General features: G+C 35.6%; 1 long non-coding RNA gene across 1 annotated transcript; it reads right to left on the minus strand.

Annotated features, from left to right (window-relative positions):
* Positions 1 to 8,640: 8,640 nt before the first annotated feature.
* Positions 8,641 to 92,225, minus strand: LOC103095186 (uncharacterized). Its single transcript, XR_008917632.1, has 3 exons — positions 92,145 to 92,225; positions 49,541 to 49,736; positions 8,641 to 9,848 (listed from the first exon to the last, which is right to left on the minus strand). It is a non-coding gene; the product is annotated as an uncharacterized LOC103095186 (long non-coding RNA).
* Positions 92,226 to 144,179: the final 51,954 nt, after the last annotated feature.

A 144,179-nucleotide genomic window follows, 5' to 3' on the forward strand; every position in this document is an offset into this window, starting at 1 on the left:
GGGTCAAATGTTCAATATAATTTGGGTATATTTTTCCTCTTTAGGGGATGATGAACAGGAAATTTATTTGAACCTCTAAGTAATTACTCAAGATCAGCAACATTTTGGGAGGTAAATATACATGATTCTAGTATGGCACTCCTTCTCTAAGAACAGTGGGCATCTAGTCTTATGGCCCTTTCTCATTCCCTCCCATAAAGAATCATTATCCCCTGAAGATAGGCAGACAGGATTCCTGAGATAGTTATCAATAGTTCCAAAAGAGTCATATTTATAGAACCCATTTGAACTAACATAATACCTACATGGGCAGCCCATAATCCTACATTTTTTGATCATTATAATTCCCTTACTTCTAAGCTGTCTACACTTTCAAGATTCTGTTTTGAATTTTAAGTTTTAAGAAAGCTAGAAGGCTTGCTATCCTATGCAAGTTGGAATGATTTAGTGTTTATTATAATTAATAATAATGATAATCCATGATAAACATTTATATAGCATTTGCCATGCTTGTGTCAAGAAGCATGCTAAATACTTTATAATTATTATTTCATTTGATCTTTATAACAACCCTGGGAGGTAATGCACTATTGTTATATATATCTAACTAATAACCTTACAGAAACAGAGGTGAAGTGAGTTGCCAGGGTCACAGAGTTAGCAAATCCCTGAGGCCAGATCTGAACACATGTCTTCTTGACTCTATCCAGTCCATCTGGCTGCCCCCAATAATGATGATGTTGCTGTTGCTATGGATGAAATGATGAAATCAAATGAGTCTTCTACCCAAAATTGAAAATTGCTGTATGTTTTCTACTCCATCTTTCTGCATGAAGAAAACTGGCCCAGACAGTAGTGAAATAGGAAAGACAGAGCATACAATCCTGTTTCCTCTAGTCTGTTAACAGGAAGCAGAATGCCAAACAGATGAGCTTTCCCAGCAGCAGAGATGAGGTCTTTCCCACTATTTAGTGAGCCACAGACAACATTGAGGCTAATGCTCCAAGCCCAATTTATGACTCATCATCATCCACCCCAGAACAATGGTGCAGCTCTACTTTGAAAATTGAAATATTGGGAAATGTCACTGGCAAAGAGCAAAGCTGGCAAACCATTGCGGAAAGGAAAGAAATTCCCAGGTTACTTGAATATTTTCCTTGGTAGATTAGTACCCAGGGTTAGGGAAAGAGAAAGTAAGTGTAGCAGCAGTATTACTCCTTTCAGTGTATGTGACCATAATTAATGAGTTATGGTCCATGCACACATCAGCAGCAGCAGGTTCCTAGCAAAAAAAAAAAAAATAGAAAGGGGTAGAGGGAGAGTTTTTATTGTTCAAGAAGAGTTGGAAAATGAATCCAGTTAAAACTATGCTAGCCCTATCCAAGAAAATGTCAGCCAGGATTATTAGAATTGCCTCTCAAGTCTTGACCCATTGCCCAAGAGTCTACTCAATGACCTTGATCTCTATGGCTTGCACTGCTAAAACAATATCTATAAATAATGCATTAAGGGTCTTCACATGCTGGTAGAATCCCATTCATCATGTTTTTCCCAAGATTTCAAGCTGCTTTTCATGGCCCTTCTTAAGTGTCATGCACACACAGTCTTCTTTAAAGATACTGAAATGTTTCCATTCATTTAAAAGAAGTTTAGCAGGGATTCATGAAGCATGACATAAATCCCAAGTTCTGAGGGTGCAACAGAAAAAAAATCAGTCTGATAAGGACAAGTAAATATTAACAATTTTAATAAATATATTTGCTTGTTAAAAAAAGAAAAAATACTTATAATATCTTTTGAATCCAGATTCATTTGTATCCAGAGTATTTTGGTATATGGTAAGTTTGGGGTGTGCTTTCTCTACCTCAGTTCTATTTCTATACTGTGTGTATACATATATGTCCATAAACATGTGTTGGGAGATTTGACTTCTGTGTTCTCAAAGGGTACTGCCATCTGAAGGCAAACTCAGGTTGATCCTACTATAGTGCTGAGTACAGGCTTGTATAGTGCTTGGGTACAGGCAGTACAGACAATAACAAACTGTGTTTCTGTCATCTGAAGAATATCCTCATTAAACATAGGGGAAACCAGTCAACAGAGGATGGATGGATGCTCATCAAATGATTGGAATAAAGAGACTGTGAACTCATTCAAATGAAAGGTGTGAACTAAATGAAGAAGTTACATATCTTTTGAAGCACACACACACACACACACACACACACACACATTCACACATACTCACACACTGAAGTATTGAAATAGGAAAATGGACCTGAACAGAGAAAGTGGACCAAAAATTTAACCATATACCAAATCACTATGGATACAAATGAATCATTCAGTCTCTTTCTTATTTGTTCCCTTCTTTCCTTCCTTTTTTTCCTTTCTTTCTCCCTGCCTCCCTCCCTTATTTCCTTCCTTCCTTCCCCCCCCCAAATATAGCAAAGTTGTCAGTGTTTTACCTGTCTTAAAGCACTTAGATGTTAGTTACAAAGGACAAAGTAGCAAAAACACCTACTGAGGCCCTCTTCAGATGTTTTTATAGGATCCAGTTTGCTTTTATATTGCTTGATTGGTGTCATTCCTCCCAAATTATTTTGTATCATTATATCTATTTTCCATATATGATAATATTTCCTCTCCCAAATAGAGTATGAAAGGTTTGAGTATCAGGGATTTTTTTTTGTTTTTGTCTTTGTATCTTAAGTATCTAACAATAGCTGACACATAGTAGTCCCTTAATAAATATTTGTATGGTTAATTGATTTACTGGGGATACCAAATCTTTTTCTTTAGGAGCTATCAACAGATCTTTTACATTCTCCCAAAGACACAGAAGAGGTACTCTCATTTCCTCAGAAGTGTTTTTTCTTCAGCCAGTCTACTTGCTGTACATGACAATAATGCAAGACTCCATGACTGCCTCCTGCATTGCAAACCTGAATTTGACCATCTCTCCTTGGAGAGGATGCTACAAACAATGAGATTAGTGTTGAGTGAAAACATGGCAGAACTGCCAGAAAGAGTACAGGTTTTTAGAAGATGGCTAGTCAGCTAAGCAGACTGCTTTTTTTTTTTTAACAGAAGTAAGTTTCATTCTCTTCCTTAAGGTAAGATCTGAGCCCTAACAAACTGCCTTTTCTAATTAAAATATACACAAAAATGTGGGTTCTCCAAATTATTTAATATCTTTGTGTGTGTGTGTGTGTGTGTGTGTGTGTGTGTGTGTGTGTGTATGAGAGAGAGAGAGAGAAAGAAAGAGGGAGAGATCCAGAGTTTACTGTACATCAGCTTTTCTGAATGAACCTTGTACAGAAGGATAGGATTTTATTTTAATTTGTTATTCCATGTTGCTTCAGTTAGGAAAAGATTGGGGGAGGGGAAAACAGATACTCTGATCTCTCTCAAACTGGCGTGTTACTGCCATCTAGTGTGGTACCAACATCTCCAAGGGGGAGCAAAACCATCACTGAGAGACAAACAGATTTGAAATTAAGGAGGTTGGGGGGAAGGGAATAGAGTACTGCTTTGGGAAATCATACCACACTAGCCAATTCAAGTGGATTCTCAAGGGCTGACTGCTATCTAGCCTTCCCAAACAAATATACCCATGTATATTTATACACATACACATACCCATACATACACACATGCTCTATATGTTTTTCTACCTACACATACACATACATACATTTATATTCAAGAACATCTGTTTTACTGAAATCTGGATAAAAACAGTATTGAATTCCTGCCTTCAGAAGAGCATTATAGGAATCTCAATCTAAAATTTAAATGTTTCTGTCAGATCTATAAGCATATGTCAATATAAGGAAGGATCTAATAGTGAGAATTTTTAAATATTGGAAAGAATTACTTAAGGGAAGGAGAGCTCTATTTTTTTTAAGGACCTGGGACAGTCATCCCTCAGATTGACTATAAGATGGCTACTCCTGTCTATCCAAAGATCAGAAAACAAAGGGGATGAGCTCTTCAGTTTGTTTCTAGTCTCCTGATGATCTGATGTAAAAACAAATAATAATAATGATTAACCATCTCTGCCCTAAAGAGGTTAAAAATTATTTGTTGTTGATAGAAACAAGGGGCTAGGGGAAAATGTCAATACTTAGATGTCAAGATAGAAAAGATTCTAGCTGATTCTGTACTTATCACAATCCAGGGGGTAATAAGGTTCATTGCACAGGGTTCACTGTGCCCTCCAGAGCCATCGGACCAAGGAGAAACAACAGAGGCAGAACAGTACAGTAGAAAGTATGCTGGCTCTGGAGCTAGAGAGCTTGGTTTTCAATTCTGCTCCTGACATTTACCAAATGTGTGACCTTGGGCACATCACTGAACCTCTGTGGTCCTTGACTTCCTACTCTTTCCATAAGAAAGTTCTATTACATGATCTCTCAGTTCTTCTCCAGCTGGATATCTATGGTTCTGCCCATGGTTTTGACATTGCAAAGAGATGAAACCCCAGAATGTCTCAAGACTCTGATTAAGTCGTACATCCCAGACTAAAGAAAAAAAAATAAAACAGCTAAGTAGATGGTATAGAGGATAGATGATGGGTCTGGAGTCAGGAAGACTCATCCCTCCTAAATTGAAATCTGGCCTCAAACACAAGCTGAATGACCCTGGGCAAGTCACTTAATCCTGTTTGCTTCAGCTTCCTCATCTGTAAAGTGAAATAGAGAAGAAGACAGTAAACCACTCTCGTATTTTTGCCAAGAAAATCCCAAACAGAGTCAAGAAGAACTGGACATGACTGAAAATGATTGAATGACAAAGGATTGTGATGGCTACTCTGTGTATTGGGATGGGATGGGGTGGAGAGAGAAACCCTGAGAAAAAGTAAAGCAAAGTTTTAAGTAACCTAAGAAAAGTTTCTATTTTCCTTTTTTTTTTAAATAATTTATAGTTCAAGGACTTCTTAAAATGCACATAACCAAAGGCTCCAGTTGGTCCTAGTCTGGTCCAAAGCATCACGAGATAACAGAGAGAAAAAATGATTAGATTGCAAACTTTAAATGCAAGGTAATTGTAAATGCACAGGACACAGGCATGCTTGGCATAAGATTGCCCTGATCATGTGTTTCACACTCTCATTAATATATTATAATTTGGGGATTCATGGTCACAGGCTGGTGGTTGTAAGCTTGGCAGGAAGGCTGTTTACTAGAAAGGTGTGCTCCTATCAGAGCCCACAGAGATAGAACACCTGCCTTCTCGGTGACACTGGGATTGAGCCCTGACATGGGGCCACCTACAGAACTGTTCTCTTGCTCCAGACAATCTGGTGACTTGCTACTGGAGGAACAGGATTTATGCAATTAATGTAAAGCACGTCTTCAGGCTGACTGAGAGGGAGAAGGGGGAGGGCTGTAACAACTTTGATAGTGTTCAGCAGAGTGTGTAGTCAGACAAGGAATATCAATAGCATGGCTAGGACTGACAGCAAGACAAACTGCTCCCCACATTTTAGTCCAGGAAGTCCATCAGCCTTATCCCCCTTTTAAGCCCTCTTGGATTGGGGGGTATTCATAAGAATCTGTGCATAGGAAGATGAGCATGCATTAATTATGGGCTATTGCTGCCCTCTTTGCCAGATGCATAAGAAGTAGTCTGGGAGGAAAGAGGTGGCATGAATCAATGGAGGTGGAGCTTGTATACATTTCATGAGCTGAATATGTTTGGGGCAGGTTTAATGGTTTCCAAAAAATTATTTGCAAAGCTACAGTAAGGCAGAAATGGGTGATGGCCCTAGCCCACCCAAAAAGGAGGTAGGAGCAGAAGCAAATGTGCACATTTTCCCCTGTCTCCCTCCCCTCAAATCTACCACTGATCATACACACTGCTCTGCATCTATGAATACAACTATACTATTGACTAATTATGAAAAAATGCAACTGAAAAATAATATATTCTCAGACTTCACATTTTCTTTCTCATTCATCCAGCCTGATAGGTTAGTGGTTTAGCCCTGACATCTGTTGCAAAAGCAATCCTAGAATAGAAAATGAGCCCCCATCCTCTGTCAAAAAATGTATGTCTCACATTCACCTCCCCTGAAGCCTATATACCCTGTCTTCTGCCTTCACTGGATCTGCTCTAGGGTACTCATCCATGTGCATCTGACATGAATAATGCTACAACCTGGAGCAAATGTAGCCCAATGATAAGAGGCTCACCCAGCTTTTCCAAGATTAATTCCAGAGTAAAACAGTAAATAAAATACTGATATATTAGCTCCATTAAAGTCTAACACAGTGGCAGTAAGTTTGGGGAGACCAAGAAAAGGCTTAGCAAGAACAGGATGAGATGGGTCCAAGATAAACAGTAAATCAAGATTGTGATAGAAAGTAAATCAGAATTAAAGACAAGAATTGAAATTAAAATAGAGGCCATGCTGGATTCCCAATCCTTACCACAAAGTCATATATTATGGTTGCTTTTATTCTAAAATTCACTCTGAAATAGAACCTCACAGTATATTGTAAGTTATTATTGAAGGACTTTTTAGTCCTACACAAGAAAAAAGAGAAATGTAAAATTAGCTAACGAACAGTTTTCTGCTATTCTCATAAATACTAACTCTTAATTTTTTATGGAAATTAGTAAAATAATGGGTTTGACCAGCCAGAAAGAAAGGAGTAAATTAAATGCTTTTGGAACATGCAAGGCTTTAGTCTTGCAGACAAATTTATAAACAAATTAAAACCACTAATTTAATGCATTGTTAGAAAAGCTAGACTGAGTCTTACTTCTGCTACCTTCTTTGAGCTTAAAGGCTCTTTTTAAGGATGAGAGTCTTAAGAAAGTAGTTTCTCTTTTTCTCTGGCTGTCTTTGCTTCTCCTTTCCTAGTCTCTTTTTCTCCAATTTTTTGTCTTATCTCTCTGTGTCTTTCTGTCTGTCTGTGTCTGTGTCTGTCTATCTTTCTTTCTCTTTATTCCCCTCTTTCTCCTCCTACTTGAATGCAAAAAAAAAAAATTACTACTCATATAAGAAATGACCAAACTGAAATCTATGTAAGGACAAGCAAGGAAGTAGCCCATAACCAACCTACGTCAAGACATCCTGTCTCTTACCATTAACCAGCAAGGGCCTGTAATTCATGATTTTGCCCACAAGAGGATGCTTTCCTTGATCTAGTCTTCTCAAGGTCCCTTAGATGCCAGCTCAGAGGATTCTGTGTGACTCCTTGGATTTCCCACCCCTCCAAGCCACAAGCCTTTCAAGAGCTGAGTGAAGAGAAACTATTGCTGACCCAGTTCTGCATGAATCTAGGGTATGGTACGACATATGTCTCAGGATAGTTAAATTATGGAAATCTCTCTGCCTTATCCCATGCTACATCTGGGAAATATACTGATTCCTTTTGACCAACTACCAGATGCACAGGGCTTAGGCTAATGTCTTTTTATGTAGTCAGATAGTATATTAGACATAGCAAAATTGCACTGAAACTGTCAGATGTTCCTCGTCTTTTGGAAGATCTCACCCATTTATCTCGCTAATTCAACCACCTCCTACTGAGTCCTCTCAAGAGCTGGGAAAAGGATTTAGAGGAAGGAGCTATATGTTTGAGACTTCAGAATTTAAATTGGGAGGAAAGGCTGGTCAAGAAAGAAAGATTCATCTCTCTCTCTCTCTCTCTCTCTCTCTCTCTCTCTCACACACACACACACACACACACACACACACACACACACACACACACACACACACACCTTCCTCTCCTCACCATTCCCTCTCTGTGTTACCATATACCTGGTCATTTGAAGTTAACAGAAGCAATGACCCTTCCCACAATCTCCCTACTTATTTAGAATCTCTGTTCTCAGTCCCAACCTCAACTTTTATGTGGGCTGCTCCCAAATCACATGAAACAATTTAGGTTTGTACTTCCTGCAACCAAAGAAATTTGTTCTCAAATTTTTCAACATGAGAAATAGTCTTTCAGAGGTTGATGTGGATGAGTAGAGAGTCTCTGCCATAGTTTTCTACCTCCTGATCCAGACATTAGGACTGAAGGGTATATAATTAGAATTTTGTACCCCAGGATTCCATTTCCCAGAATCCTACTTTTGTCCTCACCTTACTTCCTTAAATTTTGGAGATAATGATATACCTGACCCCTCTCACTCTTCTCCCACTATGTGGTTGGGAAAACTTCTCTTCACTCAGGCTTTACTTTTGTCTTTTTATTTCCTCTACTTCAAGTGATTATTGATAAATCTTATAAAATATAATACTTGGAGTTATTGGATATTAATTTTAATCTTACAAGGGCAAACTAAAAAGAGAGGGGAAAAAAAAGCAGTTTAATTGAGAAGTAGAAGAAGAAGGGGTTTCAGGGAACCAGAAACTATCAGGATCTTTGTCCACCAGAACTGGACAGATCAGTAAGACCAGAGTAAGATATAGTTAATGAATTGTAATTCAGCCTACATTCCAAGTAGAAGGTTAAATAGTTCTTTTTATTTATACCTTGTCTTATTGTCTCAACTTCCTGTTTGCAAAGGATTTTGAATTTGACATTCCTTGTTCCCTCTTAAGCTTCTCTTTACTCATTCAATGTTATTTTTAAATTAGTTGCTCTAGATAAAATATGAGATTAATCTCAATCATTCTGTGTATATGTCTTTAATTATAACCAAAGAGTGCAGCAGGATAGGTTTTGGTTGTTTAGTTTCATAGGGTATAACTAATTGGGAAGGATTTTTTCCAGCTTGGCAGAGAGATGCTGCCTGGGGGAATAAAAAACTATTATTTTTGTATTTTATTAATAATTTTATAAATTCCCCCCAAAAGCAGAAAAAATATTCCAATTGAACCTGGGGCTATTGTCTCTGTTAAGGTTTGGGTGTCTATGAACTGGGTCTTTCCCCCTCCTGACCCAGTGTGGGGAAGAGTGACCTCTGAGGAAGGGAATAGTGGCCAAAGACAGGCTCTTCCCAAGGCCACACCCAAAAGGGTGGATATGGGCAAGGTCTGCTGGGATTCCTTTTCTTTCCTTTTACTAAAGGGAGAGGGGAACCAAACTCATAGAGCAAGCACTTGGACTCACTCAGAGATATGGGCCAAGTAATTATCAGATTGGCCAAAATACTGAAGCTGTGACCTGAACACATGGGAGATTATATTTGCTATGTTCTCAATAATTCCATGTGGTTAGGGAAGATTTTCATGGAAGCAATATTAAATTAGGGGAAGCTTGACTATGAGTCTCTTCAGTTACCCATTTAAAGTATATGTTTCCTCTCAACCCCCTTTCACTATGACTTCATGCTGCTCCAACTGTTCAAGGCTCCTTTTCCCACTTGGGTCTCTTCCCCCAGATCTCTTTTTCCAGAAGGCTCCATGCTTTAGTCTCCCCTATCAAATATCTCCAGTTAGAAGAGTTTAGCTGACCTAATTGGCAAAGGATTTGCTGAGTTTGGCTGAATCGATTCTATCTTTTCAGGACCTTGTTCTTTCCTAGGGAAAACAAAATGATGAGTGAATTAGACCAATTCTTTGAATATCCCTTTAACCTAATATTTAAGGTGTTTAAACACTCTTACTGTATGCTCTCCTTCTGACCTTAAGGGAAACCTAAAGGAAATTATTTAGGGGTGAGAATTTGGAGTATTTTAAGTAATCTTCAAATCAAATCCCAAAGTATACTGATAGTATATACTGCAAGCACCATGTCAGCTTCTGTATCTTCATTCAACTTCTTTCTTCATTTTTTTTCACTCATTTCTCTGAGGAATAGGTAACACTCTGCTTCATCCATTGAGTCCATCTCTTGCCACCTCCAGGACTTTTCATCATCAGTGATTTTATCCTTTTCCTAAAAAAAAAAATATTGAATCCAATTGAATCTCCTTATTCAAAAGTGCAGGTGGTTCTAAAATTTAGAGCAGAAAGGGATCTTAGAGATCATATAGTTGAAAGTATTCATTTTATAGTCATTTAACTTCCTATTTCTTAGTAGTCTTTTACATGATAATCATTTATGAGAAACAGAATCAGGGCATGATTCCCTGCTAATAGTTTCAAAAAGAGCATGAAGCAAATGGGAGGAGGGGTGGAGGGCTGATTCTTGTCTTTCTTACTCCCCAATCTCTCCCAAAGATACTAAAATACAATATAAACTGGTGAATAGCTTGATGAAAATTTCTTCTATGAAGGTCTCCTAAATGACCTGAGAGTTTCTCTTCAAATTCAGCCAAACTCTAGAAATCCTTTGCCAAGATTTTTTCCCTCTCCCAAATCCCAGTGCTTTATCTTGGCACACTGAATAGTGTTGTCTTTCCAAGGTTTTAGCACATATCCCAAATGGAGTACAACACAATGAAGGGGGCAGTATGTCCAATCTGGTGATATAAAGAGTACATTTAGTATATAATCTCTCGGAACCTCTCTTTAAATATTTAACGTTTTCTCCTGAATTTTCAAATGCTTTAATTCTGCTTTGTTCTATGTAGGTTTGATTTTCTAAATGATCTGCTTTGTTTTATTTTATTTTATTTTGTTTTAAAATATAAACCCCTCTTCCTTGTTTGCCATGCCCTGACCTGGAGTCCCTGAAAGATCAAGGCTTCTTTGTGAGCATTGCAGTAGAGAAGTGCCTCCTTTCCAAGAAAACATCACATCAAAGGCCATTCTCATCCTCCCCCCGATAATCAAAGGGATAAAAATGGAAAGAGAAAATGAAAAGAGAAAGTAAGATGCTGCTAAATCCATTAATCACATCTGCCTGTCCAGAGCCCTTCTTTCTCTTTCTGTATGCTCTCCCAGGGAATTATTTCTGCAAGGTTGCCTCGCACTGAAAAGTGGACACTACAGAGATGTGCTAAGCTGTCCATCAAGCTTCAATTGCAGGGTAGAAAAGGGGAGCTGGATTCTTCCCCCTCCTCTCCCATCTTCTACTCAGAATACAAGATAGCCCTATTATCTTAGAGATCTTCACAGCCTCTTTCTCTGGGCTGTTTTGTCTGTTGGAATCTGATTGAAAAGTGCTTCTGTCTCCACTTCCCCCTCCCTCTGGTACCACTCCCCCCAGCTGCCTTGACACTTTCTGACATTTCTAAACAACTCACACTCTTCCTGCTACCTCCCTGTTGCTCTCTAAACCTTTTTAATCCCATAGAATGCAAACTAATCTACTGAGAGAAAGACACTGAGCCTGGCCTGGCAGCTGAAGCTGGAAATGTCAAAGTAGGAGAAATGATAAATACACCTGCCACAAAAAGAAGGAGAGACAGAGCCAAGGCTGCTGCAACAATCAGCGTGTTTAATGTACAGATACACAGGACACTCTTCAGCACCCTTTCACATAGATTGCATTGAGGTGAGATGCTTACAAAGAGAAATGACAAGTATTAATAATGTGTTGGGTCTGGAGGGGGCCCCTAAGGGCAGAGGACATGGATATGAGGAGGAGAGATTCCCTAGGCACCCTGCCTGATTCCAGGGTGATTGAATTAGCTACTTATTCATTAAATACACTTCTAACATTGACAAATAATGCCAAAGATGAGGAGGGGGTATGTGTGAGTGTTTAGAGAGGAGGGAGACTCAACTTTTGCCTTGGAAGCCCACCCTGCTCAATGTCAAAGCTGTAAAAGTAATTGAAATTTTACTTTCTTTAGAATTTTCCCACTCCCCAGATTTATCAGTTTTAACCTCCTAGGGACTTTCCACCATACTGGGTCCCACCCCACTCCTAACTCCCTTTCTACTAATCACATAATGCTTTCAGCCACCCCCTGGTGTTAAAAAAAAAAAAAAAAGCTTCCTCCACTATAGCAGACTGAGAACTACAGGCCTTATTCTTCATTCTCAATTTCCACAGGATTTCAAGATTTGAAAAAACGAATTCTGGGTAAAGTAACAATAGTTGATGACATCTTAAGGTGTTTCCGGAAAGGAGTTATTTGCATTTTAAGAGGGAACCAGGAGGGTAAGTCTTTCCTTTGAAAGAACCAGGGAAGGCATTTAGCCTGGAAGAAAAAAAAGATAACACAGGGGGAGGGAGACTTGATCCCTTTTTCAACAATTTGAAGGGCTGTCCCATGGAAGAAGGATTAGATTCATTCTCACAGATCTTGAGGAGCAAAAGCTGAAATAGGGAATGGAATCTGCAAAGAGGCATATTTAGGATTGATGTTTAAATAAAAATAATAATAAACTTCCAAATAGAGTTAACATAAATGGAATATATAAATACATAAATGAGCTACCAAGGAAAAAGATTCTTTCTCCTTATTGATCATTAAGCTAAGATTTAGATGACTATAAGACCTGTATTAGGACTCATTCTTTTCCATTTATAGGTTGGACTAGAATATCATGTTAGGTTCCTTGAAAATCTAAAATTTTGTGACTTCAGAATCCAAAATAATTATCTCATAAGCATCGAATTTCATTGACAGAAAGATGAATGGGAATGGAGTAGGTATATGAAGATAGACTTTGAAATCTCTCAAATTATGCCACCTATTCCCCTACAGACAAATGCAGCTTTGCTATGGACCCAGCTTTGTAAACAGGGTAATATAATATAATGTAATGAAAATCATACCAATTACCCATGCCACATGCTTCAATGCTCCTTCCCCTCAGCTACTTGGTCTCTAAAAAATGGAATATTCTGATGTGGGGCATGGACCACATTAAACATCTTCACCTCTAAGAGACATTTGAATGGACCAAATCAAACACCTTCACCCCTAAGAACCATTTGCTCATTTGTTCCACAATCATTTATTAAACATGGACTATAGTTACTGAGCTAGACACTCCCATTTATGAATGGCAAAGGATTTTACTTAGACAAGGACAACTCCATGAACTGAAGAAAGCATCATTAAAGGAGCTTAAGCCTTCCTTCATTTTTCAGGAACAATTTGATTTTATTATCTAATATCTTAAAGACCGTGAACAAGTCAATTCCTCATTCTAGAGTTCAGTTTCCTCATCTGTCAAATAGCTTGAGATGAATTAGATGACCTCTAAGATTCCCCTCAAGTCCTATATCTTATGCTCTTGTTTCTTTTTTATTTGAAGACTAATGTTCAGGCTCTTAAACGATTTACTAATCTTCTTGCCTTTCAGAGTGAATGTAATTTACTTTTTTTTCTTCCTTTTTTCTTTCCCTGAATATGTGTTGTTCAGCCATTTCAGGTATGTCTGACTCTTTATGACCCTATTTGGGGTTTTCCTAGAAAAGATACTGGAATGATTTACCATTCATGGTACCATACCATACATGGAATGATTCCCTTGTCCAGTTCACCTTACAGATGAGGAAACTGAGGTAAATTGGATTAACTAACTTGCCCAGGGTCACAAAGCTAATGAGTGTCAGAGGTTGGATTTGAACTCAGATCTTCCAGATTCCAGATTTGGTAGTCTATGCATTGTGCTATATAGCTTCCCTGAATATGTCTCACATTAGATAATCATTATGAAGCATTTTGAAAATCTTAAAGTGCTAACTATTACTGTTATTATGCTCTTGTCAGAGGAAGAGGGGTATGCTGATACTTCCCACTTGGACACCACAAAGTTACTATTAGGCTTCCCCTACTCTCTCCACAGAGGAAGTAGGTAATTTGTTATTTATTTGCTAAATTCTCAAGTCAGTTATTTCTTTTATCTTCACACTTAGCAAATATGATTACCCAGGTGGGTGGTGGTGATATAAACAGTTACTTCATAGAAGAGGATAATAATAAGAACTGATATATAAAGTGCTTTTTAAGGTTTGTTAAACTCTTTCACATTACTCATTTGATCCTTACAGCAACTCTGGGAGGTAGGTATTATTTCCATTATGTTTACAGATGAGGAAACTGAGGTACAGAGAGGCTAAGTGACTTATCAGGGTCACACAGCAAGTAAATTTCTGAGACAAGATTTGAACTTGGATCCTCTTGACTCCAAGTCAAGCTCTATCCACTGTGACATTTAGCTTAAAGCCAACCCTTTCTAAATCCTCAAAATATGATGCCAAGGATACAAGAAACTTTAGGGATAATCTCATTTATCCCCATCAATTTATAAAGTACAAAACTCAGAACCCATAGAAGAGATATGACTTGTCTAAGTCACAGAGGAAAAATCATTAAAATCTCCCAAAGAAAGAATCAAATAAGGACCAACTTTTACTGAATCACAGATTGTTAGGACTAGAAATTACTACCTTGTCCAATGAACTTAATTTCATGCAAGAGGAAACAAAAGGACAGAGTTCATGTCAAAACAGAGACACATCTTCCTCATCTATAATATATATTTTTTCAACCAGATTATTGAAACTTTAGAAGTATAAATTCATCAAGGAGAGCATCCTATGGCAACAAGAGTCAGTATAAGCAACACACAGCAAAGAAGAAGAGATTCATCTCTGATTTCTTTTAGGAAAAAATCAAGGAGATATTTGAGGAGGTTTTCCAATTTAAGGAGCTATGATTCATATTCTTAATAGTTTTCAATATTTCTAATCTAATATACCCTAGATCCTCATTCCCTAGTTCATGACTAAATTTCTTCCCCTTGGACAAAACTCTTACCTGTTGTAAAGCCTAGGTCTTCTAACTGAGGTTTCTTATTCTGTAAGAAATTGTTTGTCTAAACAATCAGTATAACCAATTCAATCTATCATTCATTGGCTTCCTGATGCTAACTGGCTAGCCTAATACTGATTAATTCCATACGTTGGTGGACAGTACAAATAGTCGCAAAGCCCTATTAGATCAAAATTTCTATACACAGCCCTGAATTATGCCTTTAAACAATTCTACAGTGATTCTCCTATCAAGAACATTGTGAAAATTTACTCTTTGAATTCCCTGAGAAATGCCTGAGAAAGAGAAAAAAAAACCCTATCCAAAATAAATGCAATTATGGACAAGAAATTACTAAAACTGAACCATAAAACCCACAGTATTGATAATGCAGACTACCCTGTTAAAGGCATTAAATGGAGTATTTCTTTTTTCTGTAATGTGAGAAGGATTATTGGGAGGAAAGACCTTGCAGACTGGTAAAATGTCTGAACTTATATACAAGACTGCCTTCACTGAAAATTGTTTAAGGATACAGATTTTTACTTACTCTTCAGATCCAGCATGAAGCACACCTCTCTGTATAGTTTGGCACAAGTGCTTTCTGATGACAATGATAACAAGATACTTTTAAACTGTTAAAGCAAATTTAGATTATGACACAGGCAGGTTAATCAATTTTTCATGAGCAAAATGAAATCAGTTAGTTGAGATAAATGGCTAATGACAGACTGAATACCTAGGAACTAGACTGTAAGGCACCACAGGGACTCTGTACTTGAAGGGAAAACCAGGCATTTTTCCTTCTAAAATATAGAGACAAAGCACTCCAGTTTTGATATCTGACACCTTCTCCATGTTTGCTAACAAAACTAATGCTAGACTAAATTAAAGCCGTTTCACCTGGGTTATGAATTAGGCAGATTAATGAATTGTGTATATGTGCACTCTATTTCTATTCAGATGAAACAATACATTAGCCCTGCCCTACTTGTTGCCCCAGTGCAAATTAAGAACTTTGACACAAGCAAATATAAAAAAAAAGATGAAAGAGAAATGGAAAAAGCATAATGCTTCATGTGTACATCTTCAAATAAATGAACGTTCCTTTGTGTTTTTCTCCAAGGCAGTCACTTTTATATCCACATTGTTGAAAATTTTCTTTTTCAAACTTTAAATTTTTGCATTTTAATTTTACATAAATAACTTTCCAATATAGGTGTAAGATAAGAGATGAGAGATTTTTCCATGCACTTGATCATTTCTTGGAAGGGACCTGTTGAAGGAAGAGCAGGGAAAGGGAAAGAAGAAGCTGAGAATACTAATGAGGGAACAGAGGCTGTGAGATGCAACAGATAAGTCACTTCTGACTTGGGGAAGGAGAGAAGAGAGGTAGATCCCCAAAAGCGCAGGAGAAACCTATTCCATTGGAGATCAACTATCCTTCCTGAACCCCTGAAAACCTTCAACCACAACCTTTGTGACAACAATTTAAAGTCCTCAGTGGGACTGTGGATTGGAACTTTTTGAAGAGAGACATTCACGGATCCTGTCCAAGGATTTCTCTCTCTGTCTCTTTCTCCCTCACTTGTCCCTAGACTCCTATATTCAAGTTTAGTTAGCTTCAGAGTAAGGACTAACAGGCAATTGGCAAGAAAGAGGGATCAAGGCTGAAAATCCTTGAACCCCGAGACCTTGGAGGTCCAATCTGCTAGAGGGAGTAACCATAGGGATCCCCTATTTACCTAATTTCCCACTTGATACTATCCTGTGATACCTCTTTCCTATGTGAACCCCAATAAATCACTTGTCATTCAAGATTTAGGTCTGGGCCAATCTCTAATATCATATTTAGGGGGACTGTAGATTTGGAGAGGGTCACACCTCTCCCCAAAGGGGGATTGACTTCTAGGTATCAGGGATTCAAGGTTGCCTGACCCATTTAAAGGTTGCCTTATCCCTTTAAAGACTATATTTACCTCTGACATTCATCTCAAGAGTCTTCAGTACTATGGTCACAAACACCAAAGAATACATCTGTCTTTCTGTTCCTATCTTTTCACCAATTATTAAATGCAACCAGCCAGAAGGGCATTAAGGTCAGCACTAAAATCAAATGTATTTTGCAGTATATCAACAATTATATAAAGTATTCTAGAAGTAGATATCACCCAGTCTCCATCCCTGATCAGTACCCTGACAAGAGTCAATTGGTGAAATCATCTTTGAGCTCTTTCCCAGAGGTAGAGAGGTCTTTGCTGGGAAATATAATAATGGCCTTGCTGGAAAATAGGAGGGGTAAAATGAGTGCATGGTTTTTAAAAAGTCGTGAAGATATAAACATAAAAAAGGAATCACAGTACCTGTGGAGGTAAAAAAATATTAAGACCCACACAAATCTACCCTAAGGGGCTAAACATTCTCTATAAGGAGACTGAGCTCAAGTTTGGAACAAAATGTTATAATAAGAGCAAAATGATTTCCCCTATGGTCTTTCAGAGGCTGAATCTATCACATGAAATAATGGTGTATACTTCTTCAGGAAGTGTCCAAAATCAGTTAGACAAGAATATTTGAGAAGATATTGGAAGAAAGGAGGATATATTAAGTGCTTTTAATTAGTTTCTTTTTATATACTGGGTCACAGTAAGGATGGCATCTCTATCCTTCCAGTCACTCAGGTTCACAACCTAGAAGTCAGTCTTTACTCTTCACTTACACTTTCATTCATCCCATAAATACAGCCAGTTACCAAATTCTTTCATTTCTATATCTAAGTCATCTCTCAAGCTGCTTTCCTTTCCTCCACTCACATAACCAATAGAACAGTTCAAGCCTCTAGGACCTCTAGGTTGATTTCCTTCCTTATCTTCCTATTTCAAGTCTCTCCCTATTCAACTTCATCCTTCATACTAAAATTTCCTAAAGCACACATATGACAATAATATTCCCCTACTCAATAAACTCCAGTGGTTCCCTGTTATTTTCAAGATCTAATATGAATTCTGTTTAATCTTTAAAGAATTTCAATTGATCCAACCATTTTGGATCATAATTTGGAACTATGCCCAAAGGGCACTAAAAGACTGACTGCCCTTAGATCCAGCCATACCATTGCTGGGTTTATACACCAAAGAGACCATAAAGAAAAAGACTTGTACAAGAATATTCATAGCTACACTCTTTGTGGTGGCAAAAAAAAAATTGGAAAAGGAGGGGATACCCTTCAATTGGGGAATGGCTGAACAAATTGTGGTATATGTTGGTGATGGAATACTATTGGGCTAAAAGGAATGAACTGGAGGAATTCCATGGGAACTGGAATGACCTCTAGGAATTGATGCAGAGTGAAAGGAACAGAACCAGGAAAACATTGTACACAGAGACAGATACACTGTGATATAATAAAATGTGATGGACTTCTCTACTAGCAGCAATGCAATGATCCAGGACAATTCTGAGAGACTTATGAGAAAGAATGCTATTCACATCCAGAGAAAGAATTGTGAGAGTAGAAACACAGAAGAAAAACAACTGCTTGATCACATAGGTTGATGGGGATATGGTTGGGTATGTAGACATTAAGCAATCACTCTAGTGTAAATATGAATAATATGGAAATAGGTCTTGATCACTGATAGATGTAAAACCCAGTGGAATTGCATGTCGGCTATGTAAGGTGTTGGGGGAGGGGAAGGAAAGAACATGAACCATACAATTATGGAAAAATATTCCAAATTAATTAAATATTTTTCCAAATAAATAAAAATTTATAAAAGGAAGATTACTTAGTCAGTAATGTGAAGGATGGATTAGAGAAAGCTGAAGGCAAGTCTAGGTGAGAAGTGACAATCTGAGAAGAAGCAAAAAAAAAGATGAAGTGAAAGTGGAAGGAGAAGAACAGTTACAAGACTAACTGATTATGGAAAAAACAAACAAACATTGAATCTGAAGTTTGAAGATCTGGGTTCAAAGCCAGGCTTTACTATTTATTTCCTGGGAAACATATCACTCTTCTGGGACACACTCAGGTTCCTCATCTGGCATATTGGCTTAATAAAATGTTTTATTTTTGATGGATCTATAAAAAAAATAAATCAAATAAAAAATAAAGAATTTCAAGAACTAACCCCAGTCAACCTTTCCAACTTTAGTACACATCACTTCCCTTAATGTACAATGTAATCTGACCAAATTGGCCTTCTTACTATTCTTTCAACATGATATTTGATGTCTATACTGTCTATTGCCATTCCTAGAATTCACTTCTAATATTTTCCTTTTTTTTTTAACTCTTACCCTCTGTCTTAGAATCAATAATAAGTATTAGTTCCCAGGCAGAAGAGTGGTAAGGGCTAAGCAATGGAGGTTAATTGATTTGCCCAGGGTCACACAGTCAGGAAGTGTCTGAGGCCAGATGTGAACCCAAGACCTCCTATTTCTAGGCTTGGCTCTATCCACCCAGTTGTCCCTTATCCTCTAAGGAAGAACTTGAAGTCATTCAGTGATCATTTATTATTATGCACTGACCCTTCAATAATAGGCACTGTGGCTTTGTTTATGGACATTATATTAAAAGTAAACATACTGAATACAGCATTGCATCCTGAATATGCTTCAGGAAGGAAACAGATCCATAATATAATTATGACACAACTAATACTCATTGGAGTAGGGGACAGGCATCTGATACTTGGAGAACTATAATGAAGAGGAAGTATGAGACCTATTAAAAATATGTTTACATTCCTTTTTTTTTAATTTTAAGGTCCAAATTCTCTTTCCTTCAGCTACACCCATTGAGAAGACAAGCAATATAACATTAACTAAAATTTTGAAATTACATAAAACTCATTTACATTTTGGTTTTGTTGTTATTTTAGTCAAATCCACCTCCATAACCCTATTTCAAATTTTCTTGGCAAAGATATTGGAGTGGCATTGCCATTTCCTTCTCCAAATCATTTTACAGATGAGGAAACTGAGGCAAAGAGGGTTAAGTGACTTGCCCAGGGCCACACAGCTAGTAAGTCTTGAAGGCCAGTTTTCAACTCAGAGAGATGAGTTTTCCTGACTTCAGGCCCATCACTCAAATCACTGTGCCACCTAGATGCTCCATTTCCATATTAGCCATATTCAAGAAAAAAGCAAGAATTAAAATATAGAAAAATATAATTCAATTGGCACTCAGAATTCTTTAGTTTTCTCTCTAGAGGTGGATAACATTTTTCATTGTGAGACCTTTGCAACGGACTTGAATCATTATATTGATCAATGCAGCTAAATCTTTCACAATTGTTCATCTTTACATTATTATTTTTATCATGTAAAATAATCTTCATATCTTTGAAACTTTTTCTTGGTGACTAAATTGCTAAGTCATTCATAGCAAATAGAAGATAAAGAAAGTCAGACTGAAGCTTGATATAAGAAAACAAATTGCTCACATTGGTAAATATAAAAAAAAAGGAAATGGACTGTTTTGGGAGGAGGTTTCTTCTCACTAAAATGTAAGTAAAGCCTAATGACAACTTATTGGGAATGTCAGTGGAGATTCTTCACAAGATAAGAAATATAATGTATATTTCAACTTTGGGATTCTTTAATTCTGCAAAATGATTTCTTTCCTCAATGATTTCTGGATTTTTCTCAACCATTCCAAGCTCATCTCTCAATTTTTCCAGTGATTCAACTATCACCTCTTTTCTTTGGATTCTTAGATCAAGGTATCCAGCCCCAACCTCTCTCCTGACTTTGAATCTAGCATTTCCAATTTCTCATTTGGCATCTTGAAATGAATGGCCTATGGTCATCTTAAACTCAATATACCTCAAAATAAACTAATTTTCTTCCCTCTATGCCCCACCTTTTTCATATTCCCCCCCCCCATCATTGTCAAGGGCATCACCATCCTTCCAATCAACCAGACTTGCAATCTAGGAATCATCCTGGACTCCTCACTCTCTCTTATTCCTCCATATCCAATCTGTTGCCAAGGCTGATTAGTTTTACCATTGTAATCTCTCTCACATATGGATCCTTTCTCTTTTATGACATTGCTTCCAATCGGGCAGACACAACATTGGAGTATATGGGTGTTCTAGGAGGACTAGAACTTCTGGTGTGAGAACTTGCTGAGCCTTTTTTAGGGTTGCTCATTCACCTTTGGTGTTCACCTGGCACACAAATTTCACCTGTGGCTTAAAAAAAATGGTAGCATGCACAATGGCCATACTCTGGTAAACCAGATGGGCTAGACAAAATTGTGAAAAATTGATGGGTTACAAACCTGTGGTAAGTTTTGGGGATGTCTGCCCCAAGCATATAAAGGCTTCCACCTCCAGAATGGGCAAATATGAACAATTTGTTCCAGTAGCTATGAAAGTAGCTGGAGCAGTCTCAAATGCTCAAAGCTTGGTGAGACATTGAAGATGTCAATGGCATCCACTGCATCCTTAGTCATGTACACCTCAAAATTTCTTAGACTTATAAATGTTGGAAATTTCACCATTGGGAAATTTCATACTTGAAAAATTTCCTATTGATAGTGGGTCTTGACTATTGGAATGTGAATCCCATTGGCATGGGAGGTTCCTTCTCCTTCCCTTCTTAAGATTACTTTAGGACAGAAACCCTTTGCTGAACAATGGAAAGGACTTTGACATATGCTTAAGCATAGAACAGGAATTTCTTTGAGTCATGATTGATTTTAGAATTGATACAATGGAGATACTTGGAATCAATCTCCACCCTATTCAGTCCTAACAGGATTGAGTAAGGGCTGCAGCCTAGATCAAAATTTAATTATTTCAATCTCTACCCTACTCAGGTTAACAGGATTTAGAAAGGGCTGTAGCAAAGGATCAAAGATTTAATTATTTGAAAATATGACCTTCAACAGACATGTGCAAAGCCAGAAGACCTCTGGGCGGTCCTGGGTTAAGCTAGAGCCTCCATTGGCACAGGGAAATTGATGGACAGGGATTGGTAGATGTGAGAACTGAGGGGAGGCAACTTGGATGGTTTCCTTAAAGAGAGAGGGGTCTGAAGACTCAGGGAGGTGGTTGAGGAGTTGGCCGGAGTAGTTGCGGTGTGCTCTGAGAAGCTTTCTCTGAAGGAAGCTGAAGGTGGGGGCCTCTGAGACTGTTTCTCCATTTTGGTCACGTGAGTAATAGGGACTGATCTCTTTTCTTTGCCCCAGCTATCTAAGGGCTTGGGCCTTTTGGCCCAGCCTAAACAGAAGGGGTATTTAAGCCCTATTCCCTTCTCTCCCTTTTTCTCTCTCTCTATCTCTAATTCCTTTCTTACTCCTATTGTAATTAAACTCCATAAAAGATTTACTGCTGACTTGAGTTTTCATTTAGGAATTACTGAATTCCTTGGCGACCTTAAATTAATATATATATCAGTATTTTAAAGTGATTCCCTTGTCACAGTCATCATCAGTCATCTTGACTTTTGGCTTGCTACTGAAGTTAAATGACTGGAAAAGAAAGTGAAAAATTGAAGACTGCATGTAACCCTGACTCGCTTGAATCCAATTCACTGGCAAGTCAAGATATCACCAGTGATGTCTTTGGTACTCTTCTAAAATGAAAGATTAATAATAATACCTGCAACAGACTGTTTTTAGTCTTCTTTCCTCAAGTCTTTCTCCACTCTGTCATCAAATGGATCTTCCTAAAGCATGGGTCTGACCATTTTAACATGACTTCTCAATAAACTCAAGTGATTACTGATCACTTCCAGGATCAAATCCTCTTTGGTATGCCAAGCCCTTCACAACCTATCCCTCCTACCTTTCCCATCTTCTTATCCTTCATTCTATCTCTCTGATCTCTTCATTTTCTCTTTGATCTAGTGACACTGAATGTCTTGTTATTTGTAACTCAACATTCTGATTCTAAGCATTTTTATTGGTTATCCCCCAAGCTTGGAATTCTCTCCTTCCTCATTTCTACCTTCTGTCCTCTTTGATTTCTTTCAATTCCCACTTGAAATGTCAGATCTATAAGAAGGCTTTCTTGATCTCCCTTAATGCTAGTGTATTCCTACAATTTATTTTTTTTCCGGTTTACACATATGAACATACATGACTAATACATATTTTTGCATATTGTCTCCTCCATTATAATGACTGTGAGTTCCTTGAGAGCAGAGATTATTTTTGTTTTGTTGGCCTTTTTTTTTTACATCTGCGTTACTTAGCAAAATTTCTAGATTTAATAAATCATTGTTGATTTACTGATTCCCCAAAATAGTTCCCAATGTTTGCTTGATACTCATGAATATATCTTACCCAGAGCCATTCTATCCTCCAGACCTTTGTTCTTATTATTCACCCAACAGCAATATTTAATTTTCCCTCAATACCAAAAGCAAGTCAAGCCAATCCTTTTATTTTCTGAAATGTTATAGAATTACCATTTAAGTATTCAGTGTGCACAAGATAACTTTACACTTATTGATATTCTTGTTTTACATTTATTGATATCCTTGTTTATCTAATTCTACTCATATTATTTTACTTGTGTAATTTTTTTCCCTAAGTAAAAGATAACCCTCTCCAGGGGAGAATTCATTTGTTGAACAAATTAAATTCAAAAAAACATTTGTTAAGCATGTCTTCTGGGTGAGCAAAGTACCTTGGGAATACAAAATGAATGTTACTTACCTGATGTTAAAGTTTTTAGTATTTAGTCTGAACTCCCATCATTGTTCTCATCATCTTCACCTCTGTCCCATAAAGACTGTCCCTGAAATCAACCTGGACTGTGATAGCTGAGCTTTTACCTTAATTTAATTGAAACAACTAATTCCACATTACCTCCCTTCCATTTACAATCTTTACCATTTACCACTATCACTTCTCTTTAATATTAGACTTCCTTTATTAGAATATAAGTTCTTTGAGAGAAAGGATTTTCTTGTTTTCTAGTATTTGAATCCCTAACACTTATTATAGTATTTCACACAGAAGTACTTAATAATGATTTTATCATTTGTTCATATTCAAAAGAAACAATAATATAGGGGTTAATCAAGTGCCTACTATGTGGCAAGTGGCAGCTATGGGATAATAATGGAACCAACATTCTAGGGTTAGTGTTATTATTGGGCCAGTTAGGTGGCACAATAATAAATAGAGTGCCAGGGCTTGAGTCAGGAAAACTAATACTCACCAGTTTAACTCTAATCTTAGACACTTATTAGCTGTGTGATATTGGACAAATCATTCAACCCTAATTTCCTCTTTTCATCTTTAAAATGAGATGGAGAAGGAAATGCCAAAATACTCCAGTATGTTTACTTAGAAAACTCCAAACGGAATCATTAAAAGTCAAGAGTTGGACATGGATGAAAACAATCCAACAATAATAACATGTCAGGCACTGTGCTCAGCACATTACAAATACTAAGTTATATGAACTTTATAACCCTATTAGGTAGGAACTATTATTATCCCATTTTACAATTGAAGGAACTAAGGCTGAGACAAGGAAAGAGACTTGCCCAGTATCACAGAGCTACTAAGGGTTTGGGGTTAGATTTTAACTCAAATATTGCTGACTCCAAATCCACCTAACTTTACTATGCTCAGATCTGCTGTGATGGGGAATTCTGGACAATCCTCTCCACTTCTTTTTTTTTTTTTCAGGATGCCATAACGTTGTTGACATGGAAGCCCTAATGTGATCTACCTTGACATGCATGAACTGATGCAAAGTGAGGTGAGCAGAACCAGAAGAACACTGTACATAGTAATAGCAATATTGTACAATGATCAACTAAGAATGGCTTAGCTATTCTCAACATTGCAATGATTTAAGTCCAAATGACTCATGAGAATTTTGCCTCATGAGTTATCAGTCTCAAGAGAAAGGGCTGATAAAATCTAAATGCAGTTCAAAGTATATTATTTTTCCTTTTGGGTGTGTGTGGATTTGGTTTTGTTGTTGTTTCATAAGTCTTCTTCAACAGCATGACCAGTGTAGAGATATAGTTTGCATAATCACACATATGTAGCCTAGATCAAGTAAGTTGCTGTCTCAAGGATGTGGGATGACAAGGAGGTAGGGAGAAAATTTGGAATTCAAAATTTTAGAAAAGAAATGTTAAAAATTGTTATTACATCCTTGATCAACAACACACGTAAAACCTACTAAAAATGAGCATTGGCTATGGGAGGGGGTGAGGGGAAGGGGAGGGAAAGAATATGAATCTTATAACCATAGAAAAATATTCTGAATTAATTAATTAAGTAAAGTTTTCCAAATTTGAAAAAAAAATTATTACATATAATTGGGAAAAAATAAATTATTTTAAAAAAATAATCCATCTTGAGACTGGCCATTTTGTCATAGAAAAAATCAAAAGGGGGGGGAGGGGGAAAGCCACCACAGCACCATTAGCAAAAGTCTGTGTTACACATATTAAAAGCTTTGACTTGATAATGCTAACTCAAGATAAAATCACCCTAATTAGACATTTCTGTAAAGTGACTTGTTAGCACTATTTATCTCAACAAGGACCATTTCTAAAATTTAATAAAAACACAAATTCATTATGGCAATAAGGTTAATGTGAAAAAAGCCATTAAGAGGGAAAGGGGGCTGAGTGAGGGTAGGAGGGGGGAAACTGTTTTGTAATGTGCTCATGAGACCTACTAAAAAGGTTATCCCTTTCACTTTTGACTAAGCCAGAATGACTATGGGAAAGGATATATATATATATATATATATATATATATATATATATATATATATATATGGAGTGAGAGAGTAGTTTATTCTTATTATTACTATCAAAATGAATGTTACTTTATGAACTCATTTGATTTCATAAACCTTCCTGTGGCAATAAATTTACATGTGTTACTTTCCTGAAAAGTTATATAGTTTTTTTGTATGTGTGTTTTTGAGGAGTGATGGCGAACTGAAGTAGTAAAAAAAAAAAACTTTTTATAAATATCCCTCATGACTTGCCCACTGATTTCCTCTCTTCTTAGCCTGCCACATTGTTAGTGATTGATCAATTAATCCATCAACAAGTATCTATTAAATGATTTTTACATATTCTTTGAAGGATTCTGATGTGGAAGAGAGTTTATACTTAATTTGATTGGCCCCAGAGAGTTCCAGATTTAGGGAAAAAGTTGAACTTTTTTCCCCTTTACATTTAATTTCTCTGTACCATTATGACCTTTTCAACTCTCCTTCTATTGAGCATCCCTTTCTGATGTTGTTACTCACTTGTTTCAGTTGTGTCAGATTCTTTGTGACCCCATTTGGTGTTTTCTTGAAAAGATACTGGAGAGTTTTGTCATTTCCTTTTCCAGCTACTTTTACAGATGAGGAAAATGAGACAAACAGTGACTTGTTCAAAGACATATATCTAGTCAATGACTGAGGCTAGATTTGAACTTAGGAAGAGGGATGTAGCTGACTTCAGGCCCGGCATTCTATCCCCTATACCACCTATCTGCTTCTATACATTCTGAAACTCTACTGTAAAATAAATTTCTCTTATATATCCAACTAAAACCAACCTTTTTAATGATAATTCAATGTCATTAAAAATAGCAAAAGTGAGAATGGAAGTAGAAACCCAAGAGATATAAGGATAAAAAATTGATTAGAACTGATAACCTATCAGGTTACAGGTTCTTAACTTGAGATGAATGGGTAGCTTGAAGAGGTCCACAAACTTAAATGGAAAAAACATATATGTATATGTATTTCAGTATGTTTTCCTTTGCCATTATGAATTTAATTATATAGATTTTAAAATATTATTCTGAGAAAGTGTCCATGGTTTTATCATGTTGACAAAGTGGGCCAGGACATAAAAAAGATTAAGAACTCCTGGCTTAAAGAAATTAGTCAAAGAAGAAGGAAGTAGACTTTAGAGGGCAGAGTCAAGAAGGCAACTTAGAAGCAGAAAAAGTTCATACCTCTGAAAACCTTTCCTTACGGATCACACACTGAATTCTCCTAGGGTACTGAAATTCAAACGTAACAACAGGACAGAGGCAAGGAACCCTCCTTCTGGACTCAAATCAAAAGATACGCCCCTCAAAAGCTGGAATCCGAGAACCCTTGGGTCTAAGGGGAAGTCAGAAGGAAGGTCCCAGGACCCCTCCCCCCAACCCAGAGCACTGAGCCCCCAGTGGCAGCGAGAACATCTGGGCTGGCAAAGGTGCTGTTCTGGAGGGTGTACCTTGAGAGAAATCTGGGCCAGGCTCAGAGTGTCCAACATAGGAGGCAGGGAAGCAGCCAGAGAGAGACTGAAGAGCCTGAAGCCCTGTGGCTGGGTCCTTCCATCTGGCTTCAGTCTCCCTGGAGTAACCTAATCCCATCAGGAGTCCTCAGAGCTCAGGGAAGTCAGGACCCCTCCCCCACCCAGAGGGCAGGGCCACCCACAAGGACAGAAACATCTGGGCTGGCAAAGACACTGGTGTACCTAGCAGAAAGTGCTGTGCCAGGCTCAGAGCATGGAACACAGGCAGTGGAGAAGCAGCTGGAGAGAACCTGAAAGAGCCTGGGTGGCTCCAGCCTTCCAGGAGTCTTCAGCCTCAAAGCACATACAGCCCAACCCAGTTGAACTTAATCCTATCAAAAGCCTCCAGAGGACAGGGAAGCCAACATTCCTCCCCCAGAGACTGTACCAAGAGATCTGACAAAGCTCCAAGAGGGGAGACTGACAGCCCCAAAACCAAAAAAATGAGAGGAGAAAGAGCACAGACAAATACGGGGAGCAAAGAAGGGGTAAACACAAGCAAACAACAGAAAAAGAAAAAAGAAATTACAATATACAGCTTCTGTACAGGTAATGAGCAAAGAGCAAACGAAACATAGGGGAAGAGGTCAGCAAAGGAAAAATCAGAAATCCCAGCGAATTGGATGCAGGCTTTGGAATAACTCAAAATGCAATTGAGATTGAGAAGAGACTCTAAATGAACACTCTAATGCAAATACCAACAACATGGAAATGGGTTTGAATCAAGGACACATGTGATACCCAGTGGAATCACTCATCGGCTATGGGACAGGGGTGGGGGTATAGGAAAAGAAAATGATCTTTGTTTCCAATGAATAATGTTTGAAAATTATCAAATAAAGTAAAAAAAGAAGGAAATAGTCAAGAAATTCTCAAAACTAGACACTTGGGGAAGTGATTTAAAGGTAAAAAGAAAAAAATTGAAATTCAATAAAGAATTGATGATCTAAAAGGGGGTGGAGGTAGGAAAGAGAAAGTAATGAGCTTTGAATAAAAGGTTTTTTAATGTGGCATTTTATCATGGAGAAAATGGAAATGTCTTGCAAATGGAAACATAGGCCAGAGGTCCATTATCAGAGTTGAAGGTATAGGTTTAATAATTTCAGTCATGAAGACTTTAAAGTTGAAAAATCTTAGATTTGGAAAAGACATCATAGATACTCTAGAATTCAACCTTTTCCTAGAAATGAATCTCTTTTGCCTGCAAATGAGTATCCAATTTACTCTGGAAAAGTTAAAGAAATGAAGAACTCAGTAAAATGCCAGGAAACTCATACCACCTTTGGACCATTCCAATTATTCAGAAGATTTTTCTTAAATTTAGCCAAAATCTGACTCTCAACAACTTTCAATTATTATTCTTAGTTTTAGCCCTTGATTGCCAGACCCCCCAAAAAAGTGTCACTAGATAGTCCTTTATATGTTGTAAGACAGCAATAATTGTCCCATGTTTTCTTCTCTTCTCCAGGTTAAATGTTGACTGTTCTTTCATCTAATACTTTTATATCATGGTTTAAATTCCTCACCATCTTTGTTGCCTTTTTCTAATGTTCTCCAGCTTGTCAGTATCTATCCTAAAATATGAAAAGCTGAACTGAAGATAGTATTCAAGATGTTGTCTAATTAGACCAGCATACAGTAGAACTACCACTTCCTTTGACTTAGTATGACTCTACTAAAGTAACATAAAATAGAATTAGCTTTTGTGGTTCTCTGGCATAACAGGAACATGTATTAAACTTTCAGATCACCAAAATACTCAATTCTTTTTATTTAAAACCCTTACCTTCCATCTTAGAATCAATACTGTATATTGGTTCTAAGTCAGAAAAGTGGTAAGGGTTAGGCAGTGGGGTCACACAGCTAGGACGTGTCCAAGTCCAAATTTGAACCCAGGATCTCATGTCTCTGAGTCTGGCTCTCAATCCACTGGTCCAGCCAGCTGCCCTCCTTCTCAGTTCTTTTTAGCATAACTTTTATAGTTGATTTAAAAACAATGTAATTGTAAGAATTTGTAATACATTTTTAAACTTTAAGATTATTTATTTAGTCCAATTTTCAGGTCTTTTCAGATGTTTTTGGATACCATTCTTATCATTAAATGTCTTAGATATCCCTCCTAAGTTTATGTCATTTACAGGTTGAAAAGCGTGGAACAAGTCTTCATCCAAGACACAGAGTCCAGAATATAAGTAAAAAGAATTATTTTCAAGAAAAAAAATTTATTTTGTTAAGTTTAATCACTCAATAAGCATTTATTAAGCACTCCTACTAACTTCTGTGCTAAACTCTGGGACTACAGAGACAGAAGCAAAACAGTCACTACTCAATAGAATACATTTTAATAAAATAACATACATAGATATAAATATAACACATACGTCAGATACAAGGTAACTGTGGGAAAGGAATTAGTCTTTAATAGCTGATGATTCCAAGAAGGGAACTTCAACTGAGGATTTTAAAATTTCAAGAGGAGGAAATTTATTGCAGACATTGGGGATGACCAATGAAAAAACACAGACATAAGAGATGGGATGTTCTATGTAAGGAACAGCAAGAAGTTCAATTGGCTGAAACAGATTTTGTAGGTCAAGTGTAATAAGGGAGGGATAGTGGTATTGGAGGAAGTTATAAATATCTTTAAATGTCATACAGGAATTTATATTTGATCCTAGTGGTAATAGGAAGCCCCTGGAGTAGATTGAGCAGAGCAGTGACCTGATCAGATCCATACAACTGCTATGTGAAGGATGGATTCCTGTGAGAGACTTGAAGCAGAGAGAATGACAGAGACAGGCAGAGAGAAAGTAATCAACAAGGTGAAAGATGATGTGTTCCTGAACTGGGGTAGGAACTATATTAATGAGAAGAATGCAGGTATTTGAGAGACGTTGCAGAATTAAAAACAACAAAACCTGGCAAATTATTGGAGATGTGGCATGAATGAGAATAAGAATTTAAGGATAACACTGAATTTGGGTGACTGAAAAAAGTAATGGCATTCTCAATAAATGTTAGGAAGCTTAAAAGAAGGGAAGGAGATAAATAATATTTTAGATACTTGATACTGAAATTTGAAATAGCTAAATCCAATTTGAATTGCCAGATAATGATATACAAGTGATGTTTAGGAAAGCAATTATGACTGGTTATTTAAACATACATAAGTACATATGTATGTGTATATAAATATGCATTATCATTCATCTTCATAGAGATTAGGGGTTAAGCATACTGATTTTATGAGATCATTAAGTGGGAGAATACAGAGAGACAAGAGAAGAGGGTCCCTGACAAGTATCTTACAGTTAATGGACATGTTATGCCTAAATGATCCAGCAAGGGAGGTTGAGAAGGAAAAAAGGAAACCTAAAAAGAGGGAGGATCCAGGAGAACAGTGCCCAACAGGATCAAATACTGAAGAAAGGACTACAATCTAGAAAAGTAATGTAAAGACTGAGAAAAAAAAGATCAGGTTGCATCAGACAATTAAGAGAGCAGGGCAGCTTTCATGAAGTGAAGGAATCGAGCTACTTTGCATAATACTTAAAAGAAAGTGAGAGAAGTGGAGAAAAGAAGTGTATGCATCCATTTCAAGGAGTTTGACTAAGAAAAATTCAAGAGAGGAAATGATAACTTTTTGTGTAATAGAGTCCTAGATTTTCCAACAATTGTGACAGTATTGGCAAAAAGAAAGGTTAATTGTCTTTACAATAGCTGCCAATCCAATTTAGAGCTTGCTAGTATGGTGGGCTTTGAAGAAGCATGACAGCATGAAGGCACAAAGAACTGAGGAAAGGTCACTTATCCTATGCCCTATCATTTACTCAAACCAGTTACTATGTCACCTGTCAGGTACCTCAAGTCAAAACTTCATAGGATCAAATAATAAAATTTCTTTTTAAAAGAGAGAACATGGATTCATCAGTTTATTCACTGATCTGGGCTTCCTATGGTATAGATTACATGTACCTGTAAACTGCCTATAGTGCCAAGATAATCAGTTCTAAGTTGATTTTTCCCTGCTTATATTGCAAATGATAGGGGTGGTGGTGGAATGGTTCCCTTAAGGGATTTGCTTATTTCTTTTATTCAAACCAACTTGTGATTGATGAAATCAGTGTTTGCCTAGATTGTGGTGGGAACAAGCAAAGAATTCAAGTTGACAATTAAAGTATGATGACTGGGGAGTACTTTTGGTCTCTGTTCAGAATTCAAATTCCGTAAAAATGGATCTCCATCCAATTTGAGAAGGGATAGAAAGTAGAAAATGAGTTTTGCTATACTTAACAATCATCACTTTACAAAAGTTGAGATAAATCTTTAAAGTTCTGCTAGGTCTACCAGAATGGGTGATATGAGATGTTCTAGAGATAAGATTTTATGTTTGTTTTTCTTTACATTTTAATCATTATTCATTTAATTTCTTCATATGGAAACCACCTATTCAAATTCTTAGACCACTTATCAATTGGGAAATGACTTAGATTCTTATAAAATTGACTTATTTCTTTATGTATTTAAGACCTTTATCAGAGAGATTTGTTATAATTTTTTCTGGTTTATTTCCCTTCTAATATTAGTTGCATTGGTTTTGTTTATACAAAATCTTTTTTAAATTTAATTTAATATAATCTACATATAATATAATATAATCAAATTTGTTTTTTTCACATCTCGTAATGTTCTCTACCTCATGTTTGGTCATAAATTCTTCTATTCTCCATAAATCAAATAGGCAAACTCTTCTCTGTTCCCCTAATTTACTTCTATCACTTTATGTCTAAAACATATCTCTATTTTGTCCTTATCTTGGTATAGGGTATGAGATATTGATCTAAGCCTAATTTTTGCCATACTGTTTTCCAATTTTCCAAGAAGTTTTTGGCAAAAACTAGTGAGTTACTATTCCCAAAACTGGGATCTTTGGGTTTATCAAACACTAGATTGCTGATGTCATTTACCCCCAGGTTATTTTATTCAGCCACCCTTCTATTTTCTCGCCAGTACCAGATTGCTTTGATGATTACTGATTTATAGTACAGTTTAAGATCTGATACTGCTAGGCCACTATCCTTCACATTATTTTCTTCATTTAGTTTCCCTGACATTTTTTACCTTTTGTTCTTCGAAAATGAATTTTATTATTTTTTCTAGTTCTATAAAATGGCTTTTTGATAGTTTGATAGGTATGGCACTGAATAAGTAAATTAATTTAGGTAGGATTGTCATTTTTATCATATTAGCTCAACCTACCAATGAGCAATTATTGTTTTTTCCAAATGTTTAGATCTAATTTTATTTGTGTGAAAAATGTTTTATAATCGTGTTGCTATAACTCCTGTGTTTGTCTTGGCAAATCAATGCCCTAGTATTTTATATTGTCTACAGTAATTTTAAAGAGTTTCTCTTTCTATCTCTTGCAGCTGAGTTTTGTTGGAAATATATAGAAATGCTGATGATTTATGTGGGCTTATTTTGTATCCCCAAACTTTGCTAACGTTATTAAATATTTTATCTAATTTTTATTTAATTTTCTATGACTCTTTAAGTATACAATCATATCAGTCACAAAGAGTTATAGTCCAGTTTCTTTATTGTCTACTTTAATTTCTTCAATTCATTTTTCTTCTCTAATTGCTAGAGTTAGTATTGCTAGTAAAGTGTTAAATAATAGTGTAAATAATGGGCATCCTTGTTTCACTCCTGATCTTATTGGAAAGACTTCTGACTTATCTCCATTGCAGATGATATTTACTGATGGTCTTAAATGAAAGCTACTTATTATTTTAAGAAAAAGGCCTTTTTATTCCTATGCTTTCAATAAATATGGGTATTATATTTTGTCAAAGGCTTTTTCTGCATTTATTGAGATAATCATGTGATTTCTGTTAGTTTGATTATTGATATTGTTAATTATGCTGATAGTTTTCCTAATACTAAATCAGCCCTGCATTCCTAATATAAATCCCACCTGGTCATAGTGAATAATCCTTCTTATATGTTGGTGTAGTCTCTTTGAAAATATTTTATTTAAGATTTTTATGTCAATGTTCATTAAAAAAATTGGTCTATTGGCTTCTTTCTCTGTTTTTGGTCTTCCTGGTTTAGATATCAGCACCATATTTTTGTCATAAAAAGAATTCTTTGCTTTTTTGCCAAATAGTTTATATAGTATTGGGATTAATTGTTCCTTAAATATTTGATAGCAATTTACTTGTAAATCCATCTGGCCCTTAGGATTTTTTTCTTAGGGAGTTCATGGATGGATGGCTTGCTAGATTTATTTTTCTGAGATAAGATTATTTAAGTATTCTATTTCCGATTTATATTTTTATAAATATTCATCAATTTCACCTAGATTATTAGATTTATTGTCATATAATTGTAGAAAATAGCTCCTAGTGCTTTAATTTCCTCTTCATTAAGGGTGAAATCACCTTTTTTTATTTTTGATACTTGTAATTTGATTCTCTCCTTTCCTTTTAAATTCAAATTAACCAATAATCTATCTATTTTGTTGTTGTTAGTTGTTTGTTTGTTTTTTATAGAATCAGCTTTCTTATTTATTTCTTCAATAGTTCTTTTACTTTCAATTTTATTCATTTCTCCTTTGATTTTTAGGATTTCCAATATAGTCTTTAATTGGAAATCTTTAATTTGTTCTTTATCTAGTTTTTTTAATTGTATGCCCAATTTATTAATCTGCTTTCTCTCTGTTTTATTGTTTAGAACTTGAAGTCACCTTAGAGAACTTGGCACTGTGTTGCTGGATTCAGTTCTGTGTTCTTCACACAAGTATCTCCGTGAAATTCAGTCCATATTATCTCTTTTCAGACAGTAAACAATAATTTCTTTGAAATCTTATATAGAGCATTATTTTTAGAGAATTGTAATAATGACCAACAAATTATGACTTTAATTAAAATACACTTTTTCATTTTTTGTTTATTTTGGGGGATTTGTCACTATGAATATTTGCCTCATAACAAAGGAACAAAGCTATTTTCCTTTAATGGTCAAAATTTTGGAGGGTTACGTTACTATTTCCCACTCTCACAGAACTTATCTTTGTATGACAAAGAAGAAACTTTGATCTGAATCTATTTAGTATTATCTAGTTCTTAATTCTCTAACTTTCCTTTATTCCAAGTTCTATTTGGGTACACTACACATGTGCATACACACACACACACACACACACACACACACACACTAAATCTGACACAGAGGAGACTGCCATAGCATTAATCTAATGATCAAAAAACTTCATTCCTTGGGATCAGACAGAGAAAACTTTCTCCTATGATATAAATCCTAGATAAAAAGTTATTTCAACTAAGAATATTTGAAGGGAATGAGGGGAGTATGCAGCTGTAGATTTCTGCCTTTTAAATTCCCAATTCACACAATGTTTTAAAGATGAGTTTCAGGACTTAGAGAAGGAAGTCAGGAAACTTAGCACTCAGAAAGACATATAGCAGAATTCATCCTATGGTTTCAAAAAGTGACCTAAATATTGATATTCTCATTGTTTTGTAATTGAGAGGAATTTCCAGGTTGCCAGTAGACTGCCATATATTCCAAATACTTAAAATGTGATTTGAAAAGGTGCAGTGGTCCCCCATTGTATCACGAGGATAATCATAGAAGAAACTGACTATACCCACATACTTTACTTTCAACTCTAGTTGGGAGCCACTTTCATTACTTCTGCCTCCTTCCCTTAAGCCCTACTTCCTATTATTACCATTTTCTGTAGCATTATACACTGGAAGGAAATCATAAATGGCAGTTTTTAGGAGTGATCAGAAAATTCACAGTTCATGTGCTCCATTTATCTTAATTTACCAGTTATCTGTTTAAGGTGCTTACATTTAAACAATCCATAGCTTCCTCCTTTTAAAAACACTTTCTAACAGTGTTTAAGTACCTTGAAGCCAAGATCTTACATTAAAGTAGGAATCTAATTAGACCTTCAACTTCAGAACGACTGCTCCATTATAGAAATCTACAGTAAAGCCTTTGTCCTCTTTGGTGAAAATAGCAGTTATCTTCAGGAAGGAAAGAAAAGAACATGCATTATCCTGTATCAATTTAAGCTCCAGGAATAAGCAGGTGGTCCTAGCCTTTTACCCTACAATATAACCAGGAAGATCCATGGAATTCTGAATGATTTTTAAGAAACTCTGGGAATGGGTGTAGAAAGGAGAAGGCAGAATTGTAACTAGATTTAAACCTTTTAATTCAATATAAAATAAAATGACTTCACATTAGAAATATGGTGATCTGGGGGACTTCTGCAGGAAGCAAGTAGTTTAAATAGGATTTCTGGCTCCATTATTGCATTCATCGGAAAATGAGTGAAGAAATGTGTGAAGAAAAGCAGAGCTCAAAGCTTTTCCAGCTCCCCATAGGAGAGAGTGTAAAATACCCCAAATCTTTGCCAGAATGTAAACATAAAACTAACACCATTTTCCAAAGAATTCACTGTTAATTAGGATTCATATTGTAAAATTCAGACTCTAATTGGGAACAAAGAGGAACTGGGAAGGAGAAGCAGCAAAAAAAACCCCAAAAAACAAAAGTTAAAAATTGCAATCTCACATCAGTGTCAAATGACTCACACTAACATAATTGGGAAATAGAAAGAGTTGGGGCAGAAAAGAATAACAACTTAAAAAAATCTTCAATAGGGTTAAATCTGGAATGGCTTACATCATTCCCAAATGAAATAAACTCAAAGATGAAGCCCATAAAACTGCCATGTAGGATAATGAAGAGTGGAAACTTTGGCCTCAAACCACCTCAGAGCAGCAGCTCTACCATAAAGATTCACATCATCCTACACCTTACCCTGTAATCCAAGCCATTATTTGGAAACAGATACAAAAGGCCAGATGCTGTCCTTACACAGGGTGACTAATGCAGGACGCTAATAGACCAGAGGTCTAATAGAACAACTGTCCAGTGATTAACTCCATTAGTAGGTTTGGCAGTGATGTCATTGGAGATCATCGGTAAATTGTGTTTCTTTTCATCACTTGCACTAAATATACAAAACAACATTAAATACTACTTTAAAGGGTTGCAAGGGCTAAGCAAATTTGAAAGGCTAGGTCCACAAAAGCAATTACCTAACTTGGTTATTTGTGAAGTCCTTGGGGTCAAATTGTTGTCAGGGATTTTGTGACCATTCTGTAACCTGGTGCATATGCCTTCAGGGTAACAATCCCTACTTCCTTTCAGTTTTCCTCCCTAAATTCCACCAGAATTTATACTAGGCTATGCTGGAGAAAGGACCTGGGGAACAAATATGGGCCTAGTAGAAGTGACAAAGAGAGAAGGCAGAGGCATAACTGGGCTTTGTTCCAGGCTGTTGAAATTTGGAAGGTGTTTATAGCATGATTATTCTTTTAAAAGGTTAAAAACAATTTAACAAGAATATTTATTCCTGGCCTCTTCCTCTTTACCAGCACCCCTGGCTTCTCTGGCTTCCTTCAAATTTTTGTGAAAATCCCACCTTGTGAAAAAGCCTTAACCAGACTCTCTTAATGCTAATACCTTCCCTTTTAGATTATTTCCAATTTCTTTGATATGTTTCTTGCTTAAATACAATTGTTTGTATGATATTTGCCTTATTAGATTGTGAACTCTTTTGAGGTCAGAGATTAGTTTTGCCTTTCTTTTGTATCTCTAGCACTTAGAAGAGTAGGTACTTACTAAATTATTGTTAAAGTGACTTGAAGAGGAGTAACTATCCAGTTGAGCTCTTTCCTATCCCCACCCAGCCCTGCCCTGTTCTCCCACTAGTGGTGGCCTCCTCAATCTGTCTCACTTTATATTGTATTCCTGTCTCTCATGAGATATTATATTCAGTCTTTCCCACCCTGAGAATTTATAGATTTGTGACTTAAGGGGCAGCCTTTCTCCCTGAATATTCCCTTATCCCAGTCAACTAAATTTACATTTACTCTGGCCATGTTTTATAATGTTTAACCAATAGAGTATTCACTAATTATAGCTCTGAGTCCTGGTGTACCATGAATCCCCTTGCCTGAGCTGACCAGGAACCCAATCCAACAACCACATCTCCACTTGGCACTTTTTTTGGCTGTCAATAATACTTGAAGTTATCCAGAAATTGCTCATGTCTCTGGCTAGATTCCAGATGGTTCTATCTATAGTGCAGCTAATAGAACAAACTACAAGGGCAGAGAGTCACCAAATACGTTTATTAGAATCCCATTCAGATATTAATTGGTGCTGATGACCTAGAACAAGAAGTTTTTCCAGATGACAACACAAGCAATTGGGTGCTCATATTTCTGTGTGTGTGTGTGTGTGTGTGTGTGTGTGTGTGTGTGTGTGTTTATAGCCAATTTGCAGAGTAAAGTCCTGGAAACTGAAATTAAGCAAGTGTAATTAGTATATATTTCAACCCAGTTGTGCACAATTGGAGGTTATTTCTTTTGAGGTCAGGTTAAAACAGAACTGGAAAAAAGTATGAAATCGCATCACAGCTGTATGAACCAAGTGGAAATTGTTAGCATAGTAACATCATAATTGGAGCCCAATATATATATATATATATATATATATATATATATATATATATATATATATATATATATATATATATATATATATATATATATATATATATATATATATATATATATATATATATATATATATATATATATATATATATATATATATATATATATATAAAGCTACTGTAATTCTGAAGGAAAGGCAAAGTGCTTTATTCTCTATCCCTTGGAATGTCAGCTCCATAAAAAACCCAGGGTGGAACACTTGAATGAAGAAGATCCTTACTCTTCCTATCCTATTCCTAATCCTCCCAACACGGATTGATGAGGTTGGATGTCATCCAAAAAACACATAGTCACATCTTATTAGAACCTCAGCCTCTTTTCCCAGCTCTGCCATAATAACCTATGGTTTTAAATTAATCATTTTACTTCTCTGTCCTCAGTTTCCTCATTGTAAAGTGTAGGATATAAAATTATTATCTAAATCTAACATTTTAAGATGTTTCTTTCACTCATTCTCTGTACTATTCCTCTGCTCTTCAGCAGATGATAAGAGAGGAAGAACAAATGCAACAGAATACCACTAGTAAAGGTTCTTGAGAATCATGAGTTTAAATGATTTCTACCTAAACCAGGCTAGTTCTATTCTCCCCTATTTATTTGAAATCACAAGTAGTAAAGTTAGCAATCCTGCCCCCAATCCCAGCAACCACTGAACATAAATGAAAAATAGACCATTTAATTATTAGCATGTGATGGCCTCAGAACACTTTCTGGCATTGTGTTCTAGATTCATAGTAGTAGAACTATCCAATATCTAGCCAGGTTCCAAAATCAGTTAGAGAACAAATCATAGAAACAATAATTTCATTGAAGAAAATGGCAATGATGAGGCATCCTTCCAAAATCTATGGCATGTAGCCAAAGCAGTACTCAGAGGGAAATTTATATCCTTGAATTCATATATTAACAAATTATGGAGGGCAGAGGTAAATGAATTGAACATGCAAACCAAAAAACTTGAAAGCAAACAAATTAAAAATTCCCAGAAGAAAACTAAATTGGAAATCCTAAAAATCAAAGGAGAAATTAATAAAATCGAAAGTGAAAGAACTATTGAACTAATAAATAAGACTAGAAGTTGGTATTTTGAAAAAAAAATAAAATATACAAAGTTGGTCAATCTAATAAAGAAAAGGAAAGAAGAAAACCAAATTAAGAGTATCATAGATGAAAAGTGTTATGATTAAAAATTAGTTTCTCTACTAAAAGTATTATATTTTATGAGGTTTATTAAAGATTAAGAAATAAAGAAAATAAAGAAAATACAAAATAAGAAAGCATGTGCAACCTACATCTTGCCATGTAGGTAGAGAGCTGTGTGTCCTTAGAAGAGGAAGCAGGAAGAGAGCTTGAGTAGGCAGAGAGCCCCTTTAAATAATAATTTGTGATCTCACACTCAGGTGAGGTTCAGGGAGATTATAGGGCCATCTGGGAACTAGCAAGGACTTCTGGGGATTGAAGTCTGGGGTTAAAATCTCCACTTTTACATTTCCTCATTTGATCCTTCTTGGGAAAGATTTTGCCCAAAAGGATCATGAAAACATAATCAACTTAAAGATTACAATAATTTGAGGATAAGAGAATATGAATCAATTGGTAAGAGAAATTAAAAAGACATCAGAAAAATCCAAATAAAAAAGAAAGTTTTTGAATGAAAATATGGACTATCAAAGTCTTATGTGTAAAAATTCTAAGTAAAGGAAAAATAAATCTATAACAGGTCCTTGAATCAGGGCCCAATTAAAATGATCTAAGCAATGATACATTTACCCAGTCAGTAGACAGGACTACAGAAAATTTACCACACTATGAAAGACAGAAAAGGGACTAGATTATAGAAGCCAAGTAGGAGCCAAGTTTGGGATGCTTGTCTATAAGTATTTTCAGAGTGAGTGTGGATACAAGGAAGGCCTACATCTTAACATAGGTTAAACAGTGCAACCTTGAGTCTTCACACTAATATATCCTGTGTGCTGTTTTGTGGCACTAATCAGGTTTAGCTTTGTGCTTTGTGTAACTTATCCTGGAATCAGACAGAATCATTAAGCAAAGTCCCATAATTTTTTTTTAAAAAACAATTAGTGGCATCATTTTTATGATCTCAAGCTTTTGGATCATTCATGTATTTTAAACTTATATTACTGTAAAATCAAAAAGTTAAAGAAAATCTTAATACTGGTGAAGTGCTTCAAATATAAAAAGGAGAGAGAAAAAACTGAAATACTATATTGCACATGCAAGAAAACTATAATAGTAGAGTTTTAAAAATTCAAAAGTATAGCTTATAATCATTGACATACTGTGTCAGCTAAGAAAACATCAGAATACAAAGCTTTCTCACCAAAAATGAGATCCATTTCCTCTTCATATTTGGCCATGATCCACTGTGAGTGCAAAGCAAATGAATTTCACAAGGTAAAAATTTTTTTAAAGAACAGTAGTACAAATATGTAGTAATCTGCATCCGCAAAATTTTCAATAGCCCAATTAATTACAATAACAAACAAACACACTATCATATTTCACATAAGTTGCTGTATGACATTTTAAAAAGTCTATGAACTGATGGATATTTGTCACAATTTTTACAAATGTAGCAAATCTTTCAATGTTGGTAAACATATTTAAACAAAGTAAAACTTATTTCAAGTTTTGAACATCATCAAGAATTCTAGATATCATTCTGGTGGAAGTAGTGGGCTGAAGAGCATAAATAAGAGATGCTCCCCTTTTTTGGGGGGGATGCTTCTAGGGGTACTATTTACCCTGGGATTAACTTCCCAACTTCCATTCACATTCTTATAAATTCGGGAGGTGGGGTTTATAATTGTATTTCACTTCAGTTACTAAAATGGGCCTTACCTCATATTAGGGGCAAGCTAAATGAACAGAGATTGTTAAGAAAAATTCTAAAAATCATTTTTAAAGAACCCTTAAAATCAATTTGAGATATTTAGCTCATTAAATTTTCCAAAGGTTGTTATAGCAATTTTCTGATTGGGTCCATCTATCCTCTATGTGACAATTTACAAAGTCAAAATTAGAAAAGCTCTTTTTATATGGGCCTACTCCATAATGTTTGTTCAGTATGGTTATAGGGGAAAAAGCAACAGAATTTAACAGTAGGTAAAACCCAGTACTTTAAAATGATCCACTGTAAAAGAATAGTATTAAATGCAGTAATATATGAACTTAAAATCACAAAGTTAAACCTTAAACAAAACAATCAGTAAAATGCAATAGAATACAGAGATTATTATAAAACATGGGAGTCCGAAAAGCATTAAAGATATAACATCCAGTCTTTTTAAAGTTCCTTGGTTTTTTATCCATTTAGATGCCTATTGCTAGAAGGCAGAAGATTGGTAATGGTTAGGCAATGGGGGTTAAATGACCTGCACAGGGCCAAACCACCAGGGATTGTCTAAGGCCAGAATTCAAATAAGGACCTCCCATCCCTAGGGCTGGCTCTCAAGCCACTGAGCCACCGAGTTGCCTCCCCATAGTGAGGAAACTCAAATTTTTCTAGAGTTGCATGGAGCTGAATTTTTCCCCTGGCACTCTGGTGAGATAAATAAAAGTATCAGTGCAGTCAAAAGATATCCTTTTAAAGTAGCCATGCTTTAAGTTCCTGTTTGGAAAAGTCTCTTCCTTCTTTCCTTATCCCCCCCCCCCCATGATGCTCTGCCCCCAGTCCACGTGAAGGCTAATCGTAGCCTAAGGAAAACATCATCCCTGTTTTTTACCAGCTGGTGTTTGATTCTGAAGAAATTGGGTCTGCTACCAGCAGCCTGGGTGATCAGGTGGGCCAGGTGGGCAAGAGAGAGAGACCGCAGGGTAGGCAGGGCCAGGACCAGGTCCAAAGCAGATGGATGCAGGCAGGAACGCAGGCAAGCAGGGCTGGGAGCCAGAGCAGGAGCAATTTTAATCAAATAGGTCTGGATCAAGAGGCTTTTCTGAAAATTCTTGGAGGAACGTGACTTAAAAAAATCAATTTATAGGCACTAGCTATTAAAAGCTGAACTTAGTAAAGATTTAGGAAAGTTAAAAAGATTGAGGGTATTTTGTCACAACCCATGTGTTTTGCCATACTTTAACAGTTAAAATGAGTTTCTTCAGTGGAATCATGCATCAGCTATGGGAGAGGTAGTGGGAGGGGAGAGGGGGAAGAAAAATGATCTTTGTTTCCAATGAATAATGTTTGGAAATGACCAAATAAAATAATGTTAAAAAAATAAAATAAAATTAGTTTCTTTACTAAAAGTATTATATTTTATGAGGTTTATTAAAGATTAAGAAATAAAGAAAATAAAGAAAACACAAAATAAGAAAGCACGTGCAACCTACATCTTGCCGGGGAAGTAGAGAGCCACGTGTCCTTAGAAGCAGAAGCAAGGAGAGAGTGCAAGTAGGCAGAGAGCTCCTTTAAATAATAATTTGTGATCTCACACTCAGGTGAGATTCAGGGAGATTATAGGGCAATCTGGGAACTAGCAAGGACTTCTGGGGATTGAAGTCTGGGGTTCAAATCTCCATTTTTACAAAAGGGAGACCTCACCTCCAATGGAGAGTTAATTAAGGCAATAATTAAAAACTATTTTGCCCAATGATATGGCAATAAATATGCTAATCTAGGGGATATGGATGAATATTTACAAAAATATAAATTGCCTAAATTAACAGAAGAAGAAAGAGAATTCTTAAATAATCCCTTAAATATCAGAAAAAGAAATTGAACAAGCCATCACAGAACACCCTAAGAAAAAATCCCCAGGTCCAGATGGATTCACAAGTTAATTCTATCAAACATTCAAAGAACAGCTAATCCCAATACTATGCAAACTATTTGACATAATAAGGAAAAGAGGGAGTTCTACCAAATTCCTTTAATGACACAAATATGGTACTGATTCAAAAGCCAGACAGGTCAAAAATGGAGAAAGAAAACTATAGACCAATCTCCTTAATGAACATAGTTGCGAAAATCTTAAATAGGATAAAAAAGACTCTAGCAAGTCATCATGAGGATTATTCACTATGATCAGTTGGAATTTATTCCAAGAATTCAAAGATGGTTCAATAATAGGAAAACAATGCACATAATTGACCATATCAACAAGCAAACAAAGAAAAATCAAATGATTATCTTACTAGACACAGAAAAAGCCTTTGACAAAATACAACACACATTCCTATTGAAAGCACTAGTGTAAACCTTAAAATTTCTTAGACTTATCAATGTTGGAAATTTCACCATTGGGAAATTTCATACTTGGAAAAAATTTCCTACTGATAGTATGAACTCTATTGGAATGTGAAACCCCTTGGCATGGGAGGATCCTTCTCCTCCCTACATAAGACTACTTTAGGACAGAAACCTTTTGCTAAACAATAGAAAGGGCTTTGACCTATGCTTAAGCATAGAACAGGAAGTTCTTTGAGTCATGATTGATTTTAGAATTGATACAATAGAGATACTTGGAATGACAGAACCAGGTCTTAGAAAATACAATTTCCACCCTACTTAGAGTAACAGGATTTAGGAAGGGCTGCAGCAAAGGATCAAGATTTAATTATTTGAGAATATGACCTTCAACAGACATGTGCAAAGCAACAGACCTCTGGGCGGTCCTGGGTTAAACTAGAACCACCATTGGCACAGGGGAGACATCAGCAGTGATTGGTAGATGTGAGAACTGAGGGGAGGGAACTTAGATGGTTTCCTTAAAGATAGTGGGGTCTGAGGAGAGAGGAGGAGGAGGTTTTGCTCTGAGCAAGGCGGCTCTGAAGGAGGACTGAGGAGGTTGCTCTGTGGGAGGACAAGGAGAGAAGCCTGGCTCTGAAGGAGGAGAATTCTCTGGAAACATTTCTTGAAAGGAGGCTCTCTTGAAGGTGGAGCCTGAGGTTGGCATGAGAAGCCTTACCTAGAGAGATCTTGGGTGAGTGATAAAACCAACTGACTGATTTATTCATTCTAATTCCTTTCTTACTTTCTCTCTTTTTCTATTGATTAATCAGTGTATTATAAATTAAATTTCTCTATAACACCCAGTTGGCTTGGGCATATTCATAAATTGTGAATATATTCCCTGGCGACCATCTTATATTTATATAAACCCAAGACACAGTAGAAAAAATATTTCAGCGGTCATAATTGTTATATATTTCCCTTGCTCCCAAAACATTTTAATTATCACACTAGAAAGCATAGGAATAGAAGGGTCTTTCCTAAAAATAACAAATAGTATTTACCTAAAACCATCAGCCAACATCATCTGCAATGGGGATAATTTAGAAGCATTCCCAATAAGATCAGGAGTGAAACAAGGATGCCCATTATCATCTCTATTTTTTAACATTTTACTAGAAACATTATCAATGGCAATTAGAGAAGAAAAAAATTGAAGGTATTAAAATAGGTAATGAGGATATCAAGCTATCACTCTTTGCAGATGATAGGATAGTCTACTTAAAGAATCCTAGAGAATCAACAAAAAAGCTTGTGGAAGTAATCAACAACTTTAGCAAAGTTGCATGTTACAAAATAAATCCACATAAATCATCAGCATTTCTGTATATTTCCAATACGTCTCAGCAGCAAGAGTTAGAAAGAGAAATTCCATTTAAAATCACTCTAGACAACATAAAATACTTAGGAATCTATCTGCCAAGACAAACACAGGAACTATTTGAACTCAACTACAAAACATTATTCACACAATTAAAACTAGATCCAAATAATTGGAAAAATATTAATTGCTCATGGGTAGGAAGAACTAACATAATAAAAATGACAATCCTATCCAAACTAATTTACTTATTTAGAGCCATAGCTATCAAACTACCAAAAACTTTTTTTTAATGAAATAGAAAATAACTATAAAAAAGTTTATTTGGAAGAACAAAAAATCAAGTATATCAAGGGAAATATTGAAAAAAATGTGAATGAAGGTTCCCTAGCAGTACCAGACTTCAAATTATAGTAGAAAGCAGTGGTCATCAAAACAATATGATCTGGCTAAGAGACAAAAGATAGGATCAATGGAATAGACTTGGGGTAAGTGACCTCAGTAAGACAGTCTATGATAAACCCAAAGATCTCACCTTTTGTGACAAAAATACACTATTTGACAAAAACTGCTAGAAAAATTGGAAAACAGTATGGGAGAGATTAGGTTTAGAACAACATCTAACACCTATACCAAGATAAACTCAGTATGAGTGAATGACTTGAATATAAAAAAGGAAACTATAAGTAAATTAGGTGAGTACAGAATAGTATTCTTGTCAGATCTTTGGGAAAGGAAGGATTTTAAGACCAAGCAAGAGTTAGAAAATATTACAAAATGTACAATAAATAATTTTGATTACATTAAATTAAAAAGTTTTTGTACAAACAAAATTAATATTACCAAAATTAGAAGGGAAGCAACAAATTGGGGGGAAAATCTTCATAACAAAAAACTCTGATAAAGGTCTAATTACTCAAATTTCTAAAGAGCTAAATCATTTTACAAAAAAATCAAGCCATTCCCCAATTGATAAATGGGCAAGTGAGATGAATAGGCAATTTTCAGATGAAGAAATCAAAACTATCAATAAATACATGAAAAAAATTTCTAAATCTCTTATAATCAGAGAAATGCAAATCAAAACAATTCTTGGTACCACCTCACACATAACAGATTGACCAACATGGTAGCAAAGGAAAGTAATGAATGCTGGAGGGAATGCAGCAAAATTGGGACATTAATATATTGCTGGTGGAGTTGTGAATTGATCCAACCATTATGGTGGGCAATTTGGGCTATGCCCAAAGGGCAATAAAAGAGCACCTACCTTATGACCCAGCCATAGCATTGCTGCATTTGTATCCCAGAAAGTTAGTAAGGAAAAAGATGTGTACAAGAATATTCATAGCCATGCTCTTTGTCATGGCAAAGAATTGGAAAATGAGTGGATGCCCTTCGATTGGGGAATGGCTAAAAAAATTGTGGAATATGTTGGTGATAGAATATTATTGTGCTCAAAGGAATAATAATGTGGAGGAATTCCATGGGAACTGGAATGACCTCTAGGAATTGATATAGAGTGAGAGGAGCAGAACCAGGAGAACATTGTACATAAAGACTGATATATTGTGGTACAATCAAACGTAATGGACTTCTCTACAAGTAGAAATGCAATGATTCAGGACAATTCTGAAGGACTAATGAGAAAAAACATTATCCACATTCAGAGGAACATCTGTGGGAGTAAAAACACAAAAGAAAAACAACTGCTTGATCACATAGGTCAATGGGGATATACTTGGGGTTATAATCCCTAAATGATCACCCTAGTGCAAATATCAATATTATGGAAATAGGTCTTGACCAATGACACATGTAAAACCCAGTGGGATTGTGTGTTAGCTATGGGTGGGGGTTGGAGAGAGAGGAGGAAAATAACATGATTTTTGTAATCCTGGAAAAATACTCTAAATTAATCAATAAAATTAAATTTAAAAAAAGAATTGTTATGTAAAACACTTTAAACTGTAATTTTATGGCTGTCTATATAGCTCTATTTTGTTTGTTTTATGAGAATAGATTAATTCTAACTGGTGGAATTATGTTTTTATAATCATAGCAGATTTCACCTCTATGGAGTGAAAAATTTCAACTGTATTTCTGTCTTTAAATTTGCCAAATTCCCTACATTTGCAATATGAAAAAGAAGTTAAGACTTAAAAGAATAAAAAATAAAAATGAGTAGATAATAGTGATTTTTTCAAAGTTCTTAACATAAATTAAGTGTAAAGAAAGTATAAAATATACTCATTGATAAAATTATCATTAGTTAAGGCCTTTGTAATTTATGAAAATAAAAAAAACAATTTACCAGTTCTGGGTCATACTCTAGGGAGAAAAAGTTTGACCTATAACAACAGAGTAGAGAGCTATCTATGGAGGAAGCACCTAGCTCTTGAGGAGTTCTTTATGATAAGGACAGAAAGCAGTAGGTAGGAGATTTTTTTATCCAATTTCTCCTCCTATTTGGCTTCAGGATTATGTGGTAGAGATTCTCACCTGATAGGAGACACTGTACCCATCAGAGAGCAAAAACGGAGAGATATTCATTAGAGAAAGCTCTAATAAGTGTGACCTCCATTCACCAAAAAAAGATACAATAATGAATTCAAGAAAGGAGAATAATTGTGTCCATCCAAAGAGCTACACAAAGAAGCAGACCTGAGGAGCACAACAGATTCATATGCCAAGGGGAGACAAGAAGCCATAAGGTAGCAGCAGAGTTGAAGAGAATAGAAAAGATATCTAAACCTTGTTGTGCCCAAGGTATGTGTTGACATGACCATCTGAGTTCTATATAATTTGTACCTCACCACCAGTATATGCACTCTCTTCTCACCGATATTCTATGTATTCATGGAAGAGTTCTTTAGGTTTACCAAGGGTGAGAGGATGTTTTGTAGATCCTGTTCTTATTATGCTAGTTTATTAAATCCCTTTATATTAAGCTAATTATATATACTGGCTGATTACTAAAAATAAACACATTAGTGAAGGCTAATGAAACACATTAGTGAAGGGCAGTTGTTGGATGAATGCTTATTCAAAGCACCTTGAACCCGGGACCATAGTCAGGCAATCTGAAACTTGTAAGTACTTAGTAGAGGAGGTAATTCAACAGGATTTCTACATATGATTTTGCCATATGCATTGGAGATGACTTGCTTGGAATACCTGTATGGCACAATTTTCCTCTACTAAAATTAAATGATCTTATGTAGTCAACAAATGATGAAGTAAGCTATTATAATTTCTATAATCTTCAGAAGATTCTGTGACTCTAGTTGTATCCTTCTGTTTAATTTGATTTGTGTTTGTAAAAGACTGTTTACTTGTAATGTTTTCATCAAGGATTCTGTCAAAACATGTTTAGATTAAATGTATAAATACTTTACAGAATTTAGACCTCTACCCAAAAAGTCATTGTAACATATGAATGTCATCAAATATGATCAATAAAATAAGAAATTCCAAATATTAAGAATTTAGAGACACTTAAAAAGATTTATATAAATTGATACAGAATGAAATTAGCAAAAATAGGGGAACAATTTTCACAGGGACCATAATTATGTAATGTAAAACAACTTTAAAACACTTTAGTACTCTAATTCAGTGATCTGTCATGACTTATGAATAATTATTCCGGAGCAGTGATGGTGAACCTATGGCACAGGTGCCAAAGATGGCACACAGAGTATGCTCTGTGGATACACAAGCCACCCCCCAAAGCTACCAACCCCCAGAGTTTGTTACTAGAAAGGCAGAGGGACTCAGGCAGGGCTACTCCTCTCCCCCTCTCCACCACACCTGATGATATTTGTCTGTGTTAAGGGTAGGATGGGGTGCAGCACTCAGTCTCTGGAGGATGTGGCATGGCACTCAGACTTTGGTGGAGGGCTGGCAATGCACTCAGTCTAAGGGATAGGATGGGGATGGGTCCTGGCACTCTGTCTCTAAAAGATTTGCCATCACTGTGGTAGAAACTTCCTATCTGCTGGTGTAAAGAAAATGTACTAAAGACATAAAATGAGATATTTATTTTCCAAATTAATTGATACATTTATTTGTCTTGTATAATTGAATTTATTACATAGGAGGGCTTTTATTTAGGGAAAGGATAGCAGAAGAGGTTAATTAGTATATAGTAATAAGGATATCAAAAGAAAATAATAAAAATACTAACAAATTATTAAAAATACACATAAAAAAATAAAAGGAAGTTCCAAAAGAGGAATAAAAGGGCAATTTTGCTACTAACTTGTGAAATATAAGCTTATTTGAATGAGTACACAATAATAATTGTATAATAGTTGAACAACTACTCAAAAGTAGTTTACTGTAAAATAAATTTAATACGTTGTTTTATTTTTTTGCATATTGAAATATTTCTTCATGTTTTATGATTAAGATTAAAATAAAAAAATTTAGACATTTTGTGGAGGTACAAAAATAGGAATATGGGCTAGTGGTTATTTGTGTTTTATTGGTAGGGTGTATGGAATGTTCAGGAATGACTGGCATGTCTAATTTAAGGGCTTTTTTTAGCTCTTTACAAGTCTGCTTATCCATCTTTTATTTTCTAACTTATGTTATTATTATTCCATGTAAATATAATTTTAAATAATCATTTTCTTGCATATTGCGATCTATAGTCTCTTCCTCCCAATTCTCCTTCTTCCCTGAGATGGCAGGTAATATGATATAGGTTATACATATGCTATCATGCAAAACATTTCTATGTTCATTATGTTGTGAAAGAAGACATGTATACAAGAAATAAACTCATGGAGGAAATAAAATTAAAATGTTGTTTCAATCTACATTCACTCCATCAGTTCCTTCTATGGCAGCCTTTTTCAAGCTGTGAACTGATACAGTTTCTGAACAACAATTTTCAATGATCGTCAAAGGGCCATAAAATTGTGTCTACAACTTGACCCAGCAATATCGCTAGTAGGACTCTAACTCAAAGAGATCAAAGATAGAGAAGTATGTATACAAAAATATTTTAGCAATTCTTTTTGCAGTGGCAAAGAATTGGAACATGCAACGATGTTCATCAATTGGGGAATGATTGGACAAGTTGTAGTCTATGATTATCATGGAATACTATTGTGCCATAAGAAATGATGAACAGGAGAACCACAAAGAAAAATCTGGAAAGATTTATATGATGTGATGCAAAGTATAGTGAGGACAACCAGGTTAACATTTTACACAATAACAGCAATAATGTATGATAATAAAGATAATCAATTGTGAATGATTTAACTATTATCAGCACTGCAAAGATACCACCAAGAACTCAAAACAAAAAAAGACTCATTTACCTTTGGTATAACCTTTTACTCACCTCTCGCCTCTGGCTCCAAGAAGCTATAGCATACACAGGGATCATACCCCAGTAAAACAACCTCAGTAGTTGGGCTAATTCCGTTTGAGGGTAGCTAACAAATTTCAAACCCATTGATTAATTAGGAGGATGCCTACCTCAAGCATGTGAAGGCTTCTTCCAGGACAAAGGAAAGATGAAAACAATCTGCTCCAATAGCCTTGAAGGTGACTGAACGGGGTACTTTAGAGTGATTACAGCTTGATCAGACACCAGAGAAACCAAGTTCATCCACTTTATCAGAGTCCATCTCCAATTATCTTGATTTTTGCCTTGCCCCTGGATTCTGTGATTCTGAAAGAAAGAGTATACAGAGATGACTTTGAACAACTCTGCTTCATTTAAATACAACTTTTACATGAATCAAGACATCACCCCATGGGGGTAGCTGGGTAGCTCAGTGGATTGAGAGTCAAGCCTAGAGAAAGGAGGTCCTAGGTTCAAATCTGGCCTCAGACACTTCCTAGCTGTGTGACCCTGGGCAAGTCACTTGACCCCCATTGCCTAGCCCTTACCACTCTTCTGCCTTGGAGCCAATACACAGTATTGACTCCAAGACAGAAGGTAAGGGTTTAAAAAACTGACATCACCCCATGTCATGATTCCTCTTCAAAATGAAGGACATACAACATTTTATTGACACCATTGAAAAACTTTAATAGATTCATGATTATTTCTATGCTTTTCATGTTGTCTCTTCTCAGATCTTGAGAGCAACTTCCTTGAAATCTTTACAATTTTATAGTTATTACTATGTATGCTATTTGAATGAAATGTTTCCTCAATTTTCTTTTCTATAACTGTTTTTGTTTTATGACATTTCTGGTTCCTAATGCAACAACATGGTGACCATGATATCAAGTCTATGTTTCACAATTCTCAGTCACCAAAACTCACCAAAGTTTATTGTAAAAATTCTAACTAACCTTTTTCATTTCCATCTCTTTCTTATCCTTCCAATTTCATTCTTTAAAGACTTCAAGATTATGTGATTTAATTAGGTCTCTTCCCAAACATTCTCAATCTTCTGCCCATTACTTCTCATGATTTTATGAGTGTACAAAACACTATAATATTCTCTACAAATTAATTTTAATACTAACAGAGGTTGCCCTCATTTGTCATAACTTTCTCCCAGAGAAAAAGATAAAGTGCTTTCTGGTTAAGGCATTTGTTACGTCTTTTCTCCTTGTTTTAGTGATTGATTTATATTCTTTCAGAACTTATTATAGTTTGTGATGATGACTGTTGTTTCATCAATTCCTCATTCTCTGGCATGGGCAGTTTGTATGACTAGGTCAAGTTTGAGTTGCCTCTAATTTAAGCTACCTATGTCTTCTCTGTTCATCAAAAATGTTGTTGAAACTGATCTTTTCTTCTGATTATACATAGATAGCTAATTAAGAAATTAATCCTATACCAGTAACTAGAGGTTTCAATTCAGGATATAATAGACTTTATTGCCTACAATGTTATTTGATATTATACAAAACCTTCCAAATCTTATCTTGAAGAAAGTATTTGTTATAAAATCTTAATGCTTCCATATCAACCCTTTTTTCTCCTTTCTTTTATACTCAGACCATATCTTTAACTGTCCTACCCTATGCCCATCTTTGAATATTTAAGTTATAAAATATTAAAATGTGTGTTCATTTAACTGACAACTTTATTGAGTTCTTTGTATACTTTTTTGGCAACAGATGTTGGCGCATATATTGTAACTATTTTCACTTTTCATTTTTTTCTAATTTCTTATCATGAAAACTGCCTTAAACACTCCAGTATTAAAGGAAAGTTTTGTTTTAAGTGCATGATAAAACTCACCCTGCCAATTCCTTTATTTTGCTTTCCCAATCAGAGTCTGAGCTATTTTTCCATATGACTGCAACTTTCTGTTCCACTATCAATATATCCATTTATTGGTCAATATTCAAGAATCTCACATGTAAATTATCAGTAGACAAGGTAATATAAATAGCCTAAAATCATGATTTTGTTCATTTTCTGTCCCACTTTCCATCAATCTTACTATATTTACTCATTTTAATCCACAAGTAGAAAAGATCTCCCCTCAAGACTAAAGACCATTTTATTAATATTTTGTTTGTTTGTTTCATCTTTGTTTCATTCATTACCATGGCCTCTGGGAAGCTTGCTAGGGATGAACCATTTTGTACTGAACTATGCTGACATAGCCTTTCACTAGAATTATACACAACACTTTTCCAGGAGGTTAGAACCTACCAGAGCTTGTCCTCTGTTGATAAAGGGATTATGTAATATATTTGAGTGATGATCCAACTTTAAATACTCATCCTTCCTTCCTTCCAGCCTCTCTAAGTAGTAATTAGATGGACCATTTCCCAGAATTACAAAAGCCTGGAGAACCTATAAAATGTAACTAAATGAAATAGATGCATTTCCTATAGAAGCTCAACATAGCTTTCTGTGTCTAGACTAAGCCTGAAAATGTCATTAGGGGGAAAAAAAAGAAAAAGGAATAGATTCCAAGCATTTTTCATGTTATTGATAGGAATTCAGTTCACTAATCACCACTGAGACAGTTCATAGATACTTCAAACTCAATGTGTTTAATGAACTAATCTCCTTTCTCCAAACCAGTCCCCTTTTCATCTTACCCTTCTCTGTCATTAAACCACTCTTTGTCCAATCTTCCAGACTCAAAATTGTGGTACTGCTAGATTTGGAGTGTAAGTAACTAGTAAACAGGAATTTATACAAGTAATAGATCTAAAGAAGAGTACCTAGATATGTGAGTAGACTGTGATATTGGGCAGTGTGAACCTTGTTAGGTTGAAAATCTGGAAATTAGGGGCTTGCTTCTAGATTTCTTAGATCAGTAAGAATAGATACTAGAGTTGCTGGAGGTTATTGGTGCTTTGAACCCTAAGTCTATGTGGGGCTGTGATTTCTGGAAACTTTCCTTGGAGCCTCTATCAGAATGTTTAGTACTGTGAGGACTGACAACACCATATCTCAGTATTTGATTGGCAGGGTACTGAACATCTAGTAGATGCCATATGGCAAAAGCATCCTGCGGGTGGGATTGGCAACAACCAGGAAAATTCAGAGATGGAGGAATTATTTTGTTTGAGGAGGTATATGAATTTTTATCACAAAGTAATACAGATACCCCTCATTCAGTGAAATTGTTCTTGGGGGAAAATGTCATTTTGTATTGATATTTGTTGTCATCAAAAATGCAATATTTGTCAAGCTTTACTATTTGGAAGTCTTTATGAGAGAATCACACAGCCCTAGCAACTAGGGGACTTAGTGAATGGAGTATTGGGCCTGGAATCAGGAAGATTCATCTTCCTGAATTCAAATCTGGCCTCAGATTCTTACTAGCTTTCTTACCATGGGCAAGTTATTTGACTGTTTGCCTCAATTTCCTCATCTATATCATGAACTGGGGAAGGAAATAGAAAACCACTCCCATGTTTTTGCTAAGAAACCCCCAAATGAGGCTATACAAAGTTAAAAAACAACAAAAGTATATAAAAATGTGACTTTGTGACATATTTCTCTTATGGCACTTTATTTTATTTTATTTTATTTTTTTATATATTTTATTTTAATTATTTTAATAGTGTAGGTTGTACTTCTACTAATGCAACACCTCCATGATTTCTCAGTCTGTATGATTCTTGACCATATCTTCCCATATACATCTTTCATAGAATATCTATTCAGTGCACTAGATACTTGCTTTCTCCCTTTTTTACCTCCACAAAAATAACAAGGTACTTGTAAAAAAAAAGAAGCTAGCTTGCACATAAGACAGAAGGATGGACATGGAGCCAAGAATACCTGAGATCAAATCTTGCCTCTCTTACTAGCTTGAAACACTGAGCAAGTAATCTCTTAGCCCTAATTTCTTCATTTAAAAAAAATAGGATAATAATATCATCGACCTTAAAAGTTTATTGTAAGGGTCAAATAAAATTTAATGGTTGCAAATAGCTTCATAAAATTTATACAATAGAAAAATGATAAGTATTATTTTATATGTACAAAATATATGTATATCAATTCTTCTGAGATCATGATGCTTTATGACTTATAAAACTATGGGGTCATCAAGAGAATAATCATGTTTCTGATTATCACAATCTGTGGCTAGAGCAATATGGGACCATGAAAGCACCTCAAAGTTTCCACAATGTAATATGTAATCTAGTCTAATATTCTCTTCTTACTTATTTTACATCCAGATGACTGTTTATCTATAGCACATGTTCTCTATGCTCTCTCTATATATACATATATATATAGAGAGAGAGAGAGGGAGATAATAAAGTTTTCAAAAATTTACAAATATTATCTCATTTTATCCTAGCAGCACTAGGAATAAGTGCTACTGGAATCATTTTCATTGCATAAATTTATATATATATATATATATATATATATATATATATAAATTGCTGATCTAGCTGTGCCATTGGGTCAACAACAGGAATCTTTCATTCCTTTGGGTTTTGAACTTTGAATCATTAAACCAAATCATTTGCATTGGCATGAATTCCATTAAAAAGAATTATATTGATTTAGGGCTTGGCATTCAATGGCACTTGCAAATAGGAATATCTGAAGATGCTCACCCTCAATAGGGCATCCTCCTTCTATTTGAACTGTACTGTCCATGATACTAGTTAAAAGAAAAGGTGACCCTATATAACATTGCTCATACAATGTTGCATGTTGATATCCAACAAATCATTGAGCATCCATCCATGTAAGCATAGTTGCATTCTTCAGTGTGAAATAATTTTAAATTATGCATTTAGAGATACCTTGGCTAATGAGTACCTTCAAGGTTCTATCACAATAGACACAAAAAAAGATTAGTGATGATGCCTTCTGTTTCTTTGATTTAGTTCAAGTGTTATATAAGAATAAATTCTATGAGACATCCTTGTATAAAACTTTCAATACTTTGAATTGTGTTATAATACAGTTTGTTGTAGAAAATCTCCTGAAAACATTTACCTATTTCTTCTCTCATTTATTTCACTGAACATTCAATTCTCATAATAATTTTATAAAGATGAGAAAATAGGTACTTGGATTAGAAGTCTTCTGTTTATTATAGTGTAAAACTACCATTTATGGTATTTTCTATTGTTTTAGAATGTCCTTCCCTTTGAGTTATTTTGAAATTTCATCCCTTGTATGCCTTTAAAATAGTGTCATTTCAAGTACATATTTCTTTTGCTTGTATTTTTACCAGTCTAGCCCTATTCTTGATGTAAGTGCCTTTTTCCTATCTTAGTACATGAGGTAACCAATAAGTAGAGTCAAAACATGCTAAATCCCTTATAAAGCCTAGGTGATACAATGGATTTGATCCTGGACTTGTAGTAAAGAAGATCTAGTGTTCAAATCTAGCCTCAAAAACCTACTGGATGTGTAACTCTAGGGAAGTCAGTAGCCTTATATGAAAAATGTTTCCAGTAGCATTCATTCTCAAGGCTGTTGCGAGGATAAAATCAGATAATATTTGTAAATTTTTTGGAAACTTTAAATCATTATGTAAAAAATAGTTATTCTCTTATGGTGCACCAATTGTAGAGCATTAAAAGTGTTCAGGTAGATAGGTTCTATTTTACACCTATTTGTTATTTTTCTTCTGGTTTCACTTAAAATAACTTGAGAATGATTCATTTTAGTTGGGTCTCATACCAACCAGTTCTACCAAGTTTATTTGCCTCTATAAGAAGAATTTCCTAGGAATCTTTCCAAGTCTTTCCATTGAGCTACAACTTTCACATGTTTTCTGGTTAGGTTTATAAGAAGAATGTTAATGTGAATGTGTTGTGTCAGTTCCTCCAGGCATGTTTTAGCTTACTGATTATTGAATAAAGATCTCAAGTTAGAGGTGAAACTTGTAAATTAATATTTGTATATTATAAAATGTTTTTTTTTCTTTGACCCATCTGCTCCCTTTTTTGCTATTCAGTCACTATTATTTATTTTTAAAAAGGATGAAAAAAGGGAATGAGGGTCATTTTGTATTTTTTCTTTCTCTGGGGAATAGTTGCCCCCCAAAACTTCTTCTATGGTGACCAATTTTGTGGTGATGAATCTTTCACCTTACTTATACTAGTCTTCAGAGAGTCAGCATATCATTTGCCATTCAGCCAGCACTCCAAGCTTTCTTCACTTGTTAAAGACTCTTAGAACTTGCTTTCAGCAGGCATCTATCCTTTGTAAACCCCAAATCACCTTTATGGTATGATGAGACAGTAGATATCTATGGAAAAGGACTACTAAATAATTTCTGTTTGATGAGGAATGGGTTGTATCCAGGGCCAACAAAAACTTCTATTTATCTCATACCTTCAGAGCTTGACTTGTCTGAACTAAATCTATGAAGGAGAAATGGGGGCAATTCACTTGCACCATAAATGTAGCCCCACTCAAGATGAAATTGACCGGAAAAAAGGTAACACTACTGCCTGACCAGGTTGTCAAAAACAAAACAAAACTCAAAATGCTAAACAACTTTGGGTAAAATTAGTGTATAAATAATGCCCTTAGCTCCCCCCTCCTTATTAATAAAAGCTAGTTTCCTGATAGCAATCTCCCACCCTTCACTTCCTATGCCCGTTAGCCTATTGTAACCATTTTATAGCATCTTCTCCCCATCTATAGACTTTGATAAGGGGAAAAGAAAGGGAATCAGTATTCATATACCATCTGCAATGTGCCCAGACACTATGCTAAGAAGTTTATAAATATTATCTTCTTTAATCTTCACAACAATTCTATGAAGTAAGTGCTGTTAGTATCCCCATTTTAAAGTTGAGGAAGGTGAGGAAAAAGAGGTTGAGGGACTTGTTCAGGGTCATACAGTTAGAAAACATCTGGGCTAAATGTGAATTCAATCCTTCCCTGACTCTGGGACCAGAGCTCTGTCTACTATGTACTTACTATGTAAGACCTAGCTGCCAAAAGAATGCATTCTATGCACATTAACTGGTTTTCATCTGTGGCAATAAAAGTGATCCACATAATTTGATTGTGACCTACCACTATCATCCTCTTTGGTAACATAAGCAGTCACCTCAACATTGAGAATTCTCTGTCTTCCTGTACTCTATCATGATGCTATTTGGATGAGTTCTTCACTATGCCATTTCTTATGTCCTTCATTACAGTTCTGATAGGAAAAGTAGGTAGTACTTAAAGAACCAGTATAGCCAGATGACTGGCATCTTTCCCAGCCCTAAAGCCCTTTATCTGTAGGGGTTTGAATCTCCAGGACAGCATATGGAGTGAGTACACCCTGTGGAGACTGATGAAAATAGGAAGGACTTTGGATCTGTGTAACATAAAGATGAAAAACATAGAACCAGTCAATATTGTCAGGAGAAGAAACAGGACCCTGGATAGCTTATCTATGCTAAATTAAAAAGTATATAGAAATACTTGAAACCTAGTAAAAGAACCAGGCAAGTATCAGTTAACCCTTCCCTTTACTTTGAAAGATTTCTGATGTTTTTCCGTTTTGTTCTTGTTTAGAAGTTTTAAAATTATACTATACTCTAAAAGATATGTGCTCTTTCATTCTTTGATTTTTGTTTATTTTTTTCCTGTTTTTTGGTTGGTTGGGCTTTTTTGTCCTTAGATATATGATCAACAAGGCTTTATTTTATTTATTTAATTGCAGTGCTAAGTAGAGGGTACTGATATGCCATAGACATAGCTAATGAGGAATTCTCTTCAGATTCCTCACTTTGGTCATCTACTATAATATCAGACCACCAGAATGAGTCTCTTTCATTGGTACATTCTCTTCCTATAACAAAGCATTATGTAAGTTTGGACACTAAGCTCAGAGTCTGAAATGTACACAGTATTCACACTTTTGCTTCCTAACATGATCAAAATAAAAGAATCACACAGGCAAATCCAATTACAAATAAGCATTGTCAAGAGGAAAATCCCAAATGTTAGGAAATAATGCATATTAAGTGAGGTACTGCTAGACCACCTTCCTTCACATTTTTTTAATATTTCCCTGGATATTCTTGATTTTTTTGTTCTTCCAAATGAATTTTGTTATAGTTTTTTCCTAATTCAGTAAAAATTTTTCTTGGTAGTTTATTGGGTATGGCACTAAATAAATAAATTAGTTTGGGTAGGATTGTCATTTTTATTATGTTAGTTCATTCTACCCATGAGCAATTAATGTTTTTTCCAATTATTTAGATCTACTTTTAATTGTGTGGATAGTGTTTTGTGATTGTGTTCAAATAGTTCTTGTGTTTGTCTCAGTAGATAGATTCCTAAGTATTTTATATTGCCTAGAGTGATTTTAAATGAAATTTCTCTTTCTAAATCTTGCTGCTGAATGTGTTGGAAATATACAGAAATGCTGATGGTTTCTGTGGGCTTATTTTGTAATCTGAAACTTTGCTAAAGCTGTTGATTTTTTCAACTAGCTTTTTGGTTGATTCTCTAGGATTCTTTAAGTAGACCATCATATCATCTGCAAAGAGTGATAGCTTGGTCTCCTCATTACCTATTTTAATGCCTTCTTTTTTTTTTTCTTCTCTAATTGCTACTGCTAGTGTTTCTAGTACAATGTTAAATAATAGAGGTGATAATGGGCATCCTTGTTTCACTCCTGATCTCATTGGGAATGCATCTAGTTTATCTCCATTGCAGATGTTACTTACTGATGGTTTTAGATTTATACTGTTTATTATTCTTAAGAAAGGCCATTCTATTCCCATACTATCTAGTGCTTTCAATAAGAATGAGTGTTGTATTTTATCAAAGGTTTTTCTGCATCTATTGAGATAATAATGGAGTTTTTGTTGGTTTGCTTGTTGATATGATCAATTATGTGGATGGATTTCCTAATATAAAAATCATCCTTGTATTCCTGGTATAAATCCCACCTGATCAAAATGAATGACACTCATGATCACTTGCTGGAGTCTTTTTCTGATACAGGATTATTTAAGCATTCTATTTCTTTTTCTGTTAATCTAGGCAATTTATATTTTTGTAAATATTCATCCATATCACCTAGATTGCTATATGTATTGCCATATAATTGGGCAAAATAGTTTTTAACGATTGCCTTAATGTCCTCTTCATCAGAGGTGAGGTCTCCCTTTTCATCTTGGATACTGTTAATTTGGTTTCTTTCCCTTTTATATTAAATTGACTAGTATTTGTCTATTTAATTTGTTTTTTTTCAAAATACCAGCTTTTAGTCTTATTTAATAATTTAATAGTTCTTTCAGTTTTGATTTTATTAATTTCTTCTTTAATTTTTAGTATCTCTAATTTAATTTTCAAATGGGGATTTTTAATTTGTTCCCTTACCATTTTTTTTTGCTTTGGTTGACTAATTTTTTTACCTCTGCCCTCCCTAATTTGTTAATTTATGAACTTAAGGATATAAATTTTCCTCTGAGTACTGCTTTGGCAGCATCCTATAGACTTTGAAAGGATGTCTCATCATTATTATTTTCTTCATTGAAATTATTGTTTCTATGATTTTTTCATTTAAATTATTGTTTCTATGATTTTTTTTCTTTAACTAACTGGTTTTGGAGGATCATATTATTTAATTTTCAATTAATTTTTGCTTTGGCTCTCCATGTACCCTTACTAATTATAATTTTTATTGCATTACGATTTAAAATAGCTGCATTTACCGTTTCTGCTTTTTTGCACTTGTTTGCAGGTTTTTATGCCCCAGTATATGTTCAATATTTGTGAATGTACCATGTGCTAATGAAAAGAAGGTGAATTCTTTTCTGTCCCTATTTATTTTTCTCCATATATCTATTAACTCTAGTTTTTTTTTAAGATTTCATTCACATCTCTTACCTCTTTCTTAGTTTAGTTTTGTTTTTTTTGTTTGATTTATCTAGATTTAGTAGAGGAAAGTTCAGGTCTCCCACTAGTATATTTTTACTATCTATTTCTTCCTTTAACTCTACTAGTTTCTCCTTTAGAAATTTGGATGCCATACCATTTGGTGCATACATGTTGATTACTAATATTTCATCATTGTCTATACCACCTTTTATCTGGATGTAATTATCTTCCCTATCTTCTTTAATCACATCTATTTTTACTTTGGCTTTGTCAGATATCATGATTGCAACTCCTGCCTTCTTTTTCTCAGTTGAAGCCCAATAGATTTTATTCCAGTCTTTGATTCTTATTCTGTGAGTGTCTACCTGACTCATGTATGTTTCTTATAGACAACATATGGTAGGGTTTTTATTTCTAATTTGCTTTTGTTTTATGAATGAGTTCATTCCATTCACATTTGGAGTTATAATAACCACCTCTTTATTCCCCAACATTTGGATATCCTTTCCTAGTTCTGCCCTTTCTTCTTTCACTATCTATTTTTTAAATCAGTGGTTTGCTTTTAGTCAGTCCCCCTAATCCCCACCCTTATTATACTTCCCTTTCCACCCCCTCCCTTTTTGTCCCCTTCTTCTCATTTTTTAGTTTCTATTGAGTTCCATCCCCCCTTTTCTTCCTTTTTTGTACTCCCTACCGCACTCCCCCACCTCTTAGTTTTTCCCTTCTCACTTTCCCTGTATGGTAAGATAGAATTCTATATCCCAAAGGATCTAGATCCTCTTCCCTCTCAGAATTGATTTCACTGAGAGTAAGGTTTAAGTATTTCCTATTAGCATTCTCTTCCTCCCCTTCTCATAATGATATTCTTCCATTCCCTTTCCCTTGTACCTTTTTTGTGTGATAACAATTATCCTATTTATGTTATTCCTTCAAGTTTCTCTTGGTGTCATGGTCTATTCCTCCCTCTCTTTTTCTTATTTTGCATATCAACTTAGACCACTTATTAGCCCAATCTTTACCTATGAATGATTCTTCTAATTAATATAATTGGGAACATAATTTTTGAGAGTTATAAATATCATTTCCCCATATATTAATATAAACAACTTGAAGTCCTTAAAGAAGAAAATTTAAATAAAAAACATTTTTACCCTTTCCTTTCTCTTTCTTATTTACCTTTTTATGTTTCTCTTGATCTTTGTGTTTGGATATCAAACTTTCTGCTCAGTTCTGGTCTTTTCTTTACAAATACTTGGAAATCTTCTATTTTGTTGAATGTCCATGTTTTCCCCTGGAAGTATATAGTCTGTTTTGATGGGTAGGTAATCCTTGGTTGAAGACCCAGTTCTTTTGCCTTTCTGAATATCATGTGCCAAGCCTTGCATTCCTTTAGTGAGGAAGCTGCCAGGTCTTGTGTGATCCTGACTGGTGCTCCTTGATATCTGAATTGTCTTTTTTTGGCTTCTTGTAAAATTTTTTTCCTTAGCTTACAAGCTCTTAAATTTGTCAATTACATTCTTGGGGGTTGTCTTTTGAGGATTTAGTGTAGAGGGTATTCTATGAGTTCTTTCAATGCCTATTTTGCCTTCTTGTCAAGAATATCAGGACAGTTTTCATGGATAATTTCATTGGTCCCAGCAGATTGATTTTCATTCATGGATAATTTCATTGGTCCCAATGGAGCCAGCCACCTGGGGAGTGTGGCCGAGCTGTCCTCTAGTTTCCTGCTCCTGGAGCAGTTCTCATTGGATGGCTTCCATTCAGATGTCAAGGTTTCTGTTTATTTCTGGGTTTTCAGGTAGACCAATGATTCTCTTCAAGACCTGTTTTCTTCGTCAGTCATCTTCTCAGTGAGATATTTTATGTTTCCTTCTCTTTTGTCAATCTTTTGATTTTGCTTTATTAATTCTTTCTATTTTGTGAGATCATTGGCTTCTAATTGCCCAATTCTGGTCTTGAAAGACTGGTTTTTTTTTATAAATTTTTGATTTTCTGCTGTAAACTTTTAATTTTCCTTTTTGGTTTGGTCTATCCTGCTTTTCATGACTTCCAGCAGTTTAATTTTGGTTTCCAATTTATTTATCATTTAATTTCACTTCTGAACTTCTTTCTCCAATTGGGAGTTACTGTCTTTTAAAATGGTATTTTCTTTTTGAACTATTTCCTACTTTTCTAGCCAATATTCTCCCATCTTTTTGATAAGCTCCAATTTAAATTCTTCAAGAATTTGTGGTGAATTTCCATTTTTTGGAAGGTTTGGATGCATTTATTTGTTTGTCCTCTTCTGATGTAGTCTGGATTTTTCCACCATAAAAATTACCCAGGGTCATAGCCTTCCTCTTGTTCTTCTTGGTTTGGGAATTTTTTTCCCCTTGGTGTTTTTTTTTTTGCCATCACTATGCTGGTTTTTCCTTCCCTTTCCAGTCAAAAGTCTGAGGTGAGGAGATCAGGATTTCTGTGTATGGAGCTAAGAGGTGAAGTTTTTGCTTCAGGCCATCTCTTGAGTCTCTGGAGCTTCTACTCTTTTCAGCCCTTCTCTGTGCTGTCTCCCTGCCCAAGGTCTGGGCTCTTCCACCTATTGGGGTCTCAAATCTAGCTTCTCTCAGGGATAGGCCTTTGGTGGTCTTAGACACCTGCCAAGGGCCTAGGGGTGCCCCTTGCTTGCTCACTGATTCTAGTGAGTTGGCTCTGAGTTTAGTGCACTAGCTCTGTAGGTGGGGTCGGGGAGGGTAGATCAGCTTGTGTTTTGGTGGTAGCTTTTTCACCCCCTTATAGTGTAGAAATGCCTAAATCTCACATACCTTCAATGCTGCACCCTACTGTGGAGTCCCTTTGTTCATATGAATTTTGTTTTTTTGACCTTTTGAGGTAGTCTATATCAGTAGGCAATGAGGAGAGGTAGATCCCTGGGTCTAAGCTGCAGTCATGTTTACCTGGAAGTTCCACCAGGCTTGGAAATTAAATTAAATGAAGCCAGACTCTAGGGATAGTTAGACAGGTTTATTTAGGCTAGGAAAACAAAGGTTTGGGAAAGCTAGAGAAAATTAGATCTCCAGTGGCAATGTAGGGGCAAACAGCAAAAGGAAAAAGGAAAAGGCAAAAGGTGCTTCTGGGGAAAAGAGTTTTCTGGAGAAAAAGGGAATTCTCCAGAAAAGGCGTGAAAACCTGTACTTCTCTTTTCTTTTATACTTTCTCACCTTCTACAAGGGAAGTAGGAGCTGTCTGAGGAAGTTGGGGTAGAGAGTCCTGGGAGATGAAGTCTCCCAGGGTTCAGAGCCATTTAAAAAAGCATATGGTGAAGTAATACTCCATCACAATCATATACTACAATTTGTTTAGTCATTTCAAACTGAAGAACATCACCTCAATTTCCTGGTTTTTGCTACCACAAAGAGAGCTACTATATATGTTTTGGAATGTATTAATTCTTTCCTTTTACCCTGATCTCCTTGGGAAACAGATGCAGCAGTAGTGTTGCTATGTTTAAAGTCATTTCAATGTATGTTTAAAATACAAAATTTTAAAACTTTCTGAGTGTAACTCCAAATTGCTCTCCAAAATGGTTGAATCAGTTCACAGCCCCAGCAACAGTATATTTGTGTCTCTATTTTTCCAAATCTTCTCCAACACTTGTCATTTTACCCTTTTGTAATTTTGGCCAATCTGATGAATATGTTGATATCTCCAAATTGTTTTGATTTGTATTTCTCTAATTCATAGTAGTATAGAGCATTTTCCCAAATACCTACATATGGCTTTCTTTTCTTTGATAATTATCTGCTTATATCTTTTGTCTACCTATGTATTGTGGGATAGCTTTTATTCTTATAAATTTGATCAAGTTCTTTATATATTTTAAATATGAGGTCACTATCTGAGAGGCTGTTTATAATGCTCCCCCCCAATTTTCTTTCCTTCTAATATTGGTGAGATTTGTTTTATTTGTACAAAATCTTTTCAGTTTAATGAACGAAAATTATCCATTTTATATACTTCAAATGTTTCCCATCTCTTGTTAACCCAAATTCCTCTCCTCTCCATAAAATATGATGGGTAATATGTTCTCTGTTCTTCTAATTTGATAATATCTCCTTTTCTGTCTAGATCATGTATCCATTTTGGTCTTATCTTAGTGAATTGTGTATGATATTGGTACATAGGTAGTTTCTGCCAAACTACTTTCTAGTTGTCCCAATAATTTTTATCAAATACTGATTTCTTATCCCCAAAACCTTGACCTATGCTTTTGTCAAATACAAGGTTTCAATAATCGTTTACTATTGCTTGTTGTATAGCTGTCCTGTTCTGTTGATCTATCTTCCTGTTTCTTAGCCAGATTCTTTTGATAAACTATTTCTTTATGAAAAAATTCAAAAGCTGCTACTGCTAGACTGTCTTCTTTTACATTTTTCATGAATTTTTATATTCTTGATCCTTTGTTCTTCTAAATAAATTGTGTTAGTTTTTATAGCTCAATGAAATATTTTTAGTAATAAGAGATGGTATTGAATAAGTAGACTATTCTATTTAAAACTGCCATTTTAATTATATTGACTCTGCTTGGTATTGTTATGAAAATAGTTTTAATCTCTTTGAATCCCTGAAAAAGTCTCAGGGATCCCCAAGATTCCCTAGGCCACACTTTTAGAATTGATGACCTAGAGCATTAAGAGTTTAAAAACCTTTACTAGGATCACAGGGGAAATAGGAAACAGAAGTAAGAGTTGAACCCAAGTGTTCCTGGCCCAAAGGTAGGCTCTTGATCTGTTATATCTCACTAGCTCAAATCTCCTGGGGAAATATTAAAGAAGGCTATCTGGATCAATGTCAGACAATACAGCCTGAAGTTCTAGAAGGGTCCAGGGCATCTGAGAGGCAAATCCCTGTGGAAAGGAAATCACCGAAGAGGCAAATACATGTTACAATATAAAATAAATGGCATGTAACCAAGACCAAGATCAGCAACTCAGGTGGTTTCCCCATTGTACACTCCTTTGTGTGAGAAATAGAGAGCATCAACCCAGAATCACATTCTGTGATCTACATAGCGTGATGGAGTAACTTTTCATTGGCCACCATCTGCATCAAGAGCTGTCAACACAAAGACTATGTACAAGAGAAGGAGAATAATTGTTGACCTTCTCTTCAGAGAATGAAATGTTTCTGGTGTGGCAAAGGGCGCTTATTCTTAGAGAAGCCCTGTCAGTTAGATTCTGTTTCTGACAGTACTCAGAATATGTGAAATTCAACAACTTCCCAAAGACTTTTTATTTTCTCTGTAAATATGCCCATATGGTGAGTTCACACCAGTTACAGAGATAGGGGACAAGGACTTCTTATTTCCATATGTTCATTCTGGAGAATAGATAAAGTTGAACAACAATCATCAGAAAGACTTTGTGTGTCATTCATTTGAAACAGATTCATTAAGGAAGACAAGTTATGACAGAAATTAACACATATATTCTTCTACAAATATATCTATATTGATGAGTGGGTGATTCTATAGGGAAAAGCCCTTCATAGGATACAATATATTGTTCTAATAAAAAAGAGCTACTGTTCCATTAGATTTATTACAGTGCACAGAGTCCTGTCACTTTGAACTATGGAAAGAAAAAATGATTAGAGATTATGGAATAAATAATACTCACAGAATAAAAGTTCAAGAGTATAGTTGACAGAATACTGGGTTCAATTAAGTCATGTATAAGTTATTGGCAAAATCATTTAATGTTTTTGTAACTCAGTTTCCTAATTCATAAAAGTGCTAATATATGGGTTACTTACCACAAAGTTTATTTTTTCCTTTATTCCCTTTTTACTTTTTAAAAAATAAAATAACAATAGATATTTATATAATGTTTATGATATGAGGAAATGTGCTATGTAATTTACAATTATTATACCATTTAATCCAGGGAATCAGAGCTATTATTATTCCCAGTATACAGATATAGAAACTGAGGTAGAGAGAAGTTAAATTAAGTTGCCCAGGGTTATAATAATGTATGTCAAATAAATGTCTGAGGTAAGATTTAAATATAGGTCTTCCTGATTTCAGACCTAGTGTTCTACTTATTTCACCATCTAAATGCAGTTTTCCTTTTAAAACAGAGAAAGCAGAGGACAGCAATATACATTTTGGAGAGGCTACGTGGCTTATTGTGATGATCAGCTAGGATAATGAATGTGAAAGAAAGGATATAAAGGTACTAAATAAATGTAAGTTGAACCAAATGAAATAATATAGGTAAAGGATTTTGCAAATCCCAAACTCTATATAAATGAGACAGTGCCTGCACAAAGTAAGTGTTTTATAAATACTCATTTAGTTGATTTGAATTTCCATATGAGAAGTTCTCAGTATTGTTGAAATCGTGGATCCAACATGCATGCTCAATTTTAATCTCTTAATTTCCTGTCCTTGAGCATAAGAATTCATGCTCAATTTGACATTAGTGTATTTCCTTAGGATATCCCATCTACCCAATGTTCTTTTTTTCCTCACTCTCTCCTGCCTCTCTGAAGCCTACTTATAATCCAAGGTCCAGTTTAAATCCTAGAATCAGAGTAGGGATGAATTTTGAAGACTAATGGCCCCAATTTTCTCATTTTAGAGATGAAGTAACAATTCTGTAGAAGTCTACTGCTTATGGATAACTAAATGAGACAGAACTAGAAAGAGCTCTCACCTTTTCCTATTAGCATGTAGTAATGTTTCCTTTCCTCCAATTACTTCCTTGACTATTTAAGTCCTCAGTGAACTTTCCCTTTAGTTATCTCCTAGTATCAGAATGTATCAGTACCAAAGTTTAGTATGTAATTCTTCTTTAATTATTTATAAAATTTGCCATTTCTTTAAGGATGCTATTTGTGTCTGAGACTTTGATATCCTTCTTAACACTCAAAAAAGTATTGAGTGCATATAGGTACTTGGTAAATGTAATAACCATCAATTAATTGTAGCAAGGTATTATTGAAAGAACATTGAAACCCAAATCAGAATGCAAAAATTCTAGACATAAATCATTTACTGGACTTTGGTGGGGGGTGCATATTTCTCTCAGATATAAAATGAGATTATTTATTAGCAAAATAAAGCCCCAGTAATTTATTGAGTACTCACCATGTGCCAAGTGCTCTGCTAGATACTAGGGATACAAATGCCAAAAAAAATACAATCCCTACTCTTAAGAAATTCACATTCAATCAGGAGAGACAATATGTACATACAGTTGAGACAATATATAGAGAAAGAAATGGAGTTATATTCTTAATAAATAAAATGTACTAAAACCTAAATTAGTTGGGGAGGGAACTGGTAGTTGGCATCAGGAAAGGTTTTATATGGAAGACAGTGCTTAAAATGTGGCTTGAAAGGAGAGATTCTGTGAGCTGAAGGTGAGGAGGGACTTCAATTCTGGCACTTGAAATGATCAGTGAAAAGGTGTAGAGATGGGAGAGAAAACTCAATGTAAGAGGAACAAAGAGAAAATCAGTATGACTATACCACAGAGTATCATAAAGTAAACATAATGTTTTTGGAAAGACAGTTTAAGATCATACTGGCAAGATGTTTCAAAACAATCAAGTAGTTTACTTTTTTATCCTTGAGGAAAAAAAGGAACCATTGGAGCTTATTGAGTAGAGAAGTGACATAGTCAGATCTTTGTCTGAAGATAATAATTTTGGTAGTTGTGTGAAGAATGTGGATACCTCCAAGGTTCCTCACAGTCCTACCATTCTATGATCTTATTCTTATCAATATCAATGAGCCAGAGCCCAATTTTACTGCTTAATTTGTGATTCAAAAAAGAGCACTTGAACTTTCCTTTGATTTTTGCCTTTTCTCTAGATTATAGTCATACTCCAACCATGAAAAAGTGATAGACATCCTTTGACTACTTAGAAACAAAGAAAAAAAATACCCCCAAAAGTCATCTCTTGCTCATCAAGGATAGTCGAGTGTTAATCATTTTACATATGTCAAAACACATCTTGGAAGCTGTCCAGAGCAGTCTATAAAATTCTGTAAGCTTTCAGACTCATGGCAGCAGCATCTCACAGAGTGAGCCTGAGCAATGTGCATCTCATGCATTTTTTAAGACCCTGCTTTAAATGCAGGTTTATCAATAAAAATGCCACCAGAAAACAGCTTTGAAATTTTAATCTCTCCCTGAAATAAAAGGTCTCCTCTAGGCAGGTCTGGTATTGGTTGTGTCTGAACGCCCTCTGCTTTCATTATACAATGATTTTTTTTCTTACAGCTGCTAAATCCTAATTTTGCAAGGGAGGAAAAAAGGCAATTCTGCACCTCTAATCATCAAAAGCAGCATAATTTAGGCCTTTATTGTGTCAGTCACGAATTGTCTCTCTCCTAAGCTCACAATGTCATAATATTCTTTTAAATTAATGAGGATCCCTACAATTACAGAGTAGAAACCGTCATGGTGTACTGCAGAGCTTGTCTAAAAGCAAAAATTACTGTTAATGCTAATGCATTAGCCAGGAGTTATGAGGGGAATTATTGCTGTCATCAAATCAAAAGAGTCTGCAACCAGAAGATGGACAGCTCTGTAATCTCTCACCGTAATTCTAGACAAGACATAAACTTTGTATGGGATCTTTTTTCTTTGTTTTTTATTTTCCTACAGGTTACATGGTAGGCACTGCTGCAGCCTGCATAGGAAATTAAAATAGACTAAACCTTTGAACCCAATGGAAACTGGAATCCAGTAATGACTAACTTGTACACATGGAATTAGATTACCTCCAACCACCTCTGTTCCCCAGTTTCTGTCAGTGCAAAGTGCCATTGCATGTTGGAAGGAAGCTGTGTTCTTTGCTAATTATACATTCAGTAATGGATGGGTCAGTATAAATAAATTTATGGTATCTCTTTCCTGCAAGTATATTTTAACAGGGATAAGAGGGAACATGAGGTTCCTGAGCAGGGAAAGGACAGGGACTCTTCCAGAGACAGGGCAAAAGGACTGTGGGAAACAAAAAATGTAGACACTAACACATGGTTTGCCTCTTTTGCAGTTGGATCTTGATTTAGCTCTGGAGGTGCATACATTTGACAACGTGAAGGTGCACACAATTCCTTGTGCAAATCAGACCATTAACAATATCTATTGAATGAGTATCCCTGTAGGCACAGAGAAAATAAGTTACTTTTGCTACATGGCTTTCCCGATAAAACTCGTGTTTTGCTTTTGTGGAATGTGCTTTCTTATTTATAAAACTGCTTCTAAAATGGACTGATGCATCAGCCCTTTCAAATATCTTCAGGCCAAATTGGCATGAAGAAAGAGATGAGCAATGGTGGAATGCTCACTGTCAAGCAAATAAATAAAATTTTCTCACTTCCTTATTTGGAGAAGGTTGCAAATAGTCTCAAGAAGCAATTTGAAAAAGATTTAATCAATTTTGAGAATAACATATTTCCGAGATGGTTTATCTCTTATTAAAGTGTATATAAAAAGTAATGTATATGAAGATGTGGAAAAAAGGAGTACAGAGAATTGAGGGCTTAAATTCGAGTAGATTCCACATAAGATTATCACTTTTTTAGTGAAGAATGAAGGAATGTCATGGTTCTCTATTGAATTAGGAACTAGCAGCATTCTTGGATAAAACAAAGTCCACAACTAATACATGTGCTGTTGAAATGAGAGGCCAGAGGCCAGTAGTAGTGCCTGGACTGAGATTTAAGACCAAGATGAAAAAAAGTCTGAGAAAGTGAATATGATCCAACTTCAAACCAATGGGAAATTCAACATGTGAAAAAGATTCCCCATTCTTTTGTACTCAGCTATCTTTAAAAGTTTTCTTTTAAATAATCACTGAGGCAAAATATGCCTGCTTTTCCAGTTTCTTGGGTAGAAATTTAAAAAGGCAAAAGGAGTACAAAAGTCAGGAAGAGGAAACTTTGGATTGAGACTTCTCCTGTGTACCTGAAGAGTCACAGCTCATTATACTAGCTAACACAGTTTGGGGAAGGGGATTCTTCTTCTTATTATTATTAACCAAATGAAATTGTATGCAAAGTTGAAAAGTGTTAGTGATCCATGAAACATAGTCAGTCTTATCCTTTAAATGTTGTCTTTGCACGTTGTTCAAAATGGTCTGCCTATGCATGTGTGTTCATCAATGGATATGATGTGTTTGAACTTACTTCCAGCAGTGAGAGTCTATGATGCTTTGAAAGGTCATGTTTACTTAATAAGATACAACATGAAGGCCTTACAATATGGCGTTGTGATACTGCAGCTGGCATGAGAGCTGTCTTGCTTCATATCCCCCTTTCAACACCTGCCAGCTATGTAGCCTTTTAACCTTTCTGAGCCTTTGTTTCCTTATCTGTAAAATGGACATTATAGCTGTAGCAACTGCCTCAGAAATCATGATGTGGTTCAAAAGAGATAATTTATATGAAGTATTTTGCACATCTCAAGGTGCTCCATCAGTGTCAGTGCTATGAAAATTTCAACTGTTGAGTTAGACTGATTATTGCCAGCCATTAGTTTAGGAGATCCACAACTGAAGATTCATGTGCTATGGATTATCCTACCTCCTAACCTATCATCCAGTTGCTAAATAAGACTTCTTGGCATTGAGTCCTATTTTTTAAGGTCAGTAGCTAAGAGTATTTATCATTTTGTAATCCAGAAAGGAATCATATCATCTGAAATACTTTAAATTTTAAAATGTTTCAAATAATTGTTCTAAGCAATTTTCTTTTTAAAATTTCTGAAAGATATAATGAGGGAACAAAGTGCATCATTCATCTCCTTTGAATTTCTTTTCCTGGAGGATCTTGAATTGGCAGTGGATCTCTTCTATTTAGCAATGAGTATGCATTAGGCATGATTCCTCCATCTATTCTTTCCTCTAAGTGTATGAATTTGTTAGATTTTGTTACCACTCTGTATCATTAAATGTGATTTTCTTTGAATCAGGTACAGGCTTGAGGGACTAACTAACAAAATATTAACACTTTGAATGGCAAAATTGAGCTATAGCTTAGAGAAAATTCTGAACCACAAAGCAACTAGAACCTGAGGGAGGATTTTGGAGGTTAATAGGAGAGAGAGAATCTGGTTATTACTCTGTTACCAGTCAGTATTAAATTGGTTAATACAAACACATGGCATGTTTCAAACTATAATATTATTTGTTTTTCTGTTTAATTTAAATTATTTGGGTAGAGGATGATTTTTAAGCAAATGTCATGATATAACAAAGAAAAAGATTCCAAAGGCATAATTGGAGGAATTTTTTTTAATTCTACTGCTTTTTCATATTAACCATACTAAATACAAACACAATTGAAAGATATTCAAAATCTGTGAGGCATTCCCATTTTTAATCTATTAATAACTTGTTTCAGGGGCATTAGCTACTCTCACAGAATTGCCAAGTCGGAAAGTTGCTCAAATGCCAATCATTTCTGAACAATAATTCCCTCTCCACAAGCAATTTGACAATTTTAGTTGAGGGGGAGCCAAGGCAGATAGAATCTCAAGAAAGTTAGAAATATTCTGGCATAAGGAATAGGGTTAGCCTCTACTCCTCAAGGGGTCACTAGAAATAGCACATAGATAAAAAAAAAGTTCATAGTTGATGAGTAATAGGGAATAGAGACAAGAATGATTATTTGGCTGCAGAGGCAAATGAATATTGTCAGAATAGGGACAACCTGAAGATCCCACTATCTATCTGAGACCCCTTGAGAGAAAACAAAATGTGTGCTGAGATACCCACATACCTGTCTAAATATCTATTTCTACATTCACATCCTAGAAAATTATAAAACATGTGAAATTTGGGGATCCCTGTTTCTCCATTCCACAAATTCTTTCAGGCTTAGGAGAAAGCCTTGATATGTTAGTTCTCAGGGAGAAATTTTTGTCATCCTTTGCAAAAGTTAGCTAAAGCAAGTTTGAACTCTATACAATATAGCATAAACATAGATATCAATAATTAAAAAACACACAAGTGAGATTTTCCTGGTGTCACAAGTAGTAACTAACATGATATTATTGAAAACCAAAGAAAATTAATGTTTTCTACTCCAAAAACCTTCATACTATACCCCTATCCTTTTAAACAAAGTTCTTCTTCAAGCCTTCAGTTACACAAAGGCATGTGAAACTGATAACAGTGGCTGAACTTTTTTGGAGAGAAAGAGGTCTCCATTTTAGAATGAATCAGAATAATAATCAAAATTGGTGAGGCTATAATGGTTGAATTTTGGGAAAAAATATTTCCTTTTGTCTCTAAAATACTTCTTAGAATTAAGTCTGGATGAGCATTGAAAGATTAAAATTTAATCTTGCTGCCCTAAACCAAGGATGTGCTTGTAAAAATATTCATCAAAACTCTTGTTAGTCTCAAGTCCTATAAAATTCTACACAGGTGGAAAACATCATTTATGGAGAAACTTCTTTTTTATACATCATCATCATAATCATAGCTAACATTTATATAGTGTTTATTTTGTGTCAGATACTGTGCTATATGCTTTATAAATTTTATCTCATTTGATCCTCACAATAGCCCTAGGAAGTCAATACTATTATTAACTCCACTTTCCAGATGAGGCAACTGAGACAAACAGAAGTGATGTGACTTTCTCAGAGTCAAACAGCTAGTAAGTACCTGAGTCTGGATTTGAACTCGGATCTTCCTAACTCCAGGCAGGGCACTCTACCCACTGAGCCATCTAGCTGCTACAGTTATTTCCCAATAAGTATATTTCAGTTCAGTTTGTTTCCTTTCTGATTGTATATATTTTGTTTTATACATTTATTAATATCATGCTGAGAGGGATTCAAAAGTTTCAGATAACTGCCTAAGAAGTTGATGATACAGGAAAAAAAAAAAAAACATTAAGAAGTCCCATTATGAAGGCTGGAAATTATGCCATTGAATATTCATTTGGAGTTGATAAGGATAGTACACTCCTTTGGAGCTCCCTAAGGATGAGACAGCTAAGGAAATAAATGAGTATTATTAAAGCATGTCCAACTCTTCTTGCGCCCATTGACCATACTGTCAAATGGAGTTTTCTTGGCAAAGATACTGGAGTGGTTGCCATTTCCTTCTCCAATGGATCAATGTAAACAGAAGTTAAGCATTTTGCCCAGAGTCAAACATCTAGGAAGTCTCTGAGTATGGATTTTAACCCATGTCTTCCTGACTCTACACCCAGTACTCTATTCACTGAAGCATATAGCTGTATCCTTAACAAATATGTGATAGCTCTCTTCAAAAGTATTTAAAGTGCTATAACTATAGAAGAGAGAACAACCTTTCCTGTGGTTAGATCCAAGTAGGGAAGAACTAGAATTTAATTATGGAAGATTCTAGACTTCAGATTGTTTTTAAAAATTCCTTAACAAATAGAGCTTACCAACAAAAAAAGTAGTTTATGCTAACTTAGGAGGTTACAAATTCCAAGTGAATGTTGGATGGTACTCTATTGAGGATATTATAGAAAAGGTTTTTGGTCAAGTATAGGTTGTACTAGTTTCCCTGTGGTGCTTTCCATTGCCAGATTCTGTGAACCCAGATTAATAGACAGTCTAGATGGTTAAAATTCCCAATAGTTTCTTGCTTTACATTCCTCATTAGTTGTATTTTTAGAATCTAATAGGATAGTGGAGTATATGACTCTTAGAAATGTAAACTCCATGTCAATTAATGCACTAATTATCAGTGACTACCTTAAATAATTAATATCTAATTATCCTTATGTGGGTTAATTTGTTTCATATGATGATGTGCTTTATAAACTTAATCTCCATTAATAAGACTGTAATTAAACATTTATTGATTATGCAGTTCTGACCTCATTTCCAGGGAACTTTATTGCATATACTTATTAAGTAGTACCAATTTCTCACTGGCTTACAATGACATTAAATCAGATGTTTATCTAGGCAGTAAGCAACTTATTTAAAGATGTTTCCAGGGAGTAAGAGTCAATAGATTATAATGGTAAATGGTTTGAAACTGTGAACAGTTTGTATAGTTACACTAAGAAAAAGGAGGGGTATAGTTGTATTAAACTCTAGATCCCTAAGACAATATTTCACAGTGTTTTCCAACCTCACACTTACTTTGTTGTTAATATAAGGGAAAGAAATCAACATCATCTTCAGTAGAAATTCCTCATTTGGACCCTCTAATATGTAGGGTCTGCCTAGGCAATAGTTACTATGCCTAGGATGGCATTGTAAGAAAGGGTAATTCCATTGAGAACAACCGAGGATTTCATTGGGCTTATGTGTGACCAATTCTGAATGTCTAAATTAAAACATTCTAAATCACTCACATGTGCCATTTTACAAAACATTATTCTGACAGTAATATGTATATGAATGATTGACTGGGTTTTTTCAGTTTTCATTTCTATGTTTGGTATTCTAGAGGCATCATCTTAGTTATGTTTGTGTATCGGTAAATGAAAGCAGTTGAAATGGAGTGAGTTGGACTCAATTTAATAGTGTTGTATTTTGTATTATGTAAAGAAAGCTGACTTCAAATCTAAATTAGAATACCCAGAGGAAATGAGTTTGAAAATCTCAGTCCAGACTTAACTGGATTTGTTTGCATCACCAAACCATGCATCATGTCCTCTGGACAAACTCAAGATGGAAGTAATTACATTGCTGAAACTCACAGAACACTTTCAGAGATGGATGGAAAAGCCTACACAGCAACTTACAACTCGGTAGAGACCCATTAAGGGTCAGAATTTTGCTTTCCTATGCAAATTTGGGTTCCTCTAAAATAAGAAGCAAAAAGAGGATTCAATTAAGATTTCTTTTAGATAATATCAAAGCTGTTCATTAAAATTACATGTATATATAATATATACATTTCTATTTACTGCTCAGCTATATATCTACATACATATATATGAGAAAGTGTTAACTCTTTCTATCAATGTAGTTCAGCAACTTCTCTATAATTCATCTTTCATAGTCTTAACTACTGAGAGGTACGAGCTATGTGACTGAGAGGTCACACCCAAGTTTTACTGTTTCTAAGGTCAGTTTTTCATTGTAACAATTTTCTTTTCTGGGAGAACATGAATGTATATCAGAAAACCAGGTAGAACAATGTTTATATTCAATAATAGAGGGAGAATTTTTAATGGTTAATCTGTTGATGTAACTCGTGTTTCTGTCACAGTTTTAAACTTATTTTAATTAAATAATTTGATTCTGTTAATTATTAATTAATTTATGAATTTGTTTATTTTAAAATGCTTTCTTATCATTTTAGGTGGGGGCCACATAGTTATTCAAACCTTTTCTAACATGAGCTTCGGCAGAGGGACATTTTCCAAAGGAGCACTATAAGCCAAGCAAATTTCATTTGGACAAATCCCATGATTAAAAATAAGTTTTGCAAAGTATTACTGTTAACAACAGGTGTTGAAATTTAAGTTGTGTAATCACAGAACTGGAGCTGGGAAGTACCTTAGAATCCATCTCTTAGGGGTACAACCCTCTCATTTTGCAGATGATAAAACTCACCCAAGGTCAAATGGTAGTAAGTTTTAAAAGTGATATTTGATCCCAGGTCCTCAAACTTTAGAGGAGTGGATCTGAGGCACTAGCACATAATGTATTTCTCAGGATCAGGTATCACCACACCAGTGAAATTCAGTATTTGAATGGCTACTTGAGACAAAAATGGAAGAAAGAAGGTTGGTTTGTACTTTCTCTCCAGGGTTCATTTCAATCTATTATTTGTAAATAAAATGGGTGGGGACTGAGACCAGTGCCATCTTGGAATGTTGAAGTATCCAAGTGAATGAAATCAAGAAAGAGGGAAGAACTTGTTGGTGTAACTTTATTTTCTTATTTTTTTTCTTCCTCTTCAATAATTTCTCCTTTTTCTTTAAAAAAAATACTGAAAGCCTCTGAAATTGCATAGCACAATGTGAAAAGAACAATGTGGGACTTAGAATTCTAATTTTCACCTTTGTATTATCAGCATGACCTTGGTTAAATCTCTGGAACCTCAACAGCTCCATTTGTAAATTGATGGATTGGACTACATGAATGTCTAAGATTCCTTTCAACTTGAACAATATGAACTTAATTATATTTAAAATGATTTAGTTAGGAATCCTAAGCCTCTTTGAAGCAGATAAGGTATAACAAATGGTCTTCCTCCTCCTCTTCTTCCTCTTTCTCTTCTCCTTCTCCTTCTCCTTTGTCACCCTCCTCTTCCTCCTTCTCCTTTAAAAATACACATTGTCAGGACAACTAGGTGGTCCTATGGTTTGAGAGATAGGCCTAGAGACAGGAAATCCTGGATTTAAAACTTGATTCAGACATTTTCTGGTTGTGTGAACCTGAGCAAATCACTTAACTCCAATGGCTAAATCCTTCTTGTTCTTCTGCTATGAAATGAAACCCTATTGACACTAATATAGAAGTTAAAGTTTTTAAAATACTTATCATGACCAGCATTTACTTTCATTTATTCCAACTTTTCTTATCATCCATTGCTGTTTGTGCAGTAACCTCAGCTTTAGTATAGTATATACTACATGTTATATATATGTACATATATATATATATATAACTTCAATTTTAGTATCCTACACAAAGGAGTAATATGTCCCTACTTTTCCATGAATCATCTAGAGAGAAACTACTGACTAAATGTTATACTTTCTCTTGTTATTTTAATATTTTGTGAGGAATGGGAGGTTCACTCTGGGAAGTATTTGAGAAAGCTTCATGAAGTAGGTGGCATTAAGTTTGAGGTTTAAAGGACCCTAGCTCTGTCTTTTACTATCAGCACCAACATGAACAAATCATTTCTCTTTTCCTATTAGTTACCTCACTTTATGTAAAAAGTAGGGCTTCTATTGGCCTAAAGGTCTAAAGTCCCTTTCAATTTTAACTCTTTGAATCTATCATTTTATGGGTAGTCATTAGAGATAAAAAGATGAAAGTAGGAATGATACTGGGATAGGGTGAAATATTTGCAAAGGTGAGGAGGCTGGATATATGAGGCATGTTGGGGTGGTAAAGAGTACAGATGCCTATTCCCCATGGATGGAGCATAGAGAGTATGGAGGGAAATGATGACAGAAGACTAAATGAGCTTCTATTGCCAATCTGGGTTGATCTTAGCTTTTGCCTTGTCTTTTTGATTGGCAAGAATATTTAAAGTTTTTTGGCTGAGGCATTTGGACTCATGCTCTCTTCCTCGTGAAAACTCTTTTGCATCAAATTAAGTTCTCTCATTTAATGGTGTAGAATGAATATCTTAACATTTGGTCACTTCTTATTTCATTTTCTATATAATCCATTTGAACTTTTTATTTTCATATTTATAATTTTACATTTAAGTATTTATTATTAACACTTAAAATTTTCTTTTTCCTGCAGGTGCATTTTAATATCAAAAATAATATATCTGTATTCCTGTAAAACATCTATTGTAGTTGAGTTTCTATTTTTTCCTTTGAATAGAGATGAGCAAAATCACAGGGGAAAAAAAAAACTTGATACGACATCATGTAATGGGAAAATTGGAAACATTTTGGTTTGAATGTTGTTTTTGTTTTAAAATCTAGTGCTTTAAGCTGAAATGATGGGTTTAGTTATTAACTTATATTTAATTGTAATATTTCCTTATTAAAATATATAATTAATATTTTCAAATCATTTTCAGATTAAGTATTTTTTTCCACAATCATTATGTGAAACAAATAGAAGGGTTACTAGAACCATTATGCAGATGAAAATAGGAGAGAGGAACAGAGGATGAGAAAGATAGAAGAGGAAGAAGAAGGGTGGAGAGAAGAAAGAGAAAATGAATGAAGACTAAGGGGAAAAAAGAGTTTCATTCTCCCAGTTTTACAAATGAAGAAACTCATAGTCAGAGAAAGGAATTGACCTTCCAAAGACTGTACAATTGGTAATATGAGGACACAAAGCTAGCTCTAATCGAAACATTAACACTTTTTTTTCTCTACACAAGACACTCTCAATCAATAGTGTGATGGGGTAGTTTTTCATAGAGGTTTGGAAAATCATGTATTATTGATTTTAATTAAGGATGATTTAGTAACAATGAAATTTTTTTATTTGATCTTAGAGGAAATGTTCCTGGGATTAACTTATCTTTTACCAATAAATGCCATTTTTATCTCACCCTTTGTCATATACATTTTATTCCAGATTAGGTGCTTCTTTCTGCAAAGGATTTTGGCTTACTCTGGGTGCTTGCTTGACACTGTATCTGAAAAGTCAATCCTTTTAATGTTCTAGACACAGAGGACGAATAAATAAGAAAAATTCAGAGTTTAAAATGCTAAAATTTCAAGTCAAATTCAATCCCATTTTTCATTTTGGTGAGTATCAACACTTACTATCTCACCATTCAGAGAATGAAAAATCTCAGAATTGGAAAGAGTTTAACTTCCTGTGATAAATTTAATTATCAGTAAATAAATAGAAGAAAGAATCAAAATTCAAAAATTATAATGGGAAAAAGAGTAATTACCCCATTCATGAATGGTAGGTATTCAGAATATATATCTAAGGAATACATTCAATGGTGTTCATCATTCATAGGGCATATTAAATGCTCATTGTATATATAGTCATGCAAAAAAAAGACATAGCATTTGGTTACATCTATTTTGAAGTTAGAAATTTCTAAAGTTGAATCCTTTATAATATCAATCAAAACTAGATCACATGGGAAATGGAAGTGGAAAAATAGCCAGATTCATAGATAAAAAGTCAGAGTAAGATAGAGATGTCAGAAATAATCAGAAAGATTATATAAAATTATCAGAAAGATAGAAATAACTGCAAAAGATCTTTGGACATCAAAAAAAGTTCCTCAACAAAATCACAGTGATTAATGAAGTGTTAAGTAAATTAGATGAAAGCTGATTTATTTCCTTTGAAACCTAAATTTAAAAATTAAGGCAAAATGAACTTGGCCAACTAGTTTGAAGTTTTGTCAAACTTCAAATTTTGGCCAAGAAGTCTTGGGAGTAGAGGAAAGACTCAGATTTGGTATCAGAAGGCCGGGGTTCATATTTGTCTATGGAAACCACTACTTCTGTAAATATAAGTAATTTATTTTATATTTTAGTATTAATTTACTTATATTTAATATGGAGAGAATAATAATAGGATTGTAGACATAGAGAAAGAAGAAACTTTAAGTACTATCAATTCCAGGACCCTTATTTTAAAGATGGAAAAACTAAGGTTTAGAGGAATTTGATCATATGTAGTACAAGGTAGCAACTGGCAGAACTAGGATTTAAACACAAATCTACTGTTTATACTATCTACTTCACATTATTATTATTATTTTTTTAAAATATATTTTATTTGATCATTTCCAAGCATTATTCGTTAAAGACATAGATCATTTTCTTTTCCTCCCCCCCATCCCCCATAGCCGACGCGTAAGTCCACTGGGCATTAGATGTTTTCTTGATTTGAACCCATTGCTTTGTTGATAGTATTTGCATTAGAGTGTTCATTTAAAGTCTATCCTCTGTCATGTCCCCTCAACCTCTGTATTCAGGCAGTTGCTTTTTCTCGGTGTTTCCACTCCCATAGTTTATCCTTTGCTTATGAATGGTGTTTTTTTTCTCCTGGATCCCTGAAAGTTGTTCAGGGACATTACACCGCCCCTAATGGAGAAGTCCATTACGTTCGATTATACCACAGTGTATTAGTCTCTGTGTACAATGTTCTCCTGGTTCTGCTCCTCTCGCTCTGCATCACTTCCTGGAGGTTGTTCCAGTCTCCATGGAACTTCTCCACTTTATTATTCCTTTGAGCACAATAGTATTCCATCACCAACATATACCACAGTTTGTTCAGCCATTCCCCAATTGATGGGCATCCCCTCGTTTTCCAGTTTTGGGCCACCACAAAGAGCGCAGCTATGAATATTTTTGTACAAGTCTTTGTGTCCATTATCTCTTTGGGGTACAGACCCAGCAGTGCTATGGCTGGGTCAAAGGGTAGATATTCTTTTGTCGCCCTTTGGGCATAGTTCCAAATTGCCCTCCAGAATGGTTGGATCAGTTCACAACTCCACCAGCAATGAATTAATGTCCCTACTTTGCCACATCCCCTCCAGCATTCATTACTTTCCTTTGCTGTTATGTTAGCCAATCTGCTAGGTGTGAGGTGATACCTCAGAGTTGTTTTGATTTGCATCTCTCTGATTATAAGAGATGTAGAACACTTCTTCATGTGCTTGTTAATAGTTTTGATTTCTTTATCTGAGAACTGCCTATCCATTTCCCTTGCCCATTTATCAATTGGAGAATGGCTTGATTTTTTGTACAATTGATTTAGCTCATTATAAATTTGAGTAATTAAACCTTTGTCAGAGGTTTCTATGAAGATTTTTTCCCAATTTGTTGTTTCCCTTCTGATTTTAGTTATATTGGTTTTGTTTGTACAAAAGCTTTTTAGTTTGATGTAGTCAAAATTATTTATTTTACATTTTGTGATTCTTTCTATATCTTGCTTGGTTTTAAAGCCTTTCCCCTCCCAAAGGTCTGACATGTATACTATTCTGTGTTTACCCAATTTACTTATGGTTTCCTTCTTTATGTTTAAGTCAATCACCCATTTTGAATTTATCTTGGTGTAGGGTGTGAGGTGTTGATCTATTCCTAGTCTCTCCCACACTGTCTTCCAATTTTCCCAGCAGTTTTTATCGAATAGTGGATTTTTGTCCCAAAAGCTGGGATCTTTGGGTTTATCGTATACTGTCTTGCTGAGGTCGTTTTCCCCCAGTCTATTCCACTGATCTTCCTTTCTGTTTCTTAGCCAGTACCAAATTGTTTTGATGACTGCTGCTTTGTAATATAGTTTGAGGTCTGGGACTGCAAGGCCCCCATCATATGTGTTTTTTTTCATTATTTCCCTGGATATCCTTGATCTTTTGTTCTTCCAAATGAACTTTGTTATGGTTTTTTTCTAAATCAGTGAAGAAGTATTTTGGTAGTTCAATGGGTATGGCACTAAATAGATAAATAAGTTTGGGTAGGATGGTCATTTTTATTATATTGGCTCGTCCTATCCATGAGCAGTTAATGTTTTTCCAATTGTTCAAGTCTAGTTTTAGTTGTGTGGCGAGTGTTTTGTAGTTGTGTTCATATAGTTCCTGTGTTTGTCTTGGGAGATAGATTCCTAGGTATTTTATTTTGTCTAAGGTGATTTTGAATGGGATTTCTCTTTCTAGTTCTTGCTGCTGAGCTGTGTTGGAGATATATAGAAAAGCTGATGATTTATGTGGGTTTATTTTGTATCCTGCAACTTTGCTAAAGTTGTTGATTATTTCAATTAGCTTTTTGGTTGAATCTCTAGGATTCTTTAAGTAGACCATCATGTCATCCGCAAAGAGTGATAACTTGGTCTCCTCCTTGCCTATTCTGATGCCTTCAATTTCTTTATCTTCTCTAATTGCTACTGCTAGTGTTTCTAGTACAATGTCAAATAGTAGAGGTGATAATGGGCATCCTTGTTTCACTCCTGATCTTATTGGGAATGCATCTAGTTTATCCCCATTGCAGATGATATTAGCTGTTGGTTTTAGATATATACTGTTTATTATTTTTAGGAATGACCCTTCTATTCCTATGCTTTCTAGTGTTTTTAATAGGAATGGGTGTTGTATTTTATCAAAGGCTTTTTCTGCATCTATTGAGATAATCATGTGGTTCTTGCTAGTTTGCTTGTTGATGTGGTCAATTATGTGGATGGTTTTCCTAATGTTGAACCAGCCCTGCATCCCTGGTATGAATCCTACTTGATCATGGTGAATGATCCTTCTGATCACTTGCTGGAGTCTTTTTGCTAGTATCCTATTTAAAATTTTTGCATCTATATTCATTAGGGAGATTGGTCTATAGTTTTCTTTCTCTGTTTTTGACCTGCCTGGTTTTGGAATCAGTACCATGTTTGTGTCGTAAAAGGAGTTTGGTAGAACTCCCTCTTTGCTTATTATGTCAAATACTTTGTATAGTATTGGGGTTAACTGTTCTCTGAATGTTTGATAGAATTCACAGGTGAATCCATCAGGCCCTGGGGATTTTTTCTTAGGAAGTTCTTTGATGGCTTGATGGATTTCAATTTCTGATATGGGATTATTTAAGAATTCTATTTCCTCTTCTGTTAGTCTAGGCAGTTTGTATTTTTGTATATATTCATCCATTTCTCCTAAATTGGTGTATTTATTGCCATATAATTGGGCAAAGTAATTTCTAATGATTGCCTTAATTTCCTCCTCATTGGAGGTGCTGTCCCCCTTTTCATCTTTAATGCTGTGAATTTGCTTTTCTTCCTTCCTTTTTTTAATTAGATTGACCAGTACTTTGTCTATTTTGTTTGTTTTTTCAAAGTACCAGCTTCTTGTCTTATTTATTAAATCAATAGTTCTATCACTTTCGATTTTATTAATTTCTCCCTTAATTTTTAGGATTTCTAATTTGGTTTTCTGCTGGGGGTTTTTAATTTGATCGCTTTCGAGTTTTTTCAATTGCATTTCCAATTGATTGATCTCTGCTCTCCCTTGTTTGTTAATATGAGCTTTCAGGGATATGAATTTGCCTCTGATTACCGCTTTGGCTGCATCCCAAAAGGTTTGAAAGGATGTTTCACCATTGTCATTTTCCTTGATGAAATTATTAATTGTTTCTATGATTTCTTCTTTAGCTAAACGGTTTTGGAGTATCATATTGTTTAATTTCCAATTGGTTTTAGATTTGGTTTTCCATGTACCATTACTAATCATTATTTTTATTGCCTTGTGATCTGAGAAGGCTGCATTCATTCTTTCTGCTTTTTTGCATTTGTGTGCTCTGTTTCTGTGACCTAATGTATGGTCAATTTTTGTGAATGTGCCATGTGGTGCTTAGAAGAAGGTGTATTCCTTTTTATCCCTATTTATTTTTCTCCATATGTCTATTAATTCTAATTTTTCTAAGATTTCATTCACTTCTTTTACCTCTTTCTTATTTATTTTTTGATTTGATTTATCTAAATTTGATAATGGTTGGTTTAAGTCTCCCACTAGTATGGTTTTATTGTCTATTTCTTCCTTCAATTCTCCTAGTTTCTCCATTAGAAATTTGGGTGCTATATTATTTGGTGCATACATGTTGATTAATGATATTTCCTCATTGTCTAGAGTCCCTTTTAACAAAATATAATTACCTTCCCTATCCCTTTTGATCAGGTCTATTTTTGCATTGGCTTTATCAGATATCATGATTACCACTCCTGCCTTCTTTCTATCAGTTGAGGCCCAGAAGGTCTTACTCCATCCTTTAATTCTGACCTTGTGGGTGTCAACCCGCCTCATGTGTGTTTCTTGAAGACAACATATGGTAGGGTTTTGGATTCTAATCCATTCAGCTATTCGTCTACGTTTTATGGGTGAGTTCATCCCATTCACGTTCAAAGTTATGATTGTCATTTGTGGACTCCCTGGCATTTTGATTGCCTTCCCTAATTCTAACCTTTTCTTCTTCGGCTCTACCTTTTAGTCCAGTGATTTACTTTGAATCAGTCCCCCTTGTCCCCTCCCTTGATGTTTCCCTTTTTAGTCCCTCCCTTTTTGTTCCCTCCCCCTCCCCCCTCTCTTTCCCTCCCTTTTTGTTCTCCCTCTCCCCCTCCCCCCCTTGGTTTTCCCTTCTCCTTACCCTTGTTGGGTAAGATAGAATTCAAGATCCCAATGGATCTGGATGTTTTTCCCCTCTCAGAGTTGATTTCCCTGAGATTGAGGTTTAAGTAAACCCCCCCCCTCTTCCTCTCCTTCTTATAGGAGTTTTCTTCCCCTCCCCTTCCCCTGTGAATCTTTGTGTGAGAACCATTATTCTATTTGGTCTTTCTTTACCCCCTATTTATACATTACATTTTCCCCACATATTAGTATACATAGGTTGATATAAATGTAGTCCTTATAGAAGAGAGTTTGAGTAAAAGAAGATAACATTTTTCCCCTTTCCTTAATATTTACCTTTTCAGGTATTCCTTGCTCTTTGATTTTCGGTATCAAACTTTCCACAGAGCTCTGGTCTTTTCTTTGCAAAAAGTTGGAAGTCTTCTATTTTGTTGAATGCCCATACTTTCCCTTGGAAGTATATAGTCAGTTTTGCTGGGTAGCTGATTCTTGGTTGGAGACCCAGCTCTCTGGCCTTTCTGAAGATCATGTTCCATGCCTTACGATCATTCAGCGTAGAACTTGCAAGGTCTTGTGTGACCCTGATTGGCATTCCTTTATATCTAAATTGTCTTTTTCTGGCTTCCTGTAGGATTTTTTCTTTTGTTTGATAGCTTTGGAATTTGGCAATTACATTCCTGGGAGTTGTCTTTTGGGGGTTTAGTGTAGAAGGTGTTCTGTGAGCTCTGTCAGTGGCTGTATTGCCCCCTTGTTCTAGAATCTCTGGGCAATTTTCTTTGATTATATCTTGTATCACCATGTCCAGTTTGGTGTTTATTTCTGGCTTTTCTGGGAGTCCAATTATTCTTAAATTTTCTCTTCTCCCCCTGTTTTCCAGATCTATCACCTTGTCGGTGAGATATTTTATGTTCTCTTCTAATTTCTTGGTGTTTTGGCTTTGCTTTATTAGTTCTTGCTTTAAAGCCTGGTTTTCTTTTACAGTTTGGTCAAACTGGTTTTGTAGATGCGTGAATTTCTTTTGCATCATTTCCCACTTTTCCTCCCAGAGGGCTTCCATCTTTTTGGTCCTTTCTGATTCAAATTCTTCATGTGTTTGTGGAGAGTTTCTATTTCCTTTGGAAGATTTTGGAGAATTTTCTTGTATATCTTCTTCTATCTGCTCTGTATTTTGTATTTTGGCTCCATAGAATGTGTCCAGAGTCGCCCCTTTCTTCTTATTTTTCTTGGTATTTTGGGGCTTCTGTGCTTCTGTGGAGTTTGTCATCTCTGAACGTGGAGGATTGGCTTTTCTTGTCTTTGTCTGGTGATCAGAGGCTTTAGTCCTGGGCAGATGTTGGTTCTATGAGCGTTCCCTGGGTTAAACTGAATATGCCTCACTGGAACTGGAATGGAAGGGTCGGACCACGAGGCCACACTCTCCCCCTGGCTTGATTTCCGGAAGTTGCCTTCAGAATCCCTGGCCGTGAGGCTGTTTCGTCGGCCTGCGGGGGGATGGGCTGCCGCTTCCCCAAGCTCCGAGAGCACAGACTTTCACTGAGACTTGGATAGCAGGATCCAGCCCGTGAGGCTGTCTTGCCCGCCCTGAGGGTTGCAGTTGTTTTGACCAGCTCTCTGCAGCGGAGGCCCCAGGCAGTAACTTTCACCCGGACCGACCAGCTCTTTGCAGCGGAAGCCCCAGGCAGTAACTTTCACCTGGACCGACCAGCTCTTTGCAGCGGAAGCCCCAGGCAGTAACTTTCACCTGGACCGAACAGCTCTCTGCAGCGGAAGCCCCAGGCAGTAACTTTCACCCGGACTGGGACTCGGGTAGAAGACCCTGAGGGTTGTTGTTCCTCAGACCCTGCTCTCTGAGCCCGGCACGGCTACTTCACATTATTATTATAAAGAAAGTGAAACCTCAAATAAATAACATATGTAATATACATTTACATTTATATTTAATTATACTTACATATAATTAAAAAACTTAAATAAATAAAAGAAAGCATAAAACCTAGTAGCCTTAAAATGCAAAGTAAACATAAGGTCGCAATGCTTCAATATTTTACCAACTGTAGTGAATAGAATTGGGAGAAGACAAGGTGGCTCATAGATAGACCATTGGACCTAGTCAGGAAGATTCCTCTTCCTGAGTTCAAAACTGGCCTCAGACACTTACTAGCTGTTTGATCCTGAGCAAATCACTTAAGTCTTCTTTGCCTCAGTTTCCTCATCTATAAAATGAATTGGAGAAGGAAATGGAAAAGCATTCCAATATCTTTGCTAAGAAAACCCCAGTTGAGGTCATGAAACATTGGGCAAGACTGAACAATGACTGAACAACAATGAATGAACAGAAATTATACTCAGTAGCATAGGATTAAAAATCCTGATCTAAAAGGGATCTCACAAACCATCTAGTCCAATTGTTTAAGGGAGTTTTGATTTCCTCAGAGTCAGAGAGGTCAGCCATGCTAAAGGTATAGCATCCTGCTGATAAGCAAAGTGGACACAATGGAGGATGCCAGCCTAGAGTCAGGAAGAACTGAGTTTCAAAGCTTTACATATGTATTAGCTGTGTGACCTTGGGCAAGTTACCTCATCTCTGTCTGCTTCACTGTCCTCATCTGTAAAATGGGAATAAGACCACCTAACCCTCAGGATTACTTTGAAAATCAAATTATATGATATTTGCAGTAGGTACTGTGAAAATATAATTATTGTTATTATTATTTAAGAGATGAAGGTATATTTATGAAAGGGTTTCACATAAGTAAGACACATCACAATCTTTACACCCTGCTTTAAGATAAAGGAGCTATCAGAGTATCAAGGTAGGAGTCGCCCTTAGCCAGCTTTCAAGGAGAAAAGTGTTCTGGCAGTCTACTAACAGCCCTTTTTTGATTGGAGTATTTCATGCAATTCCCAAGAAACACAATGCCTTTCAATTTCTTTCTTCCTTCCTTCCTTCTTTTCTTTTCTTTTTTCCCCAGGCCAGCTCTGGTTACAGTCTATTATTAGCCTCCACTTGCTAGGTTAATTTGGCTGTCCTAAGTGATTAATTGCTGTGCTGGGGAGTAAATATCCTGTCCAACATCAAATCTCTGCCTGCGCACAGTGCCTTCAGCCCCAATTCATCTGCAGATATGTATATGTGGCAATTGAGCCAAAGCATCCTCTTCCTCACCTCCTCCTCCCTCTCAGCAAACAAAACCATTCAGCTCTGGGCTGTGTCTTTGGAGGGAGGCAGGGCTCACTGTGAAGCTCAGTGTTACAATTAATGACATTTCATGCTTTGAAAAAAGTGTCTTTCCCCCTGAAGACTTGCCTTTTCCAGTTAACAAAATACCCTAATTAGAAGTGGGATAGCACGGAACAACCCACCTGGCAGACTCTTCTCTCCCTTTATACTTTTAATTTCAGTCAGCAAGCCTACTCAACCCTTAATAAATGCCAGCAGAGGACTCTACACAAATGGGAAACATTAGGCGACTAAAAAATGCCACCCTCAAATATGGTTATTTGCATTAATAGTTGTCTGGCAGAAGAAATCCAGTTTCATCACAGAAGAAGCCTGGAGTGGAACTGAAGAGTTTAAATCAATTCAAGGATGTGGGATGAATCAATAAAAAAGAACACTGGGACTGGCCATATTGACCATAACCTATTGCTCACTGCATGGCACACAATGCAATTAAAAAGGCCAAGGGGAAGCTCACAAATATGATTTCCAAAGTAAACCACTTGAAGAGAATCATTTTAGGCTAAGGAAAGCTTAACTGTATCTGAGAAAAGTCTTCTCACTGCACAGTGCAGTCAACATGAGGGTCCTGAGAAGTCAAAAGGCGGGTGTAAATGACTGTCATTTTTGTTAATTGCACCATGTCACTCAGGTTCCATGAGAAATCTTATTACTGAAAGAGCAATTGCCACAGAAAGATAGAGTCCTTATTTGGCAATAAGACTAATAACTATGACCCAAAATGTCAAAAATTGTATTTACTGGCAAAGTAGCCAGGGGAAGGGGAATGGGGTGAGAAATGAAGAAAAATGTTCAAAAGAGGTAATTTTGATGAGTTAAAAGACCATTTTAACCTCTGAATTTGATCAAGTACAAGGGTATTGGCTGAACTCTGATTGTAGCCATATAAATTTCAGACAGTTTCCCTCCACTTTTAACATATTGGCTCTCTATGGTCTCACCCAACATGCCCTTTGGTACATACATCTTCAATTTCCTTTTATTGGGTCTTTTTCATAAGCTTACAAATGTTCTCAGATCTCACTCATCCTAAGGAAATTTTCCTTTGACCTGTCAGTTTCTCTGAAGTACCCTCTTCACTCCCTCCACTACCAACAATCATATCTGTCTTTCACTGCCAAATTCCTAGAAAAACATAATTTATACTATATGTAATATTTAACACAATATATAGCATGATATTACATGTATAATATTTGATATATGTAATATTAACATAAAATATTGCTAGCAGCTCTTTTCATAATATCCCAAATCAGAAACTAAGTGGGGGATCACCTATTATGGGATAGCAAAACAAATTACTGTAAGAGAATGTAATGGACTTTTAATGTACCATAAGACATGAAAATATAGATAGTTTAAGAAGACTATGAGAAGACATTTATGAATTGATGCAGTGAAGTGAGAGAACTATAACAATGTATACAGTAACTATATTATAGAAAGCAACAATCGGGAAGGATTTTAGAAATAATCTATGCAAGAATCAATCATGATGCCAGAGGAATGAAGATGAAGCAAACTACCACCTCCTACAGGTGGGGCATAGATGGGGAGGGGGTGAAGAACTTAAAATGCAGAATGAGAAATGTATGTTTGGACATGATCAGTGGAAATCTTTTTCTGAACTATACATATGTTTATGAGTGTTTTTCCTTTTTTATTGTTCAATTACAGAATTACAGAAGGGGTGGGAAACATGCTTGAAGGAAAAAGATAATAAAGAGTTATAAAAATAAATTTAAAAAAGAAAATATATGTTACACTTGCAACCTGACTTCATCATCTGCATGATCTTTTTATTCCTTGCAATCTACCACTTCTAGAACCAGTTCTCTTCAAGGTATCTAATTGTTCCCTGATAGTCAGATCTAGTTTTTTTTGTGTTGTCTTTTTTTTTTCTCCTTGACTTTTCAAAAGCATTTGACACCTCTAAACTCTTCCTACATTCTTTTCTGGTACATTTCAGAGACATGGATGAGTAATAGAAAATAGGGTTCTGTCCAATAGTACTGAAATTTAGGAGGGGAGAGAATGAGATTATTTGTTTCAGTAGCAAAAACAACTTAAGTACCAACTTTAATTAACAAGAATAATAAAAATAGGAAGCTTCCAAATGGTATGCATCCTATCTCTGTAATAAGGCAGGACTCTGAGGGAGTTCCTCCTCAGCCTAGCTCAGTAACTGGCCTTGCTCCCTGTTCAGGGAAGACTTTCTAGCAGTGGCCTCTCAGTGACTTAGGTTAGCACCCAGGAAAATCAATCTCATTCCTCATTTTTAAACTTATGAGGATATGTTCTGTGCCATTTCCCAAAAATAAAATTACTATGGCTCTGAACACTTGTTTTCTGTGACACTGTAAAAATCCAACTCTCATTTCTCTGATAACTTTTTCTCTCTTCTTTTCTGGCTCAACCCTTTAAAATCCTTAAATTTTAGAGACACTCAATGTCCTTCCTTAGACACACTATACTATGCCTTCTTTACTCTTTCTCTATTGGTGATTTCATGTAATCTTCTCTATGTCTCTAATTCCCCTAACTATTTATCCAACCTGATAACCTATGGAGAACTCCAGTCCCAAACTTTCAACTGTCTCTGAATGGACTATTGGCACCTGAATAGCAATAAATCCCAAATTTAGCTCATCATTTTTCATGATTTGTGCAACCTCTGGTCACACACAAGTCAGTTAACTTCCCTACTGACAAACTAGAGGGGTTGAACTAGATGGCTTTTCTACTGTCCTTTCCAATTCTAGAAGTATAATCCTATATGGCTTTACCCACAGTTCCTTATTTTTTGTTAATATCTTAACCATTATTTAAGTTCCCCAGAATTAGAATCTTGGAGATATCTTTGGCTCTTCCTTTCCTCTTACTCAACATCTCAAATCAATTTCTTACTCCTATAACTTGCACTGATGCAATATTTCTAGTATTCCACCTTCCCCTGTATTCCTCACTAAAGCTACCATGGCTGCGGCTTCCATCACATTTGACAAAATTACTGTACCATCCTCATAAATAGCCTCCTTGCTTCCTGCTGTCTGATCTCCAGTACTTTCTCCACTTTGCTTCCCAAGTCATTTTTATAAACTCTCTCCCATAGATTATATTACTGTTCTTTTAAAAAAAACTTACAATTGTTCCCCATTGTCTAATGAATAAAGTGAAAACTCCTGAGCCTAATATTCAAAGCTTTTCTTAATTTGGTCCAACTTCCTTTCCATCCTTATCACATATTGATTCTCACCAAACAATATCCTTCAGCTGTGTATATGTTATAGCCAAAGCAAATAGCTTTATCCCACTCTTATGTCTCCCATATCAGTGCCTTTGTTTGAGTCATCCTCTCATTCCTAAAATATCCTTTATTTACTCCTTCATCTCACATTCAATCCTTCCCTTTCCTCAAGATCTTTAAGATTTATCTCCTTTATATCCTTTCTGGATGAAAGTGGTTGCTCCATCCTCAAATCTCTCAGATTCTCAGCATGTTTTCAGGACCAGGGTAATAATGTAGTTGAGTGTTTTGGCCAACAATTCACTTTGTAAATGGAAATTGTAGTAAAATAACATAGTTTCAAATCCAAGGTCTATCTGCCACTTAGCTATGCAGTCTAAATGTCCTCATCTGTAAAATAGTGAGCACAGATATTGTTTTCAGTTGCCTAGTGTTTCTTATCTTTATAAAACTTACTGGTAGAGTTTACTTCCCATAAAACTTTGCCTTGCTCTCTTCTTTGCCTTCATGTAACTTCCTTTCTATCATATTGATTCATGTGCTTTCCTTTTCCTATTTTAGATTGCATACACCTTGAGAACTTTTTATGCCTTAGATTTCTTAACATTTGATCATTTTGAGTCCAATACATTCTTCTACCTTGGTAAGGAGATAGTTTACATGCATTTGGTAGCTTCCTATTCAAATTATTCTTTCTAACTACTCTTTGTACTTATCAAAACTGTTGTTTTTTTAATGTTCCTGAAGCAATAATATTATTCCTTCCTCTCCTAAATTTGGGACAAAGCCCCATTTTTCTCTACCTGACTGACATCTATGAAATAGATTATCCAATAATGCAGGATTAGAGGTGTCAAAAGTTTCTGAAACATCCAAGAGAAAAACAGAGGATATATTGCATATGATAGGAGCTTCATAACTTCATTGAATGAATGTCTATCCATCATGTCTACACATATACATACACTGAGCTTCTACCTTCTGTCTGATTCATTTTTTTAATGTAAACATTTAGAAATGGTTGAACTATCACTAAATTCAATGCAAGTGATCATTTCTGAGCTATAATTGGAATAGCCAAAGTTCTGCTGTGGAAACAAAAGATATAGGATCATAGACCTTGGAAAAAAGAGAAAATGGCAGCACAGAAGGAGGAAGAAAATAAACTGGTGAAAATATACTCTTAAATCATAGTTTCTAATGCATGATGTGAGAAAGTACAAAAAGCACACAAACACAAAATAATCAAAAACAAAAAAAGGGAAGATTGAGTAGACTAAGTAAGGACACATCATTATACAATTCCAGATATGTTCACTGACTATCTTTCATACCTGGAATTCTCTCCCTCTTCATCTCCATTTTCTGGCTTCTATGGTTTCCATCTAGTCCCAGCAAAAATCCCACCCTCTATAGGAAGCCTTACTTGATCCACATTAATACTGGTGACTTTCCTTCAATTTATCATGTCAAGAAAGTCTCCAATTTATCATGCCAAATATTTTTTTTGCATATGATCATTTTCATGTTGCTTCTGCCATTGGATTGTGAACAGGGACTACTTATTTTGGCTTTGTTTTTTTAATCCCTAGCACTTAGTACAATGTCTGGTATATAGTATATGTTTAATAAGTTCTTTTTTTTTCTTGTTCTTATTGTTTCTTGTGGGCTGACATGATAGGCCTGGATTTTGTTGTAGTTGAGTCATTTTCAATTATGTCTGACTTTTTGTGACCTCATTTGGAGTTTTCTTCTCAAATATACTGAAAAGGTTTGTAATTTTCTTTTTCAGCTCATTTTACAGTTAAGGAAAGTGAGGCAAAACAGGGTTTAGTGAGTTGCCCAGGATCACACAGTCAGTGTCTAAGTCTAAGATTTGAACTCAGGAAAATGATTCTTCCTGACTCTAGGTCCAGCACTCCACTGAGCTACCTAGCTGCCCCTTAGTAGGTAAGAAGCTATATAGTATAAGAAAAAGAATATTGGCTCTAGATTCAGAACACTTGGGTTGACAACTGAGAAAGAGGGAAATGCTAAAAATGAATGAAAAAGACTGGATTTTGAAAAGCTATCTCAGAAAAAGATGAGATGGAACTCTGCTGCCATCAGAGGATGGGAATGGAATGTTCCAGTCAAGTTAAAAAGGTGGAGCAGTTGAAGAACTGTTGAGTTCTTCTCTCCTTGGCTTGAAGAGAGAAGGAAGAAAATCCTTACTGAAAAGATAAACTATATCCACTAAATCCTTTGCTGAGAAATAGAAGATCCAGACCATTCATCCAGACTTTTCCCTTGGGGGAAAGCAATAGCCTATCCTGCAGAAGTTTCACAGAACCATATCTCTGAGACAAGACGTACCAATATCTTGAGCTCATAAAGACTTTAAAATAGTCTGGGACTTAGTCCCAGACTTGTGCTTCAAACCTCCTCAAACCACCTGTAAAAGGGAAGTAGTCAGGGACTTCCTGTTTGCTCTATCCTCGGTTATACCTTAACCCATTTCCCAATAAATAGTTATTTTTGTTTTACTGAAGACTCAACCATCTTCAGTGTACTAGAAAGGGAAATTAAAAAATACATTAACTAAAGAAGAAAGAGACTGAACGGGATTCTCTGTTACCTTTCAGTTCTAGTCAGATACGACTCCATTATCAAACAGCTCTACCTGGGGGAAGGGAGAAGTGGTGCTACCTTTTATCTGTTCCCTCTCTCTCAAGTATCTTACAACAGTTTGGTTCCCTCTTGATTTCCCCACTAGTACACAACCCACCTCTGCCAATTCTTACATATGTAACTTTGGGCAAGTCACTGAGGCTCTCTAGGCTTCAATATCATCTGTAAAACAAGAAGATTAAACTAAATAAATTCCAGATCCCTTCCTGTTTTGAAATCCATGATCCCATATGTAAGTTTCAGAAATTTATTTACCAGTTTCTTTGTCTGTATAATAGATATAAGGTAGTGGTTTATAAATTAAATGAGAAATTAATTAAATATATTGATATAATAAATTTTACATTTTAAAGCCTTTATAAAAATATCAATGCTATATTGATTGCTATATTCTTTGGTTTTATAAAATTTGCCACTGAGTTCCCAAGATTTTGTCATATACCTTTTCATAATCGTAAACCATACATTTTTATATTGGATATTAAGAATGTCTTTGATAAGTAGTTCATTTTTTCTAATTCTAATTTTAAATACATATCATTTGTTTTCAATTAGGTTTATATTAATCTCTTGAATTAATTTCTTAAGATTTTAGCAAGTGTGTAAGATCTGGAGTGAAACAAGGATGCCCATTATCACCTCTACTATTTGACATTGTACTAGAAACACTAGCAATAGCAATTAGAGAAGATAAAGAAATTGAAGGCATCAGAATAGGCAAGGAGGAGACCAAGTTATCACTCTTTGCGGATGACATGATGGTCTACTTAAAGAATCCTAGAGATTCAACCAAAAAGCTAATTGAAATAATCAACAACTTTAGCAAAGTTGCAGGATACAAAATAAACCCACATAAATCATCAGCTTTTCTATATATCTCCAACACAGCTCAGCAGCAAGAACTAGAAAGAGAAATCCCATTCAAAATCACCTTAGACAAAATAAAATACCTAGGAATCTATCTCCCAAGACAAACACAGGAACTATATGAACACAACTACAAAACACTCGCCACACAACTAAAACTAGACTTGAACAATTGGAAAAACATTAACTGCTCATGGATAGGACGAGCCAATATAATAAAAATGACCATCCTACCCAAACTTATTTATCTATTTAGTGCCATACCCATTGAACTACCAAAATACTTCTTCACTGATTTAGAAAAAACCATAACAAAGTTCATTTGGAAGAACAAAAGATCAAGGATATCCAGGGAAATAATGAAAAAAAACACATATGATGGGGGCCTTGCAGTCCCAGACCTCAAACTATATTACAAAGCAGCAGTCATCAAAACAATTTGGTACTGGCTAAGAAACAGAAAGGAAGATCAGTGGAATAGACTGGGGGAAAACGACCTCAGCAAGACAGTATACGATAAACCCAAAGATCCCAGCTTTTGGGACAAAAATCCACTATTCGATAAAAACTGCTGGGAAAATTGGAAGACAGTGTGGGAGAGACTAGGAATAGATCAACACCTCACACCCTACACCAAGATAAATTCAAAATGGGTGAGTGACTTAAACATAAAGAAGGAAACCATAAGTAAATTGGGTAAACACAGAATAGTATACATGTCAGACCTTTGGGAGGGGAAAGGCTTTAAAACCAAGCAAGATATAGAAAGAATCACAAAATGTAAAATAAATAATTTTGACTACATCAAACTAAAAAGCTTTTGTACAAACAAAACCAATATAACTAAAATCAGAAGGGAAACAACAAATTGGGAAAAAATCTTCATAGAAACCTCTGACAAAGGTTTAATTACTCAAATTTATAATGAGCTAAATCAATTGTACAAAAAATCAAGCCATTCTCCAATTGATAAATGGGCAAGGGACATGGATAGGCAGTTCTCAGATAAAGAAATCAAAACTATTAACAAGCACATGAAGAAGTGTTCTACATCTCTTATAATCAGAGAGATGCAAATCAAAACAACTCTGAGGTATCACCTCACACCTAGCAGATTGGCTAACATAACAGCAAAGGAAAGTAATGAATGCTGGAGGGGATGTGGCAAAGTAGGGACATTAATTCATTGCTGGTGGAGTTGTGAACTGATCCAACCATTCTGGAGGGCAATTTGGAACTATGCCCAAAGGGCGACAAAGGAATATCTACCCTTTGACCCAGCCATAGCACTGCTGGGTCTGTACCCCAAAGAGATAATGGACACAAAGACTTGTACAAAAATATTCATAGCTGCGCTCTTTGTGGTGGCCCAAAACTGGAAAACGAGGGGATGCCCATCAATTGGGGAATGGCTGAACAAACTGTGGTATATGTTGGTGATGGAATACTATTGTGCTCAAAGGAATAATAAAGTGGAGGAGTTCCATGGAGACTGGAACAACCTCCAGGAAGTGATGCAGAGCGAGAGGAGCAGAACCAGGAGAACATTGTACACAGAGACTAATACACTGTGGTATAATCGAACGTAATGGACTTCTCCATTAGGGGCGGTGTAATGTCCCTGAACAACTTTCAGGGATCCAGGAGAAAAAAAACACCATTCATAAGCAAAGGATAAACTATGGGAGTGGAAACACCGAGAAAAAGCAACTGCCTGAATACAGAGGTTGAGGGGACATGACAGAGGATAGACTTTAAATGAACACTCTAATGCAAATACTATCAACAAAGCAATGGGTTCAAATCAAGAAAACATCTAATGCCCAGTGGACTTACGCGTCGGCTATGGGGGATGGGGGGGAGGAAAAGAAAATGATCTATGTCTTTAACGAATAATGCTTGGAAATGATCAAATAAAATATATTAAAAAAAAAAAAGATTTTAGCAAGTGTGGTATATTTTAGTGACATTTTATAGTATTCCATGAAAATTGGGGGGGATTTCTAAAATTTAGGAAAAAATTCTACTTCTTAGAATATCAATATGTTTATCAAAAGTTATTTTTTCCTCATTGAGAACAATGATACTGGAGTACAACTTCCAGATATAATGGAAATTTAAAATAATTCCTCCAAACTTCTTTTGAGGAATGTATGTATTAGAGTTTAATAGTGATACCCAGAATATACAGATTCCATTAGACTTCTTGGGACAACAATATTGATGCAACCTTTAAAAAAAGAGTAAATTTCATCATTCAAAAAAATTTAAAAATATATTTTCCCAGGCTTTACTGTTTGAATCTGATGAACATTTATTTGTTTTTAAAGTACTGTCCTGTAGAAGAAATCAAAATCAGTCTCCCTTGCAGCCAAATCCCTCTGATTGTAGTTATTTGCCTTTTTTACTAATGATTAAACTATTTTGAAGCAATAGTTTTGTTCAATTTTTTTTTCTTATATTTGTCATTTTTGGATATTTTTGATCTACCTTTCCTTTTCAGTTAAAGAGATACTATTTCATCACAATACTCAATGATCCTTGAAATACTTGGCTTCTTTACAACAATATATGGGGGGAATTATTTCTAATAGTCATTGAAGTGTGTTCCTTAAAGAAGCTTTTACACATTTCCATAAAGTAATATCCATTCTTAAAAACCATGGAATTAAAAATACAACAGAAGGCACACAGACTTTGCCTCTCAATGATGTTGGCTTTGCATTTAGCTGGGTGGGGCACCACTCTGCCATATTGCCCCTCCAGGTCTCCCTCCTGTGTGTATGTGGCTGTCTGTATGTGTGTGTGCACATGTGGTCATGTGTGCTTGTGTGTGTGTGTGTTTTGTTTGTTTGTTTTTTTGATCACTTGATAAACTGCATTTTTCTCAAATGCTTCTGGAGTGTGCTGACCATTTTATTCTGTCATGCTGAATCCAGGTGTTCTAAGTTCCCAACAAAGATAAAAAATCTACTGCAGCACCCCCTCTTTTTTCTAAAGAAGTATAGTTGTGCCAATGCCCCCTCATAGCAGTGCACAAGATTCTTTAAAAGTGCCAATGTGGTGGAAATTATTTGGTAATACTTGTATATTCTACAATCCTGATTTAAGACAATTTAAACATTAACCTATTTAAAAATATACTATATAAGATGCTATTTTTTTAAACCTTGTCATTTGAAATGCATGTATTGTTGTGAGTGTTGGGGTGGGGGGAGGGTAGAGGGGTGGGGCAGAGGAGATGGCCCCAGGGCCTGTCAGCTAGCCACATGGGTGCCTGTGGCTTCCAGCTAGGTGAGATAGGAGTTTGCTCTGATGTCAGGCCCTGACTCCTTATTCCAGAAATACCTGATGGAAATTGATTTTCATATCTTTCTCCTGAAATAAATTTTCTGTTTCAAATTGGAATAAATTTTGTTCCTAAAAAAATAAAAAAAATAAAAAAACAGAAACCACACAGACAGCTTCAAATTCTTATTTTTAGTTTTGCCAATTAGTGTAACTGGTAAATTCTATGAAATATTTCTGTGACTCCCTTTTCCTGTTATGATCAAACACTAACTTCTAAGGTTTAGAATTTAAAACTTCTGAATCTCATTCCAGTTTACCATTCCAGAGTGGCATAGTCTCATAATCCTGCAATATAGCCAAATTGGTCTCCTTGAACAGCATTCTCTTCCTGTCTCTGGGCTTCTGTATAGGCTGTACGTCTTGCCTGGCATGTTTTCCAATCCTTAAAATGGCAGCTGACAAATATTAGTACCTTAATAAATGCTTAATGACTGACTTATTGGCTTTTTTACTTCTGTCCCTTGGAAACTCTAACTTTCCTAGGGATTCAGCTCAAGAGACACTTTCAAAAAGAGACCTCTCCGGATTTTCCTGGTTGTTAAGACCACTAAATGACTTTCTACTTATTTTGTATAGAGTTTATAGTCAATTATTGGTATGTACATAGTTTTATTTCTTTAGAATGTAAGTTCTTTGATCCATAAATACCACCACTATTTCTATGCCCCAAAGAGATATTTTTAAAGTGGAAAAGATAAACATGTTTGTAAAAGAATGTTTATAGCAACCTCTCTTTCTCTTTCTCTTTCTGTGTGTGTGTGTGTGTGTGTGTGTGTGTGTGTGTGTGTGTGTGTGTTAGCAAAAAAAGTGAAATTTGAGAGAATGTCCATCAATTGGAATATGGCTGAACAAGTTGTGTTATATGATGGTGACAGAATACTACTGTGCTATAAAAAATGATGAGAAGAATAATTTCAGAAAAAGCATGGAAAAACTTACATGAACTGATGCAAAGTGAAGTGGGTAGGACTGAATAGAACATTGTACACAGTAATAGAAATATTATATTGTGAAGGATAATTTTAGCATTGTGACCTAAACTATATTAATTATTGGTCGCCATGGATATCCCAAATTTTAAAAAATACCCAAGTTAGCTGGAAATTTATTGTGATTTAATTAATATAGTGGAAAGAAATTAAGAAGAAGGAAGAAGGAAAGGGTATAGAATTTCTCCTGCCTGGCTTGTGCCCGGAGGAAGACCAGAGGCTCTAGGAAGGTAAGGTTTTGGAGAGTAAAGGAGGAAGGAATCAGCCTTCCAAGAGGGCTCAGCCAAGATGCCTGAACCTGAATCAGCTCAAGGGAAAACTCACCGCCATAACCCAGACAAATAGCTGCCACCACGCCAAGATGTTGGAACGCTTAGCAAGCTGCCAGACAGAGCTACCTCTCCGGGGAAAGAGAGCAAAAAGAGGAAGTCACATGCCTTATATAGACAGTTTTACATCACGTTCCTGCGTCTCATCTTTACCAATGTTAGCTTAGTTTGACTTAGGACAGCCCAGGGGTCTGTCAGCTGTTTCCACACATATCTGCTGAAGGCCATCTTTTTAGATATTTTATCCTTGAGTATGGGTGCAGACATTCCTGACCTTGTTAAACTAAGTAGAGTGGAGCAATGTAGAGTTCCCAAGACCTAATTCTGTTAGACCTAGTATCTCCATTGTTACAAATCAGGAAATAGCTAAATCAAATCTTCTAAAGTATGGTCTAAGTAGGGTGGAGTAGTTTTAAAACTCACAATATGCTACACATTTATAAATGACAGCTATTTTTAGCAAAAGAGTGATAAAAAGACAATCCTCAAGGACCCATAATGAAAAATAGCATACACCTCCAAAGAAAGAGATAATGGAGTCCAAATGTAGACCAAGGCATACTATATTTCACTTTTTTTTTCATTTTTTTGTTGTTGTTTGTTCAAGATCTCTTTTGCAAAATGACTAAATGGGAAAATGTTTTACACTGTTAAATCTGTAACAGAGTGCTTGTTTTCTCATGAAGGAGTACATAAAAAGAGAAAGGATAGGGATTTGGCTCAAACTTTTTTAAAAAAAGGTCAAAAGTTGTTTTTCATGTAACTGAGGAAAAAATAAAATATTTTTAAATGAAAGTTCCTTGAGGGAACCCCAGTGTCTTATTTATATCTTTGTGTCCCTAGCACCTACACAGTGTGTGATACTGCTCTCAGGAGTTAATAAATGCTTATTAAATTAAATTGAATATCAAGGGAAACATCACCTGACCATAACTTCATTGCATACCATTTTCTTTTAAATATGATTAGATGCCAATGATTTCCAATCACGCTGACCTTTGTCTAATTTTATAGAGCAGCCTGTAGGTGAAATGATTAACCAACAATACCCAATCTTGAATTGTGACTATTTTTAAGTCAAAAATTGTCAAACTTATTTTTTAAAAATTCAGTTCTCATTCAGGCTCATTCTACAGGATTCTAAGCCTCAACCCCACCAGTCATAATGGGAATGAATCATTCTAAATGATATTTAGGTTAGTAATGTCATTATAATAAAGTATCCAATTTAGGTTAGTCTCCATTATGTCAGGAGAATTGCCACACACTCACCTCCTTTCACAGCTGCTAAGCTTTGCCCCTGTGGCTTACTCAGGGCACAGTTAATTGGCACAATTAAGAGTAAGGGCTGATTTAGAGGGCCCTGAGGAGCTACTGGGTGAGTGGGGTTTATGTACTCAGGAGAAGGTTTTATGTACTTTAAAATGCCTTCTCTCCCTAACCTGAGTGATACTTTTGATCTAAGAAATAACTAGAAATGTTATACTTGATGGTGACAGTACTGTTACGCCAGTTCTGTTTTCTCTTCTACTTCTATTTCATTCAACTTATGTTCTGTTTTAGGGCCTAATGTCCTTTTGGTTATAGGTTTATAATATCATAATTGAAAGCTGGAAGAGACTTCAGAGACGAACTCTAAGCACCTCATTTTACAAACGAGCAATCTAAAACTGAGGCATAGCACCTCTGGGCCAAAGTCACAAAGACATTGTTCCATGTAGCATTTTGAACCCAGGCCCTCTGATTTCTTATCCAGTGCTTCTACATATAAAAAAGTGATTTTGCATTCATTCACTCTCTGTCTCTCTCCCTCTTTCCTCCTCTTACCTCTCTCTCTGTCTTTGTCTCAGTCTCTGTCTCTGACTGTCTGTCTGTCTTTCTCCCCCTCCCCACCTCTGTAATGCCACATCATTTCCTTTCCTCCCCAAACTTGTTAGTCCCTTGTTATTCTCATCATCCAACATATTACAATGAAATACCAACAAATTTACAACTGTTTAAACAAACGCTTTTCCTCCTACTTAGAAGGAAAAGAAGCCCTCTTGGTGGGAAAAGGAATAGTTTTTCTTTCTTTTTTTTAATTTTGAAAATCAAAGTCCATTGCCTCTAAGTGGATTTAGCTCTTGAGACTCATAGTATTTAGCTTTTAGGCTCACTGCTGACATTGTTACTCACTAAATAACCACTTGATCCATCTTGCCTAACATCTTAACTAAAGAAATGAAAAAAGCCTGGAATTAAGTGGTTGTTTTTTGCTTGCTGAGTCAGAGAACAAAAACAGGGTCCCACATCTGTACTTATTTTAGGCCTGTTAGACTCGCATCTCTCCTTAGGAGATCAGCGCTACCAAACTGCTGCTAACCAGGATAATTATACAGTACATTATGCAGTGAGCATAATAACACTGTAAGTGTCCAAGGGCTTGAACAATTTGGACTGATTTTGTATAGTGTATAATTTACAGTAAAGATTCTGAATGTCTTTTTTTCTTTTGAGAACAGCTTTCATCCTTTTGCTCTGGATCATTATGTATGGAGACAAGCATTCACAGTCAAATTCAATCCAGATGAAGCCAAACATCTGCAAAAATAGAATAATTTTATTGGCATTTGCATAACTCTGTCTTGAGCCATTTCTTTTGGCGATGGTAATGGTACTAGAATATAGCTGAAACACACCCACTGTTGATATCCTGAATATAGGGACATAAAGTAGACAAATTGTCTTCAAGACCTTAAATATAGCTATGTAATAGATGAGCAAAGGGAAAGAACACAAAAAACTAGAGAAAAAGTATTAGTGGTGATGTAGGGCAGTGGGGTGCAGAAGACAATGTAAAGGCGTATTTTTGTCAAACCAGAAGATCTGCCCCAAAGTAGAAGCAGCAATGGTAGCATATTAAACCACATCTAAGTAATATGTGACCAGTTACAGTATAGGATATTGTGTTACTGAAATCTACAAAGGAAATTCATTTTTAAAAAGCAGAGTTCAATAGATGCAGAAAGCTGTATGAGAAAGCTCCATACAACTCTTGGATAAGTAACAAATAAAACATTATACAAGTTGGATACTCAATGAAGAAAATGTATAATCAGTCAATAAAAGCCTGAATATGAAAAAATGTTAAAGATAGGAAGCAATATAGATAATGCCTAGACAAAAAGCTGACATATAAATGGGAATATAATTGAAACTGGAAGTTAAGGAAGATTACTATTCAGATTATGGGTATGGAATGGAGAAAATATCAGAAGAAAGGTTTCAATGTTCAATTCAATTTAATTCAGTTCCATAATTCTCTACAAGATAACTATTCTGTGAAAGGGACTATGCTATACACTAAATAACAAAAGTGAAAAAAAAGTGATGTCATTCCTCAAGGAGCTTACATTCTAATGAAAGACATAAGTAAACAGAGAAGTAAATGTAAGACAATTTGTCAGAGGAGTATACAAACAGGGGAGGTCCATCAAACAACTATTTATTAAAAATCTACTTTGTATCAGGCACTGTGCACAAGGACTAAGTATACAGATGTAAAAATGCAGCAATTCTCACAATCAAGGAGTATACATTCTAATAGGGAAGATATATGTATATAGGGAAAAAAAGATAGATATATACATGATTATATACATAGACCTAAATTCATGTATATACAGACAGACAGACAGAGAAAGAGAGAGAGAGAAGAGAGAGAGAGAGAGAGAGAGAGAGAGAGATAGAGAGAGAGAGAGAGAGAGAGAGAGAGAATTAAAAAACAATCATACTAAGAAATCATATTAGGAAAACCTAACACAAGATCCAGGAATAGTTTATAACTAAGTTATGCTCTTCCCCAACAAGCTGATCTGTAAGTCTAACCAGCATGTAAAAGGAGTTTGTGAGACTGCTACATGAATATTTTACATTTCAACTTGCCTCTGCACTATGACGAGAGAGAGAGAGAGAGAGAGAGAGAGAGAGAGAGAGAGAGAGAGAGAGAGAGAGAGAGAGAGAGAGAGAGAGAGAGAGAGAGAGAGAGAGAGAGAGAGAGAGAGAGAGAGAGAGAGAGAGAGAGAGAGAGAGAGAGAGAGAGAGAGAGAGAGAGAGAGAGAGAGAGAGAGAGAGAGAGCTCTTTTGGCAAGCTGGAATGACCAGGACTTGGGGTTTATCATCTTGTTGGTGATTATCTTCTCCAAGGATATTAGAGTGATTGCCAGATATTTCTCTCCTTGTGGTCAGTCAGTTTTTCCAAAGGACAGACACTACTCTTAAGCTTCTCAAATTCACAAGGTGTTCTACAAACCTAGACATATCCATTTTGGAATCAATTTGCATTTCCCTAAGATCAGGAAAGTAAAAACACAAAAAAAAGCAGCCTCACAGCCAGGATTAGGCTCACCTAGGAGTTCACATTCTCTTGAGGCAAATAACAATATGATATAGACATATATATATATATATATATATAGTGTATTAATATATGAAACATGTAAAATAAATTCATTAATAAAAATAATATATCATGGAAAGGTACTAACAGGGAGAAGAGTGGTGGGGGAAGGGTAGTGAAGTTAGGCTAGACCACATCAGGGAAAGTAGTATTCAGATGATTATGCTTTAAGCTGGACTTTGAAGGAAAGTGTGAATTCTAAGAGATAGAAATAAAGAAGGGGGAGCACACATGGCATCAGAAAGAATATGTGAAAAGATGTGGAGGTAAAAGATGGAATGCTGTATGTGAGAAGCAAGAAATACAGAGTATGTTGGAAGAAGTAATCTAATGAAACTGGAAAAGTAACTTTCATTCAAGTGTAAAGCAATTAAAATGCCAAGAAATAATTTGTATTTGGTCCTAGAAATAATCAATCATGGCCCATATTGAGTACTAGAATGATATAGTCATGGAGGTGCTTCTAAAATGATATCATAATTAAATATGAGATAGCTAATGATGTTACTTACAGAGGAGAGTGGTATAGAACTAAAGTATACATAAATTTTCACCAAGTTCATTTGAAAAAAGGCTGTATGAGTTTATAGATCTTAGTCCCATGTTTTGATTTGTCTTTTATAGTTTTCAATAGTACTATATATTTTGTTGCTGTTTTCTAGTCATTCCATTAGTGTCCAATTCTTTGTCACTTCATTTGGGGTATTCTTAGCAAAGATACTAGAGCGGTTTGCCATTTCCTTCTCCAGCTCATTTTACAGATGAGAAATTGAGGCAAACAGGAGTAAGGAACTTGCCCGGTGACACACAGCTAGTAAGTGTCTGAGGCTCTATTTGAACCCATGAAGATGAGTCTTTCTGGCCGCAGGCACAGCACTGTATCCACTGTGCCACTCTATGTCCCACTATATATAATACAACTGAATAATGACATTCTGTGTGATTATTTGATTTCAATCATTTGCACTTCAAATTTGGTAATATGCAGGACAGGTGATAGTGTATGATGATGATGATTCAACAAAGGAGATAATTGACAAGGAGGTATGGTATGGCATACTGTGTAGAGGTGAACTTAAGAGTATAGAAAACATTCAAATCCTATCTCTGAAAGTAGCTGTGTGACCTTGGGAAAGTTGCTTAGCCACTCTATGCCTCAGTTTCTTCATTTGTTAAATGGAGAAAATAATTACCTCACTAGCTACCTTGTGGGATTATTCTGAGCATCAACTGATATTGTGTGTAACAAACCTTAAAATACAATATAAATATCAACTGTCATTATTTGCTTTAGTCTACAGCGAGTCAAGAATTTCCTATTGAGTCTGCTGTCTTCATGACATCATAGTTATAAGTAGTATCTCAAATTGTATAAAATTTAATTAGCACATCATCTTGTCAAAATGTCAGAGGAGATATTGGTTTTTTTTTTCATTTTAATAGTCTTTAAAAGACAAACCTAAAGGCATGAAAAAAAAAAGACAAGAGCATTCACTAAAACACATGTAAATGAGGGAGGACTTTGCCATTTATTAACTATATTGGCTTGCATATGAGACTCAGTTTCCCCAATAACACAACAGAGATAATGGTACATTCATTTCCTACAGTATATTTGCAAATATAAATGCCATCTAAATTTGAGTTGCTATTGTTTATATGAAGGGCTGTTAGTCTTAAAAGTCCATGAAATCCAGGGTGGGGAGTTGTACTCTAAGGATCTCTTAGTATTTGTCACTATGAGTTGGGGTGGGAATATAGACTTTGGGATGAGAATTTTGCTTCCTGCTCCAGTTCTTTATGAGACCAGTCTAGAGATAAATCCTTCATCTGTATTGAGACAGAGCAAGATAAAAAGTGCTAATGAGCATGTTAAGGTGTCTGAGTAAAGGCAAGTAGCTAGGTGGCCATTCAAGGAATATCGAGAGACTATAAGTAGGAAAAAGAAGATGAGAAAAGAATTAATTGAGGGAGGAAAAGATGGAGGTTTGATTGCTTCTTCTGTACCCTGGATTCCATTCCTGACTGCTATTTTATCTATTGGTGATTATATACAATAGTCCCTTTTATAGCAGTTCTTTTCCTCCAATTTGTCAAGATCATTTTGAATATGTACTCCAAATATGAAATATACAAAAGCAAGGAATGTAAATGTGATTTTCTGTGTGCATAAAGCAAATAAAGGTTATTTGTCTGAGGGAAGCTCTAGAAAAGTTCTAGAAAAACAAGTACCAATGTGAAACTGAACTGATATGGACTTAATAAAGGGATTAGGGAGAAAAAAAAAACATCCACAAAAGAGAAGCAGGCAGTGTTGAGTGGAGAAGAAAATAGCAAGTTAAACATATGAGTCTTTCAGGCAACAAGTTTTTTTTTTTTTTTTAATGTGTCCAATGATAGGATGGAAAACTAATAATAATTGATTTTATTATAGACCTTTAGAACTAGGAAGCATTTGACATATATGAACTCATTTGGAGCTCATAACTAGCCAGTGAGGTAGATAGTACAGACATTGTACCTGTTTTACAGAAGAAGAAACTAAGCCTCATCAACTTGTCTGTGGTCACAAAACTATTAATATCAGAAGCTGGATTCGAATTCTACCCTCTTTGCCTAAATAACTAGCACCATATCCACCATGTCATGATTCATTTTGTACAAATGAAACTAAAATGTAAATAAAATAAAATAGGTCTTTCCCCTAATTCTAGCTGTGCATAGGCAATAGGCCATATATATTTATTTTATATACTATAATCAGTATCTAGTCCTAAAATCTACAGATGACAAGAAAAAAAAAAGAAAAAGATTGAGGATGTGTGAAATAGCATGTGACAAATAGATTGTAACAACATAACTTTAAAAGTTAACATACTTCTAGGGAGATGACAAATTCTATTTTTCAAGGAAATTGGAATAGAATTCTACATAAGATTCCTTTTGATTCCTTTTTTGGAGGTCAGAGGAAGGGAGCTATCTTTAGTGAGTGTGGATGGAGCATCAAAAGCTTAAAAATCAAGAGACTTCCTGATTCACTGATAGTGAGCCTGGGATTATAAAATGGATCAATGAGCTTAATCTAGTGACCAAAATGACTCCACCACTTCTGCTAAAAAATGAAAAAGTTAAGTTGTTTTTGTTTTTGTTTTTTAACCTCTCAGAAACTCCATTTTGAGAAAGGGTTCAGACCAGCCATCAGGCTTCGTTCTCTTGATGAAACTGTTATGTTCCCAAGTAATTACCTTCTCTCACCATTTTCTTTTCTTTTTTAAGTTATTTTTTTCATAAGAATGAAAGTTTTTTAATCCAGAGAATATAATTTTGTTTCATATTTATCTCTTTAGTATTTAGCATAGTGTTTGGCATATAGTGAGTTCTTAATAAATGCTTGTTGATTTGATTTGACTTTACTATATCTATTGTATTAGAGGGTTGGTTTGGGTATAATGGAGGAAAAGTAGATGATAAATGTCCAGGAGGTAGAAGAAGGGAGAGATGAATTCCTTCTATCAGTCTTCCTCAAAATATGTCACCCCACTAACCCTGCCTTTACTTCCCTCTAATAACTGATTTTAATGGGTGAACCATTTCCCTTGGGGAAAGAGAGAGAAATCAGCTCTCTTCCCCTTCAATATGACAAGGAAATAAAATTAAGATAACTGACAACTTCATTCTAACAAATGGGGGTTAGGGGTAAGATAAGCAAGATGTCTGCAGGTTGGATTTTATAGGAAAGACCGTAAGGAAAGTGTCTGTCTGTCTAGTAATATCTTTCTCCCTCCCCCCAAAGTTGAGAGACCCAGGCTTGTCAGCCTAGTCTCTAAGAGGCTCAGGGTTAGGTGACCCCTGGTCTTATCACAGCAGAGCCACTGTCCAGACTCAGAGTGTCACAGGAGCTGTGTGAGATATTATGCTGTTCTTATTCTTCTCAGGTTCTACCACAATTCTCGGTATTTTTGTGGGGAAATGGTGGTTAGGTTCAATGAGGAATTTTGTATGGCTCAGTAAAGAAATCTCTGAATCAGACTGTCACCCTTGCTGTCTCAAAATAGAGAGAGAGATCAACTGTCTCCCACCTGGAATCTCTCTTCCCTCAAGATTCCAAGCCTCCTCCACCATCCCCTACTGTGGATGCAAACCTCTGAAAGTCTTCCAGGCTCTGCCCTTCAAAGTCTCTGGATCATTCCTCTATCACACTATACACTACAGCACCTTAGTGATGAGACAAGAAATTCTGTAAAGCCAGAGGAAGAATACTTAGATCAAATGCATATTTTTCAGATTTTTAAGAGAAGGACTTCACTGACCATGGCTCTAAATATCCAGGGAAATAGAGAATTTCATTGTGGGACTAGAAAGGAAACCTGCTATTGCCTGGGTGAATATAATTCTTTTCTTTCAAGGACATTGGAATTGGATATGTGCATTCATTAATACATGGAACTTCCAATGAAGAAACTCCCCCTTTCAATGAAGAAAGTCTGCTTTGCAACTTATCCATCAATCAACATTTGTTATGTGCCCATTGCATGCTAGGCACTGTGCTAAGACTGGAGGATACAAAAAGAAGCAAAAGACAATCCCTGCCCTCAAAAAGTTTACAATCTACCAAGGTTATAATTTAAAGGGTTCCTAAGTCACTGAGAGGTTAAATGATTTTTTTCAAGCATATACAGCCAATATCTGACAGAAGAAGGACTTGAATCCAGATCTTCCTGATACTAATGTCAGCTTACTACTCCAAAATGGAGTTATTCTCTTCCTCAAAATGGAGTTCCTCGGGGAAAATATTTACCAGTTGTTTTTGTTTTCCTTGGGGGAAAGGGGCACTAGGGGAAGAAAAAGGGGCAATTAAATGATAGTATTTCAATTCCATTATGAGAATGAAAGATAATCATTCTATACCTTTCCTCAACATGGAGATCCTAGTAAGAGTTCACCAATGAGAGAGAGGAGAAGAAGACAACTGAAACATCATAGTCAATTACTACCATGGTACCCACACATCTCCAGTGTACCCTTTCAGAGAAAGCCTGGAAGAAAATGGTGTTTTCCTGAAACAATGAGTGCAACAGGATGATACATCAACTGGCCATATTGGGGGACAGAGTTCCTCCAAACAGCCAAAAAGGATGCAGATGTGGTTTTAGTGTTTTTAGAACATGAAGCTTTAGGAAAAGGACTAGCTAGAGAGATAAAAGACAGTGTCAGATAAGCAAAGCCAGTCAGATAAATAAAGCAATCACATCAATGAGTCACAGAGATGAGGGAGTAATAGAGAGGAGTGTGAGTAAAGCATAGAAAAAAAATTCATTCTGAAAGAAGACCAAAATTAAATCACTGGGGTAGCTAAGTGGCTCAGTTATTAGATAGAGTACCAGACTTGAAGATGGAAAATTCTGGGTACAGATCTGGCCTCAGATACTTTTCTAAATAGGTGAACCTGGGCAAGTCACTTAGCCTCAATTGACTACCCTTTTAACACATCTGCTTTTGAACTGATACTGAGTTTTGATTTTAAAACAGAAGGTAAAGATTTAAAAGAAAAAATATAGATGAGCTTACCTACCACACAGTCAATCTTAAGGAATTGGCTAAGGAACTAAGAATTATTATCACATGAAAGAAACCCATGTAAAGGTCATTGAGTACATTATGCTATATAAGTGTTAGATATCATTATTGCTTTATAATAATCCAAACTAACATTTATATAGCATTTATTTACATGCCAGTTCCTGGGCTAAGTGCTTTCCAATTATGTCAGAGGTTATTATTATCCCCATTATTGTTGGTTGTCTCTCGAACCAAGGATGACGATTGTCTTTGTACATTTTTGTGCACAAAGACACCTGTGCATGAAGATTTAAGTGGAAAAGTCGATGCACAGAGACAGTCCCACTCTCTCGGCGTTGGAAGCCTGGGTCCATTGGCACGAAAAGTCAGTACACCTGGAGACTTCCTCAGCTGCATTGGATGGCCGTGTTGTCTTTTGTGCTCCAACACGCCCTAAGCACTCCACAGTGCTTTGCTGCATCGCCATCTCAGCCGTTGAACCTTCTTGTTGGTTTCTTCCACCTGTTCCGCTGAAGCAGATGAGGAAATTGAGGCAAATATGGGTAAGGGATTTGCCAAGATTCATACCCTGACTGGATTTGAACTCAGATCTTTTCTGACACTCTACTGAACTACCCTTCAAAAGAAATAGTATGACTGTGGATAGAGAATCAGACTGCCTCAGGCTGGGTCAGAACACCCTGGGATCAAGTATCACTTCTCACCTATCCACCTTGTGAACCTGGACTAGATGCTTAATCTCTCAATGCCCCAGGCAATCTCTAAGACTATGAATTATAGAGCAGATGGTGAGCTGCATTTGTAGGTGGAATTTCCTCACTAGAACTTCCCTATTCCAATGAAATCACAGATCTGTTCCAAAAAGGAAAAAGAAAGAAAAGAAAAATATTTAGCCTAGTGATGCAAATGTCTGGCTACATCTGGAGTATTCTGTTAAGTTCCGAGTACCACATTTTAAGAGAAACATTAACATGTTGGAACACATCCAGGGGAAGGCAATCAGGATAGCAGACTCAACACTATATCATATGAAGATCTCTTGAAGGGACTGCTGAAGCAACTGGGAATGTTTAGCCTAGAGGAGAGAAGACTTAAGGGGGGCATGATAGCTGTTTTCAAATATTTGAAGTGCTGTCATAAGAAAGACAAATTAGACTCATTCTGTCTGGCTCCACAGAGGAGAAGTAAAACCAATGGATGAAGTAATTATAGAGAGGCAGACATTAACTCTAGGATGACACAGCTCAGTCCACAATGGACCTCACTATCCCATCACTGACTACACTTTTTTCCCAATAGAAAGCCTTGTTACTTGACTAGCAGTAGTCATTTATTTATTTTTTATTTTGAGAGGGGGAGGGTTAGAAAAAAATCAATTTATTGATTGGGTTAGTATATAACCAACAAATTGGTAGGTCATTAGCTCTCTTGATAAACAAAGACACCAAAAGTCCTTTAGCCAGATCTATAAATCCAGTTTGGGAGCTAATTATTCAGCCCCCCTCCCCAGGGCATCCCAAATCATCTCTGATAGGTGAATAGTTAAAAAAAGAGGCTATTCATCAAGACTCTCAACTCTTTCCCTTCCCTATAGGTAATTGGATCAGGTAGGCAATAAAGGTCTTTACCAATTAACCATGTTAATTGATAAACTAATTTATAATAAATAAATGAGGCTGGAGAGGAGTTAAACATTCCTAGGAGTTCCCCCAGAACAAAGAAAATGCAAACTTCAGTAGACTAGTTGGAGTCCCTCTAATTTAAGACTCTGAAACAGAAATTGATTGTAGTCTCTCTAATCCCAGGCCCTGACATAAATTAATGCAATATATAAAAAAAAATAAATTCTCACAATGTAAGTAACGGGACCTGGGAGCTTGACCAGATTACTTAATATGGAGGCATCTTGCATCCTGTGTTCTCCTACCATGTGGATTGGAGTAACCTCTTTCAGTTGGGTAGCTAGAACAAGCTGTGTCTTTAAAGATGGCAGACTGTACAGTTTCAACTTTCTCCCATGCTACACATCCTTTTTCCTGTTGGATTCAACAGATGAAGGTCCCACACAGTTTATACAAAGTTTACCCACTTTGGTCACTTACCAAGAGTGTCCCATGGGCTTACTGCCCTAATTGTATGGGACTTACATTTGCAAATGCATATACTTGCTTGGGTTTCCCCCATCTTCTGTATTATTGCCACCTTGAATGTTCACTGTGCTTCTTCCTGACAACACATTTAGCTCTTTTGTGTACACCCTTCACCCAACTCTCACCTTAGGAGACAGGCTAAACCAGACTGAGTGTAACAGACATGCCTCAAACCTGTCAGATAGTCAGGGGGTCATCTACTCCAAGCCTGTGAAGATTTCCCCTGGTGGTGTGGGTAGATGAGAGTAGTTTGTTCCAATGGCCACAAAGGTGGCTGAAGCAGGTGCTAGGGAGTCCTTAGATTTTGGTCAGACATCAGAGACACCAAGGTCAATCACTCCATCCAGGGCCATTGCTAGTCATTCTGACCTTTGTCTTACCACTTGACATTGATGACATTGGAAGAGAGAGGGAGGCTGATGATTTTGGGCAACTCTATCTCATTTAAATCTAATTCATGAACCAGTCAAACAGCACCTATGATGTCACTGATCTTCTTTGAAAACAAAGGATGGATAACAACAATAAGAAAACAATCCTAGCTATTTAAAGAAAAAAAAAAAAACCTTTAACTTCTGTCTTAGAATCACTACTGTGTATTGGTTCCAAGGCAGAAGAGCAATAAGGGCTAGGCTTTGGGTTAAGTGACTTGCCCAGGGACACACAGCTAGGAAGTATTTGAGGTCAGATTTAAACCCAAGATCTCTCATACATAGGCTGGGCTCCCAACCCACTGAGACACCTATCTTGGCTCTCTTAACTATTTGTTTTATTATTTTTTAAACCTTACCTTCCATCTTAAAATCAATACTATATATTGATTTAAGGGAGAAGAGTAGTATGGAGTAGGCTATTAGGGTTAAATGACTTGCCCAGCTAGGAAGTATCTGAGGGAATATTTGAACCCAGGATGTCCCAGAGCCTGGCTCTGAATCCACTGAGCCACCTAGCTGCCTCATTTTTTTTTTGTTGTTGTTGTTTTAAACCTTAACTTCTCTTACCTAACCTTAACCTGATCATCAACTTTGATTCTTATCAATCTATTTACTCTCATGGGTATGATGCTCTGGGGTGGGAATATTGAGAGCTTTTGCAATATCACCACTGATAAGAGAATGCTGGCCAATTCTTTTGAACCCTGTGTTCTCCCTTTGCCCATGGACTAATAGACTTTTGACTAATTGTCAAATAGGAATTGTTCCCATCTAAGATAAATATACACACATATAAAAAGGAAAATTTTCTCTAGTGTGTAGACCACTAAAAACACATCCCAAACTCACATAAAAAGGTTGATAAGAAAGAAAACTCACCAGAATGGTTAATGGGTCTTCTATAAAAATGAAGGGGAGTTCTATGATAACTACCAAAGGACCCCAAGTCCTAGGTCAGTTAATGGGAGAATTTTCTGACACAATAATCACCAAAATAGTATGTCCTTCCCAACTTCTGTCTCTGGACCTATTAAAAGTGCCCAAGAAAGGAATGGATATTGAGAATAATTGTATTTGTGTTATTATAAAGAACAACAACTTAATTCCCTTCTTGAAACTTTTGGATGTCTAATTATTTCAAGAGAAGTACTATCTATTGCTCTGTTGGTGCTACTTCCTATTTTACAAATACTTGTTTTACCAGCTTTTTGAACTTGTTTCCTCAACTTAATTTGTGAACTGAGTTAAAAATGATACTTATATTATCTATTCAAATGGATGAATTTATTGATAAATGTTAGTTGATTAATAAATTGGAAAGTAATAGATAAATGTGAGTTGTTATTACAGTGAACTTCTAGCTTTCTCTTTTCCTTTTCCTGATCTTTAGTGTATATGTAATATGACTGCCTCAGAATTAGTCATCCTATTGCCTGGGCTAAATACAATCCCATTTCTTGAGTTTGTGCCAAAAGATTAGGTTTCACAAACTTTGAGCTTTCTGCATTCCACTTTTCCAACCTGCTGGTTAAGGTCTTGGAAGGCTCTTAAACTTAAATGAGGCTCTTCTCTACTCACTGGCTCTTGTTTGGGAAGGAATCATCTTTTATTAACTTATGATTAGAAAATTACTTTCAATTTATCAACAAATTAAAATCTACCAATGAAATGGAATTTGACTAGGTTTTTGAAAATTAATATGATTGGAAGAAATCTGTTGAGACTTCTATGAACTAACATAGTAAAATCAGGAAAGAATAATTTGCATGCTGACCACAAAAAATGCCAAAATAATTTAGAAATAATTTTAACGAAAGACTGAAGAACGCAGTGAATTCAAAAGACTGAAAATGGAGCATTCCTCCTACCTTTGGGACTATGGATATAGTATGAGATATTTAATTTTTTCATACATGGCAAAAATATTGGTTTATTTTGCTTCTTTCCATTTTTTTCCCAAAGGAAGAAATCTATTAAGGGGTAGAAATTATATGGGTAGTGATAGCAATGCAAAAAGGAAAAATGGTAGCTTTTTCAGTGTAAATTAAATTTAGAATGTTAGTAATTAAATTATCCATTTCATTTGGGTTCCTCATGAATTTCTTTGTGCTATTTTCTATGTATGCTTTTTATTTTTTTAACTTTTAAACATTATTTTATTTGTTCATTTTCAAACATTATTCCTTGGAAACAAAGATCATTTTCTTTTCCTACCCCCTCCTATGCCCCCTCCCATAACTGACATGCAATTCCACTGGGTATCACATGTGTCCTTGATTCGAACCCATTTCCATGTTGCTGGTATTTGCATTAGGGTGTTCATTTAGAGTCTCTCCTCAGTCATGTGCCCTCAACCCCTATAGTCCAGCAATTGATTTTCCTTGGTGTTTTTACTCCCACAATTTGTCCTCTGCTTGTGGAGAGTGTTTTTTCTCCTAGATCCCTGCAGAATGTTCAGGGACATTGTATTGACACTAATGGAGAAGTCCATTACATTCAATTGTACCAGAATGTTTCAGTCTCTGTGTACAATGTTTTCCTGGTTCTGCTCCTTTTTCTCTGCATCACTTCCTGGAGGTTGTTCCAGTCTCCATGGAATTCCTCCAGTTTATTATTCCTCTTAGCACAATAGTATTCAATCACCAACATATACCACAATTTGTTCAGCCATTCCCCAATTAAAGGGCATCCCCTCATTTTCCATTTATTGGCTACCACAAAGAGCACATCTGTGAATATTCTTGTACAAGTCTTTTTCCTTATTACCTCTTTGGGGTACAAACCCAGCAATGCTATGGCTGGATCAAAGGGCAGGCAGTCTTTTATCGCCCTGTGGGCATTGTTCCAGATTGCCCTCCCAAATGGCTGGATTAATTCACAACTCTACCAGCAATGAATTAATGTCCCAACCTTGTCACATCCCCTCCAGCATTCATTGCTTTCATTTGTTGTCATATTGGCCAATCTGCTAGGTGTGAGGTGATACCTCAGAGTTGTTTTGATTTGCATCTCTCTGATTATAAGAGATTTAGAGCACTTTTTCATGTGCTTATAAATAGCTTTGATTTATTTGGCTGAAAACTGCCTATTCATGTCCCTGGCCCATTTATCAATTGGAGAATGGCTTGATTTTTTGTATAATTGATTTAGCTCTTTATAAATTTGAGTAATTAGATATTTGTCAGAGGTTTTTGTTATGAAAATTTTTCCCAATTTCTGGCTTCCATTCTCATTTTGGGTACATTGTTTTTGTTTGTACAAAAACTTTAATTTGATGTAATCAAATTGTTTATTTTACATTTTGTGACTCTTTCTATGTCTTGGTTGGTTTTAAAGTCTTTCCTTTCCCACAGGTCTGACATGTATACCATTCTGTGTTCACCTAATTTACTTATAGTTTCCTTCTTTATGTTCAGGTAATTCACTCATTTTGAGTTTATCTTGGTGTAGGGTGTGAGGTGTTGATCCAAAACTAATCTCTCCCATACTGTCTTCCAGTTTTCCCAGCAGTTTTTGTCTAATAGTGGGTTTTTCTCCCAGACGTTGGGGTCTTTGGGTTTGTTATATATTGTCTTGCTGAGGTCACTTACCCCGAGTCTATTCCACTGATACTCCTTTCTGTCTCTTAGCCAGTACCAAATTGTTTTGATGACCACTGCTTTATTATATAGTCTGAGATCTGGGACTGCAAGGCCACATTCCTTTGTATCTTTTTTTTCATTATTTCCCTGGATATTCTTGATCCTTTGTTCTTCCAAATGAATTTTGTTATGGTTTTTTCTAAATCAGTAAAAAAAAATTTTGGAAGTTCAATGGGTATAGCACTAAATAGATAAATAAGTTTGGGTAATATGGTCATTTTTATTATGTTGGTTCATCCTACCCATGAGCAGTTAATGTTTTTCCAATTGCTCAAGTCTAGTTTTAGTTGTGTGGAAAGTGTTTTGTAGTTGTGTTCATATAGGTCCTGTGTTTGTCTCAGGATATAGATTCCTAGGTATTTTATTTTGTCTAAGGTGATTTTGAATGGGATTTCTCTTTCTAATTCTTGCTGCTGAGCTGCATTGGAAATATATAGAAATGCTAATGACTTATGCGTGTTTATTTTGTATCCTACAACTTTGCTAAAGTTGTTGATTATTTTGACTAGCTTTTTGGTTGATTCTCTAGAATTATTTAAGTAGACCATCATATCATCCGCAAAGAGCAATAACTTGGTCTCCTCCTTGCCTATTTTAATGCCTTTGATTTCTTTTTCTTCTCTAATTGCTACTGTGAGTGTTTCTAGTACAATGTTAAATAATAGAGGTGATAATGGGCATCCTTGTTTCACTCCTGATCTTCATATGAATGGATCTAGTTTATCCCCATTGCAGATGATATTAGCTGATGGTTTTAGATATATTCTGTTTGTTATTTTTAGGAAAGATCCTCCTATTCCTATGTTTTCTATTGTTTTTAATAGGAATCAGTGTTGTATTTTATCAAAGGCATTTTCTGCATCTATTCAGATAATCATGTGATTTTTGTTGGTTTGTTTGTTGATATGGTCAATTATATGGATGGTTTTCCTAATATTGAAACAGCCATGCATTTCTGGTATAAATCCTACTTCATCATAGTGAATGACCCACCTGATCACTTGCTGGAGTCTTTTTGCTAGTATACTATTTAAGATTTTTGCATCTGTATTCATTAGGGAGATTGGTCTATAATTTTCTTTCTCTGTTTTTGGCCTGCCTGGCTTTGGAATTAGTACATGTTTGTGTCATAAAAGGAGTTTGGTAGAACTCCCTCTTTACTTATTATGTCAAATAGTTTGTATAGTATTTGAGTTAGCTGTTCTTTGAATGTTTGATAGAATTCACTGGTGAATCCGTCAGGCCCTGGGGGTTTTTTCTCAGGGAGTTCTTTGATGGCCTGTTGGATTTCTTTTTCTGATATGGGATTATTTAAGAAATCTATTTCTTCTTCTGTTAGTCTAGGTAATTTATGTTTTTGTAAATATTCATCCATATCACCTAGATTGGTATATTTATTGCCATATAATGGGGCAAAGTTTTTAATGGTTGCCTTAATTTCCTCTTCTTTGGAGGTAAAGTCCCCCTTTTCATCTTTGATGCTGTTAATTTGCTCTTCTTCTTTCCTTTTTTTAATTAGATTGACCAGTACTTTGTCTATTTTGTTTGTTTATTCAATATACCAGCTTATAGTCTTATTTACTAGTTCAATAGTTCTATCACTTTCAATTTTATTAATTTATCCCTTAGTTCTTAGTATCTCTAGTTTGGTTTTCTTCTGGAGTTTTTTGATTTGTTTGCTTTCAAGTTTTTTTATTTACATTTCGAATTCATTGATCTCTGCCCTCCCTAATTTGTTAATATATGCACTCAGGGATATGAATTTTCCTCTGAGTACTTCTTTGGCTGCATCCCATAAGATTTGAAAGAATGTCTCACCTTTGTCATTTTCCTCAATTATATTAGTAATTATTTCTTTGATTTGTTCTCTAACTAACTGATTTTGGAGTATCATATTATTTAATTTCCAATTAATTTTTGATTTGGCTCTCCATGTACCCTTACTGATCATTATTTTCATTGCCTTATGATCTGAAAAGGTTGCATTTATTATTTCTGCTTTTCTGCATTTGTATGCCATGTTTCTGTGACCTAGTGTATGGTCAATCTCTGTGAATGTGCCATGTGGTGCTGAGAAGAAGGTGTATTCCTTTTTGTCCCTATTTATTTTTCTCCATATGTCTATTAACTCTAATTCTTCTAAGATTTCATTCACCTCTTTTACCTCTTTATTGTTTATTTTTTGGTTTGATTTATCTAAATTTTATAGTGGTTGGTTAAGGTCTCCCACTAATATGGTTTTACTGTTTATTTCCTCCTTCAATTCTCCTAGTTTCTCCATTAGAAATTTGGGTGCTTGTGGCAAAGTCGGGACATTAATTCATTGCTGGTGGAATTGTGAATTAATCCAGATATTCTGGAGGGCAGTTTGGAACTATGCCCAAAGGGCGATAAAAGACTGTCTGCCCTATGATCCAGCCATAGCACTGCTGGGTTTGTACCCCAAAGAGATAATAAGGAAAAAGACATGTACAAGAATATTCATAGCTGCACTCTTTGTGGTGGCAAAAAAATTGAAAAACGAGGGGCTGCCCTTCAATGGGGGAATGGCTGAACAAATTGTGGTATATGTTGGTGATGGAATACTATTGTGCTAAAATGAATAATAAAGTGGAGGAATTCCATGGAGACTGGAACAACCTCCAGGAAGTGATGCAGAGCGAAAGGAGCAGAACCAGAAGAACATTGTACACAGAGACTGATACACTGTGGTACAATCGAAGGTAATGGACTTCTCCATTAGGGTCAATGCAATGTCCCTGAACAATCTGCAGGGATCTAAAAAATACTACCCACAAGCAGGGGATAAACTGTGGGAGTAAAAACACCGATGAAAAGCAACTGCTTGACTACAGGGATTGAAGGGACATGAATGAGGAGGGACTCTAAATGAACACTCTAATACAAATACCAACAACACGGAAATGGGTTCGATTCAAGGACACATGTGATACCCAGTAGAATCATGTGTTGGCTTTGGGGGGTGGGGGGAGGAAAAGAAAATGATCTTTGTTTCCAAGGAATATTGTTTGAAAATGACCAAATAAAATAATGTTTAAATTGGGGGGGAAAAAAAGAAAACAGAGGATGAGAATTCCATTGTAGACTTGCTTATTGAGAACACATCTGAATTCTATTTAGTTTTTCAGTTCCAGGTACTTCATATAGTATATAAATTTCATGTATGTATGCATACTATATATATATATATATATATATATATATATATATAAATATATATATATATATATATATATATATATATATATATATATATATATATATATATATATATATTCTCAGTCACTGAGAGACTACCACTACCACTACTACTATATACTTGCAACACAAAAAAAAAAAGAAATTTGGGTGCTATACCATTTGGTGCATACATGTTGATTAGTGATATTTTCTCATTGTCTATACTCCCTTTTAACAGAATATGTTTAACTTCCCTATCCCTTTTAACCAGGTCTATTTTTGCTTTGGCTTTGTCAGATATCATGATTGCAACTCCTGCCTTCTTTCTATCAGTTGAGGCCCAAAAGGTCTTACTCCATCCTTTAATTCTGAACTTGTGAGTATATATCCACTTCATATGTGTTTCTTGAAGACAACATATGGTAGGGTTTTGGATTCTAATCCAATCTGCTATTCGTCTACATTTCACGGGTGAGTTCATCCCATTCACGTTCAAAGTTATGATTGTCACTTGTTGATTCCCTGGCATTTTGACATCCTCTCCAATTCTGACCTTTCTTCTTTAGCTATAACCTTTTAAACCAGTGATTTACCTTAGATAAGTTCCCCTAGTCTCCTCCCTTGATATGCTTCCCTTTCAAGCCCCTCCCTTTGTGTTCCCTTCTCCTCCCACCTCTTCTTCCCTCCCTTTTAATATTCCCTCCCCACCTCCTTAATTTCCCCTTCTCTCTTACCCTGTTGGATAAGACAGAATTCAAAATCCCAATGGATCTAGATGTTCTTCCCTCTCAGAGTTGATTTCACTGAGAGTAAGGTTTAAGTAATACCTATTCACACTCTCTTCCTCTCCTTCTAATAGGAGAGGTCATCCCCTCCCCTTCCCATGTGTATCTTTGTGTGACAAAGATTATTCTATCTAGTTTTTTTTCTATTTCTTGAAGTATATCTTAGTACCATCAACGATAATCCCCCTCTCTTTTTCTTTCTTTCTCCCCCTTTCTCCATATTGTCTTGATGCCCCAATCTTTCCCTATGTGTGATTCTTCTAACTACTCTAAATATGCATACAATTTTGAGAGTTACACACTGCATTTTCCCACACATTAATATATATAATTTGATATAAATGTAGTCCTTATAGAAGGGAGTTTAGATAAAAGAAAAAGATAACATTTTTCTCCTTTTCCCTTTTCCTTCATATTTACCTTTTCATGTTTCTCTTGCTCTTTTTGTTTGGATTTCAAACTTTCCACAGAGCTCTGGTCTTTCTTTATAAATACTTGGTAATCTTCTATTTTGTTGAATGCCCATATATTTCCCTGGAAGTATATAGTCAGTTTTGATGGATAGCTGATTCTTGGTTGAAGACCTAGCTCTCTTGCCTTTCTGAAAAGCATGTTCCATGCCTTACGCTCATTCAGAGTGGAAATTGTAAGGTCTTGTGTGACCCTGATTGGCATTCCTTTATATCTAAATTTTCTTTTTCTGGCTTCTTGTAAGATTTTTTCTTTTGCTTGAAAGCTTTGGAATTTGGCAATTACATTTCTGGGAGTTGTCTTTTGGAGATTTAGTGTAGAGGGTGTTCTATGAACTCTTTCAATGCCTATATTGCCCCCTTGTTCTAGAATCTCCGGACAGTTTTCTTGGATGATACCTTATATTATGATATCAAGATTACTGTTTATTTCTGGCTTTTCTGGTAGATAAATGGTTCTCAGATTGTCTCTCCTTCCTCTGTTTTCCAGGTCTATCACCTTGTCAGTGAGATATTTTATGTTAAGGTCTTTTGACTTTGATTTATTCTTGCTCTTTTGCAAGATCATTGTCTTCCAGTTGCCTGATTCTGACCTTTAAAGACTGATTTTCCTTTTCACTTTGGTCTGTTTTGATTTTTGAGGCTTCAAGCCATTTCTGCAGTTGCTTGTTTTTGTCCTTCAGATTGCTGAGTTCCTTTTGCATTATTTCCCATTTTTCCTGCCAGAAGGCTTCCATCATTTTGATAACTTCAAATTTAAATTCTTCAAGAGCTTGTGGAAAATTTCCATTCCTTTTGGAAGGTTTTGGAGCATTTGTTTGTGTTTCCTCTTCTATTTCCTCTGTAATCTTTTTTTTTTTGTCCATAAAATTTATCCAAAGTCATCCCCTTCTTCTTGCCTTTCTTGGTGTTGGGAGGATGTTGCTCCTGTGCACTGTTTGCCATCTGTATGTTTTTTTCCTCCCCTTTCCAGTCAGAAATCTGAGTGAGGAGGACTTGCTCTCAGTGTAAGGGTCAAATGATCAAGGCTTTAGCCTCAGGCTAATTCTCGGTTCTCCGCAGCTATGCTGTCTTCCTGGAGGAGCCCAGGGTCTGCCCTCCCCTGCCTGCCAGTGTTCAGGTGTTATTGCTCTCAGGTGTAGGTCTTTGGTGGTCTTAGTTAACTCCCAAGACCTGTGGGTGCCCCTTGCTCACTTCAGGGGATCCCTTCACGCACTTGTTGATTATAGTGCACTAGTTCTGGGCTCCCGAGATCTGAGTTCCCCTTGCCCGCCTGCCGGGGTTTCAGGTGTTACTACTCTCTGGAGTAGGTGCTTGGTGATCTTATTCAGGTCCCCAGACCTGGGGCTGCCCGTTGTTCAGTCCTGGGGTTCCCCTCCCTCACTTGTTGATTCTGGTCAGTGTCGACTTAAACTCTGGCTTCCATGGGTGTGATGGGTGGGGGAGGGTGGGTCAGCTTTTCATTTCCTTATATTGTGGAAATGCCAGAATCCCACCTACCTTCAGTCCTGCACTTTAGTTTGGGGTCTCTCCTTTCTCATGAGGATCATTGGTTTTTTTGTTTTTTTGGGGGGGGTCTTTTGAGGTCATCTGTGCTGTTGGGTCTGAGGAGAGGAAGAGCCATATCTACTCTGTAGCCATGCTTACCGGGAAATCTATGTATGTTTTTTAATGTTGAATTTACACCCATTTAATATACACTGAAGGAAAACAACTGGATGTAACAGTTTAGTTTCATATACATTGCAGAATGGACATACATGATAGAAAGAATGAATTCATCAGTCAAGGTGTTATCTAAGATCCCTTCCAACTCTAATTGTTTTTTATTCTAATTCTGAGGCACAGTTATGTTTGTCAGGTATGTAAAAAACTTCTTGAAAGAGAAAATAAGCAAAAAGTATAGCAAGAAATATTTAGTTTAAATATAAGAAATAGTTCCTGACTTTTGCATTAGGAAAGAATGAAATATATAGAATTACAGAATCTCAAAATTTGAAAGGTACTCAGACAGCGGCCATATAATTCAAATCATATTTGATGAAGAATACCCTCTTCAATATAACCAACAAGAGATCATTCATTTTTTGCTTAGATTTCCAATAAAGGGGAACAAACTACTCAGAATTCTCTTATTTGGGGAGATTCTGATTTGGGGTCTAAATTTATCTTTTTATAGCTTCTACAGTGTCTCTAGTTCTGTCTCTGACAGCCAAATAGAACAAACCTAGTCTCTCCTCTATGCCACAATTCTTTGAATATATGAGATTAGCTATTGTGCCTCTTTGAATTATTTTCTTCTTTAGTCTAAATATCCCTAGCCCTTTCAATCAGTTCCTTAGTATTAACTTGAAGCCCTTCTTAAACCTAGTGTTCCTCCTCTTCTATAAGATATCCTACACTGAAAATCTTTTAAAATAATAAAATGATCATAAGACCATAGACTTAATATTATGAGGAACCTTACAATCATTTAATCTGCCTCCTTCATTTTACAGGTGAGGAAAATTACATTCAAAGTCTTTCATAATGTGACAACTTCCGACCATTCCATGATGTTTACACCCTAGTTTTCCCCCATATACATTATGGGTTTCTTACTATTTCTCAAACTAGTCATTCTACCTCCTTAAACCAGACATTTGCAATGACTGTCCCCCGTGCCTAAAATACTCTCCTTACTCATGCAACTCCACCTTCCGTCTTCTTTGGCTTCTTTCTAAGTCAATATCTTACCTTCTACAAGAAGTCTTTCCTCCTTGAATTCTGGTACTTTCCATGAATTATTTCCAATTTATTCTATATTGAGCTTACCTGAACATAAATGTTTGCATGCCATCTCCTGCATTAGACTGGGAGCTTCTAGAGAGTAGGGACTGTCTTGTATATTTTTTTTTTGTATCCCATTGCTTTCTATTACATAGTTTATGCTTAATACTTCTTGACTAAATGAAAATGAGACTGAGGAGAGTTGAGTGTCTCACCCAGTCTCAAGTTGATGAATTATTCATCAGTTTGTGACAATTCAAGTTTGGTCCTTCCCATAGGAAGACAATTCAACAAGATTATTTCTGAAGACCCATTTTTCATACTTATCATTTTGATCAAAAATAACTTCAGCCTTTCCCCTGTTTTCCTGATGAAACCAAGAAGACTTCCATGATCTGATGTTCTATTATTCCCTAGACATATACCCAAACAGAATCAGCTCAATGATTCCACAGCTCATCTGTGGAAATAATGTAGAATACTAGGAAGAACATTACTTGTAAAGACAGGGGATCTAGAAAATATCATTCACATTTCCCAGCTATGCAGCCTTGCAGAAGTCTTCTGAGGTTGTTTCCTTATCTGTAAAGAAAGGACAAAACCATTTATGGAATAGTTAGAAGGATAAAATGAGATAATATAAATATTGGTAAACTTTAATGTACTATATAAAAGGGAATTTGGATGCTATATTAAGAAGAAACTAAAGGGAAGACTGTATTCTCAACCTGCCAAATTATTCCCTGGAGCTAAGTTAGGTGCCTGAGAGAATGCAATATCTAATTCAGGCCACTGAGAAGAGACTTGGCTCTTCTTCCCCGGGAGCCCATTTTCTCCATTATACTTTATTCATTCACTGCTTCAACTTAATATCTTTTTTTCTAAGAAGTGGTAAATCCCTGGGCATACTAGCATCCAAAGATTTAACCTGTAGGTCCCAGAGGTTAATCAGTTTTTAACGTAAACACTGCTTTACTTTAATTGACATCAGAAAAGCATCTCATTACATTGCTTTGAAAGAACTTATCAACCCTGAAGATTCAAAAGCAGAAGAGGTTTAGCATGCTACAATATATGCTGACAGTCCATGACAGCTAAATCTCTCCCCTCCTAACATTCTACCTCTTTCCTCCCTGACCTTACAGTGCTATTGTTTTATAGATGATGAGTTTTATTTATCAGGGACTATGACCAATCAAGTTTCCAAATCTTAAATATATTTCAAGAGTTGGAGAAAGAAAATGTCAAGTCAGAGTCTCATTGGATTGGATATTTTATGGCCCTCTTAATTTTAAGAACTTTTTTTTCAAGGATGTGATGCCCCAGGCAACAAGTAAATTATTCTTAATTTTGATATGGTAGGCCTTGGTTGAATTTCAAATGATCAAAAACTATGAAAAAAGAAAATAGCCTCGTGGCTGTGATCTTGACAGGTTATTTATATATATATATATATGTATATATATATATATATACATATATATATATACTCTTGAAGAAATAATTTCCTATCAGAAGGTAAGACAAATACCCAACAACCACAACTGTTTTGCAGAAACACTTTACAAGAGTTTGTTCAAGAGTTAGGTCACCTACATTAAGCTCTTGTGATTCTAGGGATACTTCTAAGGGATAAGAATGATTCTCTGTCATCAGTTAAAAACCATATTCTAATATGCTTTCTCCATTGTTAACCTATCAATAGCCATTTCCTGCCTCAGCATCTTTTAATCAGTAATATCAATTAGCTTTTACAAAGGGATATATATAATGTCAAGAAAAGAAATAATGAAGCATTATTCCCCTGCTCTTCTCTCCAAGGGAAGTGTATCACACCCTTTCAAATGTCAGTTCAATTCTGCCAAGAATGAGCTTACACATTAAAATATTGCTACAAATTATTCATTTTACCCATTTTCAAAATGCAGCATAGTCAATAGACTAGTCTAAATCTGCTACTGCTGGACTGGGCCAAAAAAGTGATCCTTTCTTAGATAACCTAAATATGACTGATATCTGGAGATCCTCCATACACCTGCATGAGTTTAGTGATAGATCTAAGCCTGAGCATACACATAATCCAAACACAATTTTTGATGGGAAAACAATGGTGTAGAGAGCATAAATATTCTATAAAAGTTTTACTTTAACATTTGTTATATTATGGAGGTGATTCTGCATTCCTGAGAGGTTGTGTTATTGGAATAAAAGTTCTACTGGGTATGAACAAAAAAGCATGGTCCTGGCAATACACTGTGTCTGCTATCTAAGGACAATCAGCTAAATATTGTCCTGGTAATATATAATAATGAGAACCATATGGGCTAAGATGATCAGATTAAATGCTGAGAGGAACAGAGAAACAGATCTGATATTACATTGATACAGAAGCTCTGAATTATCTTTTTAGGAAACAAAATTCAAATATATATTTTACGAATTGTCAAGTTGTTCATTCTTATTGACCTAGGTATCCCATTACTAGGATTAGGCCCTAAGGGCATTTTAAGGGTTAAAAAGCTGTGTATGCATGAAAATATTCATGGAAGCTTTGTTTTTAATGACAAAAAACTAAAAATAGCTCAAATGCAATGATTGGGAGAAATGAGAGAATATATTATGATATTTGAATATTATGAATTGTACTATATAAATAGAAATGGCAAATATTGGAATTTTAAAGAAAAAGGGAAATATATGAAAATAGAATAAGAATAATACATACTCCTATATTACAAAAATAACAGCTACAAAATAAGGAGAAAAAAGAAAATCAAATGCAAAAGGTGCTCAAAATCAGAGGATGTTTATATCAGCACACATATAATTTACATATTTTAAACAATTATAAACAATGTAGAATTTTAGTTTACATATAATTTTATTCACTTTTTTAATTTTTTTGTTAGTGGCAGTTGTCATTAAGTAAATAATATAATAAATAAATGAATGACTCTTTAAGGCATCAACTGATATCTCATGCATGGTTGCATATCCATACATCCCAAAACTGATTCTATCTCCTAGATGTTCTCATGTTTTGGAATCATAATTTTTGAAGTTCACAGGGTTATAACTAGTTCCCCTTTCCCTTCACCTAGATACCACAGAGACAGAAACAATAGTAGTGTCGGGTTCTTATGAACTATATGATAGAAGTAATGGGGAGATTTTCAGTAACCCAGGTATGCTTGTTTGAACAGAGCCAAGAATGAAAAAGAAAGAGAATAGCTTTAGCCAGTTAGTGGCAAATGAATATATCCCATTTCCATTTCAGAACCTAATCATGACTCAATCCCTTTACCACTGAATTTGTAGATGAGAAGTAGGTACACTATTTCTGTACATGCTCCAAAATCCATATGGGGAATGCATCAGATATACATGCTGCACATGTTCATAAAGATTGGATTGATCACAGAATAGGAGAGACACAAATAGTCATAAAAGTTTATAACTAATAGTGTTTGAGAAAAGTAAAGATCTGAGTTTCGGGGATAAGAATTCACAATCTGTTAAATACTTTTGAGAAAACCAGAAGGCAGTCTGGCCGAAACTAGATATAGAACAATATATCATACCATTTACCAAGATAAAATCAAAATAGACATGTGACCTAAACATAAAGGGAGTTATTATAAGCAAGTTAGAAGAGGGAACATATTACCCATGAGATTTTGGGACAGGAGAAGAATTTATGAATAATCAAGTGATAGAGAGTACTGTGAGAATTTTTATTACATTTTTAAAGTTTTGTACAAATAGAAATTATGTAGCTAAGATTAGAGATAAACTGAAAGTAAGGGTGAGGGGGTTTATAGATAGTTTTTGAGACAGATCTCATATCTAAAATATATAGAGAACTTTGTTAAATATGTAAGAATATGAATCATTCCCAATTAATAAATGGTCAAAGGATATGAACAGAGAATTTTGGGGAAAAGAAATCAAAGCTATATATTACCATATGAAAAAAGTGCCCAAGATCTCCATTGATTACAGAAATGCAAATCCAAACAGCTCTGAGATATCATCTCACACTTATCAGATTGACTAAAATGGTGAAAGAGCCAAATGACAAATGTACAAGGGGATGAAAAAAACTGAGACAAAAATACACTCATGGTGGAACTGTGAACTGATCAAACCATTTTTTAGAGTAATCTGGAAATATGATCATAGATGTATAAAACTGTGTATTCCTTTTGACCAAGTTATACCACAAATAAGTTAATTTCCTAAGGTTATCATGGGAAGAAAAGAGAAGCTATACATTCTAAAATATTTATGGTAGTTCTCTTTGTGGTGGCAAAGAACTAGAAATTGAGAGGTTGCTCATGAATTGAGAAATGGTTAAACAAGTTGTGGCCTATGATTATGATCAAATCCTACTGTCATAAGAAATAATGAGCAGATTCCTTTTTTAAAAACATGGAAAGGCCTACATGAAATTATTAAGAGTATAACAAGCAGAACCAAGAGAATATTATGTACAGCAAGGGAAATATTATTTGAAGAATAACTTGGGTATGTGCACCTCCAGAGACAGAACTGATAAATAGAAATAAATAAGGCATAGTTTTATATATGTATGTATATATATATGTATGTATAAATATACATATACACACATATCTTTTTGTCATATAAGGGAGATACTTGGGAATTTGGATGTATTAAACAAATCAATAACTGTTGGGTTGTTGTTTTTTTTATTTACCTTCCATCTTGGAGTCAATACTGTGTATTGGTTCCAAGGCAGAAGAGTGGTAAGGGCTAGGCAATGGGGGTCAAGTGACTTGCCCAGGGTCACACAGCTGGGAAGTGTCTGAGGCCAGATTTGAATCTAGGACCTCCCATCTCTAGGCCTGAGTCTCAATCCTCTGAGCTACCCAGCTGCCCCCTCAATAACTGTTTTAATTTAAAAGCTAGAGCTGTTAGACAATAAAGATTCATTAATTGTCGACTATGTCCAGGCATTTTGCAAGAAATACAGATATTAACAAGAAAGATAGCCCTTGCCCTCAATCTAACAGAAGAACATACATAGCTGGTGAATGAAAAGAGTGTGCTGAGAGGTTAGGAGAAGAGCGCAACTGGGTGGGAAATTAAGAGATAACGGAGTTGAGCTCTTTCCTTACACACTTAACTTATAGTAGGACAATGTGATATATTGATCATGAATGAAGAGAGAATGGCTGCCTCTGAATGAGATATGCATTTCTCACTTATTCCACAAAGAAGTCTTTTCAGTAGTCTTAATTTTGTTAAAAAGTGATTAAAATTAAGAAAGAACTTTTAAAGGAAACATATTTAAATAAAACATTTTCTCTTTTTAAATTAGTTATAGGAGCAACAAAATAATCTTTAAGGTTTGTGTTGTCTTCTTAAAGAATTTAGGTAACTTGCATTACAATCTAGTTGCCAAAGCCTTATATTTAAGGTCATGTCACCTTCCACATACCCAATATGTATCTAGTTATTTATATGGTTTCTCTCAATTAATATGTGATATTCTTGAGGGCAAAATTATATTTACTTTTCTGTATTATCATTGTAGAGTAAACAGGACTGCTGGCTTCTTTCCTAGGGAGAGGTAAGGGAGTGAAGGAAGGAAAGTGGCCATGCATTCTTTATTATTCAACATTGACATATTTCTTCTCTTATAATGAAACCAGAGGTTTCTGGTCCTTTCTCCATTACTGTTTCTTATTAACTACTGGCTCTTGTTTCCCAAATGGTGGCAAATCCCAAAAGAAAAATTACAAGCTCAGATTCTCAGAAGACTCCATTTAATGTAATATGATCTTTTAAATCTTTATTCAAATTTTTATTTTAACAACAAAATTTCCACATAAATTATCCAAAGTCATATGATTGATATTGTCTCCCTTCCTCCTTGCCTCCCCCCTCCCAAAAATGACAAGCAATTCAGGTTGGGTAGTACATATATTATCATGCAAAACATTATCAGATTTGTTGTCATATAATTTGCCAAAATAGATCCTAATAATTGCTTTAATTTCTTCTTCATTTGAGGTAAAATCACCCTTTTCATTTTGATACTTGTAATTTGATTCTTTCCTTTCTTTTTTTAAACTAAATTAATCAATACTATATATCTATTTTTGTTTATTTTTCATCAAACCATCTCATAGTCTTATTTATTAGTTTGATAGTTCTTTTACGTGCAATTTAATTAATTTCTCCTTTGATTTTTAAGATTTCCAAATTAGTCTTTAATTGGGAATTTTTAAATTGTTCCTTTCTAGATTTTTAGTTGCATGTCCAATTAATAAATTGATGTCCTTTTTCTTTATTTTATTGATATACATTCAGGTATATAAATTTTCCCCCCAGGTACTGCATTGGCTTTTTACCATAAATTTTGATATGTTGTCTCCTCTGTGGAAAGGAAACTAGACTGACAGTTGGTAGGGGGAAGGGGAAACTAGTGGTGGCAATTGGGTCTTGTGACTAGCACTTCCTTGCTGCTGGGTTTTACTTCCTTCCTGGTATGGGAGGAGGGAGGAGCTTGTTCAGACCAGTATGGTGTGGTGTGCCTCTTCTTGGTTCAGCCCAAAGACTCAGGCCCAATCACTTCTGAAGGTCAGAACTGTTCTTGTTTTCTTTCTGTCTACTGCTAAGATTCTGAATTAGACTAAGCGAGGACAGATATAGAGTAGACGGGAGTGGAAGAAACCCGCCATCAGCCGGTGGGGCCTGGCCTCAACTCCAAAAGCTGAGTAAAAACCTCCAATCCCAACTTGTTATTAAACTTTTTATTATTTGAATTCGCAGTCAGATAAATGGACTATCTTTTCTGTGCATAGAGGGAGCTGAACATCAGTTCAGTCATTCAATGACGAAAAGTCCTTATCAGACCCCTGCTGCTTCTCCTCGGCAGGGGGCATCTCTCTCTTTTGCCTCACAGAGCAATATTCCCTCTCTCCCCTCAACTCCTCCATACCCTGCTACAAACCTCACATTATCTCCCATTTTTTCACTCCTCCCATCTCTACCAAAAATATTACACCTCATTGTTATGCTTTTCAATGAAATCAGTGATTATTTCTGTGACTTATTCTTTGACCCATCTATTTTGAAGAATTAGATTACTTAGTTTCCAATTAATTTTAATTTGCCTAACCTTGAACTTTTATTGATTATTATTTTTATTGAATTCTGTTCTGAAGAGTTTCATTTGTTATTTTTGCATTTGTTTGTGACATTTTTATGCTCTAGAATATGGTTAATTTTTGTATATGTACCATGTGCTACTGAAAAAGGCATATTCCTTTTTATCCCTAATCAGTTTTCTCTAGATGGCTATTAAATCTAACATTTCTAAAATTTCATTTACTTTCTTTGATACTTTCTTATTTATTTCTTGTGTAGATTTATCAAGTCCTGATAGGGGAAGGTTGAGGTTCCCCAGTAGTATTGTTTTACTGGCTATTTGCTTCTTATGTTCCTTTAGTTTCTACTTTAAAAATCTGGATACTATACAATTTGGTGCATATATGTTAAGTACTGATATTTCTTTATTCTCTATACTACCTTTTATGCAGATGTAATTACATTCTTTATCTCTTTTAATCAGATCTATTTTACTTTAGATTTGTCTCCCTCAAGAAAAGGACAAAGGAGGAGGAGATGATGTTATGGTTAAGTGAAGAGATAGAAGGAGAATGAATCTGTTTTTCCTCCTTCAACCCTCTCTGGTTATGGCCCCTCACTGTGTCTGCCTTTTCTCTCTCTATTCCCAGGATCTTCCTAAATGATAATCTCTTTTCTTCTAGGGAGAGAAAGGTCACTTCTCTCCCTCCTCAGCTGTGACTTCCTTTCACTGATGCTTGAGTCAATTAAAGGTTTTGATAATATGTTTATTCTATGAAAACATAGATGAAGGACAAGGTTGAAATTGATGGTGGATTGGGATTAAAAGGAGAAGAGGGAGGAAGGGATTCCTATCTAGATTAAAAACTCCCCCAAAAGTTAGGTTACTAAGGTTTGGTGACCTGAACCTTTAAGGGGTTCAGAGCAGTGAACCTTGGCTTTTGGGCACTGCACAGTAGGTGTCAAGTTCAGTGAAAAGAGAGATTGTGACAGGTCTTCTTCTGAACTACTTCCTTCTTCAGATGTTTGCCCACTTATTGATCTGGGAGGATTGGAATCAGGTTTCAGGGAGAGAAAGGTTTCTGGGATCAGGATACAGTCAAAGAATGGACCTTCTCCTTATCAGGTCTCAGTCAAAAGAGCAGAGCCAACTGATTCTCTCAGGGTTTTTTCCTTATAGAGTTCCAAACCTTTTCTCTATGCCCAACTCCTGATGCTGATGGAATTCTTGCAACTCTACCAGGCTTTCCTTTAAAAAATTTCTGGGGGGCAGCTGGGTAGCTCAGTGGATTGAGAACCAGGCCTAGAGACAGGAGGTCCTAGGTTCAAATCCAGCCTCAGACACTTCCTAGCTGTGTGACCCTGGGCAAGTCACTTGACCCCCATTGCCTAGCCCTTACCACTCTTCTGCCTTGGAGCCAATACACAGTATTGACTCCAAGACAGAAGGTAAGGGTTTAAAAAAAAATCTCTGGATTTTCTCTCTCTCACAAAGGGCCCAGCACTATGGACTTCCAGGGCTCATTGAGGGCTGGTACTAGGGCCTGGGACTTTAAGGGATAGGTCTGAGGTGCTCTTCTGTTGGTGTAGTTCAGGTACCCATATCCCAAAGTTGGCCTATACTCAGATCCAGAATCTGGCAAAATAGTTGTGGGGGGATGTTCTTCTAGCACTCCTCTTTGTTCAGTTTTGCTTCTCTTTTCCCCATATCCTATGAAAATTAACCTTCTCTGCCTACCTTTCAAGTTATTCAGTGGGAGAGCTCCCTAACTCTATCTTGCTATTGGTTTTTTATTTCTATTGTTTTGAGGTGCTTTTTGAAAATTGGGTTGGAAGGATTGTCAGAGCAGTTTCAGTTTTTGCTGCTACTAAGCTGCCATCTTGGCTTCACCCACCCCCTTCCCCAGCTAATATAATCTTTACAGAAACACCCTCAGCTAATGTGCTATATAATACCCATATTACCTTTCTGAGACCCAGAGCAGCTATGTGGCATAGTGGATAGAATGCTGGGTCTGGAAACAGGAATACTCATCTTCCTGAGTTCAAATATGGCCTCAGATTCTTGCTAGTCATGAGACCCTGGTCATATCACTTAATCGTGTTTGCCTAAGTTTCCTAATCTATAAAACGAACTGGAGAAGAAATGACAAACTACTTCATTATCTTTGCTAAGAAAACTCTAAATGGGGTCATATGGAGACCAATACCACCAAAACGGCTTGACAACAAAAGACACAGATAAAATATAATTTCTCCATGAAACCTATTCTGACCTACCCTAATAAGGAATAATTTTATCATAAAATTATTTAATAAAAAATTTGGAATGTAAATCAGAGGTCACTTTTTAAGTCTTTTTTTTTTTTCAGTCCACAGAAATCTACTTTATCTCCCTTTTATTTCTATCGCTTTTATGGAACAAAAAAAAAAAAGAACAAAATCCTCATTACAAAGATATATAGTCAAGTAAAACAAGTTTCCAGATTTACTATGTTCCAAAAAATATTGGATGGGAAAAGATATATGTCTTTCAGGATTTTGAGTTCCCTTTTCTCCTACATAAAGGTTTAAGCTTTTCTTTGCAGGAAATGTTACATACCCCAGTGCCATTTTCTTTGAAACATCACTCATATGAGGCTACTGACCAGTTTGAACCACAATAGGAGAGTAGCTAGATTTATAGTAGAAGGCAGTGATAGGTGTTCATTCAAGATAGACCAAAAGGTATTGATTTTGAAATTAAAATTTTCTCTCCATAGGATTATATTAATTTTTCTGGGTAAAGTATTCTTGTTTCTAAATATATACCTTTGCCTTTTGGATATCTATATTGCAAAGTTTCTACTCCTTTATAGTGGTGACTATGAAATCATGTATAATATTTGAATTCTTTCTTTCCAGCTGCTTGCAATATTTATGCTTTGACCAGGAAACTGGATTTTTGCTATATACTAGTTTCCATTTAGGGATTTCAGTATGTAACAATTGGATTCTTTCTGTTTTCACCTTGTCCTAAACCTGGATGGTTTATTTCATTTTTACAATAATTATTTCTTGAAATATATCTAGGCTCATTTTTATTATAGTTTTTGGGTAGCCTAATGATTCTTAATTTATTTCTACTAGATTTGTTTTTTTCAGGTTATTTTTTTTGTTTTTATTAATCTACATTAACTTTTCTTCTATTTTTTAAAGGCTTTGGATTTTTAAATATTTCTTTTCTCATGGAATGATCTTGTATTTTAGCCATTGTAATTTTCAAAGAATTTGCAACTTTTTAAAGAACCTTTGCCTTTTTTTCTAAGTCAAAATTAATGCCTCTTCTCCAATTTTATGGTAATTATCACATTTCTCATGATTTTTTCAATCATGACTCAAATATTCATATGTGCCAGTTTTTTTTTTCTTTCAGGATCCCCATGAGAGAAAAGTCCATGTCCTTTCACCCTTGTATGATAATATTTTTATTTCATTTCTAATATAGTCATATATTATATATTTTGTATAATAATTATTTGGTAATTTTGTTCCCCTATATTCCAGTTGATAATTTTACTGCTGGTCATTGTCTTCTCTAGTGATTTCCACAAAGCAGACATATAATAAATACCTTTTAATTGAGCTTTAAAATACGTATTGCCCATATCTCTGTCCCACACATACTTGTTATTCTTTGCACATAGTGAATCTTTCATAAGTGATTACTGAATAAATAAATAGAGGAATAAGGACAGACAAAATAATACACAAGGAGCAAATGCTGAACTCATTGCCACACATACCAACTACTGAACTCTATTGTTTTTTTATTCAGTAGAGATAATCTCAAAGCATTCCTAGATAGTGACATGCCTGTGGCATTTTCCCATCAGGCTATTAACCTTTTTTCTTCCAGGGAGAGATATTTCAAATCACATTAATTTAAGCTTACCTTGAAGTTGTCTAAGTTTCTCCTTTAAAATTGAGTCTGGGTCCATTCCAATCAATGTAAAAGATACATGTTTGAGTATGTGTCCATGGCCCCATTTACTTGAGTTCACAGTTCTAGGATCATATTCCTGCTGATGTTTATACAGGAAAAAATAATAAAGGTTTTCCTTTTTCCTGTTGCCTACAGTACCCTTATCTCACTTGGAAGCATGATTAGTACTTTTGTTCATTCCTCCAAACAGAAGGGGAATTTTTAAATTCAGCAGATTTGTGGTAGTACTGTCAAAGAATAGCGTTACCTTATATGTGGAAAGTCTATACAATGCCAGACATTAATGGGGAAAGTGCTTTGGGGACCTGGGGATAATGGGGGGGGGGGAAATGACTTTAATTGTGAGCTAACTTAAAGCAAGAAACAGAATAAGTGAAGTAAAGTAATTTTTCCCCAGCTACCCCAGATTTTCAAACCACATTCTTCATCTAAGGAAAAAGAAGTAAATCCTTTCTAACTCAGTAAAGAGTGGGGGAGGTAATTATCCCATCCATTTAGTGCTCTACTCTTTTCCCAAATGACCCTTATGGAAAATTATATTCTATAAAGTCTATATAGTCACCAAAAATTGGGGCAAAATTATATAACTAATTAGAAATACCATTCTATTTTTTTTGCTATTATTAAGAACATACTAGAATAGACATTAGACCAAAAAAAGTTTTCAATCTGATTAAACCTATTATGTACCATGCAAAATTATTTTTAAAATGTGTGATCACTGATACTGGGACAAATAGTTCCACCTTACTTTTTATCTCTTTCCCCAAAATTCCTTTTGACTCCACTCTACCTTGGGAATCAGGCATAAGTAAATTAGAAATGGGGACCAGGGTTATGTAGATTTTAAAACTCTCAAAATATTCACTCCTTACTAAAGTGGTTCAGGAGAGAATCCTAGTGGTTTTTTTCACCTGTCCTTGTTCACAATATCATTGTCCCATCTAAACTGGACATGTTAAAACAGAAACTGAAGATAGATACCCTTCAAGTTAGCACATGAACAATCAGGGACATCAGTTGAGACCTTTCTTTTTTTGTAATTCAACTATGGTACTATGATTTGTGCTATCTGTAAAAATGTACTTTAAATGCATAATAACAAATGCATATTATAGATTTCCTCAAAAATAAAATTTTCATTCTTTGATCTTTATTTTCTTTTGTCAGAATTGATTTTTGAAAATGCACTGCATGAATTAACATAGCTTGGTTCTTCAAAATATTCTTAAGTATTGGTAAACTTAATAAACCTCTTTTAACTATATATGGAAGCTTTAGTTTCCATGGTCTATTTTATTCCCTTTTAGGAAAAAAAAGGAAACACCATTTTTCCAGTTTTCTAACTCCTCTCCCACTCTACATGTGGAAAACACCCTGGTTTTGAAGTCAGAGGACTTCAGTGTATACTTTAAAATACACTGTTATAGACACCAAGGGAAGCTATGAAAATTAATTAATTCACAACTTCTAAACCTTAGTTGTACCAAGATTCTTGAAGAAAATTAACTTGTTGATACAATATCTGCCTTCCGGTAGTTTCACCAAGTCACAGTGCTATCCTTTTTTTTTTTTAAACCCTTACCTTCCATCTTGGAGTCAATATTGTGTATTGGCTCCAAGGCAGAAGAGTGGTAATAGAATAATATTTCCCATTTTCTTAGCAATCTTTCCCCTTCCCATGGGAAGGGGAGGGGAAGAACTCTCATATGAGAAGGAGAGGAAGAGAGTGTGAACTGGAATTACTTAAACCTTACTCTCAGTGAAATCAAATCTGAGAGGGAAGAACATCTAGATCCAGTGGGATCCTGAATTCTATCTCATCCAACATGGCAAGAAAGAAAGGAAAATTAAGGGGGGTGGGAAGTGTATAAAAAGGGAGGGAAGGAGAGGGGGGAGGGGAAGGGAGCATAAAAAGGGAGGGGCTAGAAAGGGAAGCATATCAAGGGAGGGGTCTAGGGGGACTGACCTAAAGTAAATCACTGGTTCAAAAGAAGATAGCTAAAGAAGAAAGGTCAGAACTAGGGGAAGATATCAAAATTCCAGCAAATCCACAAATGACAATCATAACATTGAACGTGAATGGGATGAATTCACCCATAAAAAGTAGACGAATAGCAGATTGGATTAGAACCCAAAACCCTACCATTTGTTGTCTTCAAGAAATACATATGAGGCAGGTTGACACTCACAAGGTTAGAATTAAAGGTTGGAGTAACACCTTTTGGGCCTCAACTGATAGAAAGAAGGCAGGAGTTGCAATCATGATATCTGACAAAGCCAAAGCAAAAATAGACCTGATCAAAAGGGATAGGGAAGGTAAATATATTCTGTTAAAAGGGAGTATAGACAATGAGGAAATATCACTAATCAACATGTATGCACCAAAAGGTATAGCATCCAAATTTTTAATAGAGAAATTAGGAGAATTGAAGGAGGAAATAGACAATAAAACCATATTAGTTGGAGACTTGAACCAACCACTATCAAATTTAGATAAATCAAACCAAAAAATAAACAAGAAAGAGGTAAAAGAGGTGAATGAAATCTTAGAAAAATTAGAGTTAATAGACATATGGAGACAAATAAATAGGGACAAAAAGGAATACACCTTCTTCTCAGCACCACATGGCACATTCATAAAAATAGATCATACACTAGTTCACAGAAACATGGCACTCAAATGCAGAAAAGCAGAAATAATAAATGCAGCCTTTTCAGATCACAAGGCAATAAAAATATTGATCGGTAAGGGTACATGGAGAGCCAAATCAAAAATTAATTGGAAATTAAATAATATGATACTGCAAAATCAGTTAGTTAGAGAAGAAATCATAGAAACAATTAATAATTTCGTTGAAGATAATGACCATGGCGAAACATCCTTTCAAACCTTATGGGATGCAGCCAAGGCAGTACTTAGAGGAAAATTCATATCCCTGAGTGCATATATTAACAAATTAGGGAGGACAGAGATCAAGGAATTGGAAATGCAAATCAAAAAACTTGAGAACAAACAAATTAAAAACCCCCAGAAGAAAACCAAACTAGAGATCCTAAAAATTAAGGGAGAAATTAATAAAATCGAAAGTGACAGAACTATTGAGCTAATAAACAAGACTAGAAGCTGGTACTTTGAAAAAACAGACAAAATAGACAAAGTACTGGTCAAAGTAATTAAAAACGGAAAGAAGAAAGACAAATTAACAGCATCAAGGATGAAAAGGGAGATCTCACCTCCAATGAAGAGGAAATTAAGGCAATCATTAAAAACTACTTTGCCCAACTATAGGGCAATAAATATACCAACCTTGGTGATATGGATGAATATTTACAAAAATATAAATTGCCTAGACTAATAGAAGAAGAAATAGATTTCTTAAATAATCCCATATCAGAAAAAGAAATCCAACAGGTCATCAAAGAACTTCCTAAGAAAAAATCCCCAGGGCCTGATGGATTCACCAGTGAATTCTATCAAACATTCAAAGAACAGCTAACTCCAATACTATCCAAACTATTTGACATAATAAGCAAAGAGGGAGTTCTACCAAACTCCTTTTATGACACAAACATGGTACTAATTCCAAAGCCAGGTAGGACAAAAACAGAGAAAGAAAAGTATAGACCAATCTCCCTAATGAATATAGATGCAAAAATCTTAAATAGGATACTAGCAAAAAGACTCCAGAAAGTGATCAGAAGAATCATTCACCATGGTCAAGTAGGATTCATACCAGGGATGCAAGGCTGGTTCAATATTAGCAAAACCATCCATATAATTGACCACATCAACATGCAAACCAACAAAAATCACATGATTATTTCAATAGATGCAGAAAAAGCCTTTGATAAAATACAACACTGATTCCTATTAAAACACTGGAAAGCATAGGAATAGAAGGGTCGTTCCTAAAAATAATAAACAGTATATATCTAAAACCATCAACTAATATCATCTGCAATAGGGATAAACTAAATCCATTCATATTAAGATCAGGAGTGAAACAAGGATGCCCATTATCACCTCTATTATTTGACATTGTATTAGAAACACTAGCAGTAGCAATTAGAGAAGAAAAAGAAATCAAAGGCATTAAAATAGGCAAGGAGGAGACCAAATTATCACTCTTTGCAGATGACATGATAGTCTACTTAAAGAATCCTAGAGATTCAACCAAAAAGCTAATTGAACTACTCAACAACTTTAGCAAAGTTGCAGGATACAAAATAAACCCACATAAGTCATCAGCATTTCTATAATTCCAACACAGCTCAGCAGCAAGAACTAAAAAGAGAAATCCCATTCAAAATTACCTTAGACAAAATAAAATACTTAGGAATCTATCTCCTGAGACAAACACAGGAACTATATGAACACAACTACGAAACACTCTCCACGCAACTAAAACTAGACTTGAACAATTGGAAAAACATTAACTGCTCATGGGTAGGACGAGCCAATATAATAAAAATGACCATCCCAACCAAACTCATCTATCTATTTAGTGCCATACCCATGGAACTTCCAAATTTTTTTTTACTGATTTAGAAAAAAACATAACAAAGTTCAGTTGGAAGAACAAAAGATCAAGGCTATCCAGGGAAATAATGAAAAAAAAATACAAAGGAAGGGGGCCTTGCAGTCCCAGATCTCAGACTATATTATAAAGCAGTGGTCACCAAAACAATCTGGTACTGGCTTAGAAACAGAAAGGAGGATCAGTGGAATAGACTCGGGATAAGTGACCTCAGCAAGACAGTATATGACAAACCCAAAGATCCCAGCTTTTGGGACAAAAATCCACTATTTCATAAAAACTGCTGGGAAAATTGGAGGACAGTGTGGGAAAGATTAGGTCTAGATTAACACCTCACACCCTTCACCAAGATAAATTCAAAATGGGTGAATGACTTGAACATAAAGAAGGAAACTATAAGAAAATTAGGCGAACAAAGAATAGCATACACGTCAGACCTTTGGGAAGGTAAAGATTTTAAAACCAAGCAGGACTTAGAAAGTCACAAAATGTAAAAAAATAATTTTGAATACATCAAATTAAAAAGGTTTTGTACAAACAAAATCATTGTAACCAAAATCAGAAGGGAAATAACGAACTGGGAAACAATCTTCATAAAAACCTCTGACAAAGGTTTAATTACTCAAATTTACAAAGAACTAAATCAATTGTACAAAAAATCAAGCCATTCTCCAATTGATAAATGGGCAAGGGACATGAGCAGGCAGTTCTCAGCCAAAGAAATCAAAACAATTAATAAGCACATGAAAAAGTGCTCTACATTTCTTATAATCAGAGAGATGCAAATCAAAACAACTCTGAGGTATCACCTCACACCTAGCAGATTGGCTAACATGACAGCAAAAGAAAGTAGTGAATGCTGGAGGGGATGTGGCAAAGTTCGGACATTAATGCACTTCTGGTGGAGTTGTGAATTGATCCAACCATTCTGGAGGGCAATTTGGAACTAAGCCCAAAGGGTGATAAAAGACTGTCTGCCCTTTGATCCAGCTATAGCACTGCTGGGTTTGTACCCCAAAGAGATAATAAGGAAAAAGACTTGTACAAGAATATTCATAGCTGCACTCTTTGTGGTGGCCAAAAATTGGAAAACAAGGGGATGCCCTTTAATTGGGGAATGACTGAACAAATTGTGGTATATGTTGGTAATGGAATACTATTGTACTAAAAGGAATAATAAAGTAGAGGATTTCCATGGAGACTGGAGCAACCTCCAGGATGTGATGCAGAGCGAAAGGAGCAGAACCAGGAAAACATTGTATACAGAGACTGATACACTGTGGTACAATAGAAAGTAATGGACTTCTCCATTAGTGTCAACTCAATGTCCCTGAACAATCTGCAGGGATCTAAAAAATACTATCCACAAGCAGAGAATAAACTGTGGTAGTAAAAACACCAATGAAAAGCAACTGCTTGACTACAGGGGTTGAGGGGATATGACTGAGGAGAGACTCTAAATGAACACTCTAATTCAAATACCAGCAACATGGAAATGGGTTCCAGTCAAGAACACATGTGATAACCAGTGGAATTGTGTGTCAGCTATGGGAGAGTGAAAGGTGGTGGGAGGGGGGGAGGGGTGGAAAAGAGAATGATCTTTGTTTCCAGTGAATAATGTTTGGAAATGACCAAATAAAATAATGTTTAAAATTAAAAAAAAAGAAATCAAGGATTCAAAATAATTAGCCATGTGCCTAGGGCTGATTTAGCCCATTCACAATTCACTTACATCTTGTTGCAATCTCTGAGTAGAGGAAGAGAGAGAGAGCAGAGTAGGCGTTGCAGACACTTGACAAATTGTGTTCTCGCCCAGATGGGAACCCAGGTGAGATTATAGGGAATTCTGGGATGTACCAAGGACTTCTGGGGATTGAACTCTGGGTTCAAATCTCCATTTTTACATTAGGCATGACTTCTATGTCTTCAATGAAGTCTTTAATAAAAATTTTGAATACAACATGATTTAGGACATGCATGAAAGGATTGTTTCCAGCTTAATATCAATTCAGTTCAGAAAATATACATTGATTGTCTTTCATCAGAAAACCATTGTGTCATGTGTTCATTAATCAGCACTTTATTGCATTGGCTCAATAATTTTGAATTAGTATGATATAGTGAGAATTCAGAGGACTTGGTTGATTTTTAGCCTTTGTCACTATCTGGATAAACTGATATAAGCCACTTAAATTCACTTGTCAATTTTCTTATTTCTAAAACAAATGGGTTGGATTAGGAGGTCTCTAAGATATATACCAGTTCTTGAATTCATTATCTTCTCCACTAAAACTCTCTCCTTGACCTAACTTTCCTATTACTGTCCCAAAGTGTGACAAGGAATTCACTTTTAAAAGACTGATATATATTAATTTAAGGTCGCCAAGGAATTCAGCTATGTAATTCCTAAATGAAAACTCAAGTCAGCCGTCAACCTTTTATGGAGTTTTAATTACAAACAGGAGGAAGAAAGGAATTAGAGATAGAGAGATAGAGGTAGAGAGAAAGGGGAGAGAAGGGAATAGGGCTTAAATACCCCCTTCTGTTTAGGCTGGGCCAAAAGGCCCAAGCCCTTAGATAGCTGGGGCAAAGAAAGGAGATCAGTCCCTATTACTCATGTGACCAAAATGGAGTAACAGTCTCAGAGCCCCCACCTTCAGCTTCCTTCAGAGCAAGCTTCTCAGAGCACACTGCAACCACTCCGACAAACTCCTAAAACACCCCCCCCCCGAGTCTTCAGACCCCTCTCTCTTTAAGGAAACCATCCAAGTTGCCTCCCCTCAGTTCTCCCATCTACCAATCACTGTCCATCAATTTCCCTGTGCCAATGGCGGCTCTAGCTTAACCCAGGACCGCCCAGAGGTCTCTGGCTTTGCACATGTCTGTTGAAGGTCATATTTTCAAATAATTAAATCTTTGATCCTTTGCTACGGCCCTTTCTAAATCCTGTTAACCTGAGTAGGGTAGAGATTGGAATAATTAAATTTTGATCTATGCTGCAGCCCTTCCTCAATCCTGTTAGGACTGAGTAGGGTGGAGATTGATTCCAAGTATCTCCATTGTATCAATTCTAAAATCAATCATGACTCAAAGAAATTCCTGTTCTATGCTTAAGCATAGGTCAAAGTCCTTTCCATTGTTCAGCAAAAGGTTTCTGTCCTAAAGTAATCTTAAGAAGGGAGGAGGAACCTCCCATGCCAATGGGGTTCACATTCCAATAGCCAAGACCCACTATCAATTTCCAGATTACATGTTGATACAAATATTTTTCTGTCAATTTGTAATCCATGTACTATCCTTTAATTTTCTCTCTTCACAAAAAGGTAGGTAATATGATGGAAGTCATCATGCTTTGAAATAAGATACATATTGCTTATACTAAAGAAAAATTCATGGAGGAAATGAAGTGAAGAATGGTATGTTTCAATCTGTATCGAAACTCTGTCTGTTCCTTCTATGGTGGTGGAATTCCATTTTTGTCAGGAATCTCTTGGAGTTGTCTCAGAACCTTGCCATGTTGATAGTAGTTAAGCCATTTTTAGTTGATCATCATACATTATTGGTATTCCTGTGTATAACATTCTCCTGGTTATGCTCATTTCACTTTCCATCACTTCATAAAAGTCTTTCCAGGGTTATTTTTGGATGCGTGTGTGACCTTCCTTTCATTTCTCATGCCACAAAAGTATTACATTACAAGCATAAACCACAACTTGTTCAACCAACCATTCCCAATTGTTGGATACCCCTTTAGTTTCCAGTTCCTTGCCACTACAAAAAAAGCTGCTACAAATATTTTTGTACAGGTAGGTTCTTTTCTCCTATCTTTAATCCCTTTGGGATACAGACCTAGTATTGACATTGTGGGATCAAAGGGTATGCACAGCTCAATGGACCTTTGGGCATGGTTCTAGATTGATCTCCAGAATAGTGGTATCAGTATGCAACTCTACCAGAAGTATATTAGTGTCTGGATTTTTCCATGTCTCCCCCAGCATTTATCATTTTCTTTTTTTGTCATGTTAGCTAGTTAGCTAGTATGGTGGATATGAGGTAACTGATGAACCTTCTAAGATATTTCTAACATTATTTGACATTCTTGACTATGACCTTCTTCAGTCTATTTTCACCACTCATCCCACAATTCGAAGCAATCAAAACTCGTCTTCCTCCAAAGTATTAAAATTAGAAATTCTCCTCTGATATATTTCATTCTATTTGGCTCCTTTCCACCTATTCTTTAATTCCTTACACACTTGTTTTTCACCTTTATCATAATCTTCAGTAGTCTAATTATTTTTACTCTCTTACTCTGATACCATGTCCTATTCTCTTTTCCCTTCTAACTTATTCTTGGCCCTTTGGGTCAACCATTTCAAGAAAACCTTCTCCTCTACCCTAAATTATATTTTACCATTGTGCCCTGATAAACTTCAACCATAAAAAGTCCCCTTACCATCTACTTCCTCTGCTCTAAGTTCTAAGTGTCTAAATACAAAAAGTGTCATTATAAATTTAAGCTCTTGACCCTTGTGAAGATTAAATTTAACTCTCCTCTGATTGTGAAAATGAAATTAACTCTCCCCTGATTGTGAAAATCAAATTAACTCCCCTTCCCATTTTTATATCTAATCACCAAAAGTGTAAACATCCCCCTTAATCATTTAGTGGGAAGTTCCACCCACACATCCAATAGTGGATGATGAATCCAAATCAACTGACTGCCTCCCGGGCAGTCCTAAGTAAGGCTTTGATTTGTACATGTAAAAAGTAGAGGAAGGCTCAGGAAATGATGCAAAAGAAAGTGTCTTTAAAAGGAATTATAACTTCCTGTGAGAAACAGTTCTTCATTCTTTGGAGTTGAGACAGGAGAAGAATCTGCTGACTGGACCTGAGACCCTATTCCTGGTGAGGCTGTTCTTAAGCCTCTTCCTTTGGACTGGCATGTGGTGAGTGAAAATACTGACTCCTTTCCTGGATATTTTCTGAAAAAAAATAAAAACTAGCCTCAGTAGAGAACTACTTCTTGAGAGAGACTTCCCCAGGTCCTTGGCTTTGCTGAGGCCAGCTGAGGATTAACTCTCCCTGCTGGGGTTGAGCCAAGGGCTGGGAAAAAATTACTTAGTGCTTAGGCTAGATATCTTACCCTATCATCTCTGATTTTCTTACTTCACTCTTTCTATATTTTGTAAATAAATTGTAAATAGATCTCTTTGGAATAAATTAAATTCCTGGTGAACTTATTTTAAATATAATCTAGTACAAACTTTTTATATGATAAATAACCCCTCTCCCCCTTAAACTCTTAAGGACCCTTCAAGAAACATTAATTCCTATTTACTGACTCTGTAACACATCTTGTGGTAACTATTGTAAATTGTTTCTTCTCAAAACCCCAGTGCCAACTCTTCTACCCTAACTTTTATCAGATGGTCTATTATCTATTTTGCTGAAATGATTGATGTCATATTACAAAAACATTTTTAATTCCCTTCATCTACTTTTATAAATCTCTTACTAACTCAATATTCTCTCTCTCTAGTCACAAAACAAAAGGCAGTTCTCATTCTTGCCAGGGTTAAGTCCTCTACCTATACTCTCAATTCTATCTCCTCTATAACCTTGCTCATTCCCCTGTCTTGTGTGTCTTTAATATCTTTCTCTATTATAGTCTCCCTTTGCCCATAAAAAAACTTACTTCCAGATTTAAAGAGGAAAAAAAAAACACTTTACTTCATCCCCACCCCTTCAAATTATTGTTTTTCCTTGACGTTTATGGTTGATTCCAGTTCCATTTCTCCACTACTTATCCACTTCAACTCATTGTAATGTAGTTTTGGAACTTAACGCTTACCTCTCTCCAGAAACATGAAGTCACTAATGAGCATTATTGCTAAATCATATGGCAATTTTTCCTGGTATCATTTTTCTTCACCTTTTTGTGGCTTTTGATATTGTAGTATGCAAGTTCCTTACATGAAGAAATTATTTCAAGTTTGGTTTTTGATTTTACTTTAATTTTGTCTTCATAGCCCAGCAAATAACAGAGTGCCTGGCAAATGTGAAGTCCTTTAAAAATCATTGAGTGATGAATGGATGAATGAGAATCATTTATTTTCTGCCTCTTAGTGAAGCTAGGTAGAGCAGTGGATAAACTCTAGGTCTTGAATCAGGAGGATGTGAGTCCAAATCTGGTCTCAAATATTTACTAGTTGTGGGATGCTGGGCAAGTCATTTAAGCATGTTTTTCTCAATTTCCTCATCTGTAAAATGAGCTGGAAAAGGGAATGGAAAACCACTTCAATATCTTTGCCAAGAAAACCCAAAATGGAGTCACAAAGAGTCAGACATGAGTGAACAAAAAATAAAAGTATTTTACTCTCATGACTTTTCTCCTACTTCTCTGACAGCTTCATCCCTGTGTCTTTTTTTTCCTTTTCTGAGTCCTCTCCTTCCTCTCTTTCAATAGTCCTTATTCCCCTTCCTCCCTTTCATTGTGAATATGAATTTCAGAAGCAAAGGAAAACACAAAAGAATGATATCAGATAAGAATATAAGAAGTATAAGCAAGAAGGAAACTCAAATCCAGAATTAATTGAAGATTGCAAGAAAAATTTTAAAAAATAACCTTTTTTAAGGTGTATTCAAAATAAGAAAAACACGATGGGCTATTTCAATGACCCCATGCTTACACAGCAACTTTATGACTTTGTAGTTTGGCCTCTTGCATGGACTTGCTTACTAGATGGGAGTGCCTTGTATAGATGACTGATACTAGTTCTGTTGCCAAGTAAATCAATAAATCCTGATTTACAATTCTGTTGCCTCTATTCATTAATGCTTCATGGATTGGTTTGGATTAGATTGAATTTGGCCATGATTCAATTCCCTAGAGCTTGGTCTGTGTGAGCTGATAATATCAAGTTCCTGAACCTTTAAAGCTGAGGGTGAGACCCTAAACCCATATACCCTGCGAATGAGCGAATGAGTATAAAAAGTTCAACCTCAACAGCCAGTCATGTCTTATTTCCTGACAATGTCTTTTCTCCAGCATATACAATTTGCCCCAATCAGTAGACCTGAAGGTGTTGTTTGTTTTTGTTTTATTTTTCCACAAATGATCCTTGGATTTGTGTCATGCATATGTATGCACAAATATATATGTATATATATATATGCACATATGTGCTTATATGCTTGAACACAAACTTTTATATTTATATGTGTATATATAAAAGTATACATATACACATGAGAGTTTCTGTAGGAATTTCTCAGAATGTCCAATAGCAGGCAAGTCTCTTCTCTCAAAATCTCCTAGAATAGCATTCGC

Source organism: Monodelphis domestica, chromosome 3 (assembly GCF_027887165.1).
Source record: "Monodelphis domestica isolate mMonDom1 chromosome 3, mMonDom1.pri, whole genome shotgun sequence".
In the NCBI taxonomy this organism is placed as follows: domain Eukaryota; kingdom Metazoa; phylum Chordata; class Mammalia; order Didelphimorphia; family Didelphidae; genus Monodelphis; species Monodelphis domestica.